Source organism: Leucoraja erinacea, chromosome 3 (assembly GCF_028641065.1).
Source record: "Leucoraja erinacea ecotype New England chromosome 3, Leri_hhj_1, whole genome shotgun sequence".
NCBI lineage: Eukaryota > Metazoa > Chordata > Chondrichthyes > Rajiformes > Rajidae > Leucoraja > Leucoraja erinaceus.
Genome location: NC_073379.1, coordinates 100753981 through 100898159, shown reverse-complemented (window position 1 = coordinate 100898159; position 144179 = coordinate 100753981). Strand labels below are relative to the sequence as shown.

Below are 144179 nucleotides of genomic sequence, written 5' to 3'. Positions count from 1 at the left end.
GAAAAAACTTTTTCACCCAGAGAGTTGTGAATTTATGGAATTCCCTGCCACAGAGGGCAGTGGAGGCCAAGTCACTGCAGGGATTTAAGAGAGAGTTAAATAGAGCTCTAGGGGCTAGTGGAGTCAAGGGATATGGGGAGAAGGCAGGCACGGGTTATTGATAGGGGACGATCAGCCATGATCACAATGAATGGCGGTGCTGGCTCGAAGGGCCGAAGGGCCGAATGGCCTCCTCCTGCACTTATTTTCTATGTTTCCATGTTTCTAAAATAATATTCCAGAAAGATGGGAACATTGAAGCATCAATGTGCTCAGAACAAACATCACGCTGATGTGAACATTGACGGCAGTTTGAGGATGTGTAACCTTTAGGATCCGGAGAGTTAGTTTCCGGAGAGTTAGTTTCAAAATGAGCATTACAATAATTTTTCAGAAATGTAAGAGAATTCAAAACTGCATCCGTAAGAATTACAGGATGACATGCAAAATGGAAGATAATGCATCCTGTCAAGATCTCTCTGATTGAATCTTAATGATTCACCTAACCATTACAACAACAAAATCAACATTTATTTTAAATTTTGTGACTTTCCCTCCTAACATCCTTTGATACACCCATAAATTATTGTTGGCTGACCCATTCTAAGAGTGGCTAATCATGAAAGACATATAGTAGCAATGTTACAAAATTTTGAGATTTAAAAAATCAAGTCTGCAATTTATCTCATCAGATAAAGCATAAAAATAAGTTTAATTTGACACCTAATTCACTTTCATATCTCAAGTAATAAAAAAGTTATGGCCATTTTCATACTCGGAAATTAGCATCTTGTTCCCTATTGATTTTCTATGGACATAACAAAAAAGCTGTGATCATGGACAGTCAAAAGCCCATAACCATCTTAAATATTAAGAGAACTGAATGAAATTTTCAGTTATCATAGATTGAACCATTCTGAAACAAATATAAAATAATCTTACTTGGATGACCTGAAATTAAAGCATATAATTAGTTAGTTACCCAATTGTAGCTAATTTCAAACTTCAATTACTAGATCTAAACATCTATCCATTTCTTAATAAATGATTAACATTTTTAAATAGCTTAAATGTCCAAATAATAATTCACAATAAAACATGATTTTTAAATCTCATTTACATCAATTTATAGGCCAAATGGAAGGAATTTAGTGTTCAATTGCTGTAAATTAAAGTCCATTTAAATCGGCTTTCTAGTGGGTCCCTGTGAACGCGCTGGTTTAGAACGTTCACATTGCGCTGGATTTGTGCCCTCAAATGCCCAGAAAAATACTGCGGGATATAAAGAGCCCAAAATGAACTACTCGCTATAGTAAACTTTATATACAGGGTTCTTAGGAAGCCCCTTTTAATGTAAAAATGAGGTACATACCTTTAATTGTTTGCTTTATAAAACCCTGGGGCTGCGAGAGGTCGCGGGTTGAGAGAGTGATTTTAAAACTATTATAACTATTATTCGAGGCCTATAAAACTTATAATACCTTTTGCGACGGGGTCTTTCAGCGATTTTTCGTTAATGATTTACTAGGCTGAACATCTTCGATTGGAACAGCCTAGTAAAAATCGCGTTTTAAACCCGCCCCCTCCAAACAGCGCCAAAATCGCTGACACGGCCTGGGGCAGATTCCCAATGACGATTCAGGTAGGTTTTGTAACATAACTACATATAGTATCCATGGCTCTCTACATTTTGGTGATTTCTGTTGTGGAACTAACAGGCCAAAACTTGATACAATTTTACACAAGTTACATTATCAGAATAATCTAAAACCAAAATAATTTACATCCTTAAGCTCCTAAACCTTCCTTTGATGAAAGTTACATTCACACTACAAATTCTTCAATCCCAAACATCAAAACTTATTACAGTTAGAACTGTTGGTAAATATCAACACTGAACTGTGGGGATATTTTGGGATGTTTTAATGTTTTAATGACTCAGCTGTCCAACAGATCAGGTAAATAAAGTCATATGATATGAAAAGAGATGCTTCTGCCCAACTCGTCGATGCCGATTAGGAAACCCCATCTAAGCTCATCCAATTTTCCCGTGCATACCTCTAAACCTTTCTTATCCAATAGTAAGTCCAATCTTATTTTAATGTACGATTCCTCCATCTATCCAATTTAAATACATGCAGAAATAATTGTGAAATGATCTCTGTGTATATCCATAAATATCAACATGTCCCGACAATGTTGACAACTTAATGCAGAAATGTTTGAATTTATTTGTGTTAAGAGAGAATTGGAAAATTTTTAAAAATCCCCACCACTTGATACCCTATTACATTTTTCTTGTGTAAGCAAGTACTTGTTGAAAGGTGTTCTCAAAATATTGAGGTGGATTTTTGTGGGGAAATGTTTGCAATTTCAATAAATGCAGGCATGTTGGAATCTCCAAGCATGAATGTGGAAGTTCAAAATTTGCTGTCAACTATTTGCAATGTTGTGATGTTGGAAATCCCCATCACTAACACTATGGAATAATACACTTGAACACTGAAGTTTGTTCACTTTTCAGAATCTGGGCAGAAGGTCATTTTGATTGAACGGGTGTCAATTTTAAACAATTTCCCTTTGCCCAATACAGTTTCACAGGGCAATGGCAGCCTATCTAGTCTCCCCCCCCCCTCCCCAAAATAAAAGACTATACATAAATGACTGTCTTTTTTAATGATAAGGGGGGACAGCATTGACATGCAGGTCTGGTGACAGGAGGTTGACCCTGACCTCAGGTGGAGTCTGTGTGTTTTCCATGTGACAATGAATGATTCCCGTACATTTCCTCTCCTCCCCTATCTGAGTTATGGACTTGTAACAAAGTATAGGTTAGGGAATAGGGAAATGGCACTGACAGGCATGTTTTGAGAGCCAGCATAGTTTCGATGGGTCAAATGGCTTGCACGTCAGAAAAGGTAAGAGAACTGTGAGAAACAAATATGCAGCAAAGGTTGTACCACAGGGACTGGTGCTGGGGCCTTATTCCTTTATAATTTATACAAACTACTTCAACAAAGGCACCAAAGGTGTGGATGATAAATTTGCTGATGATAGGTGGCCTATTAGGAAAAGGGGAGATGCAACGAGACCTGGGTGTCATGGTACACCAGTCATTAAAAGTAGGCATGCAGGTGCAGCAGGCAGTGAAGAGAGCGAATGGTATGTTAGCTTTCATAGCAAAAGGATTTGAGTATAGGAGCAGGGAGGTTCTACTGCAGTTGTACAGGGTCTTGGTGAGACCACACCTGGAGTATTGTGTACAGTTTTGGTCTCCTAATCTGAGGAAAGACATTCTTGCCATAGAGGGAGTACAGAGAAGGTTCACCAGACTGATTCTTGGAATGTCAGGACTTTCATATGAAGAAAGACTGGATAGACTTGGCTTGTACTCGCGAGAATTTAGAAGATTGAGGGGGGTTCTTATAGAAACGTACAAAATTCTTAAGAGGTTGGACAGGCTAGATGCAGGAAGATTGTTCCCGATGTTGGGGAGGTCCAGAAGAAGGGGTCACAGTTTAAGGATAAAGGGGAAATATTTTAGGACTGAGATGAGAAAAACATTTTTTACACAGAGAGTGGTGAATCTCTGGAATTCTCTGCCACAGAATGTAGTTGAGGCCAGTTCATTGGCTATATTTAAGAGGGAGTTAGATGTAGCCCTTGTGGCTAAAGGGATCAGGGGTTATGGACAGAAGGCAGGTACAGGATACTGAGTTGGATGATCAGCCATGATCATATTGAATGGCGGTGCGGGCTCGAAGGGCTGAAAGGCCTACTCCTGCACCTATTGTCTATTTTCTATGTTTCTATGATAGTTAAGAAATTGTACGTCAGATTTCAATAGTTTAAGAGAGTGGGTTATGATGTGATGTTTGGAGAATAATGGGGAAAAATGTGTAATTATTGAGTCATAGTCATACAGCACAGAAACAGACCCTTCAGCTCAATTTGCCAACCAAACTGCCCCATCTATACAAATGTCATCGGTCCCTGTGTTTGGCCCAGGGCCCTATAAACCTTTCCCGTCCATGTACCTGTCCAAATGTCTTTTAAATATTATTATAGGATCTGCTTCAACTGCTCATTCCATATACCCACCACCTTCTGTGTGAAAAAGTTATCCCTTAGATTAAATCTTTCCCCTCTCACCTTAAACCTATGTTCTCTGGACTTTGATTACCATACTCAGGGTAAAAGAGTCTGTGCATTTACTTTATCATCGGACTTTACTGGGTTTATCTTGCATTAAACATTATTCATGTTATTCCCTTCATCATGTATCTGTACACCGTGGATGGCTTGATTGTATTCCGCTAACTGGTTAGCACTCAACAAAAACTTTTCACTCAAACTCCTTTCATGAAACATAGAAACATAGAAAATAGGTGCAGGAGTAGGCCATTCGGCCCTTCGAGCCTGCACCACCATTCAATATGATCATGGCTGATCATCCAACTCAGTATCCCATCCCTGCCTTCTCTCCATACCCCCTGATTCCTTTAGCCACAAGGGCCGCATCTAACTCCCTCTTAAAGATAGCCAATGAACTGGCCTCAACTAACCCCTGTGGCAGAGAGTTCCAGAGATTCACCACTCTCTGTGTGAAAAAAGTTCTTCTCATCTCGGTTTTAAAGGATTTCCCCCTTATCCTTAAGCTGTGACCCCTTGTCCTGGACTTCCCCAACATCAGGAACAATCTTCCTGCATCTAGCCTGTCCAACCCCTTAAGAATTTTGTAAGTTTCTATAAGATCCCCTCTCAATCTCCTAAATTCTAGAGAGTATAAACCAAGTCTATCCAGTCTTTCTTCATAAGACAGCCCTGACATCCCAGGAATCAGTCTGGTGAACCGTCTCTGCACTCCCTCTATGGCAATAATGTCCTTCCTCAGATTTGGAGACCAAAAGTGTACGCAATACTCCAGGTGTGGTCTCACCAAGACCCTGTACAACTGCAGTAGAACCTCCCTGCTCCTATACTCAAATCCTTTTGCAATGAATATATAACTTTCTAAGATTACTCCTCATCCTCCTGCGCTCCAAACAAATAGCGTGCCCAAACTCTCCCCATAGCTCAGGTTCTCAAGTCCTGCCAACCTCATCATAAATCTTCTCTGCCTTTTTTCCAGTTTAGATGATTGTTCACTTTGAAAGGAAAATAAAAAATTCTGTAAATGATGCGAGATTGTAAAGCTTTGAGGTGCAAAGTGAAATGGGTGACTTTGAACATATTCTCAAAAGGCTGGAATATGAGTACGGTAAGAAAAATAAAGAACATTATAATTTATCGCAAAATGAATTTAAAACCAAACCAAGGAATACTGGCTTCAATTATACTGTATATGGTATCGATGAGAGGCTGGTCTACTTATACAAGGGAGGTTGTTATTAAGTAGATTTCGCTCCGGAGGGAGGAGGAGAACTTCTGAAGAAGGTCCGAAACGTTGCCTATCTCTTTCACTCCTTAGATGCTGCTGCACCCGCTGAGTTTCTCCAGCATTTTTGTGTACCTTTGTTATTAAGTAGGACTGATACATGGAATGGGTTGGTTGTCACACGAGGAAGATTGGTCAGACTAACCTTGCAAGCAATGGAGTTTAAAAGAGTAAAAGGAATTTGATTGTAACATGACGATCTGGAGTGGTCTTGACAGAGTGGATGTGGATAGAATGTTTCCTCTTGGAGGAGAATCTAGAACTAGAGAGTTCTTGCTTAAAAATAAATGTCTGCTCAGTTAGACAGAGAAATTGTAAAACTTTCTCTCTCAGAGGTTCACAAGTCTTAGAATTTGTTTCCTCAAAGGACTTCCTATGTGGCTACTCCTGCTCCTAATTTGCCTGTTCATATGTTCTTAATTCATAATTCTTTTAAATAAAAGCAATACAAATATTCCACTTTCAACTATCCTCTGACAAAATGCATTTCTGCATGTTCCAATACATATTTATCTACAATTTATTTCCAACCACAATTATTCTCTGCTCATAACACAAATGTTCAAAGTGTGATCTATTTGGATGAGGGGATTGAAGGATTTGGATGAGGGGATTGAAGGATTTGTGGCCAAATTTGTAGATGATATGAAGATAAGTGGAGGGGCAGGTCATGTAGAGAAAGCAGGGACTCTGCAGAAGGACTTGGACAGGATGGGGGAATGGGCAGGGGAGTGGCAGATGGAATACAGTGTATGGAGCAAAGTGTGGAGACCTGCCTTTTGGTAGTAGGAATAAAGACATCGACTATTATCTAAATGGGGAGAGAATTCAGAAAGCGGAGGTGCAAAGGGATTTGGGAGGGTTAGTGCAGGATTCTCAAAATATTTATTTGCAATTCAAATCGGTAGTAAGGAAGGAAAACGCAATGCTAGCATTTATTTCGAGAGGACTAGATAGATCAACCATGATTGAATGGCGGAGTAGACTTGATGGGCCAAGTGGCCTAATTCTGCTCCTATCACATGAACATATTAACATTTTCTGGAATGCTTGTACCAAATTAACATATATGTATAAAGAAATCTAGCAAGCCATTTATTTAATCAACTTTGCATAATTAAAATATATATATTTCTTGTGACATAACATTTTTCATATGAGGATGATATTTTGATTGGATGTGAGAAAAAAGATTGTTAAATCTCTTCTTCTGAGGTTCTTTGGATTCATCTGTGGAACATGAAGAGCAGTAGTTTCAGAAATGATAAACAACTCAGCTGATCCGAGATATCAAATGAACATTGACACATGTGTTGGTTGTCGTGGGATAAAAAGGCCAGTCTAATTACAATACATGTTATAAACTCTCATGAAAAGGGTGAAGAAGGCACCAAGCTTATCCATGGCACATCTCTGAGGGCACCAGGAATTTAATTCACAAGATAAATGATACAACTAAAATGAGGTGCAGGGTGAGACCAATGGAAGTCATGTAGATCTCTTCTTCATCATTCAAGTCAATGGGAGTCAGGACTCAAGTGCAATCAGGTGGGAGAAGAGGCCCCTCTTCCTAGACCTTCAGGAACAACACACAGGAGTTTGCCTTTTGGTTCACATTGCCACAATTGGGGCTTAAGATCATCACTGACTAGAAACATAGAAACATAGAAATTAGGTGCAGGAGTAGGCCATTCGGCCCTTCGAGCCTGCACCGCCATTCAATATGATCATGGCTGATCATCCAACTCAGTATCCCGTACCTGCCTTCTCTCCATACCCCCTGATCCCCTTTAGCCACAAGGGCCACATCTAACTCCCTCTTAAATATAGCCAATGAACTGGCCTCAACTACCCTCTGTGGCAGAGAGTTCCAGAGATTCACCACTCTCTGTGTGAAAAAAGTTCTCCTCATCTCGGTTTTAATGGATTTCCCCCTTATCCTTAAGCTGTGACCCCTTGTCCTGGACTTCCCCAACATCGGGAACAATCTTCCTGCATCTAGCCTGTCCAACCCCTTAAGAATTTTGTAAGTTTCTATAAGATCCCCTCTCAATCTCCTAAATTCTAGAGAGTATAAACCAAGTCTACCCAGTCTTTCTTCATAAGACAGTCCTGACATCCCAGGAATCAGTCTGGTGAACCTTCTCTGCACTCCCTCTATGGCAATAATGTCCTTCCTCAGATTTGGAGACCAAAACTGCACGCAATACTCCAGGTGTGGTCTCACCAAGACCCTGTACAACTGCAGTAGAACCTCCCTGCTCCTATACTCAAATCCTCTTGCTATGAAAGCCAACATACCATTCGCTTTCTTTACTGCCTGCTGCACCTGAATGCCTACCTTCAATGACTGGTGTACCATGACACCCAGGTCTCGCTGCATCTCCCCCTTTCCCAATTGGCCACCATTTAGATAATAGGTGGTGTGCAAACATTCAAAATCCACATTCCTTGTTGGTATGTCTGTTTGAAGTGATTGTCAGGCAGTCTAGCTCCAAATCAACAGAGTTCAAGTTCAATTGAGTTTATTGTCATGTGTTCCTGATAGGACAATGACATTCTTGCTTTGCTTCAGCACAACAGAACATAGTAGGCATTTACTACAAAACAGATCAATGTGTCCATATACTATAATATAAATACACACACACATGAATAAATAAAATGATAAAGTGCAAATAACAGATAATTGGTTATTAATAATCAATGTTTTGTCCGAACCAGGTTTAATAGCCAGATGGCTGTGGGGAAGTAGCTATTCCTGAACCTGGTTGTTGCAGTCTTCAGGCTCCTGTACCTTCTACCTGAAGGTAGCAGGGAGATGAGTGTGTGGCCAGGATGGTGTGGCTCTTTAATGATACTGCCAGCCTTTTTGAGGCAGCGACTGCGATAAATCCCCTCGATGGAAGGAAGGTCAGAGCCGATGATGAACTGGGCAGTGTTTACTACTTTTTGTAGTCTTTACCTCTCCAGGGCGCTCAAGTTGACGAACCAAGCCACGATGCAACCGGTCAGTGTGAATGTACACACATGGCTTCTACCTGTTTTACCTCTTTCAACTCCCTTGGATGTGACCCATGCCTGCATCCAGCAAGACCTGTACAGCACTCAGGCATGGGCTGATAAGCATCAAAGTATATTATGCCAGATTATTATGAAAAAGGGTCTTGACCTGAAACGTTGTCTATTTCCTTCGCTCCATAGATGCTGCCTCACCCACTGGGTTTCTCCAGCAATTTTGTGTACCTTCGATCTTCCAGCATCTGCAGTTCCTTCTTGAACACAGCTGTGTACCTCGGTATGGTGGAACATACATCCTCCTGTGGGTTCATTCCCTGTACTGGATCCGAGTCATGGCTGTAACTAGTTCAGAAAAAACTAATGTTCATATAGTTTCTCTTCCTCTTAACTATTAAAATATAAATACCAATTTATGAAAAACTGGGGTGGATATGAATCCTTGTTTATGAGTACCTTAAAATAACACAGTATGTAATCTGATTTTAGTAAGCAGCTGAAATAGCAACATATAGCTTTATTTGTCCCTTTGCTTTATTTGAATAATATCCTGCTAATGGGACTGGTTGAAGTTTACCAATATTAAGAATACAGCTTAAGTCTGAAGAAGACTTTAAATTAGATCGCCAAATATGCGCGGTGGTTAAGTCCAGCTTCTTTCACCTAAGGAAGCTGGCGAAGGTGAAGCCCATTCTCGAGCGGCAGCATTTTGAGACAGTAATCCATGCCTTTATTACATCTAGGCTGGATTACTGTAACGCGCTCTATTTTGGTGTTGCTCGTTCTTCATTGGCTCGTCTCCAGTTGGTTCAGAATGCTGCTTGCTCGCCTTTTAACAGGGACTCGAAAGAGGGAGCACATATCGCCAATTCTGGCCTCCCTACACTGGCTCCCGGTGCACTTTCGGGTTCATTTTAAGTTACTGTTATTTGTTTTTAAATCTCTGAATGGGCTCGCCCCGCCTTACCTCTCTGAGCTGCTCCACCCATACACTCCTGCCCGGTCCCTCAGGTCAGCTGGTCAGCTGCTCCTGGAGGTACCGAGGTCTAGTCGGAGGCTCAGAGGGGATAGAGCCTTCTCTGTTGCTGCTCCGGCACTCTGGAACACCCTGCCGCTGCACATCAGACAGGCCCCCTCACTGTCCATCTTCAAATCCAGTGTTAAAACGCATTTGTACTCCCTGGCTTTTGACCATGCCTGAGGCTTTGCTTCTGTTTGTGGTGTTTTTGATGTTTCTTTATTTTACATGTCTTTTCCTACTATTTCTTTTGATTGTTATTTTTGGTGTGTATTAACTTTTTTGTCAATGATTAGTGATGTACAGCACTTTGTTGCAGCTATGTTTGTTTTTAAAGTGCTCTATAAATAAAATTATTATTATTATTATTATTATAAGGGTTTCGGCCCAAAACGTTGCCTATTTCCTTCGCTCCATAGATGCTGCTGCACCCGCTGAGTTTCTCCAGCTTTTTTGTGTACCTTAAGAATACAGCTGCTTGCACCTGAAATTATTTCCAGTCTTTTTCAAGAGTAAAATGCATTAACACCTATTATCAAGAGTAAAATGCGTTAACACCAATACTGAACAAAAGCATTTAAAACAAATATATGGGAACGGCATGAAGGCAAGAATCTCCTGTTTCTAATTATCATGTGCTCAGTCTCCTTAACAAGTAGCCAGGGCAGCTGGCATACTGCCTATTCAAAAAGCAGTAAGTACAAAGTCCCTGTGGTTCTTTCCACGTGGTGGGAAAGTGAGAGTCTACCCATAGTGACTAAAGAGCTCATTTTGTCAAATGCTAAGTCAAATCAGTAAATCTCAGGAATGGTCACATATCTCTCAATTCTAGTTTTTTGCATTGTCAGTTGAAATGCAATGTGACACCAAATAGGGGGATGTTTCTGGTGTGACTACTGTATTGCAGTCTTGGTGCATGTACATTGCACAGGGTAGTTTGGTATGTCCCTGGGATCCAGATGGACCAACCTCTTCTGTGGAGACCAGATATACATTAACAGCAAAAACTTCATAACCACATCAATATAAATAAGTATATTTCAAGACAGGAGATTATCCTATCATATAATGAATGGGGTATGCCTATGTTTATACGAGTTTGTAAATGTACTGGCTGATTTTGTGGCCAGCCCAAATGTATTCAGATGTCTAGAGGGCAGTTAGGAAACTTAACCGCTCTATTTCCAGCTGTGGGGCGCTGGGGAATACAGGGAAATTAACTTAAACATTGTAGGAATTGAAAGAATTAACAACTGGGAAGCTGTCAAAGTTGTAACTAACTTTAAAAAAAATATATATATAATTGAAAACGGCAATTTAAAAAAAGACACTTGGGTCAGTTACAAATCTATTTTTATACAGTATCGAACCCCCCCCCCCCCCCACCCCCCACCCCCCCACCCCCTATCGAAAGGCTTCATTCTGCCTGCTCGCCCAATTTACTATAAGCCTTGTCTGTTCTAGAGGATGTTTAATAACGATCTAATTTCCAAAGAATGGATCACATCATCTGCACGATATTCCCAGAATTACTTCAATATGTGCTGAATGATATAACAGGCAATATCTATCAGGTAAAGAAGAAAGAAGAATTTTGAACACAAATGCCAACTGAGCAATATTTAAGAACATGTATCCAAAGCCAAAGTCGATGAACGGACCATGAATAAAGAGGAATGGAAGGGTCGGCACATTGTCTCCTTTCATTACCAGATGATGCATTAGCAAAAAGCTAGTTATTTTTATCACGATTTGGAGCCCCAGCGGTATAAAATATCCAGTAATTTGTAGCCCGTTTCATGCAACAATGGATTCAGTGCATGGTCTATGATCTTCTGGCAGACCATTGGAATTGGCCAGATTGTTTATTGCAGGCACCTCCAATCTTCCACAGATCACTTGAACCAATAATTAAACTTCAAACGAGGGGAAGCTGGCCAAAGAAAATCCATGAGGGGATAGGGAAGGTGGTGGCCAAAGGCACTAGTTGTAAATGCAGTGACATTCCCATAGAGAAAAGCAGGAAAATAAATTGTTTCACACAAAACACAAACTTCGAACATTTACAACAATAACAATATTTTTAAGTGTCAAACATTGATATCAACATTTAACAGACGGTTCGACAGGTACATGGATAGGAAATGTTCAGAGTGATAGGGGACAAGTAGGGGATAGGTGGGCATCTTGGTCGGCATGAACTAGTTGGGCCGAAGGGCTTGTTTCCATGCTGTATCACTCTATGACTCGATGACCTAGTAGGTCAGGCAGCATATGCGGAAAGATAAACATTTCAGGTCAATTTGATATATAATTCAGTTTCTCTTTACAAATATGCTGGCTGACCTGCTAAGTTTTTCCAGCAGTTTTCAGATTTCCACCATCTGTAGTTTTCTGGCTCTTCAAATAACTTATTTGCTTAGGTAAGCATTTTCTGCCACCTTGTGGTGACAATTTAGTGTAGTTTATTCCCATATGAATGGTTGTCTTTTCCTTACTGTACAAACCTTTCAAAGCATTTTGGCATAGGTGACTTTTCAGATTGGGACCTAACGTTGCCTACCCCATGGATGGGTTCCTATCCTTGGGATAGATGACCCAAGTCCGCATTCTTCTCCTGAGATGCTGTCTGACCCTCCACAGCACGCAGGAGTTATTTGCTTGTTGCACCAGCACCTTGTGTCTTTTTTGGGAAACCATCATCCTTGTGTCCACATTTTAAAAAATTCTCCTGTCCAGTAATTTTAACTATCATGTATTTTCGCAATGATAATGTATGAGCATAGATGACACTATTTAATTAATTCTATTGATCTGTGCTATATGCAATGCTAGAAAATAAAACTGAAAGTTCAGCAACATTAGTCTGGAAATTCCCAGTCTGGAAACGAGAATAAGCTTTTATTCATTTTGATGGTCTGAAAAAACAACAGTTTGTGTGTAAGACATGAAGATGTTTGCATAAAAACATTTTCATTTTTCACAAGGGGGCTGCAAGCTTACAGAAGGAAACCTTAGATGGGGGTCTCAGAATCCCACCAGTAACCTAGATATTTGTGCAGTCAAGCTTTGACACCACCTATCAATGTATCTGGGGTCAAGGAGAGGTCATGCCACCAATGCCACACCGCCAGGCTCAAAGTAACGGTCTGAGGCGCTAGGTTTCACAATCCACTCTCCATTCTGCTGAAAAGAAAGTGAAACATAGAAACATAGAAACTAGGTGCAGGAGTAGGCCATTCAGCCCTTCGAGCCTGCACCGCCATTCAATATGATCATGGCTGATCATCCAACTCAGTATCCCGTACCTGCCTTCTCTCCATACCCCCTGATCCCTTTAGCCACAAGGGCCACATCTAACTCCCTCTTAAATATAGCTAATAAACTGGCCTCAACTACCTTCTGTGGCAGAGAATTCCACAGATTCACCACTCTCTGTGGGAAAAATGTTTTTCTCATCTCGGTCCTAAAAGATTTCCTCCTTATCCTTAAACTGTGACCCCTTGTTCTGGACTTCCCCAACATCGGGAACTATCTTCCTGCATCTAGCCTGTCCAACCCCTTAACAATGTAGGGGTTGGACAGTTATGATGCTATCCTTCTGGTCAATATTGGGTCTAAACATATTACGGTGACATTCTGAGGAATCTTAAGGCCCTAAAACGGGCACCTTTCAATGGGACTCACTTCTGTCAGGCAAATGGTAAGAATACCTATTCTCAATCGTTAGCTGTGTTTTTTTTTGTTCTGCCAGAGAAGGGGAAAGCATCAGATTTGAAGCACCCTTTCACACAAGGTATCAGTTTTTAAAACATTCTGGAGCAGAACATTCCCCTGTGTTTGCTTACAGCAGGGAAAGGTTCCACTTCTCAGAAGATCTGTGGAAACTGGCAGGGAAGGCTAGGATGTGGCTTTTCTGGGTGCTGGCCCAATTTCAATTCTGTTGCATTCCTGCTGTAGTTACTGCGAGAGTCTGCCAGATTTTCAGTTCCTGTAAATTATTAAATGTAACTAAATAGTGTGAGATAACTGAAATTTTAAGTCCTTCCTCACATAAGCAAGGAATTTAAGAAAATTAAAGTTTCATCAAAGACAATTCAATCACATCCTCAAAGAGGGGCCAGGTCAAATGATTTTGGCAACTCCAACAAAACTGATAGTAACTGTTTTAAAAAGTAATAATGGCCAACTAGTGGAAGCCTTCGTCTCAAATGGGGATTCAGAGGAAATATAATAAAATGTTGAGCTTTATATAAACAGTTTATATCATTGGCTGCTGATAGATGGGAATGAGGAACAAAGCAATTTTGTTTGAGACAATATTCCTGCAATGGTAATCCAATCAAAGCAAACTAATTGTCTGAAAGTATGGCATCTTATCCTTGCAACATCATAGTTAGAATTGTTTTTAATGATCTGCAAAGACTAGGATAGATATATACAACTGTGTCTTATCAACAGGAAATCCTTGTCAGTAATGAATATAGGAGTAATTCTCTCATTATTTAACACACAAAGGAAACCATATGTATTCGTTTCTACTGACATGCCAGGTTTTTTTAAATCAATTTGGAAGAACTCTGCGAGTCTTAGAACAAAATGTTCTTGATTTTAAAAGTAGGCTATCACCAAACCATGTATTCATTTGAATTTATCTTGCCCTGGGTGGAGTAAAATGGCAGGATTTGCAATCTTTAAATCATAAGACACGTGTAACCTGGCAATAATGTTTGGTGCCATGGCCAAGTTCAAAGTTCAAAGTTCAAATGTATTTATCACATGCACCATAAGGTGCAGTGAAATGTAATTTACCATGCAGCGTTACAATTAAAAATTACACAATACACAACATAATAACACAAACATCCACCACAGCATTCTTCGCTGTGATGGAAGGCAATACAGTTCAGACAGTCCTCCTCCTCCTCCTCCCTTGTTCACTCGTGGCCGGGCCCCTGACCCTCCGTAGTCTCCGCGACAGACGGACCGATGTTCAAATCCTCCGGCCGGGATGGTGGGAACGCCGACGCAGGACTGGCCCGCGGCCCGTAGCTCCCAAATCAGCCACCTCCTTACCGGAGACCGCGGCTTCAAGATGGTGTAGGCCGCAGGCTGGCGGTCGGAGCTCTTCTCCGGCGACCCCTGGCGAGCGGTCGCCCGCTCCACGATGAAAGGTCCACTCCACGCCTGCGGCCAGAAGCTCCACAGGCCGAGGCTCCAAGATATTGTAGGCCGCAGGTCAGCAGTCGGAGCGTTTTGTTGGCGACCCCCAACCAAGGATCGCCCGCTCCACGGTGGTAAGTAAAGTCCGCTCCACACCTGCCGCTAGGAGCTCCACAGATGTTGTAGGCCACAGGCCAGCGGTCGAAACGCTTCTCCAGCGACCCCCCGCAAGGGGGTCCACGATGTTATGGTCGCCCCTGCACTGCCACTGACCCTCTGGACCTGACTCCGGGAAAGGCCGCACCAAAACAGCTGAGGGGGGGGCGAAGAAGCGACAAGGAAGAAAGTAGCCTCTCCTTCGAGGTAGGTGCCTGATAACGGTTTCCTCCTATTCCCCCCCACACAAGAGATACACTAAAACATACTTTTGGACAAACTATTAAAAAAAATTAAAAAGTCGAAACATGTCATACGTTTAAATCGAAGGTGCATGTCTATCGCCATTCTTGGCATTTCATGCATCGTTTAAGCCAGTCCCTCACTGCATCATTGAACTCCCCGGAACCTCATTATATCCCAGCCGTTTTGCCTGCAGAATCCAGCCAGTGACCGTGTAGGTTTCTTCCAAGCAGCTGAAACCAATAACAGATTACATTTAAAAACCATGAACAGTTAAATTAAAAAACAAATGTCCAAAACTTTGAAAATGTGTACACTCATATGCCAGAATTTTATCAAAAACAGAGGAGATGTTATAGAAGCTTTTGTGTGCAAAACCCATATGACAATGCAGCGTGTCTGGTGCCTCCATCACAGTACAATACTGCAGCCTGAGGCCTTTGTTCAAAATTGCCCAGGCCCCCCATGCACTTCCATTTTAACACAAATTTTCATGCACATTGAGATTTCTAGTTAATAATCTTACATTGAAGAAGTATGACCTATTATTGGATTATGTAGTTTCCCTCTTCAATAGAAATTCAGACCCATGCCATTACACAGCCTTTAATGGAAAAAAATCCCATTTAACCATCGATAAAGTGAGATGCAAAGGGAGTTTTTACCCCCTCCTCTTAGAAACATAGAAACATAGAAATTAGGTGCAGGAGTAGGCCATTTGGCCCTTCGAGCCTGCACCGCCATTCAATATGATCATGGCTGATCATCCAACTCAGTATCCTGTACCTGCCTTCTCTCCATACCATCTGATCCCCTTAGCCACAAGGGCCACATCTAACTCCCTCTTAAATATAGCCAATGAACTGGCCTCAACTACCCTCTGTGGCTGAGAGTTCCAGAGATTCACCACTCTCTGTGTGAAAATTTTTTTTCTCTCATCTCGGTTTTAAAGGATTTCCCCCTTATCCTTAAGCTGTGACCCCTTGTCCTGGACTTCCCCAACATCGGGAACAATCTTCCTGCATCTAGCCTGTCCAACCCCTTAAGAATTTTGTAAGTTTCTATAAGATCTCTTTTCAATCTTCTAAATTCTAGAGAGTATAAACCAAGTCTATCCAGTCTATCTTCATAAGACAGTCCTGACATCCCAGGAATCAGTCTGGTGAACCGTCTCTGCACCCCCTCTATGGCAATAATGTCCTTCCTCAGATTAGGAGACCAAAACTGTACACAATACTCCAGGTGTGGTCTCACCAAGACCCTGTATAACTGCAGTAGAACCTCCCTGCTCCTATACTCAAATCCTTTTGCTATGAATGCTAACATACCATTCGCTTTCTTCACTGCCTGTTGCACCTGCATGCCTACTTTCAATGACTGGTGTACCATGACACCCAGATTTCGCTGCATCTCCCCTTTTCCTAATCGGCCACCATTTAGATAATAGTCTGCTTTCCTGTTTTTGCCACCAAAATGCATAACCTCACACTTTAACCTTGACTTTTAATTCCCAGTCTCTATCTTTTATAATGGAAGCCATTCACATTTTCATTTCTAAAGGAAATACAGCATGTATATTGTTTTGCATCTGCACATATTTCTGATAAAAGTGCATTTGCACATATTGCTGATGAATGTTCACCAATTTAAAACATGAATTCTGTATTTTTCTTCACTGTTAATGCTGGAAAATCTACAGTATTTTCTGTTGTTATTTCAAATTAGCAGGACAGGTATTTCCAGTGGTTTCATTCAGGGCATATTGTTAACCTCTCAAACAGTTTTGTAAGATTATTCCCACAAAAACATAAGTACGTTGAACTTTTTTCTCTGTTAAAAACAAGGCTGCATAATTGAGGGCTCCAATCTCCCTTCTGTTTCGTTCTGTCTTGTAATTTTGTCCAACTGCACAGTTGCTAACGCTTTTGTGAAGTCAGATTGGGAATGTTACAACAGTTTATCAATACAGAGAAATGATAGATGCAGTTAACTCATCAATCAGCCAAGCCAAGTGATGAGTCAGGCCAAAGGGGGAGATTGAGTTCCAGCTCTGAGCAGCAGCTCTTAGCTTCCAGCTTTGCAGTCATGACCTAAAATGATCTCGCACGATCACGTTTCAGTCTAGAATTATATGTGCAAAATTTGAACAAAATTAGAAATAATTCAATGTGCTTAAGTTTTTGTAGGAGTAAACCAAATTTATTTTTACAAAAACATAAGTAGTCATGTAATATGTTTGTAATCATTACAAAAGAGAGGGAAACTGTTGGAGAGTTGGCGAGAATCATAAACTTCTTCTTCTTCTTGCAAATAAACATAAACCGAAGGAACAGGGGCCGCGGAACATTTTTGTAAGTGGGGGGGGGGGGGGGGGGGGGGGGGGGGGTGGCTGAGCGATCACTGATCACTGGCCTCGGGGGTACCCGGTGAAGGAGCGGAGCTCCTGAGCGTGGGGAGGGTGGCAGAATGATTATGTTTTGTTGTTTGCTCGAGCTCCAAAAACTGGGGGATAATGCAGGCCACCCCTCAACTCCTCCCCCCCCCCCCCCCCCCTCTCTCTCTCTCTCCCTCCTCTCTCTCTGTGCCGTCTCTCTCGGTGCCGTCTTTCTCTCTCGGGGTCTTCCCTCCCTTCCGCTCGGCAGCTAATCACAGTGCTTCGTTCATTGACCCACATCTCGACTGTGGACCGCGCTGTGATTGGCCGTTGAGTGGAGGGGGGAGGGAGGGTTTTTGGAGGGGGGGGGGGTAGTTGGTTTCTGCCACGGCTGGTCGTGGTTTTGCTGCGCTCTTTGTGCGCTTGTTCTGAGGTTCTGGATGTCGGAGGTCCCCAGAAGAAGAGAAAACTACGCCTGCGGGCCGGATAATTTCTGGTTATGAAGCATGTCTCGCTAAAAAAAAGTGCAGCTCCCCCAGCCCCCCCCCCCCCCCCCCCCGGTTCCACGGCCCATGAGGAATAGTTAGATCTCAAGCCGGGTGTTGAGCAGCCAGGTTGTTGTCACTGCGTCAATGTCTGCCGGGCCCTGAGCTCCATTTGGTGGGTGGTAGAAGGGGCACCCAGAGATGACATGGTTGGCTGCCTGTTGTTCTGCTCCGCATTCACAGGCTGGGCTCTGGCGGAGCCCCCATCTCCACACGCTGGCATTGAAACGCTCAACTCCAGTACGGTCCACTGCAGTGACTAGTGGGGTACCCCAAGGCCCAGTGCTGGGACCCCAGCTATTTACAATATATATTAATGATCTGGATGAGGGAATTGAAGGCAATATCTCCAAGTCTGCGGATGACACTAAGCTGGGGGGCAGTGTTAGCTGTGAGGAGGATGCTAGGAGACTGCAAGGTGACTTGGATAGGCTGGGTAAGTGGGCAAATGTTTGGCAGATGCAGTATAATGTGGACAAATGTGAGGTTATCCATTTTGGTGGCAAAAACGGGAAAGCAGACTATTATCTAAATGGTGGCCGATTAGGAAAGGGGGAGATGCAGCGAGACCTGGGTGTCATGGTACACCAGTCATTGAAGGTAGGCATGCAGGTGCAGCAGGCAGTAAAGAAAGCGAATGGTATGTTAGCTTTCATTGCAAAAGGATTTGAGTATAGGAGCAGGGAGGTTCTACTGCAGTTGTACAGGGTCTTGGTGAGACCACACCTGGAGTATTGTGTACAGTTTTGGTCTCCAAATCTGAGGAAGGACATTATTGCCATAGAGGGAGTGCAGAGACCGTTCACCAGACTGATTCCTGGGATGTCAGGACTGTCTTATGAAGAAAGACTGGATAGACTTGGTTTATACTCTCTAGAATTTAGAAGATTGAGAGGGGATCTTATAGAAACTTACAAAATTCTTAAGGGGTTGGACAGGCTAGATGCAGGAAGATTGTTCCCAATGTTAGGGAAGTCCAGGACAAGGGGTCACAGCTTAAGGATAAGGGGGAAATCTTTTAAAACCGAGATGAGAAGAACTTTTTTCACACAGAGGGTGGTGAATCTCTGGAACTCTCTGCCACAGAGGGTAGTTGAGGCCAGTTCATTGGCTATATTTAAGAGGGATTTAGATGTGGCCCTTGTGGCTAAGGGGATCAGGGGGTATGTAGAGAAGGCAGGTACGGGATACTGAGTTGGATGATCAGCCATGATCATATTGAATGGCGGTGCAGGCTCGAAGGGCCGAATGGCCTACTCCTGCACCTAATTTCTATGTTTCTATGTTTCTATGACCTAAAACATTGAAACATACTTGCCAGACAATCCAGCATGAATTCAATTTGGACCATTTTGCGGGTTAAATCAGGTTAAGTTCATAAATTTGGATTTATTTTTCCCCTGATTTAATTATTATGTGAGTGCAAACTTGGCAGTAAAATGTCCTTAAATGTGATTATATTTGAGCAGGTCAGCACATCCTTCACAATTTGAAAGGCACTTGATTGTGATAATTGAGGTAGTTGGGGCAGGTACTATCACAACGTTTAAGAAACATTTAGACAGGTACATGGATCGGGTAGATTTAGAGGGATATGGGCCAATGGGATTAGTGTAGATGAGATGTTGGCTGGTGTGGGCAATTTGGGCTGAAGGCTTGTTTCCACACTTGTATGATTTAGGACTCTGTGACTCTTTATGATATAGTTGTCTTGATGAGGGATTTACTTCCTGCATCATCTTCCTTCCCCAAACTCAGCACACCATAGCCTAATTCAACCCTCTCCCTCATCTCTCATTATTGACCCAGTTTATTATCACTTAAAAAATGTGATGCATGAAACCATGGAATGGAGAACCAAATGGGCATTAAAAGGGAACTCTAGTCTGTTGATCTGATATCTAAATGCACCATGTTTTTAAGAAGGAACTGCAGATGCTGGAAAATCTAAGGTAGACAAAAGTGCTGGAGAAACTCAGCGGGTGCAGCAGCTTCTATGGAGCAAAGTCAAGTCAAGTCAAGTCAAGTTTATTCGTCACATACACATACGAGATGTGCAGTGAAATGAAAAGTGGCAATGCTCGCGGACTGTGTGCAAATAGACAAACAAACAAACAACCAAACAAACTACAAACAGAATCACATATTCTTTTACATATTAAATATTGTGGGCTGAAGGAAAAACGTTCAGTAAAGTTAGTCCCTGGTGAGATAGGAGTTTACAGTCCGAATGGCCTCTGGGAAGAAACTCCTTCTCAACCTCTCCGTTCTCACAGCATGGCAACAGGGGCGTTTGCCTGACCGTAGCAGCTGGAACAGTCCGTTGCAGGGGTGGAAGGGGTCTCCCATGATTTTATTGGCTCTGGAGTTGCACCTCCTGATGTATAGTTCCTGCAGGGGGGGCGAGTGAAGTTCCCATAGTGTGTTCAGCCGAACGCACTACTCTCTGCAGAGCTTTCTTGTCCTGGGCAGAGCAATTCCCAAACCAGATGGTAATATTTCCGGACAAGATGCTTTCCACAGCTGCTGAGTAGAAGCACTGGAGGATCCAGTTTCGTTGGAACTGGAGCACTGGAGGATCCTCCGTTTGGCCCGAAACATTGCCTATTTCCTTTGCTGCATAGATGCTGCTGCACCCACTGAGTTCCTCCAGCATTTTTGTCTACCATTTAAATGCACCATCCACCTTTTATGCATGTTACTGATCCTGCAGTGAATACCAAGAACAACATAGATACAAATAATTGCAGATTCTGGTTTACGAAAAAAAGACACAAGGTGCTGGAGTAACTCAGTGGGTGTGGCAGCATTTCTGGAGTACATGGATAGGAGATGTTTTAGGTCAGGACCCTTCTTCAGACATTTAGAGTTAGTTGAGGCCAACTGCAAAACAATTTTTTTGAATTCTATGCAATCCATGTCGTCCAGTTCTGCCAATAATGATTGGTTCTAAAAACATGTCATATTAATTTTAAATCTGGTATCGATAGGAAATCCACTAACCAAAGGAAATGCAGAAATGGGCCAAAGGCTAGTGAATGGAGGCTGGTCATAGATTATCTGTAGGACCTCATTGACCCTTATCTGGGAATCAGGGGCTGAGCAGCTTTCTCTCAATTCCTGGTAGTCAGTAGGGAGTCGCAAGGCCTGAGTGTTTATAGGTCTCAGCCACTGGAACAGCTTTACCGTCTTTGACAGAAGGCGAGGCCAGCAGGTAACAATTTTTCAAATGTCTTTGATACAATCAAAGAAACACCCAAAAACCTCTTAAAACAGGTAAGTAATGAAAATATGAATTGCAAAATAATTAAAAAAAAATGTAATAACCAAAAACACTAAGGAACAAAATAAATAAATATGAACAAATAAAAGCATAGCACGCACCAGAGTTCTACACATGATGTACAATACCTGATCTTTTATCTCTCTCTTTCTCACCATCCAGGGACCCAAACACTCTTCCAGGCGAGACACTTCCAATCTAGTGAACTGCATTCAGCATTCACAACGTGGCTCCTCTATACTGGAGAAACCAAAGCACATATTGGATGATCGCTTTGCAGAGTGAGTACCTACACTCAGTTCACGGGAGTGACTAGGTTTTGTTTTGGATGCTTGCCCCGTTTAATACTCCATTGGCCCTCACACTCTGACCTCTCTGTTTGTGACCTCTTGTACTGTTACAACGAGGACCACAGCAAGTTTTCATCTTTCGTCTGGGCACATAGACAACCTGCAGATCCTGATGTCCTTTTATTAACGTTCTTCCCCATACAGTCTGGCTTGCTGGGTATGTACCAGTAGACCAGGTTATACACCATTCCAGAGATTTAATAACATTAGCAACACTTTACACAAACAATGAGGTGGCTCAGTAGGGCAGCGGTAGAGTTCCTGCCTTACAGCGGCAGAGACCTCCTGACTACGGGTGCTATCTGTAGGGAGTTTGTCGTTCTCCGATGACCGCGTGGGTTTTCTCTGGGTGCCCCGGTTTCCGCCTGAACTTCAAAGATATACAGGTTTGTAGGTTAAGTAGCTTCTGTAAATTGTAAATTGTCCCTAGTGTGTAGGATGGTGCTAGAGTTCGTAGTGTTTGATGGTCGGCGTGGACTCAGTGAGCCAAAGGGCCTGTTTCCATGCAGTATCTCTATAAAGTCCCTTATCAATCAAAATATCTCACCCTAACAGAGAAATTCACTTTGTTCCACTCATTTACCTTCCCCACCTATTCTGCGAACATGACTGACATGTTTCTGTCTTTCTGATGAAGTGTCCAACATTTTCAACATTCATTGTTTCTCACCCTACCTGATCTGATGAGATTTTCCAGCATTTTCAGTTTCTATTTTAGATTTCTAGTAAAAAAGCAATCTTTTGCTTTTCACAGCTTACTTTTCTCCTCTTAATTACCCTGTCAGGAATTTTCATTCAAATGAGAAAGGAGTTTGCAGGGTTGCAGAAGCTACCCAACACAACCCACCTCTTCCACTGGACAATGGAGTCGAGTGGTACAATTGTAACTCCCCCGTTACAGACCTGGGGAGATCTGCAGAATTCAATACCTATTTACCTGCAAGTTACATAGATACATAGACAATAGGTGCAGGAGTAGGCCATTCGGCCCTTCGAGCCAGCACCGCCATGCAATGTGATCATGGCTGATCATCCACAATCAGTACCCTGTTCCTGCCTTCTCCCCATATCCCCTTGATTCTGCTAGCCCTAAGAGCTCTATCTAACTCTCTTTTGAATGTTACTAGAATGTTGCCTGGGTTTCAACAACTAAGTTACAGAGATAGGTTGAATAAGTTAGATCTTTATTCTCTGGAGCGCAGAAGGTTAAGGGGGGACTTGATAGAGGTCTTTAAAATGATGAGAGGGATAGACAGAGTTGATGTGGACAAGCTTTTCCCTTTGAGAATAGGGAAGATTCAAACAAGAGGACATGACTTCAGAATTAAGGGACAGAAGTTTAGGGGTAACATGAGGGGGAACTTCTTGACTCAGAGAGTGGTAGCGGTGTGGAATGAGCTTCCAGTGGAAGTGGTGGAGGCAGGTTCGTTGGTATCATTTAAAAATAAATTGGATAGGCATATGGATGAGAAGAGAATGGAGGGTTATGGTATGAGTGCAGGCAGGTGGGACTAAGGGAAAAAAAGTTGTTCGGCACGGACTTGTAGGGCCGAGATGGCCTGTTTCCGTGCTGTAATTGTTATATGTCATATGATTATGTGGAATGCATCCAGTGAATCGGCCTCCACTGTCTTCTGAGGCAGAGAATTCCACAAATTCACAACTCTTTGTGTGAAAATGTTTTTCCTCATCACGTTCTAAATGGCCTACCCCTTATTCTTAAACAGTGGCCCCTGGTTCTGGACTCCCCCAGCATCGGGAACATGTTTCCTGCCTCTAGTGTGTTCAAACCCTTAATAATCTTATATGTTTCAAAAAGATCCCCTCTCATTCTTCTAAATTCCAGAGTATACAAGCTCAGCTGCTCCATTCTCTTAGCAAACAACAGTCCTGCCATCCCGGGAATTAACCTTGTTAACCTACGCTGCACTCCCTCAATAGCAAGAATGTCCTTCCTCAAATTAGGAGACTGGACACTATACTCCAGGTGTGGCCTCACCAGGGCCCTGTACAACTGCAGAAGGACCTCTTTGCTCCTATAGTCAACTACTCTCGTTATGAAGGCCAACATGCTATTAGCTTCACTACCTATTGTACAGTGACTGAAAGTAAGCAGACCGTTCTGGCCTCCAAAGTTTATGCACATTATACTGTGTCTGTGATCGGCTGGGTATGAACAGACTCATGGAAGAGCCAAGCTATCTCTATGGACTACTCAGCATTGAAAGCTTCAGGATGAGGGATATGGGTGGACTCACTGAATCCTATTAAATCCTTTTGTGGTAGCACCATTTAATTGAACAACATGATGAATTTAAACATATTCATCCGCACTGTTATATACCGAGTAACCTGACTCATTTATTTAAAAAGTTCATGTTAGATTTTTAAAGGTGTCTCGATACTTTATGTAGAAATTTGGAATATTTGATTTATTTGTTCTCTCAAATGTACAGATTTTTCCACTTCTCTTGTCTGGCTGAAGAAAACTTCAATTAAAACATTTCTAAAAAATAAAACCAAATCTAAAAGCACTGCGTGCATGAAAAAATCTAATGTAGAGAGCAGCTGAAAATGAAATGCCAAATTTCCGCAATACTTTGGAAGATCAGAGACAGGCAGAAGGACAATGTAAAGGCATAGATACACTAAGAGTAATAACTGTCTTCTCTTTGTGAGAGCCAAGTGCGTCACTTGAGAGATCCCTGGTACTGCAAGTTCTGGCAGCAGATGCCTGCCACGAGCCTTCCCCTTGGACTGTACATACAGGGAATTAAATATAGAGAGTGACACAGTCAGGTTTTGAAAGAGAAAGCTGCAATGGTAAGCAGTTGTCGGACTAAGGAGATTAAAACGCAGAAGGGTATTAATGTGTATATGCCACACTTTGACACAGAATGTACCTGTATACTGTTCTTATTATTTTGTTTTGTTACATGAATCAATGTTGCTGGACTATATTGCTATCTTGATCATATCTGTTTCTTTTTAAATTGATATGCTGTGAAATAAATCAGCTTGATTGATATCCTTCCCACTCTTAAATGTTTCACCAATGTATTATCTGAACAATTGGAGTAGCAAGTGGAGTTACCAGCAGAAGATAATGTTTTGCAAAAGCATTGGCCTGCATTATTCTACTGAACAGTTAAATATTGGTTGTACACAAAAATGCTGGAGAAACTCAGCGGGTGCAGCAGCATCTATGGAGCGAAGGAAATAGGCAACGTTTCGGGCCGAAACCCTTCTTCAGACTGATGGGGGGGTGGGGGGGCGGGGAGAAGAAAGGAAAAAGGAGGAGGAGCCCGAAGGCTGGGGGATGGGAGGAGACAGCAGGGGGGCTGAGGAAGGGGAGGAGACAGCAAGGACTAACAAAATTGGGAGAATTCAATGTTCAGTCGTACAGTTGGAGGGCAGGGGGGGGATCACAGAGAGGGGGCAGTTACATTGGCAATAAATATTGGTTATTGTGCCTTTGCTAGGGGTGGGAATAGGAAGACAGTAACACACACCATGTTCAGATGGCTGGGGAAATAACTAACAGAAGTATATTTAGGAGAATATCTAAAGTGGGGTTCTTATCTGTGACAGATTTTGTCTTAAATTTATCCTGTCTTACAAACTTTTGCTGGTTTGGTTTAATATGCGAGTCCGCACAGTCCAGCGATCCCCGCACATTAACGCAATCCTACACGGACCGAACTCGGATCTCCGGTGCTGCAAGCGCTGTTAGGCAGCAACTCTAACGCAGCACCACCGTGGTCTTTCTCTAAAACAATATTTAATTTTAAGAACTTTAAACTATAATATCCATTTAGTTCACTAAGTTATGAGTCATTGACGCGCCATACATGCTAAAAGGTGTCTTGCAATAGGCGTGCCTTTAATCGAACAGCATATTACTGCAACTATGATAAGCTTAACTAATCTAGCACACACACTGCTGCACCCACAAGCCACTTGCAACAAATTGCAACTTGTCAACATGGCATAAATGTGAGAAACTAGCTGAAGATTTCCTTTACCAATATTACTGCTCTGACCTCATAAATACTGCAGACATTGTTTGGAATGCCAACAGTAATTTCAAGGCATCAGTGTTTCAAGTTGGTTGAGACGGGCAGCCTTCCAAACTGGCAGCAGTAGAGACATTGGATGTGAATACAAACTGTGTTACATCTAAGGACACAATAATTAGGACTCTGCATACTAATTAATACACCAACAACTGGAATTATATAGCACCTGCCACCAAGTCATATGTCCCAAGTGTGGAGGTAGAGGTGAGTGTCATGAACAAACTGCCCAGTCCATCATCAGCTCTGACCTTCCTTCCATCGAGGGGATCTATTGCAGTCGCTGCCTCAAAAAGGCTGGCAGTATCATCAAAGACCCACACCATCCTGGCCACACACTCATCTCCCTGCTACCTTCAGGTAGAAGGTACAGGAGCCTGTAGACTGCAACGTCCAGGTTCAGGAATAGCTACTTCCCTACAGCCATCGGCTATTAAACTTGGCTCGGACAAAACTCTGAACATTATTAACCGATTATCTGTTATTTGCACTTTATCAGTTTATTTATTCATGTGTTTTGTAGTCATGCCTACTATGTTCTGTTGTGCTGAAGCAAAGCAAGAATTTCATTGTCCTATCAGGGACACATGACAATAAACTCACTTGAACTTGACTTGACTAATCCTATGCGTTTGGATGGTGTTTTAATAGCCAGCATGAGGATGGGAGGTAAGAGATGACCAAGGACTAATTCTTGCAGAGCACTAGATGTCCATTGCTAGCCTCGGAAGAAAAGACAGACAATTCTCAGGCTATAAGTGCACATGAGTGAACCTCAGAGAGTACAGTCCCAGCGGGTGTGTGGTGAAGATTGAAAGAGGATGCGATGGCTGACGGGTCAAAAGCTGAAGCCAAGCAGAGAAGGAAAAGAGACACAGATTACCTTAGTCACCTTACACATATAATTTGCAACTTTGTTTTGCTATTGTTCGAAGTACAGACAACTAATTGGAAGGTTTCAAGCAATGAGTTCTGGGAAAGGTTTGGATTTTCTGTCTCACATTGCCACTAATCTAATATCATGTTTGGTGGTTTTGTACCATTTGAACATAACCCACAGTCAGTTGCATAATCAGGTAAATTGTACTGTGTCTAAACTGCTGGCTCATAGCCTGGAAACATGGGGTGACCGATAAGGCTAGTTATAACACCAAAGTGACTTACCTTCCATGACCTCAAGGTCAGCTGTGGATGTGCCCCCCGGAGAACAAAGGCTGAATGTTGGCTGGGAAAGGAGAGGGGTGACGTTTCAATTCAATACAATACAATATTTATTCATTGTCATTTGAATATCAAATGAGGCTCAAACCCAAACTCCGCCACGTGTCCGTGGGTGGTTGCCGGGGAGACGCCTTCAGGCTTGTGAGGAGTTCCCACATGTTGAAAAATTAGCAGTGACTAGAATGAAGTCGCCATGGAGATTAGCGAGAGTTCTCGAGCCGTAGGCGGGTCGCAAGGCGGTCCTAGTGGGTTGCCAGGAGGTCAAAGGTTCTCGGAGGTTCTCGTAGGTTGGAGCCGGTGCTGACCGACGAATTTCATTGGCTCATTGGGGGGGAAAAAAAAGGTACGCAGTAGTTTTCAGAACCAAGGAACCGACCGGTAATGTTTAATGTCCGCCGAGCTTGTATCTCTGGCTTCTTAAATGTTGTCTCTTCTTCCCCTTCTCCCCCCTTCTCTCCCCCCTTCTCTCCCCCTTCTCTCCCCCCTTCACTCCCCCCTTCTCTCCCACCTTCTCTCCCCCCCTCTTCCCCCCTCTTTTAAAGGACTTACCGTACACTATGCTTTAGCCATCTTAATTACAGCGCCAACCTTCCTGTTCATCGCAGTGTATGTCTGTATCACCTTGGCTTTGCACCGTGGGAATTTTTAAACAGCGCTCCCCCGCGTGCTCTGGCAGTCGCCGGCAGTCCGCTGAAAAATCGCCTAAGTGGGACGGGCCCATTAGGTTTGCAAGCACTATGCAAGATCTGTTCTGGTATGCACCAGGTTTACTTTCTCAGACTTGATTGTACCCAAAATGACAGGGCCAAGGGAGATTTAATTGAATTTGTCGAGTTATGCTTGTAATAAGGCTCGTACCACGACGTAAACAGAGTATATCTTTAATCTGTACAACAACAGCAGCAACTGCAACAGCCTCGTGTAAGCCCAGGCCTCTCTCTCCAACTGCCGACACCCTGGGTTTTCCAGACACAACCGGTTACTGGAGCCTGGCTTCTGGCAGGGTCCTAGTGCCCCTCTGCTCAGCCTTACTCTATTATTGCATAATACCACATCTCCCTTTCTTTGAGAACAAAGGGTGGACTACCTTTGTCTCTGCAGGTCTTAAGGGGTTTATTCTGCCCTTTTGCTGGAAGACCTGTCCCTGATCTAAGCATGCAAAATAGAAATAAAATAACTTACACGTTACCATACTGTGAACTATTCTTTCAGGTTTCAGGTAAATGTAACAGGTTTACAGAACATTTTCACATCACATTTCACTCTCTCTTTTTCTTTATTGTAGAAAACAGATCAATAAATCACAAATCAAGTCTCTGCGGCTTTCTAACCTCTCTCCCACACCTAGTCCGCACAGTCTCTGTGGTGGGGCCCTCTCCGCTGGGTGATGCTGTCACTGGTGGAGCTGGGTCTGGTGGAGCTGGCTCTGGTGGAGCTGGCTCTTCTCCCACCGGTGGCTCATCCGCGTCGACTACCTCACTGTTGGTCTGCAGCGGCACCAAGTGCTGCCGGTTCCTCCTCAGTGTGCCCTGAGGCACCTGGACGATATAAGAGCGAGGTGCATTGTGTGTAGATAGCACTTTGCCCTGGACTCGTGCATCGGTGATCCACACATCCTCCCCAGGTATTAGTGGCTCCAGATTTCTCGCTCCGTGCCTCTTGTCAAAGGATCTTGCGTCGTTCCACCTCTTCTCCCTTTCTTTGGCCCCCAGCGCGTTGTAGTCAGGCAAAACTGGATTCAGCAGGGTTGGAAGGGCAGGAACTGTAGTGCGTAGGCGGCGCCCCATCAACAGCTCGGCCGGGCTATAGCCGTTCAGTAGAGGGGTTGCTCTGTAGGCCAGCAATGCAAGATATGGGTCTGACGCCTTTGTTAGCAGGTTTTTCACGGTTTGTACAGCGCGTTCCGCCTCCCCATTGCTCTGAGGAAACCTGGGGCTGCTCGTGATGTGCATAAAGCCATACTCTGCTGCAAAGGATTTAAAGTGGCTACCTGAGAACTGGGGCCCATTGTCACTTTTAAGAAATTCACAAATTCCATGACGAGCAAATATGGATTTCAGGTGCACCACCACATCTGTGGACCTTGTGGGTGATAGTAGCGCAACTTCCACATATCTTGAGAAATAATCTACGACTAATAGATAAGTCTTGTTTTTCAGCGTGAATAGGTCAGCTCCCAAGGTTTGCCAAGGCCTGTCTGGCATCTCCATTGGCATCAGCGGCTCTTTGACGTTCCTTCGCTCTTGGATGCAGGTTCTACATTTCAGCACCATGTCATTCAGCTGGCTGCTGAGTCCTGGCCACCATACCGTCTGTTTGGCCCGGCCCCTGCACTTTGTCACCCCCAGGTGTCCTTCGTGTAGTCTCTGCAGCACATCACCTTGTAAGGCTGATGGGATGACGAGCCTCGTGCCCCGCAGCAGCAGCCCATCGTGCACAGTCAGCACTGCTCTATCAGCCCAGTAATGTCTCAGCACTCCCTGCAGTTGGCTTTTGTCGGGCCAGCCGTCTGTGCAGTACTCCATCAGTGCAGAGCATGTGCTGTCTGCCTGTAGGTGCTCCCGTAGGCTGCTCAGATAATCTCCACTGACAGGAATGTTGCTGATGACAGAGTCTACATAGATGTTGGTGTCCTCTGATTCCAGGGTGATGTCGTCAACCCTGCACACAAGCTGAAGCCTTTCTATGGCAGGTCTTCCCAACAGTGCAGTGTGGAGGTCTTTTACTACATAAATGTCCTCTATGGCTGTCTTGTTGCCTCTGCGCAGTGTTTCTCTGGCTACGCCCAGGACAGAGAGTGCATTGCCCCCTGGCCCAAACAATGGGCGTGTCGACACTGCCAGGCACTTCACATCATGCCCCCCTGTAATGTCATGGTACACCTCCGCTGGCATGGCGGTCACATCAGCACCAGTATCTATTTTAAAGCACACTTTTTGTTGTCTCACTTGTAGCTGCACCGTCCATGGGTCTTTTCCAGCATCCACGGATCCCAGGAAAAAGCTCTCTTCTTCCTCTGTAGTGACAGCATTGAGAGATTTAGCACTGTTTCTGCACACTTTGCCATAATGTCCCTTTTTGCCACAGTTGTGACACACAGCATCTTTAGCAGGGCATTCCAATTTTCCATGCGAGGGCATTTTTCCACATCTATAGCAGGCCTTTGAACCTGGCTGTGGCTGTGTATTAAATTTATTTTTGCCTGGTGTTTGTGCTTGTGGCTGAGGCTTTGAGGGAAATTTGGGTTTTCTGTAGCTTTTAGCATGCACAGCATCAACATTTGAGCACTTGCTAGCACCGCTATTTTCTCCTCTTAAGTCAGACCGCTGTCGTCTAACTTCTTCAGACTGCCTTGTCTTTGTTATAGCAGTTTCAAGGGTTAGGTCTCTGTCTAGCTGTAGCTTTTCGGACAATGAGACGTTTCTCAGCCCAACCACTAACCTGTCGCGGATCAGCTCGTTCTGTAACTGTCCATAGTTGCAGTGTTCGGCTAATCCGTATAGAGCAGTGATGAAGGAATCCACCGTTTCTCCTGGCAGTTGCACACGCTGATTGAACTTGGCTCTTTCATAGATAACATTCTTTTTAGGCACAAAAAATGCATCAAAGCCTGCCTTGACATCCGTGTACACCCTCCTCTCATCTGCAGTTAGCGTTAGCCCCTTTAGCACATCTTCTGCTTCATCGCCCATGCAATACACTAGCGTGTTCACCTGGTTTTCTGCCGACGTCGCGTTTAAATTGCTTGCAAGCCTGAAGCGGTCGAATCTCCTGATCCAACGCTCCCATTCTTGAGGCTTGGTAAAATCGAATGGCTCTGGAGGTTGTATTGTGAACGTAGCAGTTGGTGTAGGTTGCGCCATATCTGCCAGCTCGTCTCCCATTTCCCGCCAAAACGATACACCGTCCTCTTCTTCTTTAATTATTTTCTTGCTTACAAGTCTCCCAGTTCTGGCACCATGTCGAGTTATGCTTGTAATAAGGCTCGTACCACGACGTAAACAGAGTATACCTTTAATCTGTACAACAACAGCAGCAACTGCAACAGCCTCGTGTAAGCCCAGGCCTCTCTCTCCAACTGCCGACACCCTGGGTATTCCAGACACAACCGGTTACTGGAGCCTGGCTTCTGGCAGGGTCCTAGTGCCCCTCTGCTCAGCCTTACTCTATTATTGCATAATACCACAGAATTGATTGAAAGATACAACATGGAAACATGCCCTTCGACTCAGCGAGTCCACACCGACCATTGATCACCCATTTACACTAGTTCTATGTTAGCCTACTTCCGCATCTACTCCCTACACATGAGAGACAATTTACAGAGGCAGGTCTTTGGGATGTGGGTGGAATCTGGAGCACTGGAAGAAACCCATATGGTCACAGGGAGAAGGTACAAACTCCACACAGACACAATCTGACGTCTATTTGACTTGTGTTCCTTTCTTTAAGTTGCACCTCTAACCAACAGCCACAAAAAGACTGCTTTTATATACAAAACTGAACAATGGAGGTCAAGCTCGAAGTTTATACAAAGTTGAGCCTTTTATATTTGCAAGTCAGGATGAATGGATGAGAAATACATTGCGCTTAAAATAACGTTGTGCGAGTTATATGGTCGCGCAGCAGAAAGACAAATACACTTATCTGCTTGGCGTTGTCTAAATGCCAGGCTGCTGCTGCAATGGCAAACATAATCACGAGAGCAAATATTCACACTATCATTTGTGATTTAACAGCATCCACAAACCCTCCATGAAGTGTAATGGATGCCAGCAGCAGTGAAAGAGGGACTGAATCAGTAAATTGTTAGTTGCATTAATGAGGTTAGAATTGTAATTAGAAAACCATCCATTATTAAAATGAACAGTACAGGAAATGAGTCACTTCAAGCTTAAACTGCAGGTGGAATTATGTGCCTTTTTGAAACCATCATGACTTCTAACTAAGGAGTGTGAGTCAGAATTTTCCAGCTACCTGGAAAAGCACTAAATAATTCAATGCTTCAAGGTTTTCTAAAATTCCTCTGACGTTCTTTTACATTCTCAGGGAAATAGGCTCAGAAAAAACAGGTAGGAGTAGGCCATTCAGCTTTCAATGTAATTCAATAAGATCACGTTGATGTTGTACTTCAGTGCCTCTTCCTGCACTAACCCCACATCCCTTGATTCCCTTTATGGATGTATTCCAAATACACTTTTAAAATAATTGCCTTTCCTTAGCTGGGATTTAGATTGATTTTCTCTGGCATGCCGAAGGCTGTGGAAAGATCTGATAAAGCATAAAAGATTATGAGAGTAACACCGGGAGCCCGCGGGTCCCTGATGGGAGACCGCTTTTCGGGGCTTCCGCAACGGCGAATTCTCCCGCCCGAGTTGCGGGGTTGAGGATGACCTGGAGCGGGGCCTTACATCGCCCGGCGCGGCTTTATATGGCGGCAGGACTTGCCAGCGCCCGCCAGGGGCTCCAACATCAAGACCCGGAGCGTGGCCTTGCATCGCCTGGGGCGGCTTTAATGGCCACGGGACTTATTTACCATCGCCCGCCGGAGGCTTTGACTTTGACATCGGGAGGAAAATGGGGAGAGCAGGGGAGAGATAAGACTTTGCCTTCCATCACAGTGAGGAGGAGATACGCTGTGATGGATGCTTGAGTAAATTGTGTTGTGTCTTGGTTCTTCTACTTGTTTGTATGACTGCGGAAACCAAATTTCGTTTGAACCTCAATGAGGTTCAAATGACAACAAATAAATTGTATTGTATTGTATTGCATTGAGAGTCATAGAGTCATAGAGTGATACAATGTGGAAACAGGCCTTCAACCCAACTTGGCCACACAGGCCAACGTGTCCCAGCTACACTAGTCCCACCTGCCCGCGTTTGGCCCGTATCCCTCCAAACCTGTTCTATCCTTGTACCTGTCTAACTGTTTTTTAAATGTTGGGATAGTCCCTGCCTCAACTACCTCCTCTGGCAGCTATTTCCGTACCCCCACCACCCTTTGTGTGAAAAGGTTACCCCTAAGATTCCTATTAAATCCTTTCCCCTTCACCGTAAACCTATGTCCTCTTGTCCTTGATTTGCCTACTCTGAGCAAGAGATTCTGTGCATCTACCCAATCTATTTCTCTCATGATTTTATACAGCTCTATAAGATCACCCCTCATCCTCCTGCCCTCCAAGGAATAGAAAGGTATAGATAGTGTAGACTGTCAGAATCATTTTTCCAGGATAGAAAAATCAAATACTAGAGGGCACAGCTTTAAGGGGCAAAGTTTAAAGGAGATGAGCTGGGCAAGTTTTTTACACAGAGGGTGGTGAGTGATTGGAACACTCCTGCATTGGTTGAGGCAGATATCATAGTGGGATTTAAGAGGCTTTGGACAGGCATATAGATATGCAGGGAATCAAGGGATAGGCACAAAAAGCTGGACACCTGAAACATCACCCATTCCTTCTCTCCAGAGATGCTGCCTGTCCCAGGTTACTCCAGTTTTTGATGCCTATCTTCAGTTTAAACCAGCATCTGCAGTTCCTTCCTACCCAGGGAATTAAGGGATATGTATTATGTGCAGATGGATAACAAATGGTCTTGGCATCAGACATTGTGGCCTGTTCTCATGCTGTACTGTCAATATTCTATGTTTAGGAAACTATTAGCCTAGATACAGTGGCGGACTGGCTAGTGTGTCAGCTTGCCCGATGGCAAGTGGGCCCCTGATGAATTGAGCCCCTTATATCAAGTGGGCCCCTGATGAAGTGGGTCCCCTTTGTCTACTGGCAACCAATATTTTTAGACCCAGTCTGCCACTGCCTAGATATTTGCTCATAAGCTCCCTCTGTGATTTCCAGTTCCCCACAAATAAAAATCAGCCATTGGTGACCACTCTGCTAATCTTTCCTATTTCTGTTCTGCACCTCTTTATCATTTCCACCACCGTTCATTCTGAAAATGAATACAGTTCACAGAAGTGAGTCGCAGGCACAAATTCCACCCTTATGTTCCACAGTTAATTGTCTTGTGATAAAACATGTTTTATTTGTGTCTGTGCCATCCAAGTATCAAAAATTTGAAACCGAGGACAAAAAATGGAAGACATACTTATTTCACAGCAGATTTGACATTGGAATTTAAGTGTCACATGAATATTGCAAGGAATGAAGGAATATGGAACGCGTGCAGGTAGAAGCATTTAGTCAACTTCATGTTCAGCACAGGCATTGTGGGCCAAAGGGCCTGTTCGGTGCTGTACTGTTCTATGTTCTATGCTCATCTTGCTCTGTGAATTTTATGTAATGGATTAAAATGGCACTGGAAGAAATTACCAGCTGAACTGCTGAATATTTGCTTTTCATACAAATTTAACAATGCCTTAGAAATCATACTTTTACCACACTGACAATATCATCAAGATTCACGACTGTAATTGTCCAACTAAGTACAATGAAATTCCAATGATTTCTGCGTTGATAATTAAAGAATATTCTCCCTGTTATTCTACAGGTATGGCTTAAGTCTCGCAACGAGGATTGAATTGCCTTTTCATAAATATCAGTTTTCTGTTGTGTATGAAATAATAACATGATCTGTATGATTCAAAACCACAGATGACTGACATGGTTTCAAATTAACCACATCTAGTTCAACTAATAGGCCATTAGGCATGAGGTAGGTTTTATGGTAAGAAGGTAATATTTTTTTAAGGGAAAGGCACTATGCTCATTACTGGCACTGATGTACTTATTATTGGCTAGATGGTGGACAGGAATGAATCCCTGAGGACTTCTGACCAACATTGTGCATGAGCAGAATGAGGATATTACTATTAATATGGATAAATGCTGCATGTGCAACTTCAAATGTAACAGTGTGTAATGAATGATACGGGTACTCTGTTGTCATTTTCCAGGCCACGTTGCTTGCACAAGATATTACTGCTGGCTCAGGGTCGTGTGGAATTATCTTTTTTGCAAACCCAGAGTTTTCTGATAAGTAATGCTTTTCTTCTAATGGGAACAAAGGAATATCTGCTGAAACTGTCTGGACCTTGCAGTCACGTTTAGAGGGTAGGTCAAACAAGCACCAAGAAAAAGTGAAGAATTTTTCTGCATGCTGATCAGAGATGATATTATAGTAAACTCTCTTGATGTATTCAAGAGGGAGTTAGTTTTAGCTCTTAGGGCTAACGGGATCAAAGGATATGTGGAGAAAGCAGGAATGGGGTATTGATTTTGGATGATCAGCCATGATAATATTGAATGGCGGTGCTGGCTTGAAGGGCCGAATGGCCTACTCCTGCACCTATTTTCTATCTCTCTGTGCAAACCCTTGCAACAACAGACCACGGGAGGGAGGATAGTGCCACCTTCATACTGCACGCTCTCCCCACTTCCACCACGGGAAGCTCCCAACTCATAGCACCAGCTCACTGGCGGAAGTGGGGTGGGGCGCAATGGGAGCCACGGTCGTTTATAATCTAAATCCGTTTAAATATTCTAAGGTCTGTTATTTCTGCTTTCCACTTTATAGAGGTCTGTTCTATAAGAATAGAATAGAATAGAATAGAATAGAATAGTTTCTTTATTGTCATTGTAACATGAACCATGTACAACGAAATTTAAAAATGTCAGCCAGTCAGTGCACCATTCAAACATTTCTAAAAGCTAATGATACATACAAGGGGACCTGGCGTGGGGACCTGGGGTGGGGCGATCACCGTGAAGGACGGTGGGAGAACAAAGGGGGACCTGGTGTGGAGAGGGGTGCACTCTAGTTTAGAACACTCTGCTTAAGGGATAAGTCTGTGTTTGTTTGTTTGATCATTTCTTCCGGTGAAGGTGATGTGCACACGGCAGCCAGCCAACAGTCGCTTGTCTTTTTCTTTTTGTTTCCACTTTAAATTTCAAGTGTTTGTGTAACTTGCGTGTGTGTGTTGACTGTCGGCAGGCCAATTTCCCTCCGGGGATGAATAAAGTTTTATCGTATCGTACCACATCGTATTGTATTGCGAGGGTTTACTGTCTAAAAAAATCCATGCCTCCAGATTCGGGAACAGTTTCTTCCCAGCTGCTACCAGTTGAACGGTCCTCTCATCACCTAGAGTGCAGACCTGATCTACTGATCTCTGATCTAAGAAGGGTGTTGGCCCGAAACGTTGCCTATTTCCTCCGCTCCATAGATGCTGCTGCTGCACCCGCTGAGTTTCTCCATTCTTCACTGGAGTTACTTCCTTTGAGACCTTTGAACTATTTACAATCGGACTTTATAAGACTTCAATGTTATATCTTTGCACTAAAATGTTGTACCCTTTAGCCTTTATCTGTGCTCTGTGGACGACATGATTATTTTCATATAGAGTCTTTCCTTTGACTGGATAGCATGCAAACAAAAGCTTGAGCCTCCTTCTTTCTATGTTGGGTTAACCTTCACATTATTGTTTGGAGCTCATTACAAAAATGTTGTATGGTGAATATTCAATTTCACTTCCACCATCATTTTTAACAATGTTACATCTACACTTTACCAACATTTCTGGAGGAACATCCAACAATAATGTAAATGTACTGTAGACCTGTAACGTGATGGTAAAGCTTGTGCAGTTGCTCCAAGTCACTAATGGAAACATGCACAGCTAAAGATGTCTCACCACTGCATTAGGAAAGGCCAGATACAGTGTCTGAAATAAACACTCTTGGATTATTTTCTTAAGAAACATGGTTAAAATAAAACTGATTTTATGCTAACCAATTGTAACGGTTATGGAACGGCATGACATACTGAAAATTGTCACATTAATATTTTGTATTAGATTCAGATGCAGATTGAGGTTCAGATTCAATCTTTATTGTCATTGTGCAGTGTACAGTACAGAGACAACGAAATGCAGTTAGCATCTCACCCAGAAGATCGAACATAGAATAATGGAATAGCAAAATATATATATGTACATACAGTAGTAGTAGTGCAATTTTTCTGGGGGAAGGAGTGTCCGGGGGGGTGACTGGCAATCACCAATGTGCAGAGTTAAATAGTGTAACAGCCGCAGGGATTCAAAAATTCATACAAAAATTCCCAGTATTTTTGTGAATAAAGTAAAATTTTGGAAGAAAATACATTTATTTATTTATTATATACATAAAATTCTAGCATTTTAATTATGATTACAAACCAAGGAGGAATAAAATAACAGTAATTGCTTGCTGCAATCTTTGGGCATAGAATTAGCAAATAAAATGTAGGTGTGTTCCAATACTTACCTTCAGCAGCGCTGCAATTCTGCTACTGGCCGTGTGCGCAATTTTTTGTTTGGGCCGTGTCCGGGGGGGGGGGGGGGGGGGGGGCGGAGATAAAACGCGTTTTTAAATTTTTTCTTACTTTGTCCTGGATTCAATATTTGGTTGGAGTGCCCAGCTTTTTGTTCCGACGGGCGTTCTGTCATTTTTTTTTTTTAATCGCCATAAACTCGTTCAGCGTTGGAGCCATTTTAAAATCAGCTTATGAAGCCGTCAACGCCGACAACAGGGACAGATTTAATGTAGGTGACAGGTAAAAGAAAGCGGTTTATTTTTACGTATAAAAGTGGCCCTTAAGATACCTTTAGTTCATATTTTAAGTTGCAAAACGGTGATTTAGTCCCCATACCAACGGGCAGTGTTTTTCATGCCGATATGGGGATCTAAAGCACTGCAAACCGCAACGTTCCAAATGGTCGCGTTCCAGAAAAACCCACTCGCAAGTTGATTTAAATGGCCATTAATTTACAGGTATCAAACATTAAATTCCTTCCATTTGGCCTATAAATCCATGACAATGAGATTAAAAAATCAGGTTTGATTGTGAATTCTTGTGTGAATGTTATTTGGACACAGGCTATATAAAAATATTAATCTATTTTTAAGAAATTGATAGATGTTTAAATCTAGTAATTGAATTTTGTAACTAGCTACAATTAGGTAACCAACTCATTATATGCTTTAATTTTAAGTCATCTAAGTAAGATTGGTTCATATTTGTTTCAGAATGCTTTAATCTATAATAACTGAAAATTTATTTTAGTTCTCTTAATTTTTAAGAAAGTTATGGCCATTTGACTGTTCTCGATCACAGCTTTTGTGTTATGTCAATGGAAAAGCAATAGGGAACTAAATGCTGAGTGTGAAAATGGCCATAACTTTTTAAATACTGAAGATATGAAAGTGAACTATGTGACAAATTAAACTTATTTTTATGCTTTATCTGATGGGCTAAATTATAGACTTGACTTTTAAAATCTCAAAATTTTGTAACATTGCTATAAGATTTGCAAGCATGTGCTGTCCAATTGGTCTCAGAAGCTCACAATCAGCTAGACCTGTGATTTGTGTAGATGTTGTAACTTCCAGGAAACAAGATGGTACCCACAGCTTCTCCTTAGCAGTTTTGATTAATATTGCAGATATGCTTCAGAATTGAAGTTATGTGAGCAACATAGCACAAGATAATATAAAGGAAAAGAAAACCGTACAGCATTTTAAGAATAAGGAATAAGCCATTTAGAACGGAGACGAGGAAACACTTTTTCTCACAGAGAGTGGTGTGTCTGTAGAATTCTCTGCCTCAGAGGGCGGTAGAAGCAGGTTCTCTGGATGCTTTCAAAAGAGAGCTAGATAGGGCTCTTAAAAACAGCGGAGTCAGGGGATATGGGGAGAAGGCAGGAACGGGGTACTGATTGTGGATGATCAGCCATGATCACATTGAATGGCGGTGCTGGCTCGAAGGGCCGATTGGCCTACTCCTGCACCTATTGTCTATTGTACACATAAATAACCACAGAAACCACACAGAAAGAGGACATTTGACCTATGACATCTGTGCTAATTCTTTGAACTACAGTAGTTGCACTACTCACAGCCTGGGGAAGTTTTCATTCTCTAAAGCAGCTCTAATTGCCTCCATGAAAGTTATAGTTGAAATAACACTGGAGAAAAATCATTCGGCATGAAACCATTACTTAAAATTATTGTTAAGCCATTTTATTATACCAGTGAAGTATAGGTGCTCTAGTGGTTCTTAACCTCTAATGAGGTTGCCTCACCTTGACAAATCATATCTTGAAGAACCGATGGGGGACAGTTAGAGAGGAGGTTGTGAAACTGTCTCCGGAGAGAAGAGGAGAACGTCTGAAGAAGGGTTTCGGCCCGAAACGTTGCCTATTTCTTTCGCTCCATAGATGCTGCTGCACCCGCTGAGTTTCTCCAGCTTTTTTGTGTAACCCTTGACAAATCATATGCTGGCCTGTCTTGAACAATGGATGGTTTCACTACAGTGACACCTTCAACCTTGGAGTCTTTTTTGCTATTTTTCCAGGTGTTTTTCCTGGGGATAAGGTAGTCAACGTGAAGTTTATAACTTTTCACATTTTTCCAGCCATTTCCCATAATTTATGACTGCCTCGTAGGTCTTGGTATTTGGAAGCTCAATATATATATATATATATCAGCGATATTTATGCTTTAGAGGTCGGCGATGTCCCTATCACAACAGTGGCAAATGCTGCAGTTATACACACTCTTTTCAAACAAAATTATGAATGCACATCAAGTGAATGGTCAGAATGAGCCACATTACATAAAATGAAATATGTTCGCGAAAAAAAAAAATTACAAGGGAAAATAATAGAAGAACTCTACAAACAAAAACCATGAGTTTGGTAAATAAGACGGCAGCAAATGGAAAATCTATCCATGAGCCTGGCACTGACAAAGATAAAGGCCTAGCTGGCAGATTTATATGTTAGGACTGCAGAGTTTAACCACCGAAAGTACTACTCCAGTCAATGGGCCCATACACACTAACAGAGGAAAATGGATACCTTTGTAGTATTAGTAAGAAGAGTTAAGATGTCTTGTCGGATAATGTCATCAGTTTTCGTTGACATTATTGCATTATAAATCATGATATTATTTATTATTCTTTCTTTTCTTTTAAAATCTTTTTATTGTTTTCTTTTTTAAAAAAAAACCCCAAAAATAAAACATAAAAAACAGGGCGAAAAGAATAATGATAAACATAACAATTGATACATAGGGATCAGGATTACATTAATAACAGGTATAACCTAATATGAGACCAGTGTCAAAATACACAATGAATATAGACCTCCCGTTCTCTATGTAAATATAGTTAAATCTTTAAAAGGAAACATATAAATGTAGAAAAAAAACACAAAGATAAAAAGACAAAAAGAAAAAGAAAAATGGAAAAAACAAAAGGATTTAACTAAAGAGAGAAAAAAAAAAGAAAAATTGATAATAATAAAATAAGAAAACAAAGCAAATCAAAACCGAATCTGAACTGAGAAATTCAACAATATAAGTCTGTTTGGCGGCAAGTCCGTTCCACTCTATAGAGGTATTTATTATTATTCACATTCATTATTCATATATATATTAATTTGTATTATATTGTGGGAACATGAATATAATCGCTTTTGGGAAAGCTCAGCTTGCACAATTTTGAGGCATCAAGAAAACCAGCTTGATCATATTTCCTGCTAAACGTGCATTGTCCTAAACTGTAGTACATTGCCACACAGGGTGGCACAGTGGTGCAATTAGTAGAGCTGCTGCCACACAGCACCAGGGACTCAGATTTGACCCCGACCTTGGGTGCTGTCTGTGAAGAGTTTGCATGTTTTCCCTGTGACGGTGAAAAACATTTCTCCTACGCTTTGGTTTTCTGATCGCTGATCCCAAAGATGAAGGTCTGTTTCCTTGCTGTATCTTTCAATCAATTCAGTCAATTGATCCACAAATGAATTTTGAGAAAATAAGTCTCAGGACGCAGCTGTCTTGCCCGACCTAATCTTGAACGGACAATGGTGAAGACGCAGGACACGAGGAGAAGTGGTGCAATGCCCAGGAGGATAAGGGCCTTTAAACAACAAACAGACTACCGTTCACACCCAATATTACTAAACAAGAATACTATCTGCAGGGAAATGTTTTAGCTGTTTGTATTAACTAGTCAAGTCAAGTCAAGTCAAGTCAAGTCAAGTCAAGACGCTCGCTCGCTCCAAAGCTGTCCTCCGTCGGTCGCGCGGAGGGCGCGGTCGCGCACGCGGTCACCTCCTACAACCGCTTTCTTCCTCTCTTCCCCACGTTCGGTTACCTCTTTCCCGGCCTTGCGCCGCGGCGGCGTGCGGGGGGCAGCAATGCCTTACCCGCACACACGCGCGCGCGCACCGCTGGGTCAGAAGGGGGCCGGACTCTGGTCGAGTTGGGGGACTGTCGGCTCTGAGAGGGGGCCCCACCTCCCTGTCCCCTGGCGTAGTCGGATGGATGCAGCTTGTAAAAATGCCCAACGGTATGGCACCTCACCTCGCCCCCGGGGCCCGCGTGGGGTGCTGGCCCTGGGCCAAAATGCCACTTTCCCCCCGTTTACTCCTCACTAAACACATTAGCTTAATCCTCGCTTTGTAGAATTCCAAATCTCACACTCTCTCCCCCCTCCCCCGGGCATCCTGGGCAAATGAATTTAGCCCTTTAAATTTAACCTCCACCCCCCCCCCCCTACCCCCCCCCCCCCCCTCCCGAATTCCCCCCCTCCCCCCCCTTCTCCATTGTAAGCGAGAAGCATGGAAACCATCTTGCATAAGACCCCCCCCCTCCCCTGGGTATTTCGGCTGCCCCCCTGGAATCCCCTATGGCAAAACTGCCCCCCCATATTGATCGCCCCTGGTTCCAGCTAGTGTGAGGCCCAAAATGGAAATTTGGCTTTGAAGATTCATAAACACCCATAAAGCTTGTGTACTGTGCACCCCTACCCCCCCCCTTAACCCCCAGAATCCCCTCTGAATCTGAAGTGATTTGATTTTTACCACCCCTATCTAACCCCTCGCAAGTGATTTAAATGCCCCTAACCTTCCCTCTCAAAAAAAGAAATTAGGTGCAGGAGTAAGTTGCCATTCGGCCCTTCGAATTGCACCGCCATTATAATCATGGCTGATCAATGAAACTCAGTATACATACCTGCCTTCTCTCCATACCCCCTGATCCCCTTAGCCACAAGGGCCACATCTAACTCCCTCTTAAATATAGCCAATGAATGGCCTCAAACTACCCTCTGTGGCAGAGAGTTCCAGAGATTACCACTCTCTGCTGTTGAATTTTCTTCTCATCTCGGTTTTAAAGGATTTCCCCCTTTATCCTTAAGCTGTGACCCCTTGTCCTGGACTTCCCCAACATCGGGAACAATCTTCCTGCATCTAGCCTGTCCAACCCCTTAAGAATTTTGTAAGTTTCTATAAGATCCCCTCTCAATCTTCTAAATTCTAGAGAGTATAAACCAAGTCTATCCCAGTCTTTCTTCATAAGACAGTCCTGACATCCCAGGAATCAGTCTGGTGAACCGTCTCTGCACTCCCTCTATGGCAATAATGTCCTTCCTCAGATTTGGAGACCAAAACTGTACGCAATACTCCAGGTGTGGTCTCACCAAGACCCTGTACAACTGCAGTAGAACCTCTCTGCTCCTATACTCAAATCCTTTTGCAATGAAAGCTAACATACCATTCGCTTTCTTTACTGCCTGCTGCACCTGCATGCCTACCTTCAATGACTGGTGTACCATGACACCCAGGTCTCGCTGCATCTCCCCCTTTCCCAATCGACCACCATTTAGATAATAGTCTGCTTTCCTGTTTTTGCCACCAAAATGGATAACCTCACATTTATCCACATTATACTGCATCTGCCAAACATTTGCCCACTCCCCCAGCCTATCCAAGTCACCCTGCAGTCTCCTAGCATCCTCCTCACAGCTAACAATGCCCCCCAGCTTAGTGTCATCCGCAAACTTGGAGATATTGCCTTCAATTCCCTCATCCAGATCATTAATATATATTGTAAATAGCTGGGGTCCCAGTACTGAGCCTTGGGGTACCCCACTAGTCACTGCCTGCCATTGTGAAAAGGACCCATTTACTCCTACTCTTTGCTTCCTGTTTGCCAGCCAGTTCTCTATCCACATCAATACTGAACCCCCAATGCCTTGTGCTTTAAGTTTGTATACTAATCTCTTATGTGGGACCTTGTCGAAAGCCTTCTGGAAGTCCAGATACACCACATCCACTGGTTCTCCCCTATCCACGCTACTAGTTACATCCTCGAAAAATTCTATAAGATTCGTCAGACATGATTTACCTTTCGTAAATCCATGCTGACTTTGTCCAATGATTTCACCACTTTCCAAATGTGCTGCTATCCCATCTTTAATAACTGACTCTAGCAGTTTCCCCACTACCGATGTTGGACTAACTGGTCTGTAATTCCCCATTTTTCTCTCTCCCTCCCTTCTAAAAAAGTGGGGTTACGTTTTGCTACCCGCCAATCTTCAGGAACTACTCCAGAATCTAAAGAGTTTTGAAAGATTATTACTAATGCATCCACTATTTCTGGAGCTACTTCCTTAAGTACTCTGGGATGCAGCCTATCTGGCCCTGGGGATTTATCGGCCTTTAATCCATTCAATTTACCCAACACCACTTCCCGGCTAACCTGGATTTCACTCAATTCCTCCAACTCCTTTGACCCGCGGTCCCCTGCTATTTCCGGCAAATTATTTATGTCTTCCTTAGTGAAGACGGAACCCAAGTAGTTATTCAATTGGTCCGCCATATCCTTGTTCCCCATGATCAACTCCCCTGTTTCTGACTGCAAGGGACCTACATTTGTTTTAACTAATCTCTTTCTTTTCACATATCTATAAAAACTTTTGCAGTCAGTTTTTATGTTCCCTGCCAGTTTTCTTTCATAATCTATTTTTCCTTTCCTAATTAAGCCCTTTGTCCTCCTCTGCTGGTCTTTGAATTTCTCCCAGTCCTCCGGTATGCTGCTTTTTCTGGCTAATTTGTACGCATCATCCTTCGCTTTGATACTATCCCTGATTTCCCTTGTTATCCATGGATGTACTACCTTCCCTGATTTATTCTTTTGCCAAACTGGGATGAACAATGTTTGTAGTTCATCCATGCAGTCTTTAAATGTCTTCCATTGCATATCCACCGTCAACCCTTTTAGAATTAATTGCCAGTCAATCTTGGCCAATTCACGTCTCATACCCTCAAAGTTACCTTTCTTTAAGTTCAGAACCATTGTTTCTGAATTAACAATGTCACTCTCCATCCTAATGAAGAACTCAACCATATTATGGTCACTCTTGCCCAAGGGGGCACGTACAACAAGATTGCTAACTAACCCTTCCTCATTACCCAATACCCAGTCTAAAATAGCCTGCTCTCTCGTTGGTTCCTCTACATGTTGATTTAGATAACTATCCTGCATACATTCCAAGAAATCCTCTTCCTCAGCACCCCTGCCAATTGGATTCACCCAATCTATATGTAGATTGAAGTCACCCATTATAACTGTTTTGCCTTTGTCGCACGCATTTCTAATTTCCTGTTTGATACCATCTCCAACTTCACTACTACTGTTAGGTGGCCTGTACACAACACCCACCAGCGTTTTCTGCCCCTTAGTGTTGTGCAGCTCTACCCATACCGATTCCACATCCTCCAAACTAATGTCCTTCCTTTCCATTGCATTAATCCCCTCTCTAATCAGTAACGCTACCCCACCTCCTTTTCCTTTCTGTCTATCCCTCCTGAATATTGAATATCCCTGGATGTTCAGCTCCCAGCCTTGGTCACCCTGGAGCCATGTCTCCGTGATCCCAACTATATCATAGTCATTAATAGCTATCTGCACATTCAACTCATCCACCTTATTACGAATGCTCCTTGCATTGAGACACAAAGCCTTCAGGCTTGTTTTTACAACACTCTTACCCCTTACACAATTATGTTGAAAAGTGGCCCTTTTTGATTTTTGCCCTGGTTTTGTCTGCCTGCCACTTTTACTTTTCACCTTGCTACCTATTTCTTCTACCCTCATTTTACACCCTTCGGTCTCTACGCTCACACATTTAAGAAACCCTTTCCCTTTAACTCCATCCTCCACTGTCCCATTCAACACCCCACCCCCCTTATTCAGTTTAAAGCCACCCGTGTAGCAGTGGCAAACCTGCCTGCCAGAATGCTGGTCCCACACCTGTTAAGATGCAATCCGTCCCTTTTGTACAGTTCCCCCTTACCCCAAAACAGATCCCAGTGATCTAAGAATCTAAATCCCTGCCCCGTGCACCAGATCCTCAGCCACACGTTCAGGTCCCGTATCTCCCTGTTCCTGCTCTCGCCAGCACGGGGAACTGGAAGCAAACCGGAGATAACAACCCTGGAGGTCCTGCTTTTCAACATTTTTCCGAGCTCTCTAAAGTCACGTTGCAGAATATTCATCCCCTTCTTTCCGACATCGTTTGTGCCGACATGCACTACCACTTCCGGATGTTCACCTTCGCCCTTGAGGATTTTCTGCACTCTGTCCGTGACATCCTGGATCCTGGCACCGGGAAGGCAGCACACCATCCTCGCATCCCGTCTGTTGCCGCAGAAACCCCTGTCCGTACCTCTCACGATGGAGTATCCCACTACAATGGCCTTGCCTGCCTTAGGCCTTTTTGGTTTTGGCTCAACAGCCCTATTCGCATCACAGGCCAGTCCGCCGCTCACGTCTTCTGTCCCAACAGCTTCTAAGCGGATGAACCTGTTTACAAGAGGTACATCACCCGGGGACGTTGGCATTCCATGCTTCCCTCCCTTTCTCTCCTCTCCTCCCCTTTAGTTTGTATTAACTAAAATCACATTTAATAATAATAATAATAATAATAACTTTATTTATAAAGCGCTTTTAGACAACATCAGTTACCACAAAGTGCTGTACATGGGAAGTCAACAAAAAGTTATTACAAACTACTAAAACCATTAAGACGACAGGACTATAAAAACAGTAAAAATTAAAAGACATTAAAAGCACTAAAACAGGAACAATGTCTCAACCAGTGTCGAAAGCCAGTGAATAAAAGTGAGTTTTTAGGGAGGATTTAAAGATGGACAGTGAAGGGGCCTGTCTGATCTGCAGCGGCAAGGTGTTCCAGAGTGCCGGGGCAGCAACAGAAAAGGCTCTATCCCCTCTGAGCTTCCGCTTTGACCTTGGTACCTCAAGGAGCAGCTGATCCGCTGACCTGAGGCACCGGGCAGGAGCATATAGGTGGAGCAGCTCAGAGAGGTAAGGCGGGGCACGGCCATTCAATGATTTAAAAACAAATAAAATAATTTAAAAATGAACTCGAAAGTGCACTGGGAGCCAGTGAAGGGAGGCCAAAATTGGCGTAATGTGCTCCCTCTTTCGAGTTCCGGTTAAAAGGCGAGCGGCAGCATTTTGGACCAACTGGAGACGAGACAACAAAGCTCGTGAGACTCCAGAGTAGGGTGCGTTACAGTAATCCAGCCGAGATGTAATAAAGGCATGGATTATTGTTTCAAAATGCTGCCGCTCGAGAATGGGCTTCACCTTTGCCAGCTTCCTTAGGTGAAAGAAGCTGGACTTAACCACTGCGCCTATTTGTTTATCTAATTTAAAATCACCGTCCATCATAAAACCCAGGTTTAAAACTGTTGGCTTTACGAACACTGCCAGTGGACCCAAGTCAACAAAGGGAGGTTCACGGCAGCCATTAGGGTCGAACAAAATCACTTCTGTCTTTTTTTCGTTAAGTCCCAGAAAGTTTAAGGCCATCCAGGACTTAATGTCCTCAAGACAAGACAGAAGTGATTTTAGGGAATAATTATCTTCTTTCCTGAGTGGCATATACAACTGGCTATCATCCGCGTAAAAGTGAAAGGAGATGCCATGCCTTCTTAAAATTGAGCCCAGTGGAAGTAGATAAAGGGAGAAAAGCAGGGGCCCTAAAATTGAGCAGAGGAGGATTCAAAGCCACCAAGGCGTACACGCATGGTTCTATCTGCCAGATAGGACCTGAACCATCCCAGGGCACTGCCACAGATGCCCACTTGTTGCTGTAATCGGGAAATTAATATTCCATGGTCCACAGTGTCGAAGGCCGCAGATAGGTCCAGCAAGACAAGAACCACATAATTACCGGAGTCGTTTGCCAGGAGGATGTCGTTAGAGGACCTTAGCAAAGCCGACTCTGTGTTATGCATAGCCTTGAAGCCAGACTGAAAGACCTCCCGGATGTTGTGCTCATCCATTTAAAATTGCAATCTTGTGGTCAACTTTAGGATTACGTGGCTAGTCAAACCTACCAAGAAAATAAGACCAGATGAGAAAGATGCAATGGCAGCACAGTGGCACAGTGGTAGAGTTTGCTGCCTTACAACACCAGAGACCCAGGTTTGATCCTGATTACGGCTGCTGTCATTGCCTGTATGGAGTTTGTACGGCATCAACCTGTATGGAGTTTGTACGTTCTCCCTGGGACCGCGTGGGTTTTCTCCTGGTGCTCCGGTTTCCTCCCACATTCCCAAGATGAGCAGATTTGTAGGTTAATTGGCTTCTGTAAGATGTCCCTAGTGTGTAGGATAGAACTGGTGCACGGGGTGATATTTGGGGGGGGGGGTGATATTTGATCGGTGTGGACACTGTGGGCTGAAGTGCCTGATACCACACTGTATCCCTACAACTAATAACTAAAACAAGATTAGAAATGTAATTATTTTTTAGTTGAAAATAACATTGTAGGGAATCTTTTGAGAAGCAATCGCATTGCCCAATCACAGCAGATGGAACTCCAATGTGGGTATTTCTGGAGAAACAGCCAGTGAATAAAGATAAAACTGAATTATTATTTGGGTATGTTTCAGAACTGCAGCCTCTTGTAATAAAGCAAGCTAAATGAGGCTAAACAAGAATTTGGCTGTGTTTGACCTTCCAATTCAAAAACATAAATCTGTTCAAAATTCTGAGCCACTACATATTTCTTAGTAGTTTATTAACTGACATTCAAAAACTCCTCGTGGGTGGTTGAATATTTTTAGGAGTTATTAGGTTGCTAAAAAAAAAAAGATTTGTGAGTTTTTCCGCATCTGTAGCCTTCATCATGGCAGAGGAACCATATTTTATTGGAAAATTAATATCATTGCTATTACATATATCCCCAAGTATAATCGCAGGAAATATTATGTGTATCCTTTAACAGTTTGCTGAAGAGAAAGTTGCCACTACCTTAGAAGGCTGCTTAAATCTTTTCTACTTGTTGGAAGTGATCATTATCTGGCATTAGGTAGACAAAACTGCTGGAGAAACTCAGTGGGTGAGGCAGCATCTATGGAGCGAAGGAAATAGACAACGTTTCAAGTCGAGACCCCTTTTCATAATAATCTGGCATAATATACTTTGATGCTTATCAGCCCATGCCTGAGTGCTGTACAGGTCTTGCTGGATGCAGGCATGGGTCACATCCAAGGGAGTTGAAAGAGGTAAAACAGGTAGAAGCCATGTGTGTACATTCACACTGACCGGTTGCATCGTGGCTTGGTTCGGCAATTTGAGCGCCCTAGAGAGGAAAAGACTACAAAAAGTAGCAAACACTGCCCAGTCCATCATCGGCTCTGACCTTCCTTCCATCGAGGGGATTTATCGCAGTCGCTGCCTCAAAAAAGCTGGCAGTATCATTAAAGACCCACACCATCCTGGCCACACACTCATCTCCCTGCTACCTTCAGGTAGAAGGTACAGGAGCCTGAAGACTGCAACAACCAGGTTCAGGAATAGCTACTTCCCCACAGCCATCAGGCTATTAAACCTGGCTCGGACAAAACTCTGATTATCAATAACCCATTATCTGTTATTTGCACTTTATCAGTTTATTCATTCATGTGTGTATATATTTATATTATAGTATATGGACACACTGACCTGTTTTGTGGTAAATGCTTACTATGTTCTGTGTGCTGAAGCAAAGCAAGAATTTCATTGTCCTATCAGGGACACATGACAATAAACTCACTTGAACTTGAACTTGAACACTTCTGTCTTTATCATGGGGGAAGGTCATTGATGGGCTAAATGAAGAAGTGTAGGCTTGTGAACAGCCCAGAGGAACTCGATTCACATTAACTTCTCTTTTATTAGAATTCCTCAGGCCACACTCAGTCAAATGCTGATATGTGGTCTATGACATTGTTGGTTTATGTTTGTTCCAAAGCTAACAGGAATCCAGAGTGTGTGGTTCTAATCAACTCGAAGTTGATCTTTTGTGAGGAAATGATTGAGTAATTGCACCGTGATAATGCTATTGATGATATCCCCCATCTCGCTGCTGATGATTGACCATAAACTGACTGTGTATAATTGGAGGGCCATTCTCAACATTAATGAGTGGATGACAATCATTGTCGGAGACTGGCTTAACTCAAAACATGGGACGGCCTGTACCACTTCATCAACATTGCAAGAAACTAAGGAGAAGAGGAAGGTAAATCTTCCACCTCACACTTCAGGATGAAAATGGCTGAAGGTTATTCAGTGAGGATCTGGGTCTTGGAGTTAAATTGTCCATCGCCATTCATGACTGGATGTGGCAGCAGTGCAAAGATTTAAATTCAGCTGTTGAGATTTGATTTTTGACAGTATTTTGATTTAGCTGACATAAAATTGGCACCTCATGTTTAGGTATTCATGATCATGCTCATAGAAAGCCCATCTATGCTCCTCATCGAATTAAGGTTGTTCCTTTGGCTATGTAACAGCAGAGTGATTGATATGCCTGGCAAAGAGGTTACAGACTGGGGCGGTACATACTTTTACTTCTACTGTTGGTCCATAATATATCTTGGAAGCCCAGTTCGAAGTTGCTAGGACTTGTCTTATGCTACATGATGCAACATGAGGACTCAACTGACATTGGTATGTCTGGACTCTCTCAATGAACTTGCTTGCTACATGTCCACTACATCAGCAAAGTGGAAATTCTTGGGCAAGAAACATAGAAACATAGAAACATAGAAATTAGGTGCAGGAGTAGGCCATTTGGCCCTTCGAGCCTGCACCACCATTTAATATGATCATGGCTGATCATCCAACTCAGTATCCCGTACCTGCCTTCTCTCCATACCCTCTGATCCCCTTGGCCACAAGGGCCACATCTAACTCCCTCTTAAATATAGCCAATGAACTGGCCTCAACTACCCTCTGTGGCAGAGAGTTCCAGAGATTCACCACTCTCTGTGTGAAAAAAGTTCTCCTCATCTCAGTTTTAAAGGATTTCCCCCTTATCCTTAAGCTGTGACCCCTTGTCCTGGACTTCCCCAACATCGGGAACAATCTTCCTGCATCTAGCCTGTCCAACCCCTTAAGAATTTAAGGAAGCCCTTCCTTCTGACCAGACCCATTTCTAAAACATAGATCTTGATATTGAATAGAAGCTCTATCACTACAACAATCCGAGTGGAAACTGCTGGAAAAGACAAAGACGCATTCTACCCAAGCATCTGAAGCAGGGCTTCAACTATCAGGACAACGATCTCTTCTGCAATCTCAGCAAGATGAAGGAAGCAAGTTTTCGACTTCAGGAAGCCTGGAGTAGTCAGATGGGACTGTTTGTTACTAAAGAGCCTTTAGTGTTTTGATTCTTGGAAATTCTTATCCCTGACTAAAAAACAGTAAAGATAACCATAATCCTAATGTTTGCTCATAATCTTAATGTTTGCATTGTCTATTAAATATCTGGGCTAACAATAAATTCAATTGATGGCGTTAATTCTGTATTGAGATAACTGCTAGCCTTTGATCATGATCCAGCTCTGAAAACATAAAGGTGTAGCTACATTTTATTGCCACCATGTGTTCCCAGAAATTGAAATAACAATCAATTGCAGATTTTAAGTTGCTCTCATTAATATTCCTTAGAAGTCTATTACATTTTGAGTACATAACTGTGCAAATGAACAAGTAGTAAAAGTAAGATTACATTTAAATTGCTGCATGTACAAAGATGAGTTGTTAAAAATACCCGTTATTCACTCTTCCACCATTGTACTTTTCGTATTTAGTGAGGTTCAATATGAAAGTATTAATTAGTTAATTAGTTGCGTTATTCATTCTAGCTTACTCTGTGCACTAAGATAAGTGAATAATTGTTGAAATAATTGTTATAATACACACTTCATTGGCAAGGCTGGTATATATCACCAATTCCAAGTAGTCACAGTCAGTTAACGGTTTCCCCTGCGTTTTTTTTTTTGCACGATTGAGAGTTGACCACACTGATGAAACATTGGAAAAGATTGGCAAGCTTCCTTCCCTAAAGAACATCAGTGACCAGTAGAACTTAAACATTTGATTTCTGTTTGTTTTTAGCTTTGCAGCATGATTATTTGTTTTTGATTTTCACCTACTTGTTAGTGAAACTTATTGATTCTCCTGTGGACTGAATACATCTCTGCTTCTGAATGAATATATTTAATTATGTAACTTCTGCAACTCTCAGAGAATTTCAAACATTCAAGATTTCTGAAAGACAAAGCTCCTCCTCGTGTCTTTCTGAAAGGGGCACTCTCTTATTCTGAAATCTACGCTCCCTAGTAATAATTTACAATTTCTAATAAGCAGGGATGTTTCCAGAGCCCAGGGAACAGTTGAAAATCACAAACAATGATTCCATTATCTCTCGAGCATTTTGTGTTTGATTGAAACCAGCATCTGCAGTTTTTTCCTACACATGCATTATCTCCGCAAGATTCAAGATTCAAGATTCAATTTATTTGTCATTTGGAACCCTTGAGGTCCAAACGAAATGCCGTTTCTGCAGCCATACATTACAAACAAATAGACCCAAGACGCAACATAATTTACATAAACATCCATCCATCGCTGTGATGGAAGGCCAAAAAAAAAAAACACTTATCCTCTCCACTAAACCCCCCCCCCCCCCCCCCCCCCCCCCCGATGTCAGAGTCAAAGTCAAAGCCCCCGGCTGGAAATGGCGATTGTCCCACGGCCATTAAAGCCACGCCGGGTGATGCAAGGTCGCGCACCGGGTCTTGATGTTAGAGCCCCCGGCGTGCGCTCGCACAGTCTCGCGGCCATTCCAAGCCGCGCGGGACGGTGATGTAAGGCCCCGCTCCAGGAGCTCTTCAACCCCGCAACTCGGGCGGGAGACGTCGCTATTGCGGGAGCCCTAAAAAGCGGTCTCCCTCCAGGGACCCGCGGGCTACCGGTGCCGCCGACACTAATGCAACACATTGGGATGCAAGTCAACAGGCCAGGAGGAAGAAAGATTCTGAGGGGAGTAAGAGGTGACCGTGGCTGACAAGGGAAGTAAAGGACAGTATAAAAATAAAAGAGATGACGTATAACATAGCAAAGATGAGCGGGAAGCCAGAGGATTGGGCAACTTTTAAAGATCAACAGAAGGTAACTAAAGAGGCAATACGGGAAGCAAAGATGAAGTATGAATGTAAGCTAGTGAAGAATATAGAGGAGGATAGTAAAAGCTTCATTAGGTATGTGAAGAGGAAATATTAGTTAAGACAAATGTGGCTCCCTTGAAGACAGAAACAGGTGAATTTATTATGGGGAACAAGGAAATGGCAGACGAGTTGAACACTGGTTCTGTCTTCAATAAGGAAGACCCAAACATTCTCCCAAATGTACTAGGAGATAGAGGACCTAGGATGACGGAGGAACTGAAGGAAATTCACGTTAGTCAGCAAATGGTGTTGGGTAGACTGATGGGACTGAATGCTAATAAATCCCCAGGGCCTAATGGTCTGCATCCTAGGGTACTCAAGGAGGTGGCTCTAAACATCGTGGACACATTGGTGATCATTTTCCAATGTTGTATAGATTCAGGATCAGTTCCTGTGGATTGGAGGGTGGCTAATGTTATCCCACTTTTCAAGAAAGGATCATCATAATTTTTATCGTTGAAAACATCAACGGGCACGGTGCCTAATGCCCCTGTCCCACTTAGGAAACCTGAACGGAAACCTCTGGAGATTTTGCGCCCCACCCAAGGTTCCCGTGCGGTTCCCGGAGGTTTTTGTCAATCTCCCTAATGGTCAAAAGTGGTTTACACTTTTTCAATTTTCCCGGCGATTATTTCAAAAAATTCAAAATCGGCCTCGACTAAAAATAGGTTGCCGTTTTAAAAATCGGTAATTTTTTAATCGAAGCCGGTTGCGATGCTAGTTGAAGGTGGTTGTCGGAGGTTGCAGGTAGTGGAAGGTAAGACCTCCCTGGTGGAATAAAACTGGGTGAAAAGAAGGTTAATATTAACATAAGCATGTGTCCTCTGTCACTCCTGGGCATGCTCAATCATAGTTGCAGAGTTCTTTTAGCAGAGAAAAGTTTTTTTTTCTTACAATAAAAGCCTCCGAGGTTTTTTTAAAAAATCATTCAGAGCCATGAGAGCAGGGAAGGAACAGGTTAGGTGGATGTTACTAAAAGTACATCTACTGCTGTCAGCAGCAGCCCTTTTGCTTCATCAGCCTTTCAAGAAAGGCAGATGATGAGGTGTCAGTGGGTGAAGCCCTTCTTGCAAAGAAGATTGATACTTGGACAGAATGATAACCTGATGCATGTGCTGCAAGAGGACGATTTGTCTGCATTTAAAAACTTTCTACGAATACAGGTCTCCTTTTTTTCCAACAAGGGAGCCACAGTTCTCTTCAGCTCATTAAACAGCTCAGGTGTGATTCATAGAAAGTTTTTAAATGCAGCCAAATCCCCCTCCTGCAGCACATTCATCAGGTTATCACTGTCCAAGCACCAATCTTCTTTGCAACACTGCTGAATATAAAATGCTATCACATTATGATCTAAAGAACAATTTACCATGAATTCCATGGACTTCTGCGACAATTGATTTGATTTTTACTTGCTCTTGCCTTTTACTGTCGTGATTTTAAAAATCATATTATACACAATAGACAATAGATAATAGGTGCAGGAAGAGGCCATTCGGCCCTCTGAGCCAGCGCCGCCATTCAATGTGATCATGGCTGATCATCCCCAATCAGTTCCCCGTTACTGCCATCCCCCTATCCCCTGACTCCGCTAACTTTAAGAGCCCTATCCAGCTCTCCCTTGCATGTATCCAGAAAACCAGCCTCCACCGCCCTCTGAGGAAGAGAATTCCACAGACACACACATCTGTGTGAAGAAGTGTTTCCTTATCTCCGTTCTAAATGGCTTACCCCTTATTCTTAAACTGTGGCCCCTGGTTCTGGACCCCCAACATCAGGAACATGTTTCCTGCCTCTAGCATGTTCAAACCCTTAATAATCTTATATGTTTCAATAAGATCCCGTCTCATCATTATAAATTCAAGAGCATACAAGCCCAGCCCCTCCATTCTCTCAACATATGACAGTCCCGCCATTCCGGAATTAACCTTGTGAACCTACGCTGCACTGCCTCAATGGCAAGAATGTCCTTCCTCAAATTAGGGGACCACAACTGCACACAATACTCCAGGTGTGGTCTCACTAGGGTCCTATTCAACTGCAGAAGGACCTATTTGCTCCTACACTGAACCCCTCTTGTTATGAAGGCCAACATGCCATTCGCTTTCTTTACTGCCTGCTCTACCTGCATGCTTACTTTCATTGACTGACGAACAAGGACCCCCAGATCCCGTTGTACTTCCCTTTTCCCAACTTGACACCATTTAGATTATAATCTGCCTTTCTGTTTTTGCTACCAAAGTGGATAACCTCACATTTATCCACATTAAACTGCATCTACCATGCATCTGCCCACTCACCCAAGTCACTCACCCTGCATTCCCATAGCATCCTCCTCACAGTTCACACTGCCACACAGTTTTGTGTTGTCTGCAAATTTGCTAATGTTACTTTGAATCTCTTCATTTAAATCATTGACGTATATTGTAAATAGCTGCGGTCCCAGCACCAAGCCTTGCGGTACCCCACTAGCCACTGCCTGCCATTCTGAAATGGACCCGTTAATCCCTATTCTTTGTTTCCTGTCTGCCAACCAATTTTCTATCCATGTCAGCACTCTACCCACAATACCATGTGCCCTAATTTGGCCCACAAATCTCCTATGTGGGACCTTATCAAATGCTTTCTGAAAGTCCAGGTACACTACATCCACTGGCTCTCCCTCGTCCATTTTCCTGGTTACATCCTCACAAAATTCCAGAAGATTATTCAAGCATGATTTCCCCTTCGTAAATCCATTCTGACTTGGACCGATCCTGTTACTGCTATCCAAATGTGCCGCTATTTCATCTTTTATAATTGACTCCAGCATCTTCCCCACCACCGATGTCAGGCTAACTGGTCTATAATTCCCTGTTTTCTCTCTCCCGCCTTTCTTAAAAAGTGGGATAACATTAGCTACCCTCCAATCCACAGGAACTGATCCTGAGTCTATAGAACATTGGAAAATGATCACCAATGCATCCATGATTTCTAGAGCCACTTCCTTAAGCACCCTGGGATGCAGACCATCAGGCCCTGGGGATTTATCAGCCTTCAGTCCCATCAGTCTACCCAACACCATTTCCTGCCTAATGTGGATTTCCTTCAGTTCCTCCATCACCCCAGATCCTCTGGCCACTAGTACATCAGGAAGATTGTTTGTGTCCTCCTTAGTGAAGACGGATCCAAAGTACCTGTTCAACTCATCTGCCATTTCCTTGTTCCCCATAATAAATTCACCTTTTCAGTCTTCAAGGGTCCAACTTTGATCTTAACTATTTTTTTCTTCACATACCTAAAGAAGCTTTTACTATCCTGCTTTATGTTCTTAACTAGATCACCTTCGTACCTCATCTTTTCTCCTCGTATTGCCTTTTTAGTTATCTTTAAACATAGTATAAAGATAGTTTTTAGTTGATCTTTAAACATTACCCAATCCTCTGGCTTCCCACTCACCTTTGCTACATTGTACTTCTTCTCTTTTAGTTTTATACTGTCCCTGACTTCCCTTGTCAGCCACGGTCGTCCCTTACTCCCCTTGGAATCTTTCTTCCTGTTTGGAATGAACTAATCCTGCACATTCTGTATTATTCCCAGAAATACCTGCCATTGTTGTTCCACTGTCATCCCTGCTAGGGTACCTTTCCAGTCAACTTTGGCCAGCTCCTCCATCATGACTCCATAGCCCCTCTGTTCAACTGTAAAACGGACATCTCTGATTTACCCTTCTCCTTCTCAAATCTATTTTCTATCTATACATAACTAAAGCTCTGATCTTGTTATCTTCCTGTTGCGCGGTCATTCTATTTGCGCAAAAATGTTATGCGATAGCGCTATGATTTTTCGCCAGCTTACTCACCGTTCTCCTGCCCTGCGATTGCATGAAATTTCGTTCCGAACGGTGGTCTAATGTAAACTTTAGCGAGGTTTAAAAATCTTAAAATCCGCGCGTGCGCAGATCGATCTCCTCTGCTGCCGTTCAGCGCCGCGTGGATTGGTCTATTCTCCTGTCACTCCGCAGGATGGTCCGCCCCTTCCTGCACCATTGCATCTTTACTGGAGTGGTGGATGGCCAGCGGAGATTTCCAACCAACCGGCCACAATTTCCGGAAGGACTGGAAACAGCCCGGACCGGCCCGGGAAATGGCACCAAACGGAAAACAGAGAATCTGATCTCAGCAGAGGAGTACGACTAGTAACGAGCGACCAGCAACCGTTGTGAGTCCGCTCCAGCCCCTTCCCCTCTGGTCCTCCTCACTGACCCCTCCCCCCACTCCCCCTGTATTTTCTCCGAGGTCTCTCCCCGAGCCCCCACAAGCCCCCCCGCCCATACACCCCCCTCCCCTCTCCGCCCACACCCCCCCCCCCCCCTGACCACACCCTCCCCCTCCCCCCGCCTACACCCGCCCACACCCCCGCCCAAAGGGAACCTGTCAGCCATGCCTGCGTAGTTTGGAGCTATGGGTGAGTGGTGAAATAATGCATTGGGGGAACGGGTTGCGTTGGGGGAACGAGTGAGTGGTGGAATATTGTGTTGGAGAGTGGGTTGAGTTGGGGGACCAGGCTTGACCATATTATGGTCACTACCTCCTAATGGCTCCTTTACCTCCAGTTCCCTTATCAAATCCGGTTCATTACACAACACTAAATCCAGAATTGCCTTCTCCCTGGTAGGCTCCACTACAAGCTGCCCTAAGAATCCATCACGGAGGCACTCCACAAACTCCCTTTCTTGGGGTCCAGAACCAACCTGATTTTCCCAGTCTACCTGCATGTTGAAATCTCCCATAACAACCGTAGCATTACCTTTACGACATGTCAATTTGAACCCTTGATTCAACTTGCACCCTATATCCAGGCTACTGTTTGGGGGCCTGTAGATCAGTCCCATTAGGGTCTTTTTACCCTTACAATTCCTTAGTTCTATCCATACTGACTCCACATCTCCCGTTTCAATGTCACCCCTTGCAAGGGACTGAATTTCATTCCTCACCAACAGAGCTACCCCCCCCCCCCATTGCCCACCTGTCTGTCTTTTCGATAGGAGGTATACCCTTGAATATTCAGTTCCCAGCCCTGGCCCTCTTGCACCCTATATCTCAGTAATTCGCTCAACATCGTCCTTGCCAGTTTCTAACTGAGCTTCAAGCTCGTCCATTTTATTTCTTACACTTCACGCATTCATATACGACACTTTAACTTCGGTACTCACCTCCCCTCTCACGGATATTCACGGATGGTGGTTAATAATTCAGCCCTTAGAACTAATATCTTAGATACGTAATTACTACACAAATAAAACCAGCTAGGTTTATTTGCTTTATTTGTGAAAGTGTATACTGTTTTCCTCCTGACTTTCTTGTAGCAAATTACTTACATAGTACCCGCCTCCAATTTGCTTCTCCCACAAATCACTATCTTATCAGGATCAATAAATCGGATTAAAGAAAGAATTAGTCCAAGATATGCCTACTTTGAAGAAGTTCTCCTCCTCCCTCCAGAGACAGTTTTACAAACTCCTCTCTAACTGTTCCCCCTCTGTGATTCCCCCTTCCCTCCTACTCTACGAACCCTTGCTGTCTCCTCCCCTTTCTACCTCTCCCTCAGCCCTCGGGCTCCTCCTCCTCCTTTTTCCTTTCTTCCCCCTATCAGTCTGAAGAAGGGTTTCAGCCCGAAACGTTGCCCATCTCTTTCGCTCCATAGATGCTGCTGCACCTGCTGAGATTCTCCAGCACTTTTGTGTACCTTCATGTTAATTTAGTTGTTATAATTCATTTCCTTGCGCTGTTGGTCTTGCTCGGTGCAATGGGATTCTGAAGTTACAAACCAATCAGTCTTGAAAATCATTTGAGAGATGATCATTACTTTCTTGAGATCACATTCGCTGTTACATTGGACGGTGTAACCATATAACCATATAACAATTACAGCACGGAAACAGGCCATCTCGGCCCTTCTAGTCCGTGCCGAACACATATTCTCCCCTAGTCCCATATACCTGCGCTCAGACCATAACCTTCCATTCCCTTCCCGTCCATATAACTATCCAATTTATTTTTAAATGATAAAAACGAACCTGCCTCCACCACCTTCACTGGAAGCTCATTCCACACAGCCACCACTCTCTGAGTAAAGAAGTTCCCCCTCATGTTACCCCTAAACTTCAGTCCCTTAATTCTCAAGTCATGTCCCCTTGTTTGAATCTTCCCTACTCTCAGTGGGAAAAGCTTATCCACATCAACTCTGTCTATCCCTCTCATCATTTTAAAGGCCTCTATCAAGTCCCCCCTTAACCTTCTGCGCTCCAAAGAATAAAGACCTAACTTATTCAACCTTTCTCTGTAACTTAGTTGTTGAAACCCAGGCAACATTCTAGTAAATCTCCTCTGTACTCTCTCTATTTTGTTGACATCCTTCCTATAATTAGGCGACCAAAATTGTACCCCATACTCCAGAATTGGTCTCACCAATGCCTTGTACATTTTTAACATTACATCCCAACTTCTATACTCAATGCTCTGATTTATAAAGGCCAGCACACCAAAAGCTTTCTTTACCACCCAATCTACATGAGATTCCACCTTCAGGGAACTATGCACAGTTATTCCTAGATCCCTCTGTTCAACTGCATACCTCAATTCGCTACCATTTACCATGTACTTCCTATTTTGATTTGTCTTGCCAAGATGTAGCACCTCACACTTATCAGCATTAAACTCCATCTGCCATCTTTCAGCCCACTCTTCCAAATGGCCTAAATCTCTCTGTAGACTTTGGAAATCTACTTCATTATCCACACCACCTATCTTAGTATCATCTGCATACTTACTAATCTAATTTACCACACCATCATCCAGATCATTGATGTACATGACAAACAACAGTGGACCCAACACAGATCCCTGAGGCACCCCACTAGTCACCGACCTCCAACCTGACAAACAACCATCCACCATTACTCTCTGGTATCTCCCATTCAGCCACTGTTGAATTCATTCAAATGGATCCATTTTCAAATGTTAGTCTTTTCATTTTGTTTTGCTGGTTTGTTCCTGGGCTAAGCCTCGGGGCATGACTTGACCTGTTGTCGAAGGTCAAAGATTATCAGCACTGTTGTGCCGGGCCTTGCACTTGGTCTAAAAGTGGCCCCACCCATTCATATCACGCACAGAACTCAACTCCAGCATAAAGCTTGGTATTTTCAATATGTCCTCATCAGCTTAAGTCAGTTGGACTTCTGCTCCTGGAAGCATTAAGGTTGAAAACTTCACAATCATGAGGTATTCTTTATTTGGTTAAATTGTTAAATCTATGACAAACAATAGGTAAGAATGGTAAACTATTCTGGGACCGGGATCTATGGCTTTTTGATTGTAAAGCCAATTTTGTAACATTGAAATCTTACAATTGTTGCTTATGCCCCTGTCCCACTTAGGAAACCTGAACGGAAACCTCTGGAGACTTTGTGCCCCACCCAAGGTTTCCGTGCGGTTCCCGGAGGTTTTTGTCAGTCTCCCTACCTGCTTCCACTACCTGCAACCTCCGGCAACCACCTGCAACCTCCGGGCACCGCACGGAAACCTTGGGTGGGGCGCAAAGTCTCCAGAGATTTCCGTTCAGGTTTCATAAGTGGTACAGGGGCTTTAGGCCCACAGTTTGCCTATCAGTTTGTGGAACAAAACCGACTCCACTAAAGCTAGGGCTAAGGCAAATAAGTTCACTTTTAAATAAAATATTTTTGTGTAAAAACACTTTTGATTGTCAAGTTTTCCAGATTATGAAACAATTAATACCTTGCCTTTTTTTTGCAAGTTGTACGAAATGTCATGCTCACAAATAGCAAAATAAATCATCAAATGCTTTGGTACTCGTTTAACTATTAATAATTTGCTTCTATCACCATTGGCTAATAACATCCTAATGATTGCCTGAATCTACTAAACTGTGTGTTATTAGTATCATAGCTCAAATGGCTTTGTGATCTTAACATTTCTATTCAGACCCATGGCCTGCTCATTAGTCATGAAACAAAACCTACAAAGTCACATTGTACACAACGGATATGGTGAAATTACAGACCAGCTATAAATAAATAAATAATGGGAATGTTAATTAAATTCTTTGTCAAATTCATTTGCTTTACACAGTCACAAAAATACCAAGATTATACAATTAAGTACTCAACACAAAACCTAACCACATGTTCAAAATTATTGGCTCTCAGCCAGCATCTCTAATAAAGCTTGAAGTAATATATCATCTCTATGCTTGTAAGATTTGGTATCGTAAAGCTGGTTACTGTGATCGCTATATTCAATGTCTTCAAAGTCTTTCAACTGGGACTGTTTGTTTAGTTTTCCTGGGACTTGATGCAAGCTCTGAATAGGTACTGCTGCATCCTTATGGTATTTACTGTTATGGAAAAAATGCTGAGCATTATTATTTTGAGCCTGTGGGGCAAATGTCTTTTGACCAGAAGGTAAAGGTATTTTTTCTTCAGTCATTTTTTCTTCCATGTTCCCATTCTCTTTACTGGTGTTTTCCTTCGAGTATAGATTTTCAGTTCCGTCATTCTTGGAAACGTCTTCCTGCAAACCAAATCAGACAAATCAAATCAATTAACCCTACTTATCATATACTTTGTATAAGAATGAAAATAAATGCTTGTTTAGTCGTCAGTTAAAAGAAAATCTGCATCACATATTAATCTTTATTTAAAATCTTTATCTAGCATCAACTTTGGTTTGCATAGGAGTGATATTCTGCTCACATGCTAATATGGAAATGAGCTCAGATGGAATTCAGGAGTAAAGGGACTGTCCCACTTATGCTATTTTTTAGGTGACTACAGGCTGTCACCACATGGTCACGGGGGTGTCGCCTGTATAGTTGTGAGTCGTCTCCTCAGTCGCCCAAAGAGTCGTAGCGTCTTTCTGGTCGCCACTGGATTTTCAACATGTTGCAACATTTTCGGAGACAGTTGGCAACAGTGGGTTTGACGCCAATGAGCGTAGCTTGACTTCTCCTGACGCAGGTTAGCGTAAGTTGTCGCCAGGTTAGCGTAGATTGTCGCCAGGTTAACGTAGGTTGTCGGCCGGTGCTGACTTCGATATTTTTGTTGTTAAAGTAATGATTCTATTTTAAATTTTATGGCGAAGGTGGGTCCAGTTGCCAGTTTTTCCGACGACCTGCTACGACTATGAGTCGCCGGCAGTCACCTAAAAGTAGCCTTAGTGGGACAGGCCCTTAAGATTCTTCGCAACTGATCTAAATAAATACAACCTACTTTAAGGTGATTTATAAATTATAAGATGAAAATCATGAGGTGTGCATTCATGAATTCTTGTTATGATATCAGGGACTGTTAATTAAACATACAAACATGTCCTTTACAATGATGGTCTCCTAATCTGAGGAAAGACATTCTTGCCATAGAGGGAGTTACAGAGAAGGTTCACCAGACTGAATCCTGGGATGTCAGGACTTTCATATGAAGAAAGACTGGATAGACTCGGCTTGGACTCGCTAGAATTTAGAAGATTGAGGGCGGATCTTATTGAAACTTACAAAATTCTTAAGGGGTTGGACAGGCTAGATGCAGGAAGTTTGTTCCCGATGTTGGGGAAGTCCAGAACAAGGGATCACAGTTTAAGGATAAGGGGGATATCTTTTAGGACCGAGATGAGGAAAACATTTTTCACACAGAGAGTGGTGAATCTCTGGAATTCTCTGCCACAGAATGTAGTTGAGGCCAGTTCATTGGCTATACAGGTGCACAACCTTTTATCCGAAGATCCAAATAACGAAAACCTCCGAATAGCGACATTTTTTCAGTCCTTGAAGAAAGGTCCTTGAAAACGTTCACCGAGGGCGGCCCGCAGAGGTGACAGCGGAACCTCCGGTCGGTCCTCGAAGAAAGGGGAACTAAATCCCCATTCATAAAAGAGAAGGTGAGGGTATATTGCGCGGGAGGGTTAATAATTGACAATCTGCTGCTGCCTGCCCACTGAGTTAAAAAGTTCCCACGGTAGACTCACGATACACAGTGTATCGTGAGTCTTGCGTGGGAACTTTTTAACTCAGCGGGCAGGCAGCAGCAAATTGTCGCTCCCTTCAGTTTCACCCCACCTACACCCCTCTGCTTCCCGGCCATATGTGTGACCCCTTCCCTCCCCTCTCCAGCTCCCCGCTCATTGCACCGGCGCGGGGGCTTTGCACTGTCTTCACGTTGGAGCCAGTGCCAGTCACCGGAGACGTCAGGACCAACGGGACACCGACCCCCAGGCCCACTGCAAGCACGGAGAATCCAGAGACCCACAGCCAGCAGCAGCCCAGCCCCGTTCCAATTCCAGAGGAACACGCTCTCCGCTGTCCCCGTAGGGGCAGCAGGTGATGGCTCGGGCTGTGACGTCTCCGGCCACCCCCCTGTACAGGAGCTGAGACTGGGAACTGTGGAGTTGTTTGCAGTTGCAGAGGGAGGGGGCAAGGGCGGTACAGTTCCCAGTCTCAGCTCCATTCCAGGGGGGGTGACCGGAGACGTCAGGACCAACGGGACACCGACTGCAAGCACGGAGATCCCAGAGACTCACAGCCAGCAGCAACTCTAGCCCAGCCCCGCTCCAACTCCAGAGGAACCCGGGTTGCGGATGATGGGGCACAGCTCGGGCTGTGGGCGAACTGCCACTTGTCGCTGTAGCGGCGCATCGGGGAGCGGCTTCTGGTGGTCCTGACGTCTACGGCCATCCCCCTGGCCAGGAGCTGAGAGACGTCAGGACCACCACAAGCCGCTCCCCGATGGGCCGCTACAGCGACAAGTGGCAGTTCGCCCACAGCCGAGCTGTGCCCCCTCATCGGGACACCGACCCCCAGGCCCACTGCAAGCACGGAGATCCCAGAGACTCACAGCCAGGAACTACTCTAGCCCAGCCCCGCTCCAACTCCAGAGGAACCCGGGCTGCGGATGAGGGGGCGCAGCTCGGGCTGTGGGCGAACTGCCACTTGTCGCCGTAGCGGCCCATCGGGGAGCGGATTCCTCTGGAGTTGGAGGGCCAGGGAGACACAGCGGCTTTTGAGAATGGTGGGCAATCACTTCCAAAGTTCTGCCCACACAGTCAGTACACCTCTCCTACACTTGTCTCCCGCACTTAGATGATTTCGCAGAGAAGGATCCCAGCCTAACCCTCCCTATTCTCTCCTATTCTGCAAGAAAAAAAAAACTACATTGAAGACGCAAACTCGCGATCGAGTAACTGCCGGGATCGCGGCGCAAACTCGCGACTTTACGGATACGAGCCGAGCACTCTACCACTGAGCCAGCCGTTAAAATCTACGCTAAAATCTTCCATTCCGAAAGCCGAAAAAATTCTGAATTACAAAAAGTGTCTGGTCCCAAGGCTTTCGGATAAAAGGTTGTGCACCTGTATTTACAATGCAATACAATACAATACCATTTATTGTCAATTGAGCCTCATCTCGGTCCTAAAAGATTTCCCCCTTATCCTTAAACTGTGACCCCTTGTTCTGGACTTCCCCAACATCGGGAACAATCTTCCTGCATCTAGGCAGTCCAACCCCTTAAGAATTTTGTAAGTTTCTATAAGATCCCCCCTCAATCTTCTAAATTCTAGCGTGTACAAGCCAAGTCTATCCAGTCTTTCTTCATATAAATGCCATAATAATTGTGTGTGGGGTTCTCTGTAATTTTATTTATTCTCTGGCCCCACAGAATTAATTTTCAAACCTATGGGATTAGGAATATTTTATCCAGCTCTGTCCTAACTAATCCGGCCATGCAGCAACACTGCATACATGCACTTATCAGCTAGAATGGCTAACTCCTCAGAAGGGCAACTGAGCAGTCTGTTGGCAGTTAAGCCCATAATTGGGCCGAATGGCCTAGTTCTCCTCCTATCACTTATGATCTTATAGTGGATATATTTGAGGCAAACGTAGATAGATTCTTGATTGGTACGGGTGTCAGAGGTTTTGGGGAGAAGGCAGGAGAATGCGGTTAGGAGGGAGAGATAGATCAGCCATGATTGAATGGCGTAGACTTGAATTCTTCTCCTATCACTGATGATCATGATGATTGAGGACTTCCCGAGTTTTCTGACTCAGGGAGGTGTGCCTGATGAGCATCACTGGGTTTGAAATTAATGGGAGAAATGGGCTGCCAGCAGCAAGAGAAATAAGTCTAAAGTGATGTTGAATTTTTGTGAATGCCATAAATGTCCGCAAATATTCTGTAACAGTGGCAGCCATGATTACAGGTGAAGATGGGGCCTCATATGTCCACGCTGCTTGTACTGAGGCAGTCCTTATCCCTCATTGTTCATTAGGCTTTAGGAGGGCACATCATCCGAGGACGTACACAACATTGAAGATAAATGGCGAAACTGTGGATAGGGTGAGCTGCTTTAAATACCTGGGAGTCCACATCTCAGAGGATCTGACATGGACATCACACGCTGCGGCACTGGTGAGTAAGGCAAGGCAGCGCACTTACAACCTCAGGCAATTGAGGAAATTCAGAGTGTCTCTGAGGATCCTCCAGTGCTTCTACTCAGCGGCTGTGGAAAGCATCTTGTCCGAAAACATCACAATCTGGTTTGGGAATTGCTCTGCCCAGGACGAGAAGGCTCTGCAGAGAGTAGTGCGTTCAGCCGAACGCACTATGGGAACTTCACTCGCCCCCCTTGCAGCAACTATATATCAGAAGGTGCAACTCCAGAGCCAACAAGATCATGGGAGACCCCTTCCACCCCAGCAACGGCTGTGAAAAACGCCTCCGTTGCCACGGAGAGGATGAGAAGGAGTTTCTTCCCAGAGGCCATTAGGACTGTAAACTCCTATTTCACCAGGGACTAACTTTACTGTACCATTTAACTGTTGTGTGGTGTCTTTTTAAAATTGCTGTTTTTTTATGTTTTTCCTCCCACAAATATGTAATATGTGAATATGTGTTTCTGTTCCATTCTGTTTTGTAGTTTTTTTGCACAATCCGCAAACATTGCCACATTATAGAAACATATAAAATTATAAAAGGACTGGACAAGCTGGATGCAGGAAAATGTTTCCCAATGTTGGGCGAGTCCAGAACCAGGGGCCACAGTCTTAGAATAAAGGGGTGGTCGTTTAAAACTGAGGTGAGAAAAAACTTTTTCACCCAGAGAGTTGTGAATTTATGGAATTCCCTGCCACAGAGGGCAGTGGAGGCCAAGTCACTGGACGGATTTAAGAGTGAGTTAGATAGGGCTCTAGGGGCTAGTGGAGTCAAGGGATATGGGGAGAAGGCAAGCACGGGTTATTGATAGGGGACGATCAGCAATGATCACAATGGCTCGAAGGGCCAAATGGCCTCCTCCTGCACCTATTTTCTATGTTTCTATGTTTTCATTTCACTGCACATCTCATAAGTGTACGTGACGAATAAACTTAACTTGACTTGACTTGACCTGGCAGAGAAAAGTATCTCCCAGAATATCCTTTTTCATTGCAACATTGATTATAAAAAGACATAAACATTGAGATTCTAATATAATTGTAATATTTACTTATTGGTCCTCGATGTTTATGTTTTTTTCAATGGACTAAACAATGCTATGAATACTTGGAATAGTAAGTGAAAGCCCTGTGATTAATTATAATAGTTTGAATGTTCAGTGACCTTTTCCAAACATTGAGTCATTTACTCTGGGGAAAGCCACTGGTGTCCATGCCAGAGCTTTGAAAGAGTCAATCAAATAAGAACAATTCACTGGCGTGACTTTGAAGTGTCACACTTCAGTGCCAGAACTTTTCTTCCCTACAGATGTTAATCGCTAAAATATATTTAATCAAATGTTAAATATAGTTGAGGCAGGGACTTTCACAACATTTAAGATACAGATAGACAGGTACATAGATAGGGCAGGTTTGGAGGGATATGGACCAAAAGTGGGCAGGTGGAACTAGTGTAGCTGGGACATTGTTGGCTTGTGTGGGCAAGTTGGGCCGAAGGGCCTGTTTCCACACTATCACTATGACTATAACAAACATACGACTTCATTAAAAGACTGAAACCTCAGTAAAATGTCTTATTTACCTCTATTCGCTCTTCTGTCTTCTCCACACCTCTCCTATCATTCTGAACAGCGTTGTACGGAGTGTACACCCTGAGTTTCTCCATATGTTTCGGTTTAGTGGAGGTACCATGTAGAATCAGCTTCCAATTGATGATTTTGCCTTGGTTTTCCAATCTTCCAGACTTGGAGGATAAATGTAGAGACAATATTCAGAAATATATATAACAAAAATGAACATTTGAATCCAAGAGACATAAGCTGCTTGTAAATCCTCAATAGAATATGACGAGAGACACGTTAGTCATAACATAATGGATAATCTAATGGTGAGTCGCTGGATTGAGTAGGAAATCAAATGGGGCTTTTTCTGTGGTTTAGTTTAGTTTAGTTTAGAGATACAGCATAGAAACAGGCCCTTCGGCCCACCGAGTCCACGCCAACCAGCAATCCCTGCACATTAACACTATCCTACACACACTGGGGGCAATTTATACTTGTACCAAGCCAATTAACCTACAAACCTGTGCGTCTTTGGAGTGTGGGAGGAAACCGAAGATCTCGGAAAAAACCCACGCGGTCACAGGGTTTTAAGGCAGCAATTCTACCGCTGCGCCACCTTGCCGCTTCCTGCGCTACAGTGTGGTGCAGTACACATGCATATAATTATGCAACATGGTGACTGACACAAGCTATATAACTAATTGGTAGACCTCCAGGGATCAGTCACAAGCCCTCTGCATGAACTGGCTGATTAAACAAGCCACAGATATTCGACATGTTATTATCGCAAATGCTGGTCTTTTCAGTAATTTCCCAGCTCCTATTCTCTATTGTAAATGTGGATGACAATCCACAGGCTTACCTATCTTTGAAGGAGAAACTGTGAAAAGATTAGCTGAGAGGAGGAGGAATATGATTCAAATAATATTGCAAATGTTGACAATAGAAAAATGTATGTTATAAACATTAAATGGTCACCAATGGAGGAATAATAGCATTAATCTTCAAATTAAAATGATTCAACAATTGGGAGTCTAACCCATGAAGACTACATATTGGACATTCAGAATTCAAATTGTGGAGAATGCCCCTCCAAGTTTCTGAAATCAACTCGCACAGGGCAAAGTTGAACACTGATGTTGACTCCTTTGACATCTTTATTTAGCGTGATATTTTTGGGACAAAGATGTTTTGCCAATTGATAATGTACTCAGAAAGATGCTTATAACCCCTCTAACACTGGGTGGTTGAGAGTCTGCATGAATTTTGTGGGCTGGAAGCCCTGTTTCTGTACCCTGACTTGTTGTTATTTTACAATTCTATAAGACCAATTCTGTGGGGTATTGGAAAGTAAATTGCAACAGTTCATACATTTCCAATGCAATTGGCATTTAAAATATCAACTCATTAAAAGTCTGACTGTCATTTTTAATAATCTGCGGAATCCGGTGGGAAGCGGCGGCTGTTTTGGAGGTCCCAGCCGCCGAGGTCTGACGTCGGAGTTCCAACATCCTGGCGAGTGGGCCTGAGCGGCGGGCTGCCCGTAGCGGCGACTGCGGAGGGCTCCGGAGACCCCGACGGGGGAACATCGAGGAAGATGACTGACTTTGGTGCCTTCCCTCACAGTGGGAAACTTTTGATTCTGCTGTGTGGGGATGTTTTATGTCGAACTTTATCGTGTGTTGTGTTCATTATTTTATTGTATGGCTGTATGGTAATCACATTTCACTGTGCCAACAATTTTTTTGTGCCTTCCACCACATTATGCTTTGGATGTTTATGTATGGCTGTTTATGGTGAACACATTTCATGCTTTGTGCTGATTTTTAAAACTGGCACTTTGGGGTCATGTGACTAAAGGTGCTAGTATATATAAAAAATTTAAATAGATATTTTTTTTGTATCATGTGACTTGGGGGTCAATGAAAATTCTATAAATATGCTATGTAAATAAACTATATAAAATAATAGGCCATGCATGTGCTTCTTTTCAATATGTGTTATCTATTTCCTTTAAGCTGATTAAACTATTAACAGAAATATCGAGTCATTCAACACTCCAAGTAACTAATCATGGAAGTGGATAACTGTACGTATCACAGATAGGCACAGCATTTTAGAGTAACATCGTTTGTCAGGCAGCATCTCTGGAGAAAATGGATAAGTGATGTTTCAGATTGGGACGCTTCTTCAATCCCGTCCCGAATGATTTTCTCCAGAGATGTTGCCTGGCCCGTTGAGTTACTCCAGCAATTTGTGTCTATTTTTGGTATAAACCGGCCTCTGCAGGGCATTTTTATTACTGTACATACCACGTCAGTAATGCTCAGCACCCATGTGCCCACTGGTTCCTCTCCCCAGGTGTGCACTGACATAAAGGCCCAGCTTTTAAAGCCATTAGGTGAGGAGTCCCTCTCACGTTCAGCCAAGAGTACAGTGTTAGTTCCTGCAGGCAACAAATAGAACAATGCAACATTACAGATGGTCTGTTCTAAGATTGGCACAAAGGAATATGGAGGAAAAGCACAAAGAAAATGAATGCCATACATTCATCAGATACATTGCCTCACTGAGCAGAATAAGAAAGAGGATAGGATAATGTTGGAAGAAGTCCCAACATGATTCAAGCTACGATCCTGACAATCCAAGGTAATCAAAAGCAGACTGTAAGTAGTAACTGAAAAGGCTTAAAGTACTCAGCAAGTGTGGCCCGGTGCCACAGCTAGTAGAGTAGTTACCCCACAGATCCAGCAACCTCTGTTCAATGCTGACCTCCTGTGCTGTCTGTGTGGAGTTTGCGTGTTCACCCTGCGATTGTCTGGATTTCCTCCAAGAGGAAATCTAGTTTCATCCCAGATCCCAAATACATGCAGACTGATAGATTAACTGGCCACTGTAAATTATCTCCAGTGTGCAGATAGGCGGTGCACAAAAATACAAACTGCTGGAGCAACTCAGTGGTTCAAGGGGGAAAGGAATGTTTTGGGTCAAGACTCTGCAGCAAGATCTTCAGCATTTTCGATGAGTTATCCAGCTTCTGCTTCTTTCATCCCAATGCTGCCCAACTGGGGGGTGGCACGGTGGTAGAGCTGTTACCTTACAGCACCGGAGACCAAAATACTATCCTGACTATGGGCGCTGCCTGTACGGAGTTTGTACATTTTCCCCGTGACTGTGTGAGTTTTCTGCAGGTGATCCAATTTCCTGCCATACTCCAAAGACGTACAGGTTTGTAGGCTATTTGGCTTTGGTGAAAATTGTAAATTGTCCCTAGTGTGTGTGTGTGTAGGAGAGAGATAGTGCGTGGGGATCGCTGGTCAGTACGGACTCAGTGGGCTGAAGGGCCTGTTCCCGTGCTGCTATTCTAAAATAAACTTGCCGAGTTTGCCTCCAGCAGTTTGGTTCTTTAGCCAGACTTTAGCTTCTACGGTCTTGTGTGCCTCCAGATAGATCGCAAAATCTGGAATATTGATGGGGTAGGGAGAGTGGGGACGGGTGGGGGGAGGGAGTAGAGAACACAACAGGTCCATGATGATCAGTGCAAATTCAATGGGCCAAAGGGCCTGTTTCTGTGCTATATATTATACAGGGTCTTGGTGAGACCACACCTGGCGTATTGCGTACAGTTATGGTCTAGAAAATCTGAGGAAGGACATTATTGCCATAGAGGGAGTGCAGAGAAGGTTCACCAGACTGATTCCTGGGATGTCAGGACTGTCTTATGAACAAAGACTGGATAGACTTGGTTTGTACTCGCTAGAATTTAGGAGATTGAGAGGGGATCTTATAGAAACTTACAAAATTCTTAAGGGGTTGGACAGTCTAGATGCAGGAAGATTGTTCCCGATGTTGGGGAAGTCCAGGACAAGGGGTCACAGCTCTCCCCGGAGAGGCCTGGGGAGCCGTTGGTGCGAGGAGGAATTACCTGGAGCTGTGAGTATAAAAACAGCGCGGGGCTTGCTTTCTACAGAGGCCCGGGGAGCCGTTGGTGCGAGGTGGAGTTACCTGGAGCTGTGAGTTACCCAAATCACCAACGTTCCATCTCAATTCCAGAGAAGGATTCTGATTCTGGTGGAAACCTCTGATTGGTGGAAGAGGACCAGCAGAAGCAGCTGATTGGCTTGTATTGTATTTGTATTGTAATTGTAAGGCTTTATTGTATTTGGATAAGGGGGAGAATGAAGGCCAGGGCAGTTTACTGTTCTGGATGTCAGATGTGGGAGGTCATGGAGTCGGAGTGCCCTCCAGACGTCCACATCTGCGCAAGGTGCGTCGAGATGGAGCTCCTAAGGGACCGTGTCAGGAACCTGGAACAGCAACTCGATGACCTCTGTCTGCTCAGGGAGAGCGAGGAGGTCATAGAAAGGAGTTACAGGGAGGTGGTCACTCCAAGACCACAGGAGACAGAAAACTGGGTCACAGTTAGGAAGGGCAACGGGCAGAGGCAGGGACTGGTGAGTACCCCGGTGGCTGTACACCTTGGAAATAAGTACTCATGCTTGAGTAAGGGTGGGGGAGACAGCCTACCTGGGGGCAGCGACAGCGACCGGGTCATCCAGGACAAGGGGTCACAGCTTAAGGATAAGGGGGAAATCCTTTAAAACCGAGATGAGAAGAACTTTTTTCACACAGAGAGTGGTGAATCTCTGGAACTCTCTGCCACAGAGGGTAGTTGAGGCCAGTTCATTGGCTATATTTAAGAGGGAGTTAGATGTGGGCCCTTGTGGCTAAGAGGATCAGAGGGTATGGAGAGAAGGCAGGTACAGGATACTGAGTTGGATGATCAGCCATGATCATATTGAATGGCGGTGGAGGCTCGAAGGGCCGAAATGGCCTACTCCTGCACCTAATTTCTATGTTTCTATGTTTCTATGTTCTATATCTCTCTATATCTATGACTGGAGTCAGCATCTGCAGTTAATGACAACATTCATCACAGCTCTTGAGAGAGCATGGAGTTGAGATATTAATGCTGCTTCTGCTGCCAGGCCTGATTGGATGTTTGTTTTTTAACCCCCATTTAGAAGAGAGAAGGCTGAATGGAAGCTAATAAGGTGTCTAAAATTATGAGGGGACTGGACAGAGTAGATAGGAACGACATATTTCCCTTAGCAGAGGGATTAAAAACCAGAGGTAAATATTTTAAATAATTAACAGAAAGATTAGAGGGGACATGAGAAAACGTCCTTTCAGTAGCATTCTGAAACTCGCTGCCTGAACAGGATAGAGCAGCTGGAACTCGCACATTAATACTTGGTTGTTTATTTGAAGATGTGTAACCTGTAGGGACGTGGGCAGTGCTAAAATATGGGATAAGCTTCAGTACCTGTTTCCGGAGGTGGCAGGACAGGTGGCCTCGGAGTCATCAATTTTGTGGATTCGATAGGTTTTAAACCCCTTGACGAAAATTGTAGGTCAGTGTGAGTTGGTAGTTGTGTAACTTGTTCACGCCAACACGGGGTGGAAGAAACCTTCACGTGGTCCGGGAACTAATGTCACTCGACGTGCACAAGGAAGATCAAATAGAACAAGATGTCCAACAATTTTAGGTGGGGCCCGCCACATCCAGAAGTTTCCGTACTTCACTTGTTTTACTCCTAGAGTGGCAAAACAAACGTTTTTTCACATGTGTCTAGGTACAGGCGGGGATCGCTTTGGACCATTGTAGATTGTCCCTCCGTGTGGCGTGTTTCTTGTAATGCCCCTGTCCCACTTTCTAAACTAAACCTCTGAGACCTAGTTCCTCCACCCAGTTTTGTTTTTTTAGCCGGAGGTTCAGCTTCTGCAGTCTCTTGAGTCTAACAATAGATAGTAGAATCTGCATTATTGGGGTATTGGTGGGGTGCAAGGTCTCCAGAGGTTTCCGTTCAGGTTTCCTAAGTGGACAGGGGCATTGGTGTGCGGGGATCGCTGGACCGGCCAATTCACTGGTCTCAAAAGGGTATGATGTTTCACTCTTCTAAACTAAAGGAATCAAGGGGTTTCTTTAGCCAAAGCAGGAATCTGGGTACTGAATTTGGATGATCAGCCATGATCATATTGAATGGCGGTGCTGGCACAAAGGGCCGAATGGCCTACTGCGCCTATTTTCTATGTTTCTATGTCCTAGGTACAGGTGATAATAACGTATCATTCATTCATACATTCATTCATACATGCATTCATTCATTCATGGTATCATCCATTCATTCAATCATTTATTCATTCATGAGCTGCCAAGTCCTTACTTTCAGGAATGATAGAATGGAGCAGCTGGGCTTGTGTACTCTGGAATTTAGAAGGATGAGAGGGCATCTTATTGAAACTTATGAGATTATTAAGGGAGTGGACACGCTAGAGGCAAGAAAAATGTTCCTGATGGTGTGGGAATACAGAACCAGGGGCCACAGTTTAAGATTTGGGGTAGGCCATTTACAACGGAGATGAGGAAAAACCTCTTCACCCAGAGAGTTGTGAATCTGTGGAATTCTCTGCCTCAGAAGGCAGTGGAGGCCAGTTCACTGGATGTTTTCAAGAGAGAGTTAGATAGAGCTCTTAAAGATAGTGGAGTCAGGGGATATGGCAAGAAGGCAGGAACGGATGTGATTGGGGATGATCAGCCATGATCACGTTGTTTTGCGGTGCTTGCTCGAAGGGCCGAATGGCCTACTCCTGCACTTATTGTCTATTGACTTACCTGCCGGAGATGTGAGAGTGATGTGAAGGTCCCCTCTCCGTGTGTACTCAATGGTTGCCTCCAGCTGCACATGCTCCAGAGCTGTAATGTGGTTGGCTTGCCCCACACAAGCTTTGGTGGGGATTTCAACTGTAATTTCTCCACCAGCTTTCAAAGGCCTGAAGGAAATGTATGAAATAGTTGGCAGGAGACAATTCTCAACACATCTGATCCATGCTTCCCTCTGCATGCCAGTCATTTCTTTATTTGGCCACATCTTCCAAAGCTGGATTTGAAAGAGAGCCATGGAAACAATTTATTATATGAAGTACATCAGTAATCATGGTTTCTCCCTAGGATTCTTTGAAACTGCTAATTAGCATTCAGGATCTGTGGGCATGGGGATTGCAACACAACACTCTCTGGACCGATAGGAAGTTGAAGGATTGTTAATTTATTTATTAAATATCTGTGATCATATATTGCTATATATTTTGATTTTTAACTGATTTCGAACAATTACATGATTAAAACTATGTAGCTACAAACAAACAAAAATAATTTCAGCTTTAATTCTGCAAAAATGCATCAGAATCCTTGTGATTTACTTGTCTCATTAGGCCAACGTTTTCATGTCACAAACTGGCTTACAGTTGGATTAGAAAAATGGAAACATAAAAATAGGTGCAGCATCGCCATTCAATATGATCATGGCTGATCATCCAACTCTGTATCCTGTACCTGCCTTCTCTCCATACCCCCTGATCCACTTTAGCCACAAGGCCCACATCTAACTCCCTCTTAAATATAACCAATGAACTGGCCTCAACTACCTTCTGGGGCAGAGAATTCCAGAGATTCACCACTCTCTGCGTGAAAAATGTTTCCCTCATCTTGGTCCTAAAAGATTTCCCCCTTATCCTTAAACTGTGACCCCTTGTTCTGGACTTCCCCAACATCGGGAACAATCTTCCTGCATCCAGCCTGTCCAACCCCTTAAGAATTTTGTGCATTTCTTTAAGATCCCCCCTCAATCTTCTAAATTCTAGCGAGTACAAGCCGAGTCTATCCAGTCTTTCTTCATATGAAAGACCTGACATCCCAGGAATCAGTCTGGTGAACCTTCTCTGTACTCCCTCTATGGCAAGAATGTCTTTCCTCAGATTAGGAGACCAAAACTGTACACAACACCTCACCAAGACCCTGGAGTATTTCTCCACATCTCTTGATTCCATTAGCCTTGTGAACTAAATCTAACTCTCTCTTGAATACATCCAATGAATTGACCTCCACTGCCTTCTGTGGCGGAGAATTCCACTCGTTTTCAGGCTATTTTGAATATTTTGAAAATGCCTTGTAGATCAACAACTTTAAAATTATGTCTAAGGCAAATTATATTTCTGCAATATTTTGTCCCAATTTTAAAATGGTTGGACGAGAAGCAATTACTACTCACAAAACTGGTCATGTTCCAAAATAAATGAATTATCTCTAATTATAGGCCCATATGGAGGCTCAATACAGCAAATGGAAATGCACACACTTCTGTAATTCTTTTTAAATCAATTTTGGAGTTTTAAATCAAATTACTAAGAGGTAGTGAAAGAGAATGCTTGTTACAAGAATGTCCATTAGTTTATTAATTTCACTAAATGACTGAGAGAGAAATGTAATTTACCACCCATCACCCATTTTTTTGTACATCATCTGAAACCAAACACAACATTAAGAGCCAAAATATCGAATGCTCAACTTTCAGAAAGCAAGCAAAAACAAACTGCTGGAGGTAAGCAGTCCTGATTCATGGTCTCAGCCTAAAACATTGACAATTCCTTTCCCCTCCGCATCCCCCTATTGATGCTTCTAAATTTGCTGAGTTCCTCCTGCAGCAGCTTATTTTTTCTTGCTCCAGGTTCCAGTATTAGCAGTCTCTTGCATCTCTAATTTAGAAAGCAAATTATCGTATTGAAATGGCATATGGATGTGGTTCTTATCCTCAAAGTATGCCCAGCCCCAATAACAAACTCTTTTCACCTTTGATAGCGAAGGTAACCAATCCCTTCCATCAACATCCTGAGTAAATCATCCAACAATGCTGTCGTCAGCATTCCTTCTCTCCAGAGATGCTGCCTGTCCTGCTGAGTTACTCCAGCATGTTGTGTCTATCTGTTGTCACAAGATCAGTTCCCATGCTGGGATGGAGAAATGGCAGATGGAGTTTAACCCGAGCAAGTGCGAGGTGCTGCACTTTGAGCGCTCAAATGAAAGGGGAAAATATACAATTAATGGGATGACCCTTAACAGCATTGATGTACTGCGGGATCTGGGGGTCCAATTCAAAAACTCTCTGGAAAGGGGTCACAGCTTAAGGATAAGGGGGAAATCTTTTAAAACTGAGATCAGAAGAACTTTTTTCACACAGAGAGTGGTGAATCTCTGGAACTCTCTGCCACAGAGGGTAGTCGAGGCCAGTTCATTGGCTATATTTAAGAGGGAGTTAGATGTGGCCCTTGTGGCTAAGGGGATCAGAGGGTATGGAGAGAAGGCAGGTACGGGATACTGAGTTGGATGATCAGCCATGATCATATTGAATGGCGGTGCAGGCTCGAGGGCCGAATGGCCTATTCCTGCACCTAATTTCTATGTTTCTATGTTTCTAAATGGCAACACAAGTAGATAGAATGGTGAAGAAAGTATATGATACAGTACATCGGGGCATTGAATATAAGAGTCAGGAAGTCATGATGCAGTTTTACAGGACTTTGGTTAGGTTGTGTTTGGAGTATTGCATGGAGATCCGGTTGCCCCATTACAGGAAGGTTTGGAAAAGGTGCAGAGAAGGTTTACCAGAATGATGCCTGGATTAGGGGTTGTTTGCGACAGGGAGAGGTTGGTAGATTTTGTTTGTTTTCCCTGATATGCAGGGGGTTACGGGCAGACCTGAAAGGAGTATACAATAGGGTAGATAGTCAGAACCGATTTCCCAGGATGGAGAAATCAAATATTAGAGAGCATAGATTTAAGGTGAGAGGGGCAGTGTTTCAAGGAGATGTACAGGCCAAATTGTTTACACAAGGGGTGGTGAGTGCCTGGAATGTGTCGTTGGGAGTGGTGGTTGAGGCTGATACAATAGTGGCATTTAAGTGATTTTTGCTAGGACATATTGCCATGCAGGGAATGGAGGAATATGGATTATGTGCAAGCAGATAAAAATTAGTCTTGGCATCTCAGAGAACAGAGGAGATTTACTAGAATGTTGCCTGGGTTTCAGCAACTAAGTTACAGAGAAAGGTTGAACAAGTTAGGTCTTTATTCTTTGGAGCGCAGAAGGTTAAGGGGGGTCTTTAAAATGATGAGAGGGATAGACAGAGTTGACGTGGATAAGCTTTTCCCATTGAGAGTAGGGAAGATTCAAACAAGAGGACATGACTTGAGAATTAAGGGACAGAAGTTTAGGGGTAACATGAGGGGGAACTTCTTTACTCAGAGAGTGGTAGCGGTGTGGAATAATGGCAGGTTCGATTTTATCATTTAAAAATAAATTGGATAGGTATATGGACGAGAAAGGAATGGAGGGTTATGGTCTGAGTGCAGGTAGATGGGACTAGGGGAGAATAAGTGTTAGGCACGGAATTGAAGGGCCGAGATGGCCTGTTTTCTGTGCTGTAATTGTTATATGGTTATATCATGTTCGTCATAGACATTGTGGGCCGAAGAGCCCGTTCTTGTGTTGCACTGTTCTATGACTCCGTTTTTCTTAATACTTGATGTATACATTAAATGCCATCATCTAACATCCCTGGTGTCTGAATCACCAAGGATTGAAATTAAGAGATATTTTTGGTAAGATATGAATATCTTTTAATTAACTGAGTTGGATGATCAGTTATGATCATATTGGATGGCGGTGCAGGCTCGAAGGGCCGAATGGCCTACTCCTGCACCTATTTTCTATATTTCTATGTTTCTAATATTTATTATCTTTACAATATAATTGTAATTTAATATGAAAGGAAGACAAACTTACTAACCTGGATTCAAATGTAATATCTCTGACAATACACTGCTTCTTATCTGGTATGCCCTTCCATGTTTTAGGGTCTGCCATGTCAACCAGTGCCTTGGCATTCAGCAACCCAAACCCAAATCTGCTGTTCACCATTAAACCAGCTCCATTCTTCTTCCAACCCAAGTTGTTGGCCAATGGATCATATTCGGAGGTCCAGACAATTAAATGTTGCAATTCTCTCCAAGTGAGATTTGGACTGTTGTAAAAACATTAGCATGAATTAGTAAATTATAAATTATGATTGTGACATAGTTGACATAACTACCGGACTTGTGATTGATAAATTCAGTCAGTTCATGCTTATACAGTGCCAACATCCTTGCCGTCTCCAAAATCTCTCTCAGTCTTTCTTCTCAGTCCGTGTGAAACTGTAATCCTTAACCTATCCATAACTAAATGAAAGCAGAAAATGCTGGATACACTCAGGAATCATCTGTGGAAAAAAAGTAGAATTCGTGTTTCAGGTCAAAGGACCTTCATCAGGCTTCCAACGTTTGGAGCTTTTTAAAAATGTTCACCAGTCCATTTTTTCATAGGATTTAGTAGTGTGACAGTTAAATTAGTAGATTAATTTGCAGTTCACTGGATATTGACCATGGCAGATGTGGTATTTATATTTGAGTAATTAAGTAAATCTGGAAATAAACAACTCACATCAAGAATCATGTCATTAAAAATCTATCTGCTTCATGAAAGTCCTCCAGGAAAGGGAATCTTCTCACCTTCCTTGGTATCTGAATATGACTCCAATGACAATCCAATGAATATCAATTATTCACTCTCCTCTGATAGGGTCCAGGGAATTGTTGAATTCGGGGCAATTATTTAAAAGTAAATGATGGCCCAGCCAATGACAATTTCACAAATTTGGAAATTAGTAAATATCTGCTGTTTATCTGATGTACGTGTCATCACGGTGGCGCAGCGGTAGAGTTGCTGCCTTACTGCGAATGCAGCGCCGGAGACCCAGGTTAGATCCTGACTACGGGTGCCGTCTGTACGGAGTTTTTATGTTCTCCCCGTGACCTGCGTGGGTTTTCTCTGAGATCTTCGGTTTCCTCCCACATTCCAAAGATGTACAGGTATGTAGGTTAATTGGCTTGGTAAATGTAAAAATTGTCCCTAGTGGGTATAGGATAGTGTTAATGTGCAGGGATCGCTGGTCGGCGCAGATCCGGTAGGCTGAAAGGATCTGTATCTCTGTATCTCTAAACTAAACTAAACTAAACTAAACTAAACTAAACTAAACTAAACTAAACTAAAGTATTTGTAACTTTTTCAGCGCCCTTTATATAGCGACTCTTTGCGTACCTTGGGCATGCAAAACAAAGAATATCACTGTAGCTTATCACATGTGACAATAAACAAGGTATCAGATGTGGATTAGAGGATGGAAATAAGCAGGCTACATGGTAAATGGTAGGGAATTGAAGAATGTAGGTGAACAGAGGGATCTGGGAATAACTGTGCACAGTTCCCTGAAAGTGGAATCTCATGTAGATAGGGTGGTAAAGAAAGCTTTTGGTGTGCTGGCCTTTATAATCAGAGCATTGAGTATAGAAGTTGGGATGTAATGTTAAAATTGTACAAGGCATTGGTGAGACCAAATCTGGAGTATGGTGTACAATTTTGGTCGCCCAATTATAGGAAGGATGTCATCAAAATAGAGAGAGTACAGAGGAGATTTACTAGAATGTTGCCTGGGTTTCAGCAACTATGTTACAGAGAGAAAGGTTTGAACAAGTTAGGGCTTTATTCTTTGGAGCGCAGAAGGTTAAGGGGGGACTTGATAGAGGTTTTAAAATGATGAGACGGATAGACATAGTTGACGTGGAAAATCGTTTCCCACTGAGAGTAGGGAAGATTCAAACAAGGGGACATGACATGAGAATTAAGGGACTGAAGTTTAGGGGTAACATGAGGGGGAACTTCTTTACTCAGAGAGTGGTAGCTGTGTGGAATGAGCTTCCAGTGAAGGTGGTGGAGGCAGGTTCGTTTTTATCATTTAAAAAATAAATTGGATAGTTATATGGATGGGAAGGGAATGGAGGGTTATGGTCTGAGCGCAGGTATATGGGACTAGGGGAGATTATGTGTTCGGCACGGACTAGAAGGGTCGAGATGGCCTGTTCCGTGTTGTAATTGTTATATGGTTATATATGTTATTATATGGTTAAAAGGTCTGAATTTTCTTCCCTCGCATCCATCGTGAAATACAATGAAATGTAACATTTCATCTTCAATCGATTGGCAAGTAGATTTAAAATCATTACAATCAGAAAGATTATTATGTGCTGACGATTTTAATTCCAGGTGAAATGGGCAAGCATCCAATTAGTCGTGGAGAAGTAAATAAAACTGCAAAAGCTGGAGATCTGAAATAAAAATATAAAATGCTGAAAATACTCAATTAATCAGCACCATCTGTGGAGAGAGAAACAGAGACAATAGTTCAGATTTTGACCTCCCACTGGTTACAAAGGATAGGGACTAAATATCAGTGTCATGTACCATCATTATAACCAAGGGGATCAATTTTACGTCTCCTTCAGCCACCAATAGGCTGCGAACCAGCGTGAATTTGCATTGGTGCTTAAATGCCTTTGTTCTCAGAGTTTCACCTGACCATGTTCATTGCATTGCAGCCTGTGTTTCAGTGCAAAGCTAGGAAATTGTACATAACTACATAACTTACGTGGCAATGTATTCACTTCAAACTTTGAAGTTACAGGAAACAGGGGTAATCCGGGGGTTTATAGTCCAATGAGCATCAGATCAGTGGGAGGGAAACTATTGGAGAAGATTCTTAGGGATAGGGTTTACTTGCATTTGGAAGAGAAAGGGCTAATTAGGAATAATCAGAATAGCAATAAAAGTAGATATGGAGCGGTAAAGAAGGCATATGGTATGCTTGCCTTCGTCACTTGGGACTTGAGTTTGAGAGAGCTGCCTGTCCCACTGGGTTATTCCAGCTTTTTGTGTCTATCTTCGGTTTAAACCAGCATCTGCAGTTTCTTCCTACACATTCCGCCTGCTCCACTGTGAAATCTCCTCAAGCTGTATCTACTTTGAATAAGTACTCATCCTGCTCTCCGGATCTACAACCACATTGCATATCTTTCAGGAGATGCAACTCCATATCAACAGGAGGTGCAACTCCAGAGCAAATAAAATCATGGGAGACCCCTTCCACCCCTGCAACGGACTGTTCCGGACTGTTCCAGCTGCTACGGTCAGGCAAACGCCTCCGTTGCCATGCGGTGAGAACGGAGAGGTTGAGAAGGAGTTTCTTCCCAGAGGCCATTCGGACTGTAAACGCCTATCTCACCAGGGACTAACTCTACTGAACGTTTTTCCTTCCATTATTTATTATGTAAAAGAATATGTGTGTTATGATTGTGTTTATAGTTTGTTTGGGTGTTTTGTTGTTTGTCTTTTGCACAAAGGTCCGCGAGCATTGCCACTTTCATTTCACTGCACATCTCGTATGTGTATGTGACAAATAAACTTGACTTGACTTGACTTGACTTTCTTTCATTGTTCTTTATCTCTGTACATCATCGTCGATATCTCTCGTATATCCCCCTTTCCCCTGACTAGTCTGGAGAAGGGTCTCATTCAAGAGAATTCACCCATGCCTTCTCTCCGGAGATGCTGCCTGTCCCGCTGAGTTATTGCAGCTTTTTGTGTCTATCTTCAAGAAGTCATGCAGCAGCTTTCTGAAACTTTGTTTTGGCTGGATTTGTAGTAGTATGTGCAGTTCAGGTTGCCCCATTGCAGGAAGGTTGCACAGGCTTTGGAGCTGGTGTAGAAGAGATTTACAAGGATATTGCTTGGATTAGAGCAGTGGTTCCCAACGTGGGGCGTACGCCCCACAGGGGGCCAATTTGATTTTTAAGGGGGGCAATTGAGCGTGACTGAGGAGGTAGGTCTGGGTCCAAATTTTCGATTTTTATTTTTTTTGGATTTTCCATCAGGTAAACATATGTAGTTTATGTTTCAGATGTTATTTTGAGTAAATAATTTTTTGGGGGTAAAAAAGGTCTTTATTGTGTAGTTATTACATAATCACCGCGCCATCGCTCTTCATGCACGTCGCACGAAGCGCGCGAGGTCATGGAAGAACCTTATTTATTGAATTGGATTTAGAAATGTGATTCAAAGAGCTTTTGCTAAGTTACCCTTATAATATCTATTTCCTCCGTTTTCTCTCAAGGGAAAGCAAGGGGGGGGGGGGGGGGGCATCAGGATTTTAGAGGTGATTAGGTGGGGCATGGCCAAAAAAAGGTTGGGAACCACTGGATTAGAGGGTATTAGCCAGAAGGAGAGGGTTTGTCGAACCTGCTTTCTCTGTAGTTTCGGAGACTAAGTGTAGACTTAATAGAAGTTCATGAATTTTGGAAGGCATATAGATAGGGGACACAGTCAAAATCATTTTCCCAGCATGGAAATTTCAAATACTAGAGGGTATCATTATTGGGTCAGAGGGAGAAAGATTAGAGGAGATGTGTGGGGCAAGTTGTTTCAGAGGGATGGGTGCCTGGAACGTGCTGTCAGGGTTAGTGGTCGAAATAGAGACATAGGCACATGGATATGCAGGCTATGGAGGGATATGGAGCACATACAAGCTGAAGCGTTTAGTTTAAGTTGGCATCATGTTCAGTGCAGACATCAAGGATCTGTTCCTATGGTATTCTGTTCTTTGCTCTGTCTTCTATGTTAAAGGATCCTCCTTACAATAGTGTCAAGATTTGTTGATTTCAATTTGTTCCTGCATATACTGTAGATTTGTATTCCATATCTGCCCAAGTCACTGTAATTTGTCAATTAATCTTTTCATCAGGTAAAAAGTGCAAATCCCAATACTTTTCTCATATAGTTGGATGAGGAATACATATTATGCCATCTACTATGCTTACTCTTCAAGTGGGGAAGTCCAGAACAAGGGGTCACACTTTAAGGATAAGGGGGAAATCTTTTAGGACCGAGATGAGAAAAAAAAAATTCACACAGAGCGTAGTGAATCTCTGGAATTCTCTGCCACAGAAGGTAGTTGAGGCCAGTTCATTGGCTATATTTAAGAGGGAGTTAGATGTGGCCCTTGTGGCTAAAGGTATCAGGGGGTATGGAGAGAAGGCAGGTACGGGATACTGAGTTGGATGATCAGCCATGATCATATTGAATGGCGGCGCAGGCTCGAAGGGCTGAATGGCCTACTCCTGCACCTAATTTCTATGTTTCTATGTTTCTATGGACAATAATTCATTTTCAACGTATTCAATGTGGTTTTTACGATAAGCCGAAGCTAATCAAGCCTTCCACTTCACAGGTTTTATTCTATTTGGAGAACTGACGTACTTTTGTTCCAGAGCAAGGGCAATAATCCCAGCGGCCAGGGGGGCTGAGGCTGAAGTCCCAGTGTGAGTCTCAGTGCAGTCATTGTGAAGATCGGCACTTGTCTGAAAAAAAAAGAAAGGAGAGAAACACATTTGCCAAGGTTGTTATTTTATAGCATATTATTAAACCATGCTGTATTCTTAAAATAAATATATGACAAAATACATTAAATATATACAGACCTCAGGCTATAAAAACATATACAACATTTTTTTAAAGTGTATCATTACTTTTGATAGTTATCATTACTTTTGAAATTTGTACAAGATGTTGTTGGGCAGCACTTGAATATTGAGTTCAGTTCTGCAATAGGAAAGATGCCATTAACTATGGAAAGAGAGCAGAAAAGATTTATGTGGATGTGGCCAGGACTAATGGGACTGAGGAGAGAGATTGGGCAGGCGAGTGTGTTTATCGGCGGCCCAATAATTAAAACACACTCATGGTGAAATCCAACATTGTTCCATCAAATGCACTGGAACATTTCAACAGCCAGCTGCTTGCGTCTGGCTTACTAACTAGTGTGCCCGAGCGAGAGAGAGAATGTAGTTTGCCATGTCTGGCCAGAACAAATTCAAGTTCAAGTTCAAGTGAGTTTATTGTCATGTGTCCCTGATAGGACAATGAAATTCTTGCTTTGCTTCAGCCCAACAGAACATAGTAGGCATTGACTACAAAACACATGAATAAACAGCATTCCTTTTGCATGTTGAAGGGTTCTTTCTGCAGTGGGATGGCCCCCATTGGACAATGTCGAAGTACTTGGTGTGAAGAGACTTCGGGATGCCCGCCATGTGTCCTTCCATTATCACGCCGTCCTGAATGACCAGTTCATCATGGACAGGGAAAAATAGGCGGACAGCTTGTGGCAGGAGGTGCTGTTTGTCTGGCCAGCCGCGGCGGGTGACAGTGGCCAGCGATTGTAGCCTTTCGTCTGCAGCTGTTTGTGATACTGGGATGTCTCAACCGGCAGATGGGAGGCAGGAGACCATCATAACTGTGTACCCCTCATGCTCATCATCAGACAGGTGTTTTTTGCAGGTTGGGCGAGGTGCCCGTGAGAGGGTGCCAGCTAAGCGCATGTCCTACCACGTTTGTAGTTTAGTCTGATGTCATATCTCTGTAGTTCCATCACCATGCGTTGTAAGTGCGCTGGTGCCGTGTGGATCGGTTTACTGAGGATACTGACCAGGGGCTGGTGATCGGTTTCGACTGTGATCGGGTTGCCAAAGATAAAGTCCTTGAATTTCTTGCAGGCAAAGGTTACTGCGAGTAGCTCCTTTTTCGATTTGAGCGTGGCGTTGTTCAGTGTCGGTCACGGTACAGGCGGCATAGGCAACATATCTGGAACCCTTTCCATCGTCTTGTAGGCAAGCAGCGCCCAGTCCACACTGGGAGGCATCACAGGTAAGGGTGACGCGTAATTTGGCATCAAAGTATGCGAGGGTTGGAGCGCAAGACATTAGTTGTTTGAGGGTTTCAAATGCCCTCTGCTGGTGTTGGTGCCAGGACCAGTGTGTATACTTGTGGGTCAGTTGTCGCAGCGGGGCTGATAGCTCGCTGAAGTTTGGGATGAATTTTCCCAGGTAGTTTACCATGCCTAAGAATCGTTGTAGAGCAGTCACATCCGTAGGTGCTGGTATTTCATTGATGGCAATGGTTTTAAATGGGTCTGGCTTAAGTCCGTTGTTGATAAACACGTGGCCCACATAAGTCACTTTGTCGAACCAAAACCTGCATTTCAGAGGGTTGACCTTGAGATTTACCTCCTTGGCATGATCCAGAACCTGTTTCAGGTTTGAGTCGTGTTCTTGTGCATTGCGCCCGGTGACCAGGATGTCGTCTACGATTATGTACCATGGGTACCTATCAAAGATTGTTCCATAGTACACTGGAAAACCTCACTGGCTGAATTAACTCCTTTGGAGGCGTGGGTTTGTATCCCACTTCTGACACCATGTTTATTGGCGGCCCAATAATAAAAACACACTCATGGTGAAATCCAACTTCATTCCATCAAATGCACTGGAACATTTCAACAGCCATCTTCTGGGCAAGCATCTCCTTCAACCTGGTGAATGCATGGTCACACTCTTTGGACCAGTGCCATTCGACATCCTGTTTTTGCAGGTTGTTCAATGGTGTGCACAAAGTTGAAAGTGCTGGTATGAACTTGCCATTGTAGTTCACCTTGCCCATGAAGCTTTCAAGCTGCTTCACATTTTCGGGCGTCGGCAATTTCACAATGGCGTCCACTCGTTCTTCCGATGGCTTCAGACCACTTGCTGAGATCACATGTCCAAGATATGTGACCTGTTGTCGGAAGAATGTGCACTTGTCCTTGCGCAACTTCATGCCGTGGTTGTTCATTGCCTTGAGGACCTGTTCTAGGTTCCGCAGGAGTTCTTCCTCTGTCCGGCCAGTGACAATTATGTCATCCAGGTAGGCGGCTACAAATGAAATCCAGCAACGAGATTGTCGACCAGTTTCTTGAAGATGGCCGGCGCTGGTCCAATCGACGATCGGTTGTATCTGAACAGCCCTTGTGCGTGTTGATCACGAGCAGGTTTTTTGTCTCATCGTCCAGTTCCACTTGGAGATATGCGTCGGACAAGTCCAATTTCGAGAAGTACTGTCCTCCTTGCAGCTTGACGAACAGCTCGTCCACTCTTTGTATGGGGGTGTTGATCAATGTGCAATTGGGGGTTTACAGTCACTTTGTATTCGCCACAGATGCGCACCTTGCCGCAAGGCTTCTGAACGAAAACTGTGGGTGTGGCCCAGTCTGAATGGTCCACATGGGTGATAATTCCCATTTCTTCAAGACGACAAGGTTCCTTATCGACGGCGTCCATCTGACTGAACGGAACAGGTCTGGGTTTGAAGAACTTAGGGATGGCATCGTCTTTGAGTATGAGACGTGCCTTCATCTTTGTGCAATGTCCGAGTTCAGGTGCAAAAACGTCCGGAAACTGGTCAAGAACCTTCTGCAGGTTGTTCTCGCACTTGCTGACCATGTTGCAATTGTGGTAGATGACAATGCCATAGTTGATCCATCATAGATCTAGGCGTCCATGACAAGCTTGAAAGCATGGATCCAGTCGATGGTGCACAGGGATGTACCTTCTTTACCATAGACGATCAGCGGCAACATCTGTATCATGCCATTCCAGGAAACTTTTTAAATCTCTCCCTGCACTGGAGACCCGACCTTTTCTCGTCGGGTTTCCGTTGTCGTTGGGGCCGCAACGAGGAGCGGCCTCCAACAGGAAGAAGCCGGGGACTCTGGTGCCGACGACTTACCGTCGCCGTCGCGGGGCTGGCCGAGTCCGGAGCGGGTGGAGCGGTGGAGGAGCGCTGCTGCTGCTGCTGCTGCTGCGGCCCAACCGGAGAGTCGGAGGCTCCAACGGCAGGTCTGTGGACGGCGGCACCGGGAGCCCGCGGGTCCCTGGGGGGAGACCGCTTTTCAGGGCTCTCGCAACGGCGACTTCCCCCGCCCGAGTTGCGGGGTTGAAGAGCTCCTGGAGCGGGGCCTACATCACTGCCCCGCGCGGCTTGGAATGGCCGCGGGACTCTGCGAGCGCACGCCGGGGGCTCTAACACCAAGACCCGGTGTGCGACCTCGCACCACCCGGCGTGGCTTTAATGGCCGCGGGACAATCGCCATCGCCAGCCGGGGGCTTTGACTTTGACTCTGACATGGGGGGGGAGAGTGCAGTGGAGAGATAAGTTTTTTTGGCCTTCCATCACAGCGATGTGATGGATGTTTATGTAAATTATGTTGTGTCTTGGGTCTATGTGTTTGTAATGTATGGCTGCAGAAACGGCATTTCGTTTGGACCTCAAGGGGTCCAAATGACAATTAAATGTATCTTGTATCTTGTATCTTGTAATTGCCATACTTTCGAATTTGATGGCCTTGCACCCTGCTTGAAGTGGCAGGAAACTGCACTTGAATTTGGTGGCCTTGCACCCTGCTTGAAATGGAATTTCAAGGAGTAGCCATGAGTCAACTGCCAGCCCACCAGCCATGAGTGAGTGAGCAGCCAGCACAACAGGCTTGAGTGACTGAGCCGCCAGCCCAAGAATCCATTCGGCCCACAGTCCATACTAGCCCTCTGGGAACCAGTCCCTTCAGCCCACAACACCCATACTAGCACTCCAGAAAGCCCCCCCACTGACCACCAATATTGGAATTGGTGGAGAGGTGAGTATTGCGTTGGGCGACCAACCCTCCCGTGTGGAGCTGGGACCCAACGGGTCCCACTTAGTCCAGTATCCTCAATAAATCTTTTGACCTGGAACCTCAATGTTATCCTTCCAGGGCTCTGCTTGAGATGTTTAATTAGATTCATCATTGCCTTATGCCTTTTATATACAGTATAATTATGATAACATCTACAGTTCGATACAATGAATTCTGAAAATGTAATTACTAAATGATGCTGAGATGCTACTGCAAACTTCACGTCAGTTCTAGGAAGAGTGAAATGAGAAAATCGCAATAATATAAATAAACAGCTTTGCTTACCAGTCATATACTTACAATTCTTTGATCTGTGTAGTCTCCACTGCTGTAGGCTGTAGCAAGCGTGGAGGAACACTTTTCTGCATACCATGGAGACAGCCCTTGTTGGGAGGCACTGCTTATGGACACAGTATAGATGCTGTCTGTATATCCATCACAGTCACAGTTATCACCTTGGCGACCCCCATTCCCAGATGCCCAGACAAAAACAGACCCTTTTCCTCCTCTACCCTGTAAAGGCATAATTGTAACATTCATCTTATCATGGCATGATATTGTAGAACCATAACAGATTACAGCATTTACTCAATCCAATCGATGAAGTCTATGTTGACTCTTTACTAGATTACCCCATTAAATCAACCACCTTGCTGCCTTCGTATTGCTTAACATCTTCCCCAAATTCAAATATTTACCTAATTTCCCACTGGGAAATCCATTCATAATCATAATCATAATAGTATTTTGTTAGCCAAGTATGTATTGCAACATACGATGAATTTGATTTGCCACACAGCCATACCAATAAAGAGCAACACGACACCCAAATACATTTTAAACATGAACATCCACCACAGGGAACTCCCCCACATTCCTCACTGTGATGGAAGGTAAAACTAGTTCAACTTTCTTCCCTTCTTTGTTCGCCCGCGATCGGGGGCACTCGACCATTCCGTTGTCGGGGCGATCTTGGCGCCCACAGCTGCGGTCGAGCCCTCCACATCGGGGCGATCAAGCTCCTGTATCGTGGGGATCTCAGCTTCCCCCGTGCCGGGCGATCAGACCCTGGGTCGAACCTTCTGCCACTTGGAGCTCCTCGATGTTGAAATCCGCAGGAGCGTCGATCCCAAGCACGGGATCGCAGACTCCGATGATATGTTCATGGCCCCGTGGTGGGGCTCAAAGTCAGTCTCGAGCAAGCCCGCCAACTTCATGAAGTTTGGCTGCAGAGCGACCGGAGATACGATCCGGAAAAAACAATCGCATCTCCGGCAAGGTATGAGATTGAAAAAAAGTTTTTCCTCCACCACCCCCCCCCCCCCCCCCCCCCTCCCCAAACCCCACATAAAACAAACCAGAGAACATGAACACATACTTTCAAAACACACTAAAAATAACAAAAAAGACAAAAAAAAACAGACAGACTGTTGGCGAGGCAGCCTCGCCAACAGTCAGTCTGTCTGTTTTTTTTGTCTTTTTTGTTATTTTTAGTGTGTTTTGAAAGTATGTGTTCATGTTCTCTGGTTTGTTGGTTGCTGTATTCATAGAAAAATATCTGACACAACTAACACTTTGTTCCCCATTCAACATTTCTCATATAACATTCCCCTGCATGCAGACATTTCTCCACACTCTTTAAATCAAAACTTTAAGTTGATAACCCATCATTATCAATTTTACAACCAGTAGAACAAGACATTGTGTACACTACTAAAACTTTTTATGTTAAGTCATCTATTATCTTTTAACTGTTTTTGTTTCCATGGAGTAATCTCATTTGTTCCATTTCTTCATCTTCCCCAATTAGGGTTTCCCTTTCATTCATGAATGTCCCTATCACTTCTGCAATGACCCGTTTATATTTGGTATCTTCAGAACAGCTCTCTAAATGACGATTTGATAAGTATAAGAAGGGACTGCAGATGCTGGTTTAAACTGAAGATAGAACCTGGGGTAACTCAGCAGGACCGGCAGCATCTCTGGAGAGAAGGAACGGGTGATGTTTCAGGTCGAGACCTTTCTTCAGACTGGTTAGGGATAAGGGAAACGAGAGATATAGATGGTGATGTGGAGAGATAAAGAACAATGATTGAAAGATATTCAACAACAAAAAACGATGATAAAGGAAACAGGCCATTGTAAGCTGTTTGTAGCTCGAAAATGAGTGTGACTTAGGTGGGGGAGGGATATAGAGAGAGGGAATGCTAGGGCTACCTAAAATGAGAGAAATCAATATTCATACCACTGGGCTGTAAGTTGCCCAAGCGAAATATGTGATGCCGTTCCTACAATGTGCGTTTAGCCTCACCATGACAATGGAGGAGACCGAAGGCAGAAAGGTCTGTGTAGGAATGGGAAGGAGAATGAAAGTGTCCAGCAACCGGGAGATCAGGTTGGTTCAGGCGGACTTTGCGAAGGTGTTCGGTGAAACGATCACCCAGTCTGCGTTTGGTCTTGCCGATGTATAAGAGTCCACATCTTGAACAACGGATACAGTAGATGAGGTTGGAGGAGATGCAAGTGAACCTCTGCCTAACCTGAAAGGACTGTCGGGGTCCCTGGACAGAGTCGAGCGAGGAGGTGTAGCGACAGGTGTTGCATCTTCTGCGGTTGCTGGGAACGGTACCTGGGGAGGAGGTGGTTTGGGTGGGAAGGGATGGGTTAACCAGGGAGTTGCGGAGGGAATGGTCTCTGCAGAAGGCGGAAAGGGGTGATGGGAAAATGTGGCTCATGGTGGGATCCCGTTGGAGGTGGTGGACGTTACGGAGGATTATATGTTGAATGCGACAGCTGACGGGGTGGAAGGTAAGGACCAGGGGAACTCTATCTCTGTTACAACTAGGGGGGAGGGGGAGCAAGGGCAGAGCTGTGGGGTACCAAGGAGACACCAGTGAGGGCCTCATCTATGATGGGAGAGGAGAACTCCCGTACCCTAAAGAATGAGGACATCTCGGATATTCTAATGTGGAACACCTCATCTTGGGCGCAGATGCGGCGAAGACGGAGGATTTGGGATTTGGGATCTCTCCACATCACCATGTATATCTCTTGCTTCCCTTATCCCTAACCAGTCTGAGGAAGAGTCTCGTCCCGAAACGTCACCCATTCCTTATCTCCACAGATGCTGCCTGTCCCGCTGAGTTTCTCCAGCTTTTTGTGTCTGTCTGATAAGTATGAGCTGATAAATAATATGATCTGTTATAGCTGTTATGATGTTTTAATAATGGTAATGCAATTTCTTATCTCATTTGAGGCGGATTGAAACTGCACATGAGTTATATTGACAGATATTTTTAATTATTACTCTTATTCGCATTTAGGAGAAAAGAACATCAGACAGGTTAAAATCTGAAAGGATAATGTTTCATCCATTCGGTGATTTCCTACTTGCCTTCTGAATGCCATATTCAAACGCTTTCTGTGCAAGTCTGCCGGGACCTTCCACAGTCTTCCCATCATCATTTGGCCCCCAGCTTGCGCTATAAATGTCCACATGCTGTGGGTTGAACCCAATTGAAGTAGCTTCAATCGCATCTGTTACGATACCATCCAGCATCCTGATACCTAAAGGAAAACCCAGATAACTTGCTGGTGGCATTGGTCGGATATTTTACTTTCATTAAAGTTCCATAAATTTACATCAGATAGTGCAACTAAAACAAAGAATGGAGAATTGCACACATATATTTGGCCAAAAAAAAAGAATTTCAAACTGTACCAATCCATTCCCACATATTCCCACTAGCCCTATATAACTTTTAATCTTCGAGTTTAGAAGGATGAGAGGGCATCTCATTGAAACATATAAGATTGTTAAGGGCTTGGACATGCTAGAGGCAAGAAACATGTTCCCGATGTTGGGGGAGTCCAGAAGCAGGGGCCACAGTTTAAGAATAAAGGGTAAGCCATTTACAACGGAGACGAGGAAACACTTTTTCTCACAGAGTGTTGTAAGTCTGTGGAATTCTCTGCCTCAGAGTGCGGTGGAGGCCGGTTCTCTAAGAGAGAGCTAGATAGGGCTCTTAAAGATAGCGGAGTCAGGGGATATGGGGAGAAGGGGTACTGATTGGGGATGATCAGCCATGATCACATTGAATGGCGGTGCTGGCTCGAAGGGCCGAATGGCCTACTCCTGCACCTATTGTCTATTGTCTATTGAATTGTGTGATAATTGGGGGATAATTATAGGTTTGTCACCATATTTAACAAATTCCTGTCCACTGCCATATCCTGGTAGGCATTTTACTTCGAAGTAGGTAAACTAGAAAGTGAGTTACTCAGAATTAAATCATTGTATTAATTTAATAGCAAAGGCCAAGGAGCAATGGGATAATCAATGAAAGGGAATGGTAGAGAGAGTTACAAATAGAATGTTATCTACTAAATAATAAAGCTGGAAATGTTACCTATAAATATGCAGTCAGTATTTACCATTTACCATTTCAGCACCTTATCATTTCATAGGATTGTACAGTGGGTTTTTTTGTAAACAGAATAGTGCATATAACAGTTCACGTGATGCTTTTGGCTGCTGTATATTAATCTAGTTATTAACTTCTTGGATGTTGCGGTAACATTTACATCACAATTCCAGCACACAACATCACAAATCAAGCACTGGGATCATATCAATGCGAGTTTGTAACACATTTCCCTCTTCGCTAAAATAAATCAAGACAACAACACATTTGAAATAACTAGACTGATCTGCAAATGTTTTGTTATCTCCATGAATGGTGGAAAAGCACATGAGGATTCTGGAGTAAAACATTCACAGCACTTTCCTAAAATCTGCACAACTGAATTGTTGATTAACCATATAACCATATAACAATCACAGCACGGAAACAGGCCATCTCGGCCCTACAAGTCCGTGCCGAACAAATTTTTTTTCCCTTAGTCCCACCTGCCTGCACTCATACCACAACCCTCCATTCCCTTCTCATCCATATGCCTATCCAATTTATTTTTAAATGATACCAATGAACCTGCCTCCACCGCTTCCACTGGAAGCTCATTCCACACCGCTACCACTCTCTGAGTAAAGAAGTTCCCCCTCATGTTACCCCTAAACTTCTGTCCCTTAATTCTGAAGTCATGTCCTCTTGTTTGAATCTTCCCTACTCTCAAAGGGAAAAGCTTGTCCACATCAACTCTGTCTATCCCTCTCATCATTTTAAAGACCTCTATCAAGTCCCCCCTTAACCTTCTGCGCTCCAGAGAATAAAGACCTAACTTATTCAACCTTTAGTCAGAAGTGATACCAGTAATAAGTTTGAAGTCCGTCTTCACGTTACTCAGTAAGAACAACTTACTCGATAAAGCGATATTTCACATATGCATCAGTTAGTTTTCCCCAACTAATTACAACAATGTTTGTGATGAATCATTGCTATAACCAATAGCAACATATTGGAGCAGAATTTCGGAAAATACATTAGACTCTTGATCATAATCACAACTGCTGCCATAACAAATCAAGTATGTATGTTTAGATAGAGTGAGCAAGCTTTCTTCATCACTGTATTAAAACACGGAAAATAAAATAAAAAAAAACCTAGAAGTTGCCATAGCAGCATAGCTATTAAACTCTGCATTACACTTGTAAACAAAAAGCTGGCAAAGGCAGAACATACACTCTTCTCAGTCTCCCAGAGCCTGTGTAGTTGCCATGTGTTCTAGATTATTAAACCACTGGTTCATTTACTTCTTACTGCGATGAAAAGTGTATAATTAGCGTGTAATTTGACATATGCTCTGCATTTAATTTATCAGTCCTTCCCAGAATGATCAAACCAATTTCCATCTCCACCATATGTTTGGTAATCAACCTTATCAGTTCCATTTTAGTTTCATCCCACTGGAAATAGTCGATAACATGTTCCCATTATTTGGAGTTAAAACGACATATTTCTGTGGAACATAACTTCTGAATAATTTTGTAAAGTAAATCAAATCTACAAAGGAAATGGAGGGAAATGTACTGCAATATGTCAGATGTATTGTAATTTTTTTATTTTTTCCTCCAATAAATTAAAAAAAAATCTAGAAAGAAAATGAAGAACTTCAAATGTTGGCAGAATGATGCAGTTAGTAGAGCTGCTGCCTCACTGGTCCAATGACCTGAGTTCTATCCTGACCTCCATTGTTGCATGTGCAGAGTATGTAGGTTCTTCCTGCCACTGTATGCGTTTCCTCCAAGTCCTCAAGTTTCCTTCCACAACCCAAAGTTATGCACGTTCACAATTACCCATTGTAATCTGCCTCTCATGTGTGGGTGAATCTGGCAGGTGTTAATGGGAATGTGAAAAAATTAAAATGAGATCAGTGTTTAAGAATGAACTGCAGATGCTGGAATTTCGAAGGTAGACAAAAAAGCTGGAGAAACTCAGCGAATGCAGCAGCATCTATGGAGCGAAGGAAATAGGCAACGTTTCGGGCCGAAACCCTTCTTCAGATTGATGGGGGGGGGAGAAGAAAGGAAAAAGGAGGAGGAGGAGCCCGAGGGCTGAGGGAGAGATAGGAAGGGGAGGAGACAGCAAGGACTAACAAAATTGGGAGAATTCAATGTTCATGGCCCCAGGATGCAGACTGCCCAGGGGGAGTCTGCGTCCTGGTGCTGTTCTTCCAAGGTGAGGTGCTGTTCCTCCAATTTCCGGTGTAGCTCACTCTGGCCATGGAGGAGGCCCAGGACCAAGAGGTCGGATACGGAATGGGAGGGGGAGTTGAAGTGCTGAGCCACCGGGAGGTCAGGTTGGTTATTGCGGACCGAGCGGAGGTGTTCGGCGAAACGATCGCCAGGCCTACGCTTGGTCTCACCGATATAGATCAGCTGACACCTAGAGCAGCGGATGCAATAGATGAGGTTGGAGTCATCGCAATGTTGGCTGACAAGTTGCTGAGCCAAAATGAGATCAGTGTAAGGTTAGCGTAAATACATTCTCAATGGTTGGTATGGACTCGAATGGCCAAAAGACCTGTGGTCATGCTATATGATTTTATGACACTTATATAGTGTAGGATTACTGCAACTGGATTCTTGGGACGAAAGGCCAGTTTCCATGTCGTATGACTGTATCTCAAAGTTGGATGTATTTTTCCATTGTAAAACTGGCATTGTACTTGAGGCACATTCCCTGTGGCATTGACCCAAGGCATGCATCAAATTGGGCCAATGCTCCATTTCCATTGAACCAGCCAGTTGCAGATCGGGAATTGCAATACATCACACTGGTTGGAGTCATCGCAATGTTGGCTGACAAAGTGCTGAGCCAGCCTGCAGGGAGACTTTGACTATTTTAAGGCATGATTAGGCACAGGTCATGTTAGACTGATGATGAAAGGCAATCATTCTATCTATAGAGCTTTTCAACTGAAGCTGACCAGCAAAGAAAGTCACCCAGAGTGATGTTATTCCTTTTCTCACATAGTTCTTGTTTGAAAAATATTGAAATATGATATTTGAAGATACAAGGGCTTGATATTTGCATTGGAGCAACCATGGATTGTTCGACCATTGGCTCTCAAAATGAGATTTAAAAATGAGGAAAACAGATGCATTTCACACTCAGGCACCACACCCAGCTTGTGAGCTGCTTTCTCTATTTCCACTGCTGTCTGGATAAATTGAACAGGTGGTATGACTCCCTGTATTTAATCATCCCCTGAAAATCAATTTGATCTTCTTCTAGGACGAGTGGTTCCCTTTTCTATTTGCATCTGTTATACGGCAGGATCAGCTTGCTATTTGCTTCTAAGTGATTTCAGTAACATCGTATTGCTAACTATATCCGGATCAGTTAAGTAAGTAAGTAAGTTTATTGGCCAAGTATTCACATACAAGGAATTTGCCTTGGTGCTCCGCCCACAAGTAACAACATGACATACAGTGACAGTTACGAATGACTCAGAAAACACTAAACGTTAATAATAATAAAACATTAATGATAAAACACCAATGAACCAACAAAATACCAGATCAAAGTGAGGCTACAGATTTTTGTCTGTTGAGTAGAGCAACTTCTACTAGGAGACGGCAAAGGCAGGGCAAGTTTTTTTTTAAATTCCTCGCAAAAGGACAATGACTTTAAAAATTTTTTTTTAATATTGGAAGGATTACAGCAGGGTTCTTGGGATGAAAGGCCACTTTCCACGTTGTATGACTGTGATTCAAAGCAAAACAGGTGGTTTGATGTTTACACAAAAAAGCTGGAGAAACTCAGCGGGTGCAGCAGCATCTATGGAGCGAAGGAAATAGGCAACGTTTCGGGCCGAAACCCTTCTTCAGACTGATCGGGGGCGGGGGTGGGGGGGGGACAAGAAAGGGAAAAGGAGGAGTAGCCCGAAGGCTGGGGGATGGGAGGAGACAGCAGGGGGGCTGAGGAAGGGGAGGAGACAGCAAGGACTAACAAAATTGGGAGAATTCGATGTTCATGCCCCCGGGGTGCAGACTCCCCAAACGGAATATGAGGTGCTGTTCCTCCAATTTCCGGTGCTGCTCGCTGTGGCCATGGAGGAGACCCAGGACAGAGAGGTCGGAGACGGAGTGGGAGGGGGAGTTGAAGTGCTGAGCCACCGGGAGGTCAGCTTGGTTATTGCGGACCGAGCGGAGGTGTTCGGCGAAACGATCGCCCAACCTCCGCTTGGTCTCACCGATATAGATCTGCTGACATCTAGAGCAGCGGACGCAATAGATGAGGTTGGAAGAGATGCAGGTAAACCTCTGTCGCACCTGGAACGATTGCTTGGGTCCTTGAACGGAGTCGAGGGGGGAGGTAAAGGGACAAGTGTTGCATCTCTTGCGGTTGCAAGGGAAAGTGCCCGGGGAGGGGGTGGACCGAGAGGGAAGGGAAGAATTGACAAGGGAGTTATGGAGGGAGCGGTCTTTGCGGAAGGCAGATATGGGGGGAGATGGGAAGATGTGGTGAGTGGTGGGGTCACGTTGGAGGTGGCGAAACTGACGGAGGATTACTTTTTGTATGTGACGGCTGGTGGGGTGAAAGGTGAGGAGTAGGGAGACTCGGCCGGTGAAAGGTGAGGACTAGGGGGACTCGGCCGGTGAAAGGTGAGGACTAGATTTGTTTGATGTTTGATGTATTGAACACAACATTTTCAGCATCATGAATCTGTGCTAGCTTCCAGCAGAGTATCCCGTCGGTTATATTCCACTTTTACTTTCCTGTATTCCTGCAAATTTTCTCTCGTACATACTCATCAGTCCAGTTTGATCCTTTCACCACTTATACACTTATGTACAGTGGCTATTAATCTACCAGTACATATTTGGGATGTGGGAGGGAATCGGAGCACCCAGGGAAAGCCTACATGGCCACAGGGAGAATGTGTCGACTCCACACAGGAAGCACTGAAAGGGTCAGGACTAAATCAGGATGGCAGGAGCTGTGAAGGACCAGGACTGATTTCTGTGCCACAGTCTCACGCTAATCATTTTGATAATTATTTTTGTTACTGACGATTTTCACCTTTCAAATTTCTCTCCTTTTCTTGCAGCCTATTTCAAGGGCACACCTGCATGCTGATTGCAATGGTGGGGATGGACTCGCACTGGCATGCACTTGAGTATTAGCTTAAAATGACATTCTGCAGTGAATTACCATATTAACACAGATGAACCCATATTTTCCTTTCCCAAAGTCACACTTCTTTGGGATGTGGGAGAAAGCCGCAGGAAAACCACGTGGTCACAGGGAGAACGGGCAAACTCCACACAGGCAGCACCCGAGGTCAGGATCAAACCTGGGCCTCTGGCCCTGTGAGGTAGCAGCTACACCACTGCGCCACTGTGCCGCCCTGTGGCGACTATTTAAATCAAAAGAAGCGTAATTGAAATATGTATGGATACTTATTAGAAACAGAAAACTCAAATAACATGGCTTTAAAAGATGACCTAATCCATAGGCCTAAAATTCCTGTCAGCATCAATTAAGCCTCCGATTCTTTGTCGGGTCTAAGTTGGCAAAGGATCTGAAAGTTGATTATGCGGCTTAATGGAGAAGAATACCAGCACGGCTTATAAAATAATAAAATAAATAAATAAAAAATACTTTATTGATCCCCTCAGGGAAATTCAGATGTCCAGAAGCCCCCAACCAACAAACCCACAGATTCAAAACAAACGCAGACAGAAAATACATAGAATACACTGTGGACACTGCCTGAGAGCAATAAATACTTAAAAAGACCAATAATTAACAATTAAAAATTAAAAATTGCAAGAATGCATCCCCCTACAGCCTAGCGGTCCGAATTATAAAATCTAATGGCTGCAGGGGTGAAGGATCTCCTGAACCGCTCCGTTCTACAGGGCAGGGAGAGGAGCTGGTTGTTGTTCCGAGTGCTCTTTTGACTCTCCAGAATTACACGGAGGGGATGCCCGGGGTTTTTCAGGATGACCTGCACCTTGTGCCTCATACGCCTCTCAAGCACATCCATCCCAGAGTCTACTGTCCCCTCCAGCACTGAGCTAGCTCGTTTAACCAATTTGACCAGCTTCTTGTTGTTTTTTGCACTAATGCTGTTGCCCCAGCAGACAACAGCGTAGAAAATAACACTTGCAACCACCGTGTTGTAAAACATGTGCAGCATGTCATTACACACATTGAAGGATTTGAGCCTTCTGAGGAAAAAGAGTCTGCTCTGGCCTTTTGTGTAGAGGGAGTCAGAGTTGACAGACCAGTCCAGTTTGTTATCAAGGTGCACTCTAAGGTATTTATATGTCTGCACCACCTCAATGTCAGCCCCAGCAGCGTTGACCGGCTGAAGGGGGAGCTTGGACCTGCCAAAGTTAACCACCATCTCTTTAGTCTTAGTTGTGTTCAGGATGAGACAGTTCTCTTCACTATCTTTGCCAAGGGACTCCAAGTGGATTTGGAAACAGAGCTTCAGGGTAAATGTGGCACCATCAGCCATGCAGTACACCCTGAACTTCCACATTTCAAAGTACACACACAAAGGCCGGGTCGTGTGGCCTTTCAAAAAGCTTAGCACCACAGATCCACTAGCAAAACCGAGTGGAGTCCGGTCTGATGAACGTTAAGCATCGATATTAAATGAGAGCACAAGAATAAAACAAATTTACACATTTTCCACCATTTAAGAAAGTAAGGCTTGTCTCCACTTCATACACAGTCTTAAACCAGGAATATTTCTCTTCAATCGTACCTCCAACTTTTGAATTGTACGCCACTCCTACTCCACATTTTTTGTTGTTGGCTTGCATTGCAATTTCCCCAGCACACCTGGTTCCATGCCTAAAATAAAATGAACCAAATTAGAATTTGTCAAATATAAACGATAGCCTGCTATTTTGCATCCGCATCCATCACATTAGTCCGTCATTTCTGCCACCATCTCCCACCACCAGTCACATCTTCCCATCCTCCCCCCATTCTGCTTCCCATAGAGATCGCTCCCTCCGCGCCCCCTTGGTTTACTCATCCCTTCCCACCCAAACTGTCCTCTCCCCAGATACTTTCCCCTGTAACTGCAAGAGATGTAACACCTGTCCCTACACCTATCACTACAAGGGGCGGCACGGTGGCGCAGCGGTAGAGTTGCTGCTTTACAGTGCTTGCAGTTGCAGAGTCCCGAGTTTGATCCTGACTACGGGTGGTGTCTGTAAGGAGTTTGCACGTTCTCCCTGTGACCTGCATGGGTTTTCTCCGAGAACTTTGGTTTCCTCCCACACTACGAAGACGTATGGGTTTGTAGGTTAATTGGCTTGGTATAAGTGGAAAATTGTCCCTAGTGCTTGTGGGATAGTGTTAATGTGCGGGGATCACTGGTCAGTGTGGACTCGGTGGGACAAGGGCCTGTTTCCGCGCTGTATCTCTAAACTAAACTAAACTAAATCTCCTCCCTCACATCGATCCAGGGTGTCAGAGGTTATGGGGAGAAGCAGGAGATTGGCTTAGGAGGGAGAGATAGATCAGCCATGATTGAATGGCGGAGTAGACTTGATGGGCCAAATGACCTAATTCTACTCCTATCATGACCTTATGCACCCAGCATATCTTCCATGTGAAACACAAGTTCACATATGGATAGTTATATGGATGGGAAGGGAATGGAGGGTTATGGTCTGAGCGCAGGTATATGGGACTAGGGGAGATTATTTGTTCGGCACGGACTAGAAGGGTCGAGATGGCCTGTTTCCGTGCTGTAATTGTTATATGGTTATATGGTTATATACCTCATATAACATCATGTACTGCATTTGGTGCTCCCAATGTGGCCTCCTTTATACTAGTGAGACCCAATCGCAGTTGACCGATTTGTCGAACACTTGAACTTGCTCTCCCTCGGACTGCTGAATCTTTTGATTCCTAATCATTTTAACTCCCCTTTTTACATTCCTACAACAACTTTTCTGTCCTGGACCTCCTCCATTGCCAGAATGAGGCCACATACAAACTGGCGGAACAGCACTTCATATACCACTTGAGTAGCTTACAACCAGATGAACATTATGAACATTAAATTCTCTGAAAAGAGAATCATAAAGGCTGTTCTTTGCAGAAATAGGTACCAAATGGGTAAGAAATATCTACATGGACTAGCATCTGAAGCATTCAGATTGTGAAAATGTCTGTGTAAAGGAACATAAAGGCATGGAACAAAAAACCCACACGGTCACGGGGAGACGTACAAACCCCCTTGAGATAGCACCCATAATCAGTCGAACCCAGGTCTCTGGAGCTGTAAGGCATCATCTCTACTGCTGCGGCACTGTGTCGATTAGAATTTGATATAAAATACTAAACAGAGTTCCATTTCCCTGAATGCACAATGACAGCCTGAGACTGTAACCATTCTCCAAAGTGACATTCACACTCCTCCTCACAGTGGTAATTTCCCATAAGTGACCCATGAGGACTGTGTTGGAATCAATGTCTGGAATCAGGGTGCGGAGACCATGCAGCTCATTCTCACGTGGGCAGGTTAACATAATCCTATACCCGTGGGGAACATTTTTCCGCATGCTCTCAATTTGCTACCAACGCTGCGTGCAGAGGACATAACTTGAGCATTTCTGGCACTTAGCAAAGAGCTTTGGAGAGGAATTAAAAGTTTATTTTCTCAAAAGATGAAATTGAAGTGAGATATATTTAACATTCTAAACAAGGCCAGTGCTGGCAATTTTTGTTGCCATATCTTTGTTTAACTTCACTGGCTCACTGTGTAGCAAGGCACTACTCTCCTCTGACCAACCCAAGGTGGGTATTAGCAAGGCACTACTCTCCTCTGACCAACCCAAGGTGGGTATTCCAGTCAGACTTTAAGTGGAGCTGATTCCTGCATAAAATCTGTTATTCCTCATGGGAATGATGCAAAAACTGTACAAACATTAACACTAATTTTGCTGAGAACATGCTGTCTTGCAACAGGAAATAAACATGGCTGTGGTTACCAGCATTGGGAGGCACAGATATTCCTGGTTATTTGCATACTGCTGATTGTGAGTTCAGAGATTAATTGAAGGAAATACGAGGCCTTGCAGTAAATTTAATTGCCCATGGTTTGGCAGGAGAAACATTTCAAACAAGATCTATGTCATGTGGGTGTAATTCTACGACCACAGTTATGAATTTGAGCATGAACACTTGCAGGGTAGCAAAATAAGAAACAAAGGTGTTTTTGACCCTCAACAGAAACAATCTATACATTCATAACTAAAACTCTGATTTTGTGCTCGTCCGGTTCGCGGGGTTTTTCTGTATGCGCAAAAACGGTGCACGATAGCGCTACGATTTTTCGCCAGGTTACTCACCGTTCTCCTGTGCTGCAAGTGCAGCAAGATTCGTTCCAATTGGTAGAATATTGTAAAACTTATCGAGGTTTACATTTTTTTTAAAACGCGCGTGCGCAGATTCCTTCAGTCAGCGCCACGCAGATTGGTCTCTTCTCCTGTCAGTCAATGCCACAGCCCCTTCCTGCCCCACCGGTGGTGGTCTGTCCCACCTCACTCGCAAACTCCTCTCTCCCCTCCTCACAGTAACTTGTCTATCGTCCACCCCACCACCGGCGGCGGTCGTGGGAGGTTTCAGTGGAAGCACAGTGGAGGCCCTGGTCCCTTCTCACTCATCCCTCTCCACAGCCTGCCCTCTGTGGCAATGGCGGTCCCGTCTACCCGTCCCCCTGGGTCCGTCTCCTCCGCCACCACCGTTGCGGTAACTCACGCTCACGACCTTTACCCTCACGGCCTTCTTTCTCGTGGTGCTCACCATGACAAACACCGACTCCACCTCCTTCCCCCCCCCTCCCCCACGGCCCGGCGGCGACAGCGAGCAGGCAGGCAGGTAGTTCGATGGGCAGGGCGGGGACAGGTCGAGCGGCAGCAGCGAGTGGTCGCATAGGACGGGGAGGGGCCGAGCCGCGGCTGAGCTGGAGTGGGCGGAGGGAGGCAGACTCAGATTGCTGGGTGGCCAAGCTGTGTGCGCGGAGTTTGAGTGACACACACACACACACACACACACACACACACACACACACACACACACACACACACACACACACACACACACACACACACACACACACACACACACACACACACACACACACACACACACACACACACACACACTGCAGACTGGTTCAATCACAGCTAACAATGAATGACCTGTGGATGAAGAAACTGCAGATGCTGCTTTTTATGGATGGAGAGAGGGAGGGAGGGAGTGACAGAGGGTAGGGGAAAGGAGAGGGAGGGTGAGGTGAGGGAGGGATTGTGGGAGGGAAGGAGGAGAGGGGAAAGAAGAGGGAGGGTGAAGAGGAGAGGGGGGGATTGCTGGGGATGAGGGGAAATGAGCCGTGTCTGCACAGTTGGGGGCTATGCGTGAGTGGTACAATATTGCGCAGAGGGGATGGGTTGCATTGGAGGAACGGGTGAGTGGTGGAATATTGCACTGGGGAACGGGTTGCATTGGGGGACCAGGCATCCCATGTGACAGGGATCCAACGGGTCCCACATTTGTAGGATACTATTTTGCATTTGTAGAACATAGTCCCACTGTGTATTATAAATGAATGTGAATTTTCTCCTGCGTATGTTTTAAATTAAATGTTAATACCAGATGAGTTAAAAATCTCAATTTGTGCAAATAATAACTTTGTATTTGCTCAGGCTACTTATAAGAGAAATGTTTCTCTGTCCTTCTGGTTAAAAAAAGCCCCATAAATCCACAGGACATTTCTCAGAACTGGAATTTAAGTTCTACCTCCAGCAAAGTTCAGTGGTGAGGAAAGTTATTGACCACCTTGTTCAAATTAGTCTCACTTCAAACTATGTTTACACTTTGGCATGTTGGAGGTTTTCGCGAATGTTAGGTTTTCTTACATCAGCAAACTTACTTGTTCTCATTAGTTGGATCATATCTTGGAAAGGGATCTGGATCATTATCATTAAAATCATAGCTTGCTTCTGGATCCTGAAGAAATAAACAAAGGAAAATACATTCATTAATAATCAAATGTCACAAGCTATATGTCATAAGCTATATATTTGGCATCATTTATTAGTCAAGTATATTTCTTGTTCAGCACCTAGAAATTCCATAGCATGGTGCAAAATTATGTGTGGAATTGGTGAAATATCTTTAGGCAATACAAATCACACAACAATAATTTATTGAGCCAATTACAAGATTCATAACTTTGCTCATAGGCCTTTCCTGCATGGGGGACATTGATGCATGAAATCATTGGGATTTGTGTGTGCCACATACATCTTAAAAGTACTCCCACTCAATTCACTTTCATGTTATGGTCTATGGATGGGCTTACTGAAGTAGGCCCTGCCATAACTAAATGTTAGTCAACTGCAGGTTCCAGCCTCTTAATTCAAGCCCTGGACACTGGGTGTGGATAAGTGCCCTTTAGTTGGTTACCTTGGACACACACAACGTTGCAAACCCTACTAATTCCAACTTCACCCACTACCCGGAACAGCCACTCAAATCTCGTTCCACCAATGCTTGTTCTTAGATAGACACAGAAAGCTGGAGTAACTCAGCGGGACAGGCAGCATCTCTGGACACAAGGAATGGATGACGTTTCGGTTGGAGACCCTTCTTCAGACTGCTTGATCTTCTTCTCTGATGTTCAGTTCTGCTGGGCTAACAGTCTCCTTTGCCTAGCAGAAGTTATCCTCACCCTCAGTAATTTCTCGTTTGACCACTGTAGCGGCAGATTTTTATATCATTCAAGAGATTACTCCCTCTAGCCACTAAATGGACCACATGGTTAAGGGGAATGTCTTTGTACGCATGCAAAATCTCCGTCAGAGAACTTCAGAGCTTCTTCACAGATAAATATTCATAACACAGTCCTTTGATGAATAAATTATTTATTGTTGATGTAAAACAATAAGGTACATCCAAACTTCTTCCGACTCGTACACACTATAATCTTCATCGAACTCCAGCTTATCACATTAAACGTTAGAATACTCCTCGTGTCTCCGTTACACTTCGCATGGTCAAAGGGTAAACCTTCTCCATGCTGGTCCGAAACTAAACTGAAAACTAAGCTTCTATGCAAGAAACGTAGCTGCAAACACGCCCTAAAGTACTTTATAAATCCCACCCACAATATAACGGGCAGTCTAAAATTTAAAGACACATGCCATAGTTAATGACACACAAAACAAGCCAAATGGCCACTACATACCGACCCCTAATTGTTCAGAGTATATAACAAAACAATTGTTGATATACATCAAAAAGTAGCCATGAAGGCTTAACATATATCAAAAACAAAAAGTCAGGGAATTGAACCCCGGTGGCTCCTCGTCGGGGAATTGCACCCTGGTCTCCACTATACTAACGAGGAAAAATAGCATGCACTATATATCGTAATCAGAATTCTTCAACGACTCTTCCATCTTCACTTTAGCCTTCTAGAAGCTAGCATAACTTGATCATTAATCTTATTAAAACACTGGTTTTAGTTTAAAGTCGTACCGTGCGCAGCAAACCCTTAAAATCAGGCATGATACCCAGTATATAGTCCAAAACATAACAGTCCAAAGCTTTGATAGCATGAAACGTCTTCCTCCATGTCCGATCAACTCATGGATGGGTTGTAACAGTAATGTTGAAGTGTGAAAATCCTTCACAAGAATAACAGGATTTTTACCAATAAAGTTCACCGTTAAGTTTGATTTAATTTTCAGATCATTAGCAACAATTTCAAATCCCAGCTCAAGCTTTGGCCATTCGCTGTCTGGCTGACAGAGAGATTTTAGTTCATTGATCCATCTCTTATCGCTTAAGAAGCGGTTCGCTATCAGTTCTCTGGAAACTTCATCCACAGGATTTTCTTTTGTGTTAACGTATTTCAGTTGTACAACATTAGTAACTCCCAATGCTCTTTCCATTGGCAGATTGTCTCTGTCCAAATCCAACTCTCTGGTTTATTTGGCTCTATCGTCTAGTGGAATGCTTTCCAAATTGTCGCTGATCCACTTGGAAAGTGTGAATCCTCCCTTAATGCAAAGCAAAGTCAGATGTTCTACCAGTAGAATTGCTTCCTGCTCAGTAGACACGGATCTTAAGCAATCATCCTTGTAGAAATTATTCTTCAAAGAGATTCTTACTTCATGAAATTTAGTATTCTCGCCAAACTTGCGTTTCAAATTCTGGTTGCTCTGCTCTGCCATAGGACGATTATTCGGCAGATTAACACTTTCTTGTTTGATAGGTAATTCCACACAATAGTGTCCGTCAATCTTTACTGAGTAGTTCATAATGTCCATGAACTTCAACTCTTCATTCAACATCTCTTCCGATTCCTTGCTGGTACTTTCATTGAAGTCATGATGGTATTGCTTCATCACTGGCTTTTCAGATTTATCAATAGATATTTGATTAACAGCAATGGTAGTATAGTTCTTCTGATTCTCGTTTTCATAGAAACATAGAAACATAGAAAATAGGTGCAGGAGCAGGCCATTCGGCCCATCGAGCCCGCACCGCCATTCAATATGATCATGGCTGATCATCCAACTCAGTATCCTGTACCTGCCTTCTCTCTATACCCCCTGATCCCCTTAGCCACAAGGGCCGCATCTAACTCCCTCTTAAATATAGGCAATGAACTGGCCTCAACTACCTTCAATGGCAGAGAGTTCCAGAGACTCACCACTCTCTGCGTGAAAATGATCATGACTTTTTCCCCATATCCCTTGATTCCCTTAGCCCTAAGAGCTAAATCTAACTCTCTCTTGAAAACAATTCTGTGTGAAAAATGTTTTCCTCATCTCAGTCCTAAAAGATTTCTCCCTTATCCTTAAACTGTGACCCCTTGTTCTGGACTTCCCTAACATCGGGAACAATCTTCCTGCATCTAGCCTGTCCAACCCCTTAAGAATTTTGTAAGTTTCTATAAGATCCCCCCTCAATCTTCTAAATTCTAGCGAGTACAAGCCGAGTCTATCCAATCTTTCTTCATATGAAAGTCCTGACATCCCAGGAATCAGTCTGGTGAACCTTCCCTGTACTCCCTCTATGGCAAGAATGTCTTTCCTCAGATTAGGAAACCAAAACTGTACACAATACTCCAGGTGTGGTCTCACCAAGACCCTGTACAACTGCAGTAGAACCTCCCTGCTCCTATACTCAAATCCTTTTGCTATGAATGCTAACATACCATTCGCCTTCTTCACTGCCTGCTGCACCTGCATGCCTACTTTTAATGACTGGTGTACCATGACACCCAGGTCTCGTTGCATCTCCCCCTTTCCTAATCGGCCACCATTCAGATAATAGTCTACTTTCCTGTTTTTTTGCCACCAAAGTGGATAACCTCACATTTATCCATAGATAACCCATCCACCTCAGGGTTTTGTAGCATACGGTCCATTACCTTGGCTTCTCACAATCTGTATAGGTTACAATGCCTTCAAAAGATTTGTTCCGATAAGTAGATCAACACTAGAATTTATTTCGGATATCTTGACATCCTGCAGGTAAGGCCATTGTTTTAAGTCTTCATGTCTTGGTATATTTTGGCGACCAACAGGTATGGTTCCATGTGTAAACGCTTCAGATGTTGGTATAAAATTATCTTCATCTGAACTGGATATCTCCATACTTGTAATGTAATGACTCCTGCTCTCTTTATATTTAGTCATGGTACATAATTGAATCTTAGTCTCTTCTGTGATGTTCAACCTTCTCATCAGGTTTTCTGTGCAAAAGGTAGTCGCACTTCCGTGATCCAGAAAAGCATATGTTTGCAACACTGTATTCGTCTTGCTATTCCTCACCTGCACTGGTAAGATAGAAAAATTACAAGCTTCATCCCCGGCCCCAATATGAGCAGTTATTTGAGACGAGGTGATAGCATCTCTAGTAGTCGGCTTCTTCTTCTGTTCCGTTTGCTCCAGTGCATCTTCTTCTATTTGCTCTGATAGCTCTTCACCTATTTGTTCCAGTTCTTCCTCTTCCCAATGCTCAGTTAGCCCCTCTTCAGTGTGAAGTGCTTCAGGATGATATTGCCTGCACTTATAACAAATTATAGGACTCTCATCATATGTCCTTTTTTCAAACATCCAAAACAGACTCCCCTCTCTTTCAAGAAATCCATCTTTTCTTCATATTCTTTCATCTTGAATCTTCGGCACCAGCTTATGGTGTGACCAACTTCATCACATAACAAACAAAACACTATTTGCTCGCTGGTAGATACATTTCCTTTCATTCTATCAGTCTTTCCCACAGGTCTAGTTGTGATGGCAAAACTACTTCTGATATGTTCTGATATTTCTTCAGTTTTGGTAAAGATAGAACCTTTGTTAGTTGCAATAGGTTTATGATCTTCAATAGTCCCATAATGTGGCTCTAACATGTACCGTACTTCACTTTCTAAGAATTTCACCAAGTCTGGTAACCTGGCTACTTGGTTCCTTTCATCCATTATTTTGCCTGCTTTGTCTCTCCACTTTTCTCTCATTCTTCTGGGCAACTTGCTAATGATGATTCTAGTATTACTCGCAAGATTCATTTCATCCATGTGGCTGAGATTTTCCATCGAGCTGCAACAACCTCTCAGAAATATTGCATAGTTACTCAATGGCTTTCCGATCTTCTAGCTTGATTCTTTCCAAGCATGGGCCTTCTCCATGTATGCATTAGCAACCCTCTGTTCATTACCAAAATGCTCTTTAAGTAACCTTCTCACCTTTTTATAGCCATGGCTGCCTGGCTCAATTTGACAACATTCTACAAGTACCTGAACATCTACACTTGTGTACTTCACCAGAAATCGTAAGCGCTCCTTCTCATCCGTAACTTTCATTTCTAATACTTTTTCTAATGCCCTTACAAAAGCTTCATACCGCAAAGGATCTCCATCATACGTAGGAATTTCTGCTGGCGATAGAATGAGAGAGGTATTTTGTCGAGCTATGATCTGGTTGAATTCAGTTTGCCTTTTCACCAATGCCAATAATCCATCCTGATAACCTTGGCTTGGCTCCACCTGTTGAAAACAGGCCTCAATGCTGTCCCGTTTATATTGACGGGTCGATGGTGGAAAGGGTCAAGAGCTTCAAATTCCTGGGCGTGCACATCTCTGAAGAACTCTCCTGGTCCGAGAACACTGATGCAATTATTAAGAAAGCACATCAGTGCCTCTACTTCCTGAGAAGATTACGGAGTGTCGGTATGTCAAGGAGGACTCTCTCTAACTTCTACAGGTGCACAGTAGAGAGCATGCTAACCAGTTGCATCGTGGCTTGGTTCGGCAACTTTAGCGCCCTAGAACGGAAAATACTACAAAAGGTAGTAAACACTGCCCAGTCCATCATCGGCACTGACCTCCCTACCATCGAGGGGATCTATCGCAGTCGCTGCCTCAAAAAGGCTGGCAGCAACATCAAGGAGCCACACCATTCTGGTCACACACTCATCTCTCCGCTACCTTCAGGTAGAAGGTACAGAAGCCTGAAGACTGCAACGACCAGGTTCAGGAATAGTTACTTCCCCACAGCCATCAGGCTATTAAACTCAACAAACAAAACTTTGAACATTAATAGACCATTATCTGTTTATTTGCACTTTATCTGTTTATTTATTCATGTGTGTATGTATTTATATAATGGTATACAGGCACACTGATCTGTTCTGTATTCATGCCTACTACATTCTGTTGTGCTGAAGCAAAGCAAAAACTCCAGCTTATCGCATTAAATTTTAGAAAACTCCTCATGTCTCCGTTATGTCGAGATTCTCTCTCCTGAAGGCCATGCCCCTTCTGGAGGGACTATAAAACCCAGAAATGTTGAGTGCATCAGTCAGTCGCTGCAAGATGGAGGAGCAAGAAGATCACGTCTCTCAGTCTCAGCTGTGAATAACACTGAACACATGTCTACTAAACTGTGAGTGGTTTTACTGGCCTGTCAATGCCCTTAATGTGGTTTGAAAATACAGTCTGGAAATGCTAAAGTTGTGTTGCCTTTGGTTTGGAAATGCTAAAGCTGTGTTGCCTTTGGTTTGGAAATGCTAAAGCTGTGTTGCCTAATTAAAGTTGCCTTGCCTAATTAATGTTGCCTTTCCTTCTATATAATTAATAAGGACTATAAAACCCAGAAATGTGGGCGTGGCTCAGTCTCTGCAAGATGTAGGAGGGAGAGGTCACAACTCCCTGTCTTTAGTGGCCTTGCACCCTGCTTGAAATGGTATGAAACTTCACTTGAATTTGGTGGCCTTGCACCCTGCTTGAATTTTAAGGCATAGCCATGAGTCAACTGCCAACCCACCAGCCATGAGTGAGTGAGCTGCCAGCACCACAGGCTTGAGTGACTGAGCCGCCAGCCCAATAATCCATTCGGCTCACAATGTCCATACTAGTACCCCTGGAAACCAGTCCCTTCAGCCCACAACACCCATACTAGCATTCCAGAAAGTGCCCCCCCCCCCCCCAACCTTCCCACTTCCACCTATATAACTTCTTCTGGTTTCCCAATTCGCATCTCTTTTATCATTCTCTCACATTTTCATGTTGCCCTAGCACCTGCCAATAAGAACTTCCAGCAAGAGCGAGTAAGCATTTCTCTTTAACATTCAGGTTGTCTTATCAGTGATGGCCTACCATTTATCACCACAAAATTGACTGGAGCAGCAATATCAATAGATTAGCTGCAAGAACAGATTTGAGGCAGAGGTATTTAAGAGTCCCTGAATACTATTCACTGTTTAAATGAGAGCAGCTCATTGAAATAACTGGGAATATCTGGCAAACCACAGAACAGTAAATGCAAGTTAACTTCCTTTCCATTTGGTTGAATTCAATTAATTTAATCTGTCTTTCTGAGCATTTTAGTTTTTCATTAAATATAATTAAATTGATTAGAAGTCTGAGTTATTTTTATTTTCAATAGTGTCTGTGTGTTTTGAATATTTGAAATTTGAACATTTGCACATTGCCAACGAGCCTGAGGGCTGCGGCTTCACTGGCTGTCAAAGTCCTTCTGTGGGCAGAACCTTCCGTTTACGCTTGGAGACACCCTGAGCTATTTTAGGGACTGAATGACGTGGGTCTGCATCTGAACACTAATCAGTCTACAAAACACAATGTGGAGCATTTGTCATAGAAACATCCCAGTACATATTGGAGTGTTTTGTCTAATGAAGTTTAGAAGGTTGTTTGCTTCATTACTGTTAGAATCCACTGTGAAATAAAATTGTTGTGAAAAATGCCTTCATCTTCATGTGTTTATATCCCCAGACTTTCCTTCAGGCACAGTATTTATTTATAGCATGGCATTTCTAACTCGATCGATTTCTAAGTGGAGCAACATATGTGGAAAGAACATTACTGCAATTGCCATTGCCTCAATTTTTATCTATATCAATAAATTGTTCGTGACAAATACCAAGTATCAAATCCATTGAATATTACACTTAACAATGTGTTTTTAAGTTATTTGTCCCCTATGGTTTTAGATTTTTGACATGCTGAAATAAATAAAATGTATTAAAAATGAGTTACTCATAATTTCAAAGGACATAAACAATGTAAGTAAAGTGGGTCTAGTGATATAGTACACATAATGAAATGTGTCAAGGCCATATATTTTCAGTCATCCTTGAGGCTCTGTTTCAAAATCAAGCAGTCCGAAAATAGGCACAGGCTACATCCTGCCTTTTCTACATTAAGTCACCGCGTGCCTTTCCAAACTATTACGTGAGTTGAATGAAACATTTATGTAACCTAACCAGGAAATTGCAACATCAACCACAAAGGGGAGCAAGCTCAGAGGGGATGGGGTGACATATTTATGACCTATAACCTCTTCCAAGCTTAGATTAAAAATAGCACCATGATTATTGCAGAGGGAAAACATGGCAATGTCTATTTCCATCCATTGAAATAATGTCTGCTGAACTTGGTTTTATAAATTGAAAGAAAGGTCAAAATAAACATACAGTATTGCAGTTTCTCTCCTCTTTAAGAGCCTGTCCCACTTGGACGACCTAATCCGCGACTTCTGGCGAGTTTGACCTCAACTCATACTCGCAGCATGGTCAACACCAGGACGTAGGAGGTCTTCGTAACTCTCCTTCATGCTCGAGAGTGGTCTCCGCGTACTCGAGGTCTCAGCTAGGTCACGGCGGTTTTTTCAATATGTTAAAAAATGCCCGCGAGTAAAAAAAGGTCGCCATGGAAATAAATCGATACTTTTTTTACTCGTAGGTTTAGTCGCAGTAGGCCGTAGTAGGTCGGCATGTTAGTCGTAGGTAGTTGAGGGTAGTCGAAGGTGGTCGTAGATAGTCTTTATCACAGTCGAAGGGAGGTCGAAGGAGATCGAAGGAGGTGGTCGTCACTCTCCACTATTCGGTGTCCAATTTCCCCGAAGTTAGTCGTTGCTAGTCGAAGCTGTTCAACATAGTCGAAGGAGGTCTTCTACATAGTCGAAGGAGGTCTTCTACATGACATTTTTTCAAACTCTTCTAAATTCGCCAATTAGGTCGCCCAAGTGGGACAGGCCCCTTTAGTCATGGTGTGGTTCGAGATCAAACAACTCTTATCTGCAGTGGCCAAACTCGCAGTTTTATGGTGAAGACATACTAAAGGCTAAAGAACTAAAGGCATAGTACTTTTATGATGATCTTTTATTTATATGTTCACTTCTAGCTGTACACATAGAGAGGGATTTAATTTTCATGCTGGTTTATTAGCTGATGATCAGCGCTGAAAGTTTATTCTTGGCTCTGTATCCCCTAACCCAGTTAGTTTTCTTCCTCTTTCTTCTACTCAGTGTCCATTCCAGATCTACTGCCTTATAAAATGCTTTGAGTCCTTCCTTTGGATATAATGTAGACATTCCTACATGCAGTGCTAAATCTAACTCTCTCTCGAAAACATCCAGTGAATTGGCCTCCTCTGCCTTCTGTGGCAGAGAATTCCACAGATTCACAACTCTCTGGGTGAAAAAGTATTTCCTCATCTCAGTCCTAAATGGCCTCCCCTTATTCTTAAGCTGTGACCCCTGGTTCTGGAGTCCCCCAAAATCGGAAACATTTTTCCTGCATCTACCCTGTCCAATCCCTTAAGAATTTAATATGTTTCTGTAAGATCCGCTCTCATCCTTCTAAATTCCAGTCAATACAAGACCCATTCTTTCATCATATGTCAGTCCCGCCATCCCGGGAATTAACCTGGTGAACCTACGCTACAATAGCAAGAATGTTCTTCCTCCAATTAGGAGACCAAAACTGCAATCAATACTCCAGGTGTGGTCTCGTCAGGGCTCTATACCACTGCAGTAGGACCTCCTTGCTCCTAAACTCAAATCCTCTCGCAATGAAAGCCAACATGCCATTAGCTTTCTACACTGCCTGCTATACCAGCATGCTAAAGTGGATAACCTCAAATTTATCCACAATATACTGCATCTGCCATGTATCTGCCCTCTCATCTAACCTATCCAATTCAACCTGCAGCCTCATAGCATCCTCCTCGCAGCTCACACTGCCACCCAGCCTCGTGTCATCTGCAAACTTGGAGATGTTACATTTAATTCCCTCGTCTAAATCGTTAATATATATTGTTCATTACTGGGGCCCCATTACTGAGCCTTGCGGCACCCCACCATAATATGGTGGAGTAGGTTTATATTTAAAACAGTTCCAGTGTGCAGAAGAATGTGCCTGAATGGTAATTCATTGTTTTGCACTGTCCACACATAGAACCTATTTATTTAGAATTCATATTCATGATATTTAAGTTCTAGAATATTGGAATGTAAAAGGACGGCACGGATAAGCAGCGGTAGAGTTGGTGCCTTACTGCGCCTACAGCAGTAGAGACCCGGGTTCGATCCTGACTACGGTGCTTGGCTGCATGAAGCCTGTGTGTTCTTCCCGTGACTGTGTGGGTGTTTTCTTCGAGATCTTCGTTTTCCTCCCACACTCCAAAGATGTACAGGTTTGTAGGTTAATTGGCTGGGTATAAATGTAAATTGTCCCGAGTCTGTCTAGGATAGTGTTAATATGCAGGGGTTGCTGGTCGGCGCAGACTCGCTGGTCCGAAGGGCTTGTTTCTGCGCTGTATCTCTCAACTAAACAAAACTAACCTAAATTTATCCAAATACTCAGCCCCAGTCTGTTGACTTCACTATCAACTCAACTCACTAAATTATATTTAATGATGAAGACGGACAATCTATAAACTTAATTTTGCTGCATAAATATGTGATTCTGCATCCAGCATCAAAATCAATGGTTTAACTTCCATAATAGTACGAATTTAATCAACTGTGAGAATAAAAGTGACATTTTGGAAATCACGATGCAGAACTTGTGAACTATGACCATCTGACATCTATCAAAGCTGAGGTTACATAAATCGTCACTGAGTTCCGTACAATGGTTTCAGCTAAGGTCATTAACCATGGGATAAAATAAGTATAGAAATATTCGATTGAGTTTTACTCACGTAATTTGCTTGGATATCTGTGTGGTTCCATTCCAACCCATCATCAAGCACAGTCAGCACAATTCCTTTGCCAGTAATCCCTTTTTTCCACACTGGAATAACATGAAGATCCAGTTTTGGGAGAGATGACGAAGTCCTGGTATCTTGCTTTAGAAAGAGTGAGATGTAAAAATGTTATGACAATAGACACTAGACAATGGACAATAGGTGCAGGAGTAGGCCATTCGGCCCTTCGAGCCAGCACCGCCATTCAATGTGATCATGGCTGATCATCCCCAATCAGTACCCCGTTCCTGCCTTCTACCCATATCCCCTGACTCCGCTATTTTTAAGAGCACTATCTAGCTCTCTCTTGAAAACATCCAGAGAACCTGCCTCCACCGCCCTCTGAGGCAGAGAATTCCACAGACTCGCAACTCTCTGTGAGAAAAAGTGTTTCCTTGTCTCCGTTCTAAATGGCTTACTCCTTATTCTTAAACTGTCGCCCCTGGTTCTGGACAACCCCAACATTGACATAATGATTCCTGCCTCTAGCGTGTTCAAACCCCTAACAATCTTATATGTTTCAATGAGATTCCCTCTCATCCTTCTAAACTCCAGAGTGTACAAGCCCAGCTGCTCCATTCTCTCAGCATATGTCAGTCCAGTCATCCCAGGAATTAACCTTGTAAATCTAGGCTGCACTCCCTCAATAGCAAGAATGTCCTTCCTCAAATTAGGGGACCAAAACTGCACACAATACTCAATGTGAGGTCTCACTAGGGCTCTGTACAACTACAGAAGGACCTCTTTGCTCCTATATTCGATTCCTCTTGTTATAAAGGCCAACATGCCATTCGCTTTCTTCACTGCCTGCCTGCTGTACCTGCATGCTTACTTTCATAGACTGATGTACAAGGACCCCCAGATCCCGTTGTACTTCCCCTTTTCCTAACTTGACGCCATTTAGATAATAATCTGCCTTCCTATTTTGCTACCAAAGTAGATAACCTCACATTTATCCTCATTAAACGTCATCTGCCATGCATCTGCCCACTCCCCAACCTGTCCAAGTCACCCTGTATTCTCATAGCATCCTCCTCACAGTTCTCACTGCCACCCAGCTTTGTGTCATCTGCAAATTTGCTAATGAGTTTGGCACCTTGTTTATCTTTTGCAGCAAGTATCATCTGTCAACTGTGGGTATTTTTTTTAGCTAACAGCTTTGAGCAGCAAACATTTAATTCGTAGACAAATAATTGAAAATTGTGGGTGGCTGTTGAGAGCTTGTTGAATCATAGGTTGAATCATAGGTTACAAAAATGTACTTTGATCTCTTCAAATTTACCAGGAAGAATGACTCACCCATCTCCGCTCTGATGGACTGATGTAGGATCATTTACTTTCCCATTTCACATTTAAGTATATTATAGATCTTTTTTTACTCAATAAGAAACCAATCCTATACTTATCACCGCACTCGCCACTGCATGTTTTTGGCGTTGTTTAACGCATTACACTGAAATCTGTGCACCTGCTGCTGATCATTGTTGAGTTAAATACATTGGTGCAGAAATAAAGCCAAAGCTAATTTGGCTCAAACTTTATGTTAATTTGTCTTCAAAATGTGGTTCCATTTTCTTCATGTTGAGAGGGTCAATAACTCCAAATATCAAGAAGAGATCCAAAGCAAAGTCAAAAATCGGCAAAATCCACTAGAAATAAGCAACTACAATCAGCAAACACATTATTGTCTGCTGGCGGGAATTGAAATATAAAACTTGTGCGTAACAATTGTTTAGTGGGAGAGATTAGAAATATATTGGTGGAACAGAATGCATCATATGCTCTTATAGAAACATATAAAATTCCTAAAGAATTGGACAAACTAGATGCAGGAAAAATGTTCCCAATGTTGGGGAAGTCCAGAACCATGGGTCACAGTTTAAGAATAAGGTGTAGGCCATTTAGGACTGAAATGCGGGAAAACGTTTTCACCCAGAGAGTTGTGAATCTGTGGAATTCTCTGCCACAGAAGGCAATGGAGGCCAATTCACTGGATGTTTTCAAGAGAGAGTTAGATTTAGCTCTTAGGGCTAAAGGAATCAAGGGATATGGGGGAAAAGCAGGAATGGGGTACTGATTTTAGATGATCATATTCCTGGCTCGAAGGGCCAAATGTCCTACTCCTGCACCTATTTTTCTACATTTCTATGTTTCTCCATGCATGCAACTGGGAGAAGATGATTCATCAGCCATCGACGGATTTAGGAAAATCAGATGCCCACTGTTCCAGTTATTACTGTGGTTCTCTTCACAATTACAGAGAAAATCTGATGAATACATTCGACAACATGGAAGACATCATTAATCAAGGACATGAGCAAACATCTGCGAAACAGATATTTTAAATTAAGTTGTTCTGATAATGTCATGCAGAAAACTGAGAAAGGAGCAAGAGAATGACAAATGCAAATAATGAACATAACAATATGAGACTATGATCTCGAATCTGAATAAAGATAAAGGCTAAGGTACACAAAATTGTTGGAGAAACTCAGCGGGTGCAGCAGCATCTATGGAGCGAAGGAAATAGGCAACGTTTTGGGCTGAAACCCTTCTTCAGACTGATGGGGGGTGGAGGGGGGGAAGAAGGAAGGAAAAGGGGAGGAGGAGCCCGAGGGCGGGGGGAGGGGAGGAGACAGCTCGAGGGTTAAGGAAGGGGAGGAGACAGCAAGGGCTAACAAAATTGGGAAAATTCAACGTTAATGCCATCCGGACGCAAGGTCCCCAGGCGGAATATGAGGTGCTGTTCCTCCAATTTCCGCTGTTGCTCACTCTGGCAATGGAGGAGACCCAGGACAGAGAGGTCGGACTGGGAATGGGAGGGGGAGTTGAAGTGCTGAGCCACCGGGAGGTCAGGTTGGTTATTGCGGACTGAGCGGAGGTGTTCGGCGAAACGATCGCCCAACCTACGCTTAGTCTCCCCGATGTAAATCAGCTGACACCTAGAGCAGAGGATGCATCCTTTTGTGGGGCCAATGCCATTATACTGACGTAAAATGGTCTTAAATTCTGCAGTTAGAAATTTGAAGGTATTTGGCTGATGGGGATGCTACTGCATGATGTAAGTTAGTTGAATTATTTGCCACAGAAGGCTATGGAGGCCAAGTCAGTGGATATTTTTAAGGCCCAGATAGATTCTTGATTAGTACAGGTATAAGATGTTATGGGGGGAAGGCTGGAGAATGGGGTTAGGAGGAAAAGATAGATCAGCCATGATTGAATGGCGAAGAAGACTTAATGGGCAATTGGCCTAATTCTGCTCCTATCACTTATGACCTTATGATTTAATGCTTTATCAGGATGAAATTCACTCAGGAACTTCAGTACCTTTTGCTGCCATTTGTTTATCCCAATAGATTTAGTAATATTGGTCTTTATTTTTACTGTGCACTATAAGGTTATATCTCCAGCATCCTGATGAAATGTCTTAAGACATCAAGATTCAAAATTGCCAGTTAAGAATAAAATAAGAAATAACGTAAACGGTGAAGCAAGTCCATTGGAAATCTGCTTTGCAAAGGTTAACATGTCGTGATCAACAGTCCTAACATCTAAAGTTAGGAATCACTAATCACATTGGAAGTTTAGTTTGGTTCTCATGATACTTGTTGAGTGAATACCTAACTTTGAGTTTGAAGAAAACATCTTGAGAAATGGGGCAAGGAGAAATGGACGGAGGGACCAATCTTTATATATCACCCATCATCTCACTGGAGGTGGAACAAGCTTAAGGGGCCTCCTCCGGTTTCTACATATGTGATAAGTCACAACAAAACTACCTGATCTTCTCTTATATATCTCAACCCAGCAAACATTAATTTTAATGATGGTGCTATTCAATCATAAGTATATAAACAGCACATGTACCATTCTCTGGTATATTCCAGGAACAATGTCAAGGACTAAGTATGGCTTTGTCTCCACTAAAGTCAAGAACTGGAAGATTAGAATGTGAGATGGGAATTAATAATGACCCCTCCAGGTATATGGAATTTTAAAGAATGACCTTAAGCTACTATTTAAAGTAGTTCTTTACTATACGTTATATACACACATATATATTATTGATACTAATCAAAGCACTCACGAGATACCATTGTTGATTCCACATGGGATCGGTAAACATTTTCTGTGCCATACAATCTGCACAGTCCTTTGGTGGAGAGCGCTTACTTCTTTGCTTTTCATACTGTTGTTCTGCCCAAGCCACCTATAGTTAAGTAACATACAGAACTTGAACATGGGACATTTTATTCATTTTATCATTCGCAAACAGTTTCATAAACGAGCCAGAATGTCATTCACTTTTGTTTAACATTTCCCCCTTCAATGTTATTCTTAAACTGATATTGATAGAAACACATTTGCAGAGAACTTCCTCACAAAAGCTTCCCCTCCACTGCCATAGATTTGTAAAACTGTTCATCTTAATGTCTGCATCTAGACTGAAACACAATCTCTTTGAAAATAAAATGTGTTTGCTGCGCATTGATTTGATCTACATAAATCAGGGGTTCAATGCCCCACCAAAAATTAATATAAAGACTGGATAGACTCGGCTTGTACTCACTAGAATTTAGGAGATTGAGGTGGGGATCTTATAGAAACTCACAAAATTCTTAAGGGGTTGGACAGGCTAGATGCAGGAAGATTGTTCCCGATGTTGGGGAAGTCCAGGACAAGGGGTCACAGCTTAAAGATAAGGGGGAAATCCTTTACGACCGAGATGAGAAGAACATTTTTCACACAGAGAGTGATGAATCTCTGGAACTCTCTGCCACAGAAGGTAGTTGAGGCCAGTTCATTGGCTATATTTAAGAGGGAGTTAGATGTGTCCCTTGTGGCTAAAGGGTTCAGGGGGTATGGAAAGAAGGCAGGTAGAGGATACTGAGTTGGATAATCAGCCATGATCATATTGAATGGTAGTGCAGGCTCGAAGGGCCGAATGGCCTACTCTCCTACACCTATTTTCTATGTTTCTATGTTTCTATAAGCCAGATCTTTCAAACTGCTTGTTTCATTTAACTTTCCCTCTGATTTGCTTCTCAAGCCTTATAAATTAAAGTATTCATTCATGATAGTGTACAGTTCCCATGGACTGAATGTGGGCCTAGGCCTGGAGATCTTGCAAATATCCACTTGATGCGGGTATCACACATAGATTCTCCCTTTGTGCTCTAATTTTGAACAAAACTACGCTCCTTTTTATTTGGACTCTTTGCTGAAAATACACAATGTGATATTTTAATAACTCGTTATCCATAAAAGTGTACTTCCATTACAGTGGTGACACCATAGTTAGGTTATTTCCATTCTGGTTAGACACAGCTGATGTTCTATATGATAGAATGGAATGACACTCTGACGTGTTCTATATGAATGGTCAATTTACCAGAAGAAAGAGGAAATGGCAGCGTATGTAGTCCATGAAAGGTAAATGCAAGACGAGATCATATAACTGCAAATGTGTTATTATTACATCATGCAAAAGTGTTTTATGAACAGTACTGATCATCTTTATTTTTATGCAACCACTAATGTATAGAATCTGCCATTGCCTTATTTTAATCTTATAAGGAAATGAATTGTACCCGGTCATCTTCAGATAATCGTTTTGTAATGTGGTCAGCACTCCTTCGAGATCTTCTTGGATGAATTTTGTGTCGGAGTAGATAGTGATTTTGAAGTTCTCCAATCTAAAGAAGTCAAGATGGAACAGAATGATTAATGCGAATCATGTCAACCAATAAAATGAGATTTTATTCATTCAGCCATTTTTCATCATTTCTGCAGATCGTTTAGGATTCGGGATTTGCATATTTGGACTGGATTAAATCTGCAAAAGTCATACTATTGTTTGGGAAAGGAAGTGACCTGATAATTACTGATTGATGATTTTAGCTGGTTGTGAGGAAGTACTGAAGGTTTTGAACAAAGAGTGCAGTAATTTTTGTGGCACACTAGGGGGGGGGGGGGGGGGGGGGGGGGGGGGGAGGGGGGTTTGTTAACGTACAGAAACCCAGAGCTTGGTATAAATTTTTTAACTCAAACACTGCATTATCAGGGAAACATAGAAACATATAAAATAGGTGCAGGAGTAGGCCATTCGGCCCTTCGAGCCTGTGCCGCCATTCAATATGATCATGGCTGATCATCCAACTCAGTATCCTGTACCTGATTTCTCTCCATACCCCCTGATCCCCTTTAAGAAGACATGCTTGAAATAGTCATGGATTTAAGACAGTTTTCGTGCCCCTCACCCGGATTCAACAGTGCAAGCAGTTTAATATCTTAATCTGAATAGTGAATACAGTTCTGTATCGGATGAAGTGTCTTCAAGCTGATACATTAATTTGGTTTCCTTTTCCATACATGCTGCATGGCCTGCCGATTGTTTTCAATATTTTCTGTTTTTATTTTAGATTTCCAGCATTTGCTGATGTCTGATTTCCCATGGACAAAGGCCAGTGGCATCTTGTCCTACCCCTGTCTAATTGCTTCCATGGGATTTCCATTATCCAGATACCACTGGCAGCCCATCTCATTTTAATGCAATGTCATAAATGCTGTCCATCTATCCATTAGCATGTGCCATTTTTCTCAGTCATTGTCTCTTTCTTGTGGGCATCAGGACATGGCTCTGCATTTATAGTCTGCAAAGGAGAAGGCTCAGGAGATAAATGGCATGTTAAAATGCACGTTAGAAATCCGATACCTTACTGCCAATTGGCTCATAACACACAACAGTGAGAAACAAAACCCTGTCTTATTGATGAGCTTAAGCATTCTTGAGGCTTATTGATGTTAACTGAAGAAGCCTCAAATACTCAATATACTGGCCATGCCTTATTTTTCTCCTGGCTGGTGAAGTTAATGATCATTTGGACTGAAAAACTACCCATGAGCACGTGACACAATATTCTGGGGTTTCTGTGTGTCACTGGTCTCCCTGCTCTCCCTAAACCTCTTCCCCTCCCCCTGCATTACACCTCTGGTTCTTCCCAGCTCCCAGTGTACCAGGACTTTGAAGGTCACCCCCTTCCCCACCCTGTACACTTGTCTGCTGACAGATATCACTGCGTTTTCTTGCCTGTAACCTCCCGTAGGTCAATTACCCATGTGTAATAGAAGGATAAAGATGACTTCTTCTCAGATATAACCATATAACCATATAACAATTACAGCACGGAAACAGGCCATCTCGGCCCTACAAGTCGAACGTGCCGAACAACTTTTTCCCCTTAGTCCCACCTGCCTGCACTCATACCATAACCCTCCATTCCCTTCTCATCCATATGCCTATCCAATTTATTTTTAAATGATACCAATGAACCTGCCTCCACCACTTCCACTGGAAGCTCATTCCACACCGCTACCACTCTCTGAGTAAAGAAGTTCCCCCTCATATTACCCCTAAAATTCTGTCCCTTAATCCCTCTTGTTTGAATCTTCCCTATTCTCAAAGGGAAAAGCTTGTCCACTGAGTTGATGCCACAAAAGCTGAGTTGATGCCACTCACTCTGAGGAGTCACCATCTCAGAACTCCTGCCCAGAACGATGGTTGTGCTTTGATGTGGTGAAACTCAAGTTACAGGTGAGCAAGGGCAGATGCTGGAGACAAATAAAACAATGGAAAGTAGATGTCGGAAGACTAAGAGGTTTCTGATCTCATGCAGATACTACGACTCAGAGTTGTAACTGTGTAGAACTGATGCAAATAATATGTAGTGAGCAGGCATTTGATGAAGTCGTGCCATGCATGCTTGCAGGGATAATGAAGAAATCATTGCTATCTAAGGGTAATATGAGGTCTGCTGCCTTTGTCCATGGAAAACAAGGCTACCTAGATGGACCATCAAATGTGAGCATTAAATAAGTTAGCAATTCTGAAGAAGGTTCCCAACCCGAAATGTCATCTAACCATGTTCTCCAGAGATGCTACCTGATGCGCTGAGTTGCTCTGACACTTTGGTCTTTATTAATAAACCAGCATCTGCAGTTCCTTGCATCTCCATGAAGAAAGTTCATTTTAGTCCTCACTGATGGATTGCACATCATGGATGTAATTTAAAAGAGGTTGTGGGACAGGCACCCCTTGGCATGTCAATCTGTAGGATAGTAATTAGCAACTCAGCTCCAGTGCAGAAGAGCCATGAATCGCAGGCTGACAAAAGCAGACCTGAAAGTGGGAGTGCTCATCAAAGCACTTCTTATCCTCTGCCGCCTCCTTCTCCACCACCTCACATGCAGACTTGCATCTCAATGGCTGAGTTTGCCTCTACCGCTGCTACTGGTGCAGTCTGAGGTGGGGCCCTCTCAGGCTCTTAAACCTACAGGACATCAGCCAAAAGCATGATGGGGCGCAAGAGCGGAACTCACTATCAAAACATGGAGGGGACCGGGGGACACAATTTTTTGGCAGCCCCACGCGCGCATGCGCACACTCACACACACACGAGCGAGGCTTCGGAGGCTCAATCCAGCGCTAAATGCAGCTCAACTCTGCCTGTCTCACCGGGTTAACTACAGCCCTGTCTGGACTGATGGGATACCAGCGCTGCTTCTCCGCGCTGGCCATATTTCCCGCAAGCCCAGGAAGGGCTGTAGGCTCACCTGGCGGGACAGGCAGAGTGAGCTGGGTTCAGCGCTGCTTCTCTGCGCTGGCTTTGGGCCTGGGGGCACCGCGCCCGTCTGATTCCCGACCAAAGATCCTATTGTTGCCGACCTCTCTGGCCACCCATGGGGGGTGGGGGGGGGGAGGCACTCGGGACAGCGCCGGAGACCCGGCCAGGATCGATCCTGTCTGCGGGTGAAGCACAGGTCTGTGCCACGTCTCCCTCCTCCAATCACCGCACTCTATCCTCAGTCCCCCCCCCCACTCCTCCCTCATCCAATCATTGTGCTGAATCATCATGTCCCGCCCCCATTGCCTGCTGACCGACGTCTCTCTCATCCAATCGGCGCCCTCGATCATCAGTCCCACTCCCACTGTCTCGTGGAAAGCGGAGATTTCACCGGGTTTTAAAATCCAGATTACAAAAACTTGGGGGGGATGTCCCCCACCTCTCAAAACATGGGGGGGACGTGTCCCCTCTGGCCCCCCCCGGGTTTTCCGCCCCTGATGGGGCGGCACATTGGAACAGCTGGTAGAGCTGCTCCCTCACAGTGTTATAGACCCCGGTTCTATCAAGACCTCAAATATAGTTTTAGTTTAGTTTAGCTCAGAGATACAGCATGGAAACAGGCACTTCAGCCATCGCCGACAATCGATATTCGGCACTATGCACTAGTTTTATGTTATCCGAGTTTCGCATCCTACACACTAGGGCCTAATTACAGAAGCTAATTAACCTACAAATCTGCACATCTTTAGAATGTGGGAGGAAACCGGAGCACAAATATACAAACTCCACACAGCACAACACTCGTAGTCAGGATTGAACCCAGGCCTCTCTTGCCGTAAGGCAGCAACTTTACTGCTTCACCGCTGTGCCACCAAATGCTGCCTGCGTGGAATTTGCACTGTCTCTCTGTGGCCGCATGGACTTCCTCTGCGTGCTCTGCTTTCCTCACACGTACCAAATATGTGCACATTTATTAACCCAGTTAACTGGCCTGTGTAAAATTACCTCCAGTGTGTAGGAGGCGGATGAGAAAGTGGAAGAATATGGAACTAGTGTGAACACGTACTTGATGGTCGGCGTGGACTCGGTTGGCCAATGGCCTGTGTCCATGCCATAGCTCTAAAACTAAAACTAAGCAACTCAGAGAGGGATCTTTCCTATTATTTTCTATGTTGAAATTAAAGTTGTACGCGTAAGACTCTAGAAAGAAGAACCTGCTGAAGGACATATATGTGGATTTTTTACACAATATTACAGTCGTATTCCTGTTATTTTGACTCACATGAATATTAAACCAGCCTTCTGGTTTTGTATGTTTTTTGGTTCACTGGCCTCTAACGTGAAACATGAAGTTGTGCGAAGGAGGGCTGTGTGGAAGGGACAAATGGCTGTAGGTTGGAATAGAAAGGAACTGCATATGTTGACTTATACCAAAGATAGACACAAAATGCTGCAGTACCTTCGCAGGTCAGGCAACATCTTTGGAGAGAATGGATAGGTGACTTTTGTGTTGAAGAAAGGTCCCAACCCACCACGTCACCCATCTATTTTCTCCAGAGATGCTGCCTGACCCGCTGAGTTACTCCAGCATTTGGTGTCTATCTTTGGCTGCAAGCGGGACAGGTTTGTGTTGGGAAAAATACCAGAGCACAGAAAATAGATTTCTGATGGATATGTGAAGTGTGGAAATAATGACGAGGCAGCAATTTTCTATCCTCCTCTTGCATTTAATATCTCTGCATCCTCCTCCTTCTTCGCAACGTTATCCAAAAAGGCAGTGGGTTCTCTGGCTTGTGCTTCCTGGAAGCCCTACTTTTGCTTTGTAGTGTTCAGCATCCCCGTGCCATTTTCAGATCAGATTCAATTTAATTGTCATTGTCAGTGTACAGTACAGAGACAACAAAATGCGTTTTGAAGATTTTGACTGATGCACAGAGAATAGCACCAGAGCAGTGAATAGCAGCTCCAACATGTTAAACACTTGTACATTGACACTTCCACTCATCTGGTGACTTTAGTCATATGGCTCCCAGGCATCAGACCACTACAGCCTCAGTTAAAGCATGTATTCATGCACTTTGAACAGCTTGCTTCAAGTATTAAATTGCTGCATGCTAAAGACATCATTGCAACTGCTCAATAATCCTCTATTCATCTGCATCAAGATCATTTGGTATCTGCACACAAACACCAGGGTTATGCATTAAAATCCCTTGCCCTTGGTGTCCGCTTCTGAGTGATCTGGGATTACTTTTATTGCCACGTACGTAATTAGTAGTTTCCTTCGCCTGTAGAAAAATAGTCACAGATTTGAAAGTCCGATCATTCAGTCTGCCCTCAGTGCAAGCACACTGGATATAATTCACCACACTGGAAAATAAGCCATTAGTCTCATGCAATTGTGTGCCACGGATTGTAATGTGCCACAAATAAAACCAATGATCCTGAGATAGCTGGCGATTTTAGCTTCGACATCAAACACATGAACCAAATCAAGCGCACACAGTTTGCTCAAATAGATTATTTTTATTTGGCACTAGCTCTGCTCCAAAAGCACTCATGTTCAAATATGTAGAAGAGCATCAACTACACTCTCTGTAACAGGTATAACTTCATACCAGCTGAACATCTGTTGACTCCCTTCCTCGTCAAACTGAAGGTAGAATCGGAACAGTTTACTGTTTGACTGATTACGGTTGAATAAGTTAGGTCTTTATTCTCTGGAGCGCAGAAGGTTAAGGGGGGACTTGATAGAGGTCTTTAAAATGATGAGAGGGATAGACAGAGTTGATGTGGACAAGCTTTTTCCCTTTGAGAATAGGGAAGATTCAAACAAGAGGACATGACTTCAGAATTAAGGGACAGAAATTTAGGGGTAACATGAGGGGGAACTTCTTTACTCAGAGAGTGGTGGCGGTGTGGAATGAGCTTCCAGTGGAAGTGGTGGAGGCAGGTTCGCTGGTATCATTTAAAAATAAATTGGATAGGCATATGGATGAGAAGGGAATGGAGGGTTATGGTATGAGTGCAGGCACGTGGGACTAAGGGAAAAAAGTTGTTCGGCATGGACTTGTAGGGCCGAGATGGCCTGTTTCCGTGCTGTAATTGTTATATGGTTATATGGTTATACTGCTGGGATTGTGGTTCACAATTGTTCTGTTTCCAAATCTGGTCTCCAAATCTGAGGAAGGACATTCTTGCCATAGAGGGAGTGCAGAGAAGGTTCACCAGACTGATTCCTGGGATGTCAGGACTTTCATATCAAGAAAGACTAAATAGACTTGGCTTGTACTCGCTAGAATTTAGAAGATTGAGGGGGGATCTTATAGATACTTACAAAATTCTTAAGGGGTTGGACAGGCTAGATGCAGGAAGATTGTTCCCGATGTTGGGGAAGTCCAGGACAAGGGGTCACAGTTTAAGGATAAGGGGGAAATCTTTTAGGACCGAGATGAGAAACACAAATCTCTGGAATTCTCTGCCACAGAAGGTACTTGAGGCCAGTTCATTGGCTATATTTAAGAGGGAGTTCGATGTGGCCCTTGTGGCTATAGGGATCAGGGGGTATGGAGAGAAAGCAGGCACAGGATACTGAGTTGGATGATCAGCCATGATCATATTGAATTGCGGTGCAGGTTCGAAGGGCCGAATGGCCTACTCCTGCACCTATTTTCTATGTTTCTATGTTTCGAATCCCAAAATACCATGCATTAGTGGTACCCAATTTGGTCCTCCCTTTGACACCTACAATATACAGTTCACAAGCAATCATCTCTGCAGTTTAAGAATTGAACTGCAAACTTTACACATTTTGCTTCCATGTCTTGTAGCCAGCTTCCCACCACATCATCTCTAAACTGGACCTTTCACAGGGTCCCTCAGGATAGCAACTGTGAGGTTGCCTTGTGAACTGAAAAATCTGCCTGTCAAATCTTCTGTCCTCTCAGTGTTCTTGTTTTGTTTTCATTGGAACCTCTGCTCAAAAAATGTAATTTAAAACTCCTGTTAATTTATCTAAGAAAACCCATTAGCCTAATAAAGCTGGCAACATGCCTCTTTTCAAGGGTGTTGGTTGCAGGCAGACCAAAACATTTTGGTTAACTGCAGATTTCACTGGTTTGGGAGCGGTTTCCTGATACGCTGTCGTTCTCAAAGTATTTTGTGTCTGACTGCTCCCCCATCTACTCACAAAAAGGAATTAACATCCAGGTGATGGTGACTGTGCACCTGAGCAAATACCAAAGCAATTAGCGACGTTTTGTGTTGAGGAGGTCATTCTTGCCTAATCTAGCTCAAACATCCGAGGTGACCTTTAGTGCAGTGAGATAGACGGTTTTCCTGAATATATTTATTCATCTTATGTGCAAAATAATGAACCTATGATTAAAACTTGGGAATGCCAATGAGAGAAAATCTTAAAATCAATACTTTCTTTCCACAAATCATAAATATCATAAATATTTTCCTTCTATGTTGATCCCGATACCCATCTGCATGGTTTTCCTGCTTTCACGCATCCATTAAAAGCATTTTGAACTTCCAAGAGTATTCTTTTCTCTAGTTTCTACACCAGTTATGTGGTAGTCTTGTCAGAGTCATCCATCCTCTCTTCTTCCCCAGTAATTTAGTTAGTCTGTCACTCAGATTAGGTGCAATTTTATTTGTGAATTTAGATCTGTTAGAAATCTTGGAAGTAGTAAGGCGAACTTCGTACTTCGTACTTTCTATTCACCTTATTACCTCACATTCAGCAAATTATTTATTCAAAGCAAGGATTTATCCAGAATACCCAGTGGTGTAACAATGTTGAACTCACTACTCCATGATAGATTTGATATAGAGTATCTGGAAATCAAGTGCTATGCATTGAAGAATTTCATAATGTTCATCACATCCTCAAGATATCAATCAATATCCCTCTTTCGATAACACATTAGAGACCATGTACCTTTTTCTTTTGATCAATTGATTTATGTCGCCAATTATTGACACGAACTTCCTGATCTACAATTACCTTTTTTTTTTAATTTGTATTAAATTCAGAAGCGCTACTTTATTTCTGATTTCAACCTTTCCCCTAATGCCCCGTCCCACTTAGGAATCCTGAACGGAAACCTCTGGAGACTTTGCACCCCACCCAAGGTTTCCGTGCAGTTCCCGGAGGTTGCAGGTGGTTGCCGGAGGTTGCAGGTAGTGGAAGCAGGTAGGGAGACTGACAAAAACCTCCGGGAACAGCACGGAAACCTTGAGTGGGGCGCAAAGTCTCCAGAGGTTTCCGTTCAGGTTTCCTAAGTGGGACAGGGGCATAATTCTCTGATCAGCATAAGCATCTTAGTTTGTGCAACTAATTTTGAGTATGCAATATTGCTACTGGAATGTATTTATTTTAGTTTTGTAACTCAATGTAACGGCCAAAATTATATCAAACAACTTAAAACTTACAACTGGTACCAAGTTACAACTGTATTTTAGTCACTTCTGTAAATAATATAGACATTTAGCAAACATAAACAAGTATCCATGAAAACTGTTAGATCATGTAATCATCTGATTGACTGACTAATATCCTCCAAGGAAATAAACCTAGCCTGCCTTATTGGTTGACGATTTCTTGAGTCATGTTTCTCATCCACTCTTATGAGGTAGGCATCATCATAATGAGCTTCACTACTCAGCGATTAATGTAGCCTTAACCGTGTCTTCCACACCCTAGAAACAGGATACAAGCTATGCTTAGTCATCTTCAGTCATACCTTTAAAAAATTAATTCCTTCAATAATAACTCTCACGGTGTTAAAAGCCGGAAACATTTCTTACTATCGTTTATTGGTCAATTCTTATTCATAGGATATGTTTGCCATTTCTACATATTTGTGAAGGTTTTCAAATTCAATAGGTGGCCCCTCACATTTCGTTCTTCAGGATTTGACTAATTTATTTTATATGCTTGTTTGACAACTGGCCCATTAACGATTATGCATGGGAAGGAACCTGCAGAACAAGGGATCACAGTTTAAGGATAAGGGGGAAATCTTTTAGGACCGAGATGAGAAAAACATTTTTCACCCAGAGAGTGGTGAATCTCTGGAATTCTCTGCCACAGAAGGTAGTTGAGGCCAGTTCACTGGCTATATTTAAGAGGGAGTTAGATGTGGCCCTTGTGGCTAAAGGGATCAGGGGGTATGGAGAGAAGGCAGGTACAGGACACTGAGTTGGATGATCAGCCATGATCATATTGAATGGCGGCGCAGGCTCGAAGGGCCGAATGGCCTACTCCTGCACCTATTTTCTATGTTTCTATGTTTCTATGCAGATGCTGGTTTATACCAAAGCTAGAGACAAAGTGCTGGAGTAACTCAGAGAGTCAGGCAGCATCTCTGGAGGAAAGGGATGGGTGATATTTCTGGTTTGAACCCATCTTCAGACCCTATTCCATTTAAGATCATGTTTGTTGTATTTTATTTTTCAAGATTTGGGCACCGCAGGCAAGGTCCACATTTATTATTGTGTAAGAAAGAACTGCAGATGTTGGTTTAAACCGTAGACACAAAAAGCTGGAGTAACTCAGCGGGACAGGCAGCATCTTTAGTCTGAAGAAGGGTCTCGACCCGAAACGTCACCTGTTCCTTCTCTCCAGAGATGCTGCCTGTCCCACTGAGATATTCCAGCTTTTTGTGTCTATCCACATTTATTATTCATCGCTAAAGGCCCTGGAGGACAAGACGGTGAGTCACTGCAGCTGAATGGCTTGTTAGACTGCATCAGAGTCAACCGCATGTGGTGGGTGTGAAGTGACATTTAAGCCAGACTTGTTGGGACAGCAGATTTCCTCCCCTGACAAACATTAGTGAGCCATTAAGATTTTTAGCCCAATCTAGTGGCTTGTGGTCCATGAAACTTTGATTTGGTGTGTTTTTTAACCATCCAGGCAACTCTCTGATCCTATAGGTCACGGCTCCCTTGTGAGATGCTAGATATTTTTTTAAATTCTAGATAAATGACTCTTTTAAATCAGTCTGAAGAAGGGTTTCGGCCTGAAACGTTACCTATTCACTTCGCTCCATAGATGCTGCTGCACCCGCTGAGTTTCTCCAGTTTTTTTGTGTAACTTCGATTTTCCAGCATCTGCAGTTCCTTCTTAAACACTTTTAAATGTCATGTTCCCTTGGTGAGATTTGAACCAGGTCATGAACTGGTAGTCTAGGATTATGAGTCTGGTAATGTAACTATTGCATCACCACTGTACATTGAGTGGTGCACTTTCAAATCCTGTGGAGGCCAAGTCAGTCGATATATTTAAGGCAGAGATAGACACATTCTTTATTGGGGAGAAGGCAGGAAAATGGGATTAGGTAGATCTGCCATGATTGAATGGCGGAGTAGACTTGATGGGCCAAATGGCCTAATTCTACTCCTAGAACGTGAGCTAGTGAAATCCTCTGTCTTCATGATATAAAACATTCTGCTCGATATTTACTCTGTGGATTTCATGTTCATAAATTCTAGGAGAAGAAGTAGGCCATTCAGCCCATCAAGTCTACTCCGCCATTCAATCATGGCTGATCTAACTTTCCCTCTCAACCCCATTCTCCCGTTTTCTCCCCATATCCCGTGACCGACTAGGAAAAAGGGGAGATGCAGCGAGACCTGGGTGTCATGGTACACCAGTCATTGAAAGTAGGAATGCAGGTGCAGCAGGCAGTGAAGAAAACGAATGGTATGTTAGCTTTCATTGCAAAAGGATTTGAGTATAGGAGCAGGGAGGTTCTACTGCAGTTGTACAGGGTCTTGGTGAGACCACGCCTGGAGTATTGCGTACAGTTTTGGTCTCCAAATCTGAGGAAGGACATTCTTGCCATAGAGGGAGTGCAGAGTAGGTTCACCAGACTGATTCCTGGGATGTCAGGACTGTCTTATGAAGAAAGACTGGATAGACTTGGTTTACACTCTCTAGAATTTAGGAGACTGAGAGGGGATCTTATAGAAACTTACAAAATTCTTAAGGGGTTGGACAGGCTAGATGCAGGAAGATTGCTCCCGATGTTGGGAAAGTCCAGGACAAGGGGTCACAGCTTAAGGATAAGGGGGAAATCCTTTAAAACCGAGATGAGAAGAACCTTTTTCACACAGAGAGTGGTGAATCTCTGGAACTCTCTGCCACAGAGGGTAGTTGAGGCCAGTTCATTGGCTATATTGAAGAGGGAGTTAGATGTGGCCCTTGTGGCTAAGTGGATCAGAGGGTATGGAGAGAAGGCAGGTACAGGATACTGAGTTGGATGATCAGCCATGATCATATTGAATGGCGGTGCAGGCTCGAAGGGCCGAATGGCCTACTCCTGCACCTAATTTCTATGTTTCTATGTTTCTATACCCTTCCTAATCAAGCATCTGTCAAGCCCTGCCTTAGAAAGTCCATTGGCTTCCACAGTCATCCGAGTTCAATACTGTCCCCCATACTCTCCTACAACACTCCCCCATCAGTGCCAGTACACCTCATTCTAATTGCTTCCCAATCTCTTGATAAAGACTTTAAAATTGTGTACCTGAGTATTGATTTGCAATATTGTCTTATCTGTATGACTGTATGTCTGCCCATGATGCATGGACAGACATACAGTTATACAGCAAGAAACACATCCTTCAGACCAACTAAACTAGAGTTTAGAAGGATGAGGGGGTATCTTATAGAAACATATAAAATTCTAAAAGGACTGGACAAGCTAGATGCTGGAAAAATGGTCCCAATGTTGGGCGAGTCCAGAACCAGGGGCCACAGTCTTAGAATAAAGGGGAGGTCATTTAAGACTGAGGTGAGAAAAAACTTTTTCACCCAGAGAGTTGTGAATTTATGGAATTCCCTGCCACAGAGGGCAGTGGAGGCCAAGTCACTGGATGAATTTAAGAGAGAGTTAGATAGAGCTCTCGGGGCTAGTGTAGTCAAGGGATATGGGGAGAAGGCAGGCACGGGTTATTGATAGGGGACGATCAGCCATGATCACAATGAATGGCGGTGCTGGCTCAAAGGGCCGAATGGCCTCCTCCTGCACCTATTTTCTATGTTTCTATTCCTACACTAATTACATTTTAATCCCACATTCCCATCAACCTCGCCCAAATTGTAGCACTCACCTGCATAATGGCGACCGGATTACAGTTGCCAATTCCAGTACCAATTAGTACACCTTTGAGATGTGAGGAAAAACTAAAGCGCTTGAAGGAAACCCACAAACACCCCACAGACAGCAGTGGAGGTTAGGATTGAACTCAGGTCATTGGAGTTGTGAAGCAACACAACTACCAGCTTTGTTACTATGCCATCGTGTTAATAATGTTATGATTTTTACAAGTGCTATTAAAATGAATGACACAAATATCAGAATTCATCATCTGTGTACTGCACTGATGATGAATTTTGATATTTGTGTCACTAAGTTAAATTAAGGATGTATATAAAAATCATTAAATGATTGCAGTTCAGTTTTGCAGTTCACCAGGTATGCTGGCGCATGTATGTGAAATAATGCACATTGTTCAATGAACTATGTGACAAGTAATACAATGAATAAAGAAAGCGGAGACATTTCGAAAGAGAATAAAACTTTACTAGGGAAATTGACGAGGGTAAAGCAGTGGATGTTGTCTATATGGACTTTAGTAAGGCCTTTGACAAGGTTCCTCATGGAAGGTTGGTTAAGAAGCTTCAACTTTGGGTAAAATGCAGGAATAGCAAGAATTAATAGTGGCTGAATGGGAGAAGCCAAAATGGAGTCGGGTTGGAGGCAGGTATGCCTCGGGGATCTGTGTTTGGTCCTTTGTTGTTTGTCATGTACATCAATGATCTGGATGAAGGTGTGGTAAATTGGATTAGTAAGTATGCAGATGATATCAAGATAGGGGGTGTTGTGGATAATGAAGAGGATTTCCAAAGTCTACAGAGTGATTTAGGCCATTTGGAAAAAATGGGCTGAAAGATGGCAGATGGAGTTTAATGCTGATAAATGTGAGGTGCTACACCTTGGCAGGACAAATCAAAATAGGACGTACATGGTAAATGGTAGGGAATTGAAGAATATAGTTGAACAGAGGGATCTGGGTATAACCGTGCATAGTTCCTTGAAGGTGGAATCTCATATAGATAGGGTGGTAAAGAAAGCTTTTGGTATGCTAGCCTTTATAAATCAGAGCATTGAGTATAGAAGCTGGGATGTAATGTTAAAATTGTACAAGGCATTGGTGAGACCAAATCTGGAGTATGGTGTACAATTTTGGTCGCCCAATTATAGGAAGGATGTCAACAAAATAGAGAGTACAGAGGAGATTTACTAGAATGTTGCCTGGGTTTCAACAACTAAGTTACAGAGATAGGTTGAATAAGTTAGGTCTTTATTCTTTGGAGCGCAGAAGGTTAAGGGGGGACCTGATAGAGGTCTTTAAAATGATGAGAGGGATAGACAGAGTTGATGTGGACAAGCTTTTCCCTTTGAGAATAGGGAAGATTCAAACAAGAGGACATGACTTCAGAATTAAGGGACAGAAGTTTAGGGGTAATATGAGGGGGAACTTCTTTACGCAGAGAGTGGTGGCAGTGTGGAATGAGCTCCCAGTGGAAGTGGTGGAGGCAGGTTCATTGGTATCATTTAAAAATAATTTGGATAGGCATATGGATGAGAAGGGAATGGAGGGTTATGGTATGAGTGCAGGCAGGTGGGACTAAGGGGAAAAAAGATTTGTTCGGCATGGACTTGTAGGGCCGAGATGGCCTGTTTCCGTGCTGTAATTGTTATATGGTTATATGGTTATATGGTTAAATCAATGATAATCTGAATAAAATAGGGACGTTTTCAAAACAATCAAAACTAATATTTAAGGCCAAAATAGCCATATGCGTGTATTTGGCAATTTTACTGCTCTATATAAGACTTCTCTAAGCATACATTTTATATTTTGCTTCATGTTAGCATGCAAGCCCCGATCCTAACCAATGTCCACAACAAAGCCAACTGCCAAGTCTGCATTATTGCCCCAAAACATTTTCCAACCTTTCTCACTACAATGCCATATCTCACCTCCAACAAACCTCACAATGGAGTGGACCTAAACAACATGGAATATGTTCACACAAGAAGGGTTTCAGCCCAAAACATTGACTATTTCCTTCGCTCCATAGATGCTGCTGCACCCGCTGAGTTTCTCCAGCATTTTTGCGTACCTTCGATTTTCCAGCATCTGCAGTTCCTTCTTAAACACATGGAATGTGTTCAACTGGGGTTCCCTGCGTTCCAGAACTATGGTCACCCAAAATCTCTGCAATTAAGCTGCAGTACACTGATGTGCTTGCATTTGTTGACATTTGAAGGCTGAGCTCCAAGCCAATGTTAACAAGTTGACTAAATCAGATGAGGTGTTCCATACTCACCCAGAGATTTGTGAATGTGTGGCATTCTCAGCCTCAGAAGGCAATGGAAGCTGATTCATTGGATGCATTCAAAAGAGAGTTCGATAGAGCTCTTAGGGCAAGAGGAATCAAGGGATATGGGGAAGGCAGGAAGGCAGGATCAGCCATGATCACATTGAATGGCGGTGCTGGCTCAAAGGGCCAAATGGCCTACTCCTGCACCTATTTTCTATGTATCTATGTATATTAGAACATCTGAGATGTCCTCATTATTTAGGGTTTCAGGTTCTTTCAGGTTCGGCAGAGGTTCACTTGCACCTCCTCCAACCTAGTCTACTGTATCCTCAAAATGTGGACTCTTATACATCAGCGAGACCAAATGTAGACTGGATGATCGTTTCACTGAACACCTTCGCTCAGCCTGTGTGAACCAACCTGATCTCGCGGTTGCTGGACACTTTCATTCTCCTTCCCATTCCTACACAGACCTTTCTGTCCTCAGTCTCCTCCATTGTCAGAGTGAGGCTAAATGCAAATTGGAGGAACAGCATCCCATATTTTGCTTGGGCAGCTTACAGCCCAGTGGTATGAATATTGATTTCTCTCACTTCAGTGTATTTACCTATAGTGTGGAAGAATAAGACATCAGTTTACCAGAACGGCATTTCCCAATCAATAGGATCAGAATTAAGTATCCAACCATCTGATCGGACAGTTCAGGAATCTAAAATGCAGAAGGCTAGTGCTGTAGAGTTACTGAAAAAATAATTCCTGTTTAACTTGAGGCTTTAACCTATATTGATTTTTTTTTTAATATGAATATCTGGATCTACAGTTAGGGTTGGAATCCTTTTGACACCAACCAATTATCAAATGGGACTTTTTTTTTACAACATTGCAGGAAATATTGAGAAGATAATTGAAATATAGAGACATGTTTACTGCAACCAGATATTAAAGTCGTATCTATTTGGTTTAATATATCAATTCTTCTTTCTTTACATTGTACATATCCAGCACCTGGTCAAATGTTTTGTTTCCTCTGTTAGTTCCTGTTATTCTCAGCGAAGTTCGATGTTTTTCCTAATCGCTAAGGGTGGAGGATTTAATGCATCAAAATAGTGGATGGCATTTCTTCCACTTTTGTGCTTGTTTAAAAATAAATTCGTATTCACATTTATAAAATCAACGGATAGGAATAAGCACACATTTAAAAATAGTGCAGACCTTCAATTAAAGTCTGGGCACTTTATTTATTAACCGTACTGTCAATATCCTGTGTGAAAATATATCTGAGTACAAACCTACTCCCCCGTTTTGTGTGACTGGAGTTAATAGTAGTGCAGGAGAGAGGAACGTTTGCAAATTACCCTTTGTACTCATTTAGAAACAAACGCCTTGTGTGGGAATATTGTGATGCAAATGACAGGTCCTCCCCGGGTTACAGCAGATAGACAAAAGTAAACTGCTGCAAGATCTCGGCTAATTCACTGTTACACAATTCTCGGAAATATGACCGCGAACCAACTTCCCACACGACAGAAGATACCTGTAGCCCCGCAGCAGCCGGCAAATCCATCCACCCGCTCTTGCCAAACACTTGCTCGTATGTACTAGCTGTGTATAACTCTGGCGTTCACAAGCGGGGGAGGACTTTGTACGGGCTTGCACAACGCTTAACCGGTACCCAAGCCTCTGTTTGTGTTGTCAGTGTATTACCCACACAGTAATACATGTGAATCTAATACGAACGGGATGCAATTTATTTATTCATATTATTCACATCATTCGTTTATTCGCATAACCCTAAGCATATGTTTTATACGATTGTGGTCTATGTTACCGATGGTATCATATCGTGGTGCTAGAAACTGTTTGTCAACATCATTATGAGCATAAACCTAAATGTCATTGCTCCTCGTCTCTCCAAAGCCAACGGTGGAATAACTCCTTGGGTGTAGTAAATATCAAGATAGTGGCCAGGGAATTTGCTCATTGACCTGGCATTGACAAAGACGTCTCGCCGGTAAATGTACAGTATCTCGGGGCAATCAAATTCAGCCGAAAATTCAACTTCAGGATAGCCTCGTGTAACTGGCTACTCTCTGCAGACATCGCTAAAGGAGAGACAGGACTACTAGAAACTGATTGCCAACATAATTATGGGCATAAACTGACTAGCCACTCAATAGAGGATCCAATTAAAAATGGATTAGAATGAGAACTGGGGAACATTCATGATATCAGAGGATCGGGGCAAAAGACTCTTGCGCTCGTGCATACATTGAATGGACCAGCGGGCTATATCGGAATGAAGCAGGTGATACTATTGAGATACAAGAGACTGAAGATGCTGGAATCCGAAGTTAAAAAACAAGCTGTTAAAAATAACTCGGCAGATCAAGCAACATAGGTGAAGACACGGGGATGGTCCGATGAAAGAGACAGTAGATGCTGGAATCTGGAGCTACACTTGTTTTACCCTCTTGATGCTGCTTGACCCGCTAAGTTCTTTGAGCAGTTTATCTTTTGCTCACGCCTACCACTAATTTGATTTTTTTTTTCAAATCCACACTTGTGTTTGGTCCTGGGATGGAATCTGCTTATGATCACCATCCATGCATCATTGCTAGTCCCCAATCTACAGAAACAGCGGACATTCGGTCCCAATGATGCTCGGTATCCCCCCCAAAAATATATATGTTAAAGCCCAAAACACAGGAAAGCGAGCGGAATGACCGATACAGCTATTTAGAATTTCGCCTCTTGCTGTTATTTCGACACCACATCTACTGAAAGCTCACATAATGGCATGATATCAGTTATCCCCACTGATACATGTTGAAGGGAATTATGTTGTCGCTGGACAGTGTGGTTGGTTGGTAAAGCAACATCACCTGCGAACATGCTGGTATTGGACATTGAATTTGCTCGGTGCAATGTTAATATTGAATCCTTACCTGACCCACAAAATTATACTCCAGTTCTTCGGCAATAGCTCTCGCTACCTGCGCTCCTCCAAACACTTCCACTGCCCATTCGTTAACGTATTGTTTGGCTGTGCTGGACATGTCCGCGATGGAGCAGAGCACCAACACCAGGAGAGCTGCAAATCTCAGCGAAGGACATCTCAGTTTCATTGTCGTTTCGATGCCGTAGTGAATAAAAGGGTCTTGGAAGAAGGAAGCGCCGCAGGATCGGGGCAAGCGCTGCGAGGGCTCAGGCTGGTCCCGTAGTATGTGGGGAGGCGGTGAGGTGTCTTTGCAATGAGCTGGATGTTGTCAAGCGAAATGAAAGCGGTACCTCCGAGCATGAATAGAAAAATAGTGTCTACGCACCAAATGCTACGCAAGGCATCGCCCTGACGTCAAATCGTTGTAGCTTCCATAACAGTGTCGATCAAATGTTCCCCACGAGGGAATTGTGAAAAGCGGTCAGAGGAATTCATTGGGCAAGTGCTGTGACACATCTTTAATGGGAACTGTCCACTGCTGAAATTACATCGCTCGGCAGCCGTCATATCCCAGCAGCGGGCTGCTAGCTGCAGCGACATCATCACCAATAAAATACCACTTGGAGATAGCTTGTAAAACAGCAATCCAATTCCCAACTAACGCCTTTCGAAGTAAGCAGGGTTGCAAATAAAATGCAGCAAAAAAAATAATCACAGGTCGTTTCCGGAAAACGATTACACGTTTTATTTTTTTATGTTTATTCTGATAGCAAGGAACGTAAACAGCTCTTCGGCTGCCTGGATGATGGGCTAGATAGAGACCGAAACAGCAACAAAGCTTCCGACCTTCCCACGGATCGGATATCGGTACCCGCCAAATGCCTCCAATTGCACACAGTGCCCAATGTTGCTGTTGTATTTTGCTACATTAAGCAGCCGGCGGGGAGAGGGTTGAATGATTAACTACCAAACTGAATCAACAGAGTTTCTTCTCGGGTTGCAAAGCCCACACATAATAACAGATGTGACACTAAGCACTTTGTTGAATGTATTGGATGCAAGTAAGCAGGGTTGCAAATATGGCAGATGTGCATAGGTTTCATGAATTAAACTACTCGTGGCCTTTATTTGTGGGAGATTGAAAATCGCAGTAAAATGGCACCGAGCAAATCACGTTAGATGCATCAAAAGTTATTCCCAAAATAGTCATCTGGAGCTGACGTGTGTGATAACAATCACGGTACATCATTCCTTCAGATCAGGGAAACAAAACCTTAGGACGGCAGCAGCTTTATCCCGACGTTTGTTTAGTTATTAATTGAATTGATATATATTCGGGTCATATTTAAAACGCATATAAAAAAAACAAGTAGAAATGTTACAAAGTCCATCTTATTTAAAATCATGCGCATCTTATTTAAAATCATTTGTAACGTGATAAGCAGGTTACCTAATCTAAAATATTATTAAATTATTCTAATAATATTTGATAATAATAAGTATGTTTAGCATTTTCTGTTGTAAGTTATGTTTCTGTGCAGAATGTATTTTCGACCTGAGTGCAAAGCATATCAGTTTTAATTTTTTGCTAAAAATTGTTTAATTCAGCCGAATCAGATTTTTAAAAATCTCAAGTCATGGTTTTGATCAAATACCCGAGTAAGGTTTAATTCACTCTGTTACTGCAAGAATGATCATATTGAATGGTAGTGCAGGCTCGAAGGGCCGAATGGCCTACTCTTGAATCTATTTTTTATGTTTCTATGTTTAAGAATACTATTTTTCATGTCAATTTGATCCTACAAAGCCAAACAGGCAATATCTTCCTCAATTGATATTACTGCCTGAAATACTGGAGGAAATGATAAGAAATGAGCCTTTGATCTATTTATCTTGTTCCATGAAGTGAAACACATAAACTGAAATAAAAGCAGAATTATTGCTAATCCTCAGCACATCAGACAGCATCTGTGGACAAAGGTTCAGAGTTAACATTTCAGGTTGAAGACTTTTCCTCAAATTTTCAGAATGTTCTCTATGGATGGTTTGATACTCATGGTACCTAATGTATACCGCTGAGTGCATAATCTATGTACTTATCTTCTCACAGATGACTTTAGACCCGCAACACAATTTTTAAAGTGAAGGGGAAAAGAATTAATAGGAATCTGAGGGGTAACTTTTCACACAAAGAATGGTGAATGGATGGAACGAGATGCCAGAGGAGTTAGTTGAGGTAGGGCAAATCCCAACATTTAAGAAACAGTTAGATAGCTACATGGATAGGACAGGTTTGGAGGGATATGGACCAATTGCTGGCAGGTTGGACTTGTGTAGCTGGAACATGTTGGCCGACGTGGGCAAGTTGGGCTGAGGGGCCTGTTTCCACGCTGTATCACTCTAAGACTCTGTGAGGTAGTGATCATAATATGATTACTTTTAATCTGCAATTTGAGAAGCAGAAAGTTCAATCGGAAAGTGATGCAGTTGAACAAAGGGGACTATGAAGGCATGAGAGGGGAGCTGGCCAAGGTAGACTGGAAAGGGATACTCATTTCATCGGCTTCATGTATTGCATGCATGGAAGAGATGCTTTACACGCCGCTTGCATCTATTCAACCAAGTGTGCTCTTAATGAAATCTCACATCTTTGCGAGGGAGGGATGGAATGGATGTGATCAGCGGCTAAAGCAAAGGCATAGTTAGGACAGGGAAATAATCCCACCACTTAATTAACCAGTTCCCGAATGTAACAACTATTTATACATGTAACATTTTTGTTTTTAAATCAATGTAACTCATTTTTAATTTTTAATGCCGAGTTAAAATCCCGTCCTGTGGGAAGGGCTTGCGGCGGCTGGTTTCATAATGTGAGGGAAGACATAGGGACTGACGAGGTAGAGTCACTGTGGATTGAGTTGAGGAATTGCAAAGGCAAGTAGACACTAATTGGTGTTGTCTACAGACCCCCAAATAGTAGCCCGGATGTAGGGTGTAAGTTGCAGCAGGAGTTAAAACTGGCATGTAACAAAGGTAATGCCACTGTGGTGATGGGGGATTTCAATATGCAGGTAGACTGGGAAAATCAGGTTGGTTCAGGACCACAAGAAAGAGAGTTTGTAGAGTGCATCCGAGATGGATTCTTAGAGCAGCTTGTAATGGAGCCGACCAGAGAAAGGGCAATTCTGTATTTAGTGTTGTCCAATGAACCAAATTTGATAAGAGAACTCGAGGTAAAGGAACCGCTTGGAGGTAGTGATCATAATATGATTAGTTTTAATCTGCAATTTGAGAAGGAGAAGGTTAAATCGGAAGTGTCAGTGATGTAGTTGAACAAAGGGGACTATGAAGGCATGAGAGAGGAGCTGGCCAAGGAAGACTGGAAAGGGATCCTAGCAGGAATGACGGTGGAACAGCAATGGCAGGAATTTCTGGGCATAATCCGGAAGACGCAGATCATTTCATTCCAAAAAGGAAGAAAGATTCTAAGGGGAGTAGGAGGCAACCGTGGCTGACAAGAGAAGTTAGGGATAGAATAAAACTAAAAGAAAAGATGTATAACACAGCAAAGAGTAGCCGGAAGCCAGAGGATTGGGAAACTTTCATAGGACAACAGAAGGAAACAAAACAGGCAATACGGGCTGAAAAGATGAAGTACGAAGGGGAAGCTGGCCAGGAATATAAAGAAGGACAGTAAAAGCTTCTTTAGATATGTTAAGGGAAAAAGAGAAGCAAAGTCAAATGTGGGTCCCTTGAAGGCAGACACGGGTGAAATTATTACGGGCAACAAGGAAATAGCAGAAGAATTGAATAGGTACTTTGGATCTGTCTTCACTAAGGAAGACACAAACAATCTCCCAGATGTACTGGAGGACAGAGGATCTAAGGGGGTAGAGGAACTGAAAGAAATTGGCTGTGGCGGCAGCAGCAGCGACGGAGACCTGACCCGGCTGGAGCTGTGGCGGCAGCAGCAGCAGCGGCGACGGAGACCTGACCCGGCTGGAGCTGTGGCGGCAGCAGCAGCAGCGGCGGCGGAGACGTGACCCGGCTGGAGCTGTGGTGGCGGCGGCGGCAGCGGCGGGCGGCGGCGGCAGCAGCAGCGGAGACCTGGCTCAGCACCGAGCCGCCGGCGGCAGCGGAGACCTGGCTCGGCCCTGGAGCTGTGGCGGCGGCGGCGGCAGCGGCAGTGGAGACCCGACTCGGCCTCTGAGCTGTGGCGGAGGCAGCGACCACCCGCGGAGTTCGAACCGTCGCCTCGGCGCAGAGGGAGAACAAAGAGGGAAGAGCCAGAGACTTTAAGATTTTGTCTTCCACCACAGTGAGGAGGTGTTTGGTGAACTCACTGTGGTGGATGTTAAATTTGTGTTGTCTATGTGTTTTGTCATTTTTTAAAAAAATTATATGTATGACTGCAGGGAAACAGAATTTCGTTCAGACCGAATGGTCTGAATGACAATAAACAAATCTAATCTAATCTAATCTAATCTAATCTAAATTTTCATTAGGCGAGAAATAGTATTGGTAGGCTAATGGGACTGAAGGATGATAAATCCCCTGGGCCAGATGGTCTGTATCCCGGGGTCCTCAGGTAGGTGGCTCTAGAAATAGTGGATGCATTGATGATCATTTTCCAATGTTCAATAGATTCAGGATCAGTTCCTGCGGATTGGAGGATAGCTAATGTTATGTGGGATTCAAGAAAGGAGCGAGAGAGAAAACATGGAATTACAGACCAGTTAGCCTGACTTCGGTGGTGGGAAAGATGCTGGAGTCAATTATTAAAGAGGTAATAATGGGGCATTTGGATAGTAAAAGGATTGGTCCAAGTCAACGGATTTATGAAAGGGAAATCATGCTTGACTAATCTTTTGGAATTTTTTGAGGATGTGACAAGTAAAATGGATGAAGGGGAGCCAGTGGATGTAGTGTATCTAGACTTTCAGAAAGCCTTTGATAAGGTCCCGCACGGGAGACTGGTGACTAAAATTAGAGCACATGGTATTGGGGGTAGGGTGTTGACATGGATAAAAAATTAGTTGGCAGACCGGAGGCAAAGAGTAGGAGTGAATGGGTCCTTTTCAGAATGGCAGGCAGTGGAGAGTGGAGTGCCGCAAGGCTCAGTGTTGGGGCCAGAACTGTTTACCATATATATTAATGATTTGGAAGAGGGAATTAGGAGCAACACTTGCAAGTTTGCGGATGACACAAAGCTGGGTGGCAGTGTGAACTGTGAAGAGGATGTTAGGAGGTTGCAGGGTGACATGGACAGGTTGAGTGAGTGGGCAGATGCATGGCAGATGCAGTATAATATAGATAAATGTGAGGTTATTCACTTTGGCGGCAAAAACAGGGGGGCAGATTATTATCTCAATGGGGTTAGGTTAGGTAAGGGGGAGTTGCAGCGAGACCTGGGTGTCCTTGTACACCGGTCACTGAAAGTTGGCTTACAGGTACAGCAGGTAGTGAAGAAAGCTAATGGAATGTTGGCCTTCATAACAAGAGGATTTCAGTATAGGAGTAAAGAAGTTCTTCTGCAGTTGTATAGGGCTCTGGTGAGACCACATCTGGAGAATTGCGTACAGTTTTGGTCTCCTAATTTGAGGATGGACATCCTTGTGATTGAGGCAGTGCAGCGTAGGTTCACGAGATTGATCCCTGGGATGGTGGGACTGTCATATGAGGAAAGATTGAAAAGACTAGGCTTATATTCACTGGAGTTTAGGAGGATGAGGGGGTTCTTATAGAAACATATAAAATTATAAAAGGACTAGACAAGCTAGATGCAGGAAACATTTTTCCAATGTTGGGCGAGTCCAGAACCAGGGGCCACAGTCTTAGAATAAAGGGGAGGTCATTTAAGACTGAGGTGAGAAAAACTTTTTCACCCAGAGAGTTGTGAGTTTATGGAATTCCCTGCCACAGAGGGCAGTGGAGGCCAAGTCACTGGATGGATTCAAGTGAGTTAGATAGAGCTCTGGGGGCTAGTGGAGTCAAGGGATATGGGCAGGAGGCAGGCATGGGTTATTGATAGGGGACGATCAGCCATAATCACAATGAATGGCGGTGCTTGCTCGAAGGGCCGAATGGCCGCCTCCTGCACCTATTTTCTATGTTTCTATGACTCTATGACCCCAAATATCCTTACCCACTGAGGTCTCATTCTGAACTAATTAATGTCCAGAAAACTAAAATTGCAGGACAAAAAATGCTGACCTATGAATGCAAGGCCCAGCACAAGAGTAGGACCTTGTGTTTTGCAATCCAGTCATGTAGACAAACCAAATCAGGACTGTCCATGCAATGGATGAAACAATCTTCGATAGATGGAAAGACATGCTCCCAGATTTACCATTTGTCAAATTTGACAAGTTCTTTAAATGCTTCTGAATGTCCTTCATAGTCAGGTGCATTTACCTACTATTAAAAATCAAATGCATAATTAGAATAACATTAATAAGCTTAAATTGTAGTAAATAACTTGGTCTTTAAGTAATTAAAATCCTTAGTGCAATTAAGACAGATGGAGTTGAATGGAATGAGAATTGAAACAAAAGGTTGTGATTCATATAGTATTAAAATTTACAAGCATCAGTGCTGCTCACGATTCACATTAATGGAATCAAATATCAATTTCTATATTTGTAGATGGGTCCAAAATCGTTTGGTGTGATGGAATGGTCAGTGCTGAGGAGGACATTAATCAATTTCAGCTGTACATTAATAATGGGCAAGAAATTGGAAAATGAAATTCAACACAGATAAATGGAAGTTAGGAAAAATAGGGCAGTCACTGATTACATAGAAGGTATACATTTTATTCACTATAAGGTGTTCCACAGGTTCGTAAGATTGTAAATAAAAAAACAATCAAGCACTATGATATTTTATTTCAAAATGAGTGGAAGTGGAATGTAAGAAAGTGATCAGGTATCATTCCTTCATCGCTTGCAGGTCTGTATCCAGTGTTGATCTCCATGTCATGGTAGGGATACTGGAGACTGTGCAGAGAATGACAAATCCAAGTGTCAGAATGTCAAGAAAAGATGAAGAGATCAGGCTCCTATTGGGCAAACACATGGGGGAGAAGAGAATAATGGCAAATGCTGTTAGATTTACCTGTGGAAAGATGGGCATGGACTGGCTGTGCTGAATGGACCTTTGCAGTGTAATATATCCAATCTGATACTATTTAGAATTCTGTGATGAGCTGAAGCCATTTCCCAACAAGCTCTCGGTTTTGCAGGGTGGAAATATCAAAGACTAGAGGGCTTAGGTTTAAGTTCAGAGGGAGAATATTTAATGAAGATGTGCAAGGCACGTTTTCTATTCAAAGTGTGGGTGGCTGGAATATACTGCCCATAGGTATGGAATATGCTGTCCAGGGTGGTGGTGCATGCAGGTAAAATAGTAGCATTTAAGGGGCTTATAGAAAGACACTGGGATCTGCAGGAAATGGAGGGATATGGATCACATGCAGGCAGAGGTGATTAATGTCACTTGACCACATTCAGCATAGATACTGTGTGCTGTACAGTTCTACATTCTGTGTTCCAGCCGCATTATTCTTATTAATTCTAATTTTCTAGCGCAAAAATATAACCTTAAATATGTTTTTATCACAATTTTAAGTTCAGATTATTCATCCTCTTTTATTGTTTAGTGTTCTGTGGCTTTTTTCAAATGATTGAATACATTTCTGGGTACCAGCAACTAACCAAAAGCTAAAAGCTGCCCCACTGTACGAGTTCATTCAAGAGCTCTTCCGAGTTTGCCCTGATTCGAACTCGGAGATTTACGGTAATGGCCACTCGTCGGTACGCGGGGCTCTCGTAGACATTTTTCAACATGTTGAAAAATCTTCACGAGTCTTCCCGAGCTTACCGTGTTTCCCGAGTATCTGCCGTTAACGTTACGAGCCGCTAAGAGACATCCCCGAGCACAGACGTACCCGCTACGTACATTCTACGTGCTTCCACGAGTTTGATTTTTTTTTTAACTCGGGAGAACTGTTGCATGAACTCGTACAGTGGGACAGGGCTTTTAGAAATAAAATGGCATTTTTGAGCCATACTAACTAAGAAGAAAGAGTGTACAGTTTAGTTTATTGTCACGTGTACCAAAAAACCATGAAAAGCTTTTGTTGCGTGTTAAGCAGCCAGCAGAAAGACAATCCATAATTACAATTGAGCCATTCACGAGATACATGATAAGGGAATAACATTTAGTGCAAGGATAAAGCCAGTAAAGTCCGATCAAAGATAGTCCTCGGTTCCTCGGTGAGTTAGATACTAGTTCAGAACTGCTCTCTGGTGTGGTAGGATGATTCAGTTGCCTGATAACAGCTGGGAAGAAACTGTCTTCATGTCCAATCACACATTTCACAACATCAAAATTGTCAAAAGTATTTTGCAAATGAATTGATGGTTTTGAAGTATACTCACTAGGAAATATGGGTGCTATTATCACACAGAAGGATGCACAAACATAATGACTAGCA

The 144179-nt window shown here is 43.3% G+C and overlaps 1 protein-coding gene across 1 annotated transcript; it reads right to left on the bottom strand.

Moving 5' to 3' along the window:
- Nucleotides 1-59159: 59159 nt before the first annotated feature.
- On the bottom strand, nucleotides 59160-136633 carry pcsk1 (proprotein convertase subtilisin/kexin type 1). Its single transcript, XM_055633313.1, has 14 exons — nucleotides 135690-136633; nucleotides 118302-118406; nucleotides 116798-116920; nucleotides 112666-112812; nucleotides 102076-102152; nucleotides 97885-97973; nucleotides 90095-90267; nucleotides 87001-87213; nucleotides 82416-82516; nucleotides 77020-77253; nucleotides 73010-73167; nucleotides 68646-68779; nucleotides 66354-66515; nucleotides 59160-60858 (listed from the first exon to the last, which is right to left on the bottom strand). The coding sequence occupies exons 1-14, from the start codon at nucleotides 135867-135869 to the stop codon at nucleotides 60481-60483; spliced, it is 2274 nt and encodes a 757-aa protein (XP_055489288.1). The 5' UTR covers nucleotides 135870-136633; the 3' UTR covers nucleotides 59160-60480.
- Between the last annotated feature and the right edge of the window lie 7546 nt (nucleotides 136634-144179).

Coding starts and splice junctions, on each gene's coding strand:
- pcsk1 (XM_055633313.1), bottom strand. CDS start 135,869: ATGAAACTGAGATGTCCTTCGCTGAGATTTGCAGCTCTCCTGGTGTTG. Junction 97,974..102,075: donor GATCCAACTAATGAGAACAA/GTAAGTTTGCTG, acceptor ATTTTATTTTAG/GCATGGAACCAGGTGTGCTG. Junction 66,516..68,645: donor TGCTGAGCATTACTGACGTG/GTATGTACAGTA, acceptor TTATCCTCCAAG/TCTGGAAGATTGGAAAACCA.